The 144179-nt window shown below is 44.6% G+C and overlaps 1 long non-coding RNA gene across 3 annotated transcripts; it reads right to left on the reverse strand.

The window, feature by feature from the left end:
* Positions 1–25580: 25580 nt before the first annotated feature.
* LOC113901594 lies at positions 25581–107966 on the reverse strand. 3 transcript variants are annotated; one of them, XR_003513485.1, is made up of 4 exons: positions 107485–107966; positions 31896–33127; positions 28613–28952; positions 25581–26617 (listed from the first exon to the last, which is right to left on the reverse strand). It is a non-coding gene; the product is annotated as an uncharacterized LOC113901594 (long non-coding RNA). The 3 variants fall into 3 exon arrangements; XR_003513484.1 differs by lacking the exon at positions 107485–107966 and having other exon boundaries at positions 31896–32021; positions 32978–34716; XR_003513483.1 differs by lacking the exon at positions 107485–107966 and having other exon boundaries at positions 31896–34714.
* Positions 107967–144179: the final 36213 nt, after the last annotated feature.

Here is a 144179-nt window from a genome sequence, read left to right on the forward strand (position 1 = left end):
CACACACTGCCCAGCCTGCCCCTGCCCAGGCTGAGATCTCTCAGTAGGCAATTTCATGTCAATACATATGCAGGAGTCTAAGGACAACTCAGAGGAGAGGGGGGTTCATCCCCCTGGGGAAGCAGAGTGGGATGCTGAAGTGTATAAACATCTAAACCCTCTTTTATTATTATTCGAGAAAACTTTCCTGAGATATTTCAGATCATTTGAATTATTTCCTTGAGAAATTTTCTTTTAGCCCTGTGGTTTTCTGCTCTATGTCTTTTACTTTTATTATTTTATCCACATTTCATACATTGGCGATCATATTGTAGCCATAATAAGGAAATCTATTTATTTGGACCTGGAGGCAATATTCTGAGTATATATTCATCTCTGGTAGATTCTAACCATATCGGCTTTTCCTAGAACTGGTTTTATTAGATTTCTTGGAAGAAAGCAGAAAAGATTTGCTGAATTACATCTCTGACTTGTGATCAGAGAGAGAGCAGTCACGGGTGCTTTCAGACAACGCATGCAGGGAGCTCTTTCAACATATTTCCAGGGACTGATGTGTACATTCTGCACAATTTTTAACTGACATCTGAAATGACATTTGTTTTCCTTATTCAAATAGAAAAACCTATGAATATCTTAGGCATTTATTTTTAATCTCTAAAATATTAAAAACATTACAGTGTATGAGTACAGTCAGGTTTCACTCATGCATGAAACCTTCAGTTTCCTCTGACAACCTGGGGAAGAAGTCTCCCACCATGTCACTTTCCCAGACTAACAGAGGTTCACAATGTCCAGTGACTCCTCCCGTATTACAGCTAATTAGGGATGTACTACAAGTAGATCCTGATTCTGTGACTCTTAACCCATGGTCCTTCATGACACAGTCCAGAAAACCGTGTTAGGAACCAGGAAAAATCCGCTGTTCTGTATCGTTTTGTCCCAAGTATCCTCTCAAAGAACTTGATCTAATAATAAAAGAGGCATTAGTTTATGAGTTGTTACTCATGTAGAAGTGACCTTGGTCTTTTTGAACACTGTTCATAGTGTGTTATTATACAATTATTGGTGTTATGTAGGTTTTTAGGTGTTTTGATTATTCTGAGACCAATGTATTAAAAATCCATACTTCCCATTGTCTCTTCAATATCGGGCTCCACTTTTGCTTGGATTGGCTGCATCCTCTCCAGTCCCCCAACCCATACCCCAACTCATCTCTCTGGGAAGCATATAAGACAGCTTACCCTGCAGCCACATCAGTCCCCTTGTGGGACCTGGCCCACCTGGGCTCTTTATGTCTTTGTGTCTCATCAAGAAAACTTGAAATAGGAGAACCATAGCAATGCTTCTGTTTCTGGTTCCCAATCCTGGGATCCCTCCACCAGCCATGAAGGAAGAGGAAAAGAAGCAAAGGGCCAGGGGTCCACAGCAATTTTCTCACTAAGGTTGCTTTAGAAGCTGTTTTCATGTCCTTTCTTTTATCTCCATTGCCTTTCTTTTATGCTCAATTGACACCCTGATGTTGTTGTTGTTTATTCTCTCAGTTGTGTCCGGCTTTTTGCTACTCCATGAACTGTAGCCTACCAGGCTCCCCTGTCCATGGGATTTCTCAGACAAGAGTACTGGAGTGGGTTGCCTTTTCTTTCTCTAGGGGATCTTCAGGACCCAGGGATTGAATCCACGTCTCCTGCAGGTGGATTCTTTACTGCTGAGCCACCAAGGAAGCCACATGAGCTTCAGTTAGTATGAATTAATTTTTGAGACGTTGGCTTCCATATTTTCAGGACCACAAATGTGTGCTCAGTGACACAGGACTTAGAGTATTGCATTATAGAAACTGTGACATTCCTCCCACTGAAACTATGCATTGCTGGTTGAATATAATAGAAAAAAATAGGGGACTAATAGAACACAAGAATTATGTTTATTTGTCACTTGGGTTGAAATGCAAGAATTTCATGATATCTCGCTGTCAATAATTCAGGAACACGTATTGAAGACCTGCTGTGTAGGGAGCACTCTATTAGCTACTGCAAATTGGCTCATTTACATATTTGTCAGAATTGAGAGTATTGTGCCCTTTTCTATTAGTAAGATAAATTATTTAATTCATGGCCTCACAGAGTCATCACTTCAAACCCTGAATATAGGAAGTCGGTTTGTATTTGTTAAATAAATATTCTGTGTTGCAATATTTCTTGTTGAAAGAACAAGAAAATGTTCTCCCTAAATGGCCTATAACTTGAATTTCTGTGAAACAACTGGAGAGAATATTAAAAAAAAAAAAGATACGCAGTTGAGTTTCTGAATTGTTTGGCACAGAAAAATGCTTTTGATATTTAGAAAATGAAAAACGCTTCTGTAGACAGGGGTCATCAAAAAGATTCATAGAAGAGGGAGAAATCAAACCAACTTTTATTATGTTCCCACTGTGTGCCAGATATTATGCTAGACAATTTTTGTACATTAGTGAGTTGCACTTTTAATCGAATCATAATTATCTTATAAAATGAAAATCCCATTTTTACAAGAAGTAAAACTAAAAGTCAGGAGATGTTTAAATAAATTTTCTGTTATTATTTAACTAGTAAGAAACTGTATCAGATTTGTCTATTTTTTAATTTGATGACTATTTTCAATGTACTTACTAAAGAGCCATTAGATTGAAAGCTAGAACCTCATGTTTGGGGAAGCTTGATGAACAATTTTTGTTTTTTAATTAGCAAGGAGAGAAAATGCAATGATGGCTGAGTTTGAGCAATTTTGAAAATAAGATTCCATAGAAAGAATGAGGTCCATTGAGAGGAGGTTTCAGGCTCCAGACTAAGAAAAAATTGGATTGGATGTCAGAAGCATTAGGAAATTGGAAGTTCTTAATCCAGGGAAATGATAAACTGACCTGGCCAAAGCAGTCAGACTTGTTGAGTCAGCACCCGTGGTTTGCTTCTCTATGTAATAGAGGAGAAAAAAAACTACTGAAGCCATCAGCTAAGTGTTTCCCTCTGTAAGTTACATAAGTCTAATTGGAAAAGATCACCAGTGTTATTAGTTTATGGTTCCTCCTACAGTTTCTTGATAATAGGAGTTTTACTTTCTTTTTTCCCTGAAATGAAAGATTTAATCTTTAATATAAAAAAATCAAGAGGAACTTTGCCTCGCAGTTTAAACAGCCCTGAGTTGGTGAACATTTACTGTTGGTAGGAGGGAGGCTGCTTTCACAAAGGGGCGCTTCACAGGGACTCTCACGGGGACTCAGTTTTCTCGGGTCAGGAGAGCGCAGTTCAGACTGCAGGGTGTTCCGCAGGCTGAGCACAGCATTCTGGCCCAGCTGTCATCCTTGAGAAGGGCTGGGGTGAGGCACCAATATGTACCCAGAGAGTGAGCCTCCATCAGCCAGATGGAACTCCAAGCTGTTGCCAGAACTTGCTGTCTGCAACCTGCACTGTGAAATGATGCAATGCTAGACACAGAAATATGGATTGTCAGCAAACCCTTGAGAATCGGACAGCCTGAGCTGACACCGTGCGACTCCATCCTCCAGAGAACCATCACCTTCCACAGGACAATTTGTGGTATACTTCAGACCAAACACACAAAAAAGTGGCAAGAATAGAACAAAAAATTCCTGGATACTGTTTATATAGATTACTCCAATTTTAACACATTTGCTTTTTGCTTTAGCCTTCTCTCTCTCTCTCACACACACACACTCACTCAGTTATGTATTTTTCTTTCTGAATGATTTCAAGATAAGTTGCAGACAAGATGTTTCTTTACCACTAACACGACAGTGTGAGTTTTCAAAAATAAAGAATTATTTCTCATAAACACATTCCAGTGGTCAACATCATGCAATTAATACTATATTTCTATGATGCAATCAACAGAACTTACTCAGATTTCCCCAGTTGGAGAGCATAGGTCAGCGTTTTGTAGAATGTCTCCCAATTTGGCTTTGTCTAATGTTTCCTTATGATGACTCAGAATATTCAATTTTTGGCAGGAGTACAACAGAGGTGATGTCAAGTTTCTTCCCATGTGGACTCTGGGAGGTTCATGCTGGCAGTCGGTCTCATTACTGGCAATGCTAACTTTGAGGTTAGTACCAGACCCTTAGCCAGAAGGACAGCTGAATAGCTGTAGCTCAGACCTCAGGCTCCCAGAGCAAAACTCCTGGAAAACTCAGTCAAAAGCAGACACCTTCATTCTCACTGTATAGATTTTATCTCTGAAGATAGCATGATCTGTCTTTTTTGTAGCTCTCCTCATTATCTAAAATTCTCTCTTTATATTGGGGACATCTGGTGTGGCTGACCCTGTGTCCAGAGTACCAGGAACCAGGCACCCTTCAGGGCAGGTGCTTGATCCATCACCTGGAATGAATGCCCTGGGTCACCCCACCCAGGGGATTCCTACCCAGGTTGAGTTTTGCCCCTTCGTCTCTGAGCCCTGAGCCCTATTGATGCAGGCTTACCGTCATTCTGGGAACATGACGTGAAATTCACACCACCTGCGAGTTTAAAGTTACTGTGCTACCTGGAATGATATTCCTTATTTGCCTGCTTGGCAAAGCCACACTCCCTTTCCAAGTTACGGTGCAAATGTCACTTCCTCTGTGAAGTCACCCCTGACTCCACAAGGGAGAATTAATTTCCCTCATCTGTAATCCCATAACAGTTTACATATAATTACAGCATATCATGCTGCACACAACACACCATATAATAGCTGTGTCTTCTGTGTCCTTAAGGCCAGGGTTTTTGTATGCCTCCAATTCCACACAAAATACAGTACACGGTTACTGCTTTTTTCTTCTCTATTTTGTTGTTGTTGTTTTTGTTTGTTTCTAATGAAAGTTTTCACCCAGAAATTCAGCAAGAAGCCCATCCGGCTTCTTGTCTGTGAATTCTTCAAGGCAGCCAGGCTGACTCTCTGCTTGGAATATTCGATAGAATGAGAGGAGCATCTCTGCTCCCCAACCCAGCTCCACCCTCACCATACCTGCTCTTCTCTTTGAGGACTAAACAGGAAATTCCAGATCAGTCATTTTGGGGCTTAAGATTTCAAAATGACTCTTGAGCCACACTTGTTTCTGAGTGCTATTTATTTTGGGCTAAAGTGCTAATGGATTAAATAACACATTTGGCTTTGGGTGGGGGCCTAAATGCCTCAACCTCAAAGCAAAATGTAAAGGGGATGTTGTAGATGAGGGATGAGCTGTCTTAAAAAAATAATAATAATAAAGGAAAATTAACCTCAAGGCATGCCATGAATTCAGCCCTGGTTAGACTCAGGGATGCACATATACCCATGTTAGGTCAGGCTCAGGTGGCAAAAAATCTGCCTGCAGTGCAGGAGACTTGGCTTGGATCCTTGGGTCAAGAAGATCCCCTGGAGAAGGGAATGGCAACCCACTCCAGTATTCTTGCCTGGAGAATGCCATGGACAGGGAAGCCTGGTGGGCTACAGTCCATGGGGCTGCAAAGAGTCACATACAACTGAGCAACTCACACTTGCACATTCACATGTTAGTTCACCCCAACCACTCTAATCACATGGAACACAGTAAAAAAAAACTCATGGAGGATACCAGTGCGGACTAGAAATAGTAAGTATTTATAGAGCACTTTGCACCTTGAAATACCCTGAGATCCTCTTTGACAGGGGTCAGGGGTGGTTCTAGATGAAGCCCATTTTTCTCCAGCAAGGACAGGGCAGGGCATGCTGGTTGTGTGTGTGGGTGTTTGTGAAAGATGGTTTATACACGTAGTCACAAGACGGGACTTGTATGACGGGAGGGTCATAGGTAGGACTGAGAAGACGCTAATAAGATATAGTTGACCCCAGCGTGTGCCAAAAACCTCCCAGTCTGTCTGCAACCATCTTGAAGCTGTTCACCTACCAGACTGCAGGAGTGTGCTCTATGGGCCTTTGCATGTTGTGGTTCCTTACTTTGGAGCTCCTGGCATTTAGTTGCGTGTTGGAAATGTATTTCCTTTTCGCGCTTTCATCATCAGCATCTACTTGCCTTGCAAGCTAATGATGTGCTCCTTTCTCATAAGAGAGGAGAAAAAGTCATGAGTCTGCTGTCATGATGAACTCTGTCGGCGTGCACAGGTGGACAAATATAGGGAGTGATCAGAGCCAGTGTAGGTAACTGCTTTCATTATGATGGACATGGATTTGAACCTATTCCTGTTCACCCTCTTTAAAAAAAAAGAAAGAAAATTATTGTGGAACAATGATCAATTATAGACAACTTGTGCTTATACTGGGAACTCAGTGCAGAACCCAAGGATGTTTTGATCATGAAAATGTGTGTCCTCTCTTGTCCAGTTATTATAGCTGAAGACAACAGAGCAGATTCTCCCTGATTCCATCAGCCTCATCTTCAGGAGCCATGAGGCATCAGTAAAACTACTGCCAGAAACAGTGTTCAATTCAGCCCAGCAAACCCTGATCAATGTCACGGCTGCTGCAGACAATCAGGACCTGTCCTCCCACCCTGAGGAACTTCTTTCCTGGAAAAGGCCACCTTCTGAGTAGAATTCTCTGCCTACCACCACCTCTTTTGACAGGCTGCAGCCTAAAGTTTGTGGTTTACTTTGAAAGAAAAAAGCAAAGTTTTGAAAAGTGAATTTAAAACTGGCTCTCAAAGAATCCTTGCCCCTGAGAAAATAATGTTTTGGTTGTTCAGTTGCCAAGTTATGTCTGACTCTTTGTGACCCCAGGGACTGTGGCATGCCAGGCTTCCTTGTCCTCCACTATTTCCTGGAGTTTGCTCAAATTCATGTCCATTGAGTTGGTGATGCTTTCCAACCATCTCATCATCTGTTGTCCCCTTTTCCTCCTGCCCTGAGTCTGTCTCAACCTTAGGGTCTTTTCCAATGAGTGTACTCTTTACCTCAAGTGGCCAAAGTATTGGAGTTTCAACTTCAGCATCAGTCCTTCCAATGAATATTCAGAGTTGATTTCCTTTAGGATGGACTGGTTTGATCTCCTTGCAGTCCAAGGGACTCTCAAGAGCTTTCTCCAACACCACAGTTAGAAAGTATCAATTCTTCAGTGCTCAGCTTTCTTTAGGGTCCAGCTCTCAGATACATACATGATTACTAGAAAAACCAGGGCTTTGACTATATGTAACTTTGTTGACCAAAGGATGTCTCTGCTTTTTAATACGCTTGTTTAATTGCACAGAAAGTCCTATGAGCTACAAAACTACACTGAGGGGAGGGAGCATCCTGGCTGTGAACAAAAGAGCTGGACCTGAGGCTGTGCAAACGCTGGTGCAGGTGTACACACACGTCAAGCTTCATGCTGCCAGGAAACGCCAAGGGCTCCTGTCCCGTGTTAGTGAGAAACACAGGGAGGGACACCCTGGTGATCTCACATCCTTATGTGATGGCTCTTGTGCTCATTTGTGCGGAGAAGGTTGGAAGTGCAGCAAGCTGGGAACAGGTGCACAGCTGTCTGGGAAGACAGCTCGGCCACTGACTCAATACACGTTATGTGCTTGGAAGTCAGTACCCCCTCTTTCCCTGCCTGTGTGCACAAGTTGGTTCTCTACATCAGTGTCTCTAATCCCTGCCCTGGAAACAGGCTCATTAGTACTGTTTTTCAAGGGTGGGGCCAATTGAGGGAATAGCTGACATATATACACTACCGGGAGAAGGAAATGGCAACCCACTCCAGTATTCTTGCCTGGAGAATCCCAGGGACAGGGCAGCCTGGTGGGCTGCCATCTATCAAGTCACACAGAGTCTGACACGACTGAAGTGACTTAGCAGCAGCAGCAGCAGCATATACACTATCATGAGTAAAATAGGTAGCTGGTGGGAAGCTCCCTGTGTATAGCACAGGGAGCTCAGCTCAGTACTCTGTGATGACCTAGAGGGTGGTGGGAGCATGGGAGGGAGGCTCTAGAGGGAGGGGATATATGTACACTTATAGCTGGTTCATGTCATTGTACAGCAGAAACTAGCACAACATTGGAAAGCAATTATATGCCAATTAAAAAAATAAAGTCAACACCGCTCAGAGAAGGCCCATTACCCCTGCTCTGGCTGATAAGGACGTAAGCGAGGCAACAGCCCCCAGGACTCCAAACAGGTCTGAAGGACCTGAGAGCAAGACAATATCTACAAGGCAGGAGGATTCATTTTTATGAAACAGTATTCATGGTAGTGGCTTCCTTGGTGGCTCAGTGATAAAGAATCCACCTGCAGGAGATGCAGGAGACACGGCTTCAATCCTCAGGTCGGGAAGATCCCCTGGAGAAGGAATGGCAACCCATGCCAGTATTCTTGCCTGGAGAATTCCATGGACAGAGGAGCCTGGGGGGCTACAGTCCACAGCGTCGTGAGAGTCAGGCATGCCTTAGCAACTAAAAACAACAATATTCATGGTAATGAGATGATACAAAATTGAACTTTTAAAATTGATTTTGTTCTTGCCTTTCTCAACAGTTTTGTTTCTTTACACCTTGAGCTGATGATTTAATTATTATATCATTTCTTCACTCTCTCTCTCATGATCTCTAATTCCCCTTCTCTCAACCTGTGATGGAAAAGTTTCCACACTAGTGACAGCTTATATGTATGAATCTTTTAGAAATACACATGCTGGTTTCTACAGCTATCTTGTAGTCAATAGTGTTTCTCATTTTGTATAAGATCAATAATTTTTTTTTACAAAGTATTTATTTAAAATTGCCATTACTGATTTTTGTTAGAGGCAGTATGTGAGGATAAATGACCCATTTTTCCTTAAAAGAGGTCAAGACTTATCTCATAGAACCCGTGTCAGACTCACCTTGGAGTTTCTCTTTGCTCCCAATTTTGCATATTAAAAACGGCCAAAAATTGATGTGTCTTACAGTGTTCCATTGTAAGCATTCTACACCCCTCCAGGTGAGAGGATGACAAATCTCCTATAGATAATTAAATTCAACATGAGATCTAGAATTTATCTGAAACTAGGAAAACATTGCAATAAAGGACTTTGTTGGGACAAACGACAGCATTTGATTTTAGATTGTGAATTAGATAGTAATTTCTCAGTGGTGTTAAATTTTGTGATTTGGGTAATTGCACAGTGGTTGTGGAAGGAAACATTCTTAGGAGAAACACACTGAAGCATTTAGAGGTAGAGACATGTTGTCTCCAACCTATTACAAATGGTTCAGGAAAAAAAAATCTATAAATACACACACACACACACACACACTCTCTCTCACAGATAATTTGAGAATGCCATGGGCAAAATGTAGACAATTGGAGAATATGAGCAAAGGATATGACATTTTTGAACCATTCTTGCAACTCTTCTGTAAACTAAAATTGCATCCAGAATATTCTTTAAAATATAAGAAGAAAATCTTGTTATTTATTGACTATTTTGATCATTACCAGTCTTTTTTTTTTTTTTGGATATGTACTCTTTCTTTTTTTAATTACATTTCTAAATTGAATAAAAATGTAATTAAAACTGTAAAGATGATGCTTTTGTAGTTTTTTCTTTTAACTCCACCAAAGGTTGCATTTAGAAATAATATTCTTTTTAGAAACAGTCCTGCTTTGCAGAAATTTCAACAAAAATATTTAGAAAATAGGAGGAAACTAACATACTATTTTGTTCAAGAATATGCTTTGGTTTTGGTCTTTTGTATCCATCCCACTCCCGCTCTGTTGGCTTGAAAACACATGACTTTGGTGTCTAGGCTGTTCACGATCAGATAAACAAAGTCTCTAATCTCTGGGTCTTGACTCCTCAGATGTTTCCCTATTTTAAGTCATCCATAAACCCACTCACAATTAAATGAACCTTTAGCCATCCTCCCCTGGTGAAAAAGAAATATTACCTTGTCACAATTATTACAACCTCTAATAAAATTGTATGTTCCATGTTCAAAATATGTTTATTAAGCAGGAAAGCACCCGACGTAACAATTTTCCTCCTGTAGGAAAAGCAGGGATCAGGGTTTGCTATCCGTGAAATGACAACAATCAGATTCAAAAATGCAAAATTGGTGTCATTTTTAAATGGGTCCTTGGCAGTTAGGGGTGGGGCGAGGCCTTGGAAGAGAAGAAAGGGCTGAATCCTGTAGAGGGGATGGTTCGGCCTCGGATCACTTCAGCTTCCCTCCTTGGCTTCACCTTCCTGCTCACAGCAATCTGAGCTGCTTCACAGACACCTCTGCAAAGCAAAGGATCCCTCAGCCCATTCGGTGGATAAGCCTCAGGCTTTGGAAGAATCTCATGATCTATGTTATTTTGTCAGAATAATAAGTCAGCACCCTCCTCAGACTGTCGGACCAAACCGCCTTCTCCAGGCCTGGCAGCCTCTTCCTGGTGCTGCGTCTCTATTTATTGTTTATCCTCAAGAACTAAATCGTGTCTCATGAGCAGCACAGGCCACAGCAAACCCCTTTAAGGACAGCTGGGGGGTGGCGTTGACAACTGAACATGGAGAAGGAGTGGGGTTTTTTTTTTTCTTTTTCTTTCCTTTCTCTGTCCCTCCCCCTCCTCCTCGCCCAACTCCCCTCCCCCTCTCCCCTAACCCCCCCTTTTTAAAAAATTCACCTTCCCTGCTCAAATTCCAAATCCTTTTAAAGTTCAGTGAAGGCTTCTCCCAGCACACACTTCTGATTTCAAAGGGAGACCATCTTAAGTGAAAGAGAAAGTTTATTCAGGTGGCAGGAACCGAACAAGCCCCCAGTGATGCCCAGAGGGAGGGGGGCTGCAGACAGTCTCTCTCCCTCTCGGGGCCTCCATCCTAAAGAGACCCAACAAAACCCCAGAAGAACAGGCTGCCAGGAATCTCGCTGCCTGAGCCCAAAACAGGGGTGACGGCAAGCTGCCCTCTCATTATAGTCTCGGTCTCAAGGTTAGAATGAGACCCTGAGGGTAAGGAGCTGTCAATTAGAGATAACGCCAACCAATGTGGTCGGCGAGCTGGACTTATCTCCTAGCAACCCCTGCATTCAGGGCTCAGCCCCCCAGCCCCCCACCCCCCACCCCTCCAGCACCCCCCTCCCCCGGCAGCTCGAGCCATCTTGAAGACAGTGAAATAACCTTTGCAATTTGAGCAGAGGCAGGAAGACTTCTGTGTCCTCCATCCTCCGTGGAATCTGGGTGACATTTGACTAGAAAGAGATTTGAATCTGGAAAGAATTAAGATTTTCTTGTTTTGCCAGTTGCAGATGTTTCAAAGGGAAGACTGAATAGAAGCATCTGGCCCAACAATCAGAAAAATCACGATGCGGTCGGAGGCTGGACACCTTGGGCTTCCAGAGATGGGTCTGTCATGTTTATGTATCAGCGGACATTGTCTCCCGGCGCTGTCTGTTTTACGCTTTAGGAGGAATTTGCCAAGAGTTGGGAGTGTTGGAGTGGCCGTGGTTACCAGGGGAACTCTGCCTGCCTTTATCCAGCATGGCAGGGCATATAGAAAGCCGACAAGCATAAATCCTATTAAGAAAAGCACAGGGTTACGCACCATTGATGCAGTGAACATCACAGAATTTACTACCAGAATATATACTTGGTGCAAAAAAAAAAAAAAAAAATCACATACATTCCTTAGCGTTGTCTATTCATTAGGTTTGGGAATCATGTTGTTGATTTTTCTAATCTCGAGCAGAGTGAGGATGACAAAACACGGGGAGATTACTAGGGAGAGGGGAGAAAGCCAGCCTTTGATTTTCCATTGGTAACTGCAACAAAGGGCTACCTCAGAAATGTTGTAAAAATAGCAGATGCAAAATGCCCAGCCTGAGGCAGGGTGTAAATTAGGCACTCCTCTTGGAATTAAAGATTTGGTTTAACAAAGCTCTTTTGTAGGATTGCAGCCTCCTGGGCTCCCGGTGCAAACCGGAGCCCTGGCCATGTGTTCAGAAGGCTCCTCACAGGGCCGTCTTCTCTGTGGCTCCCCCAAATCAATCCTGCCCCTGCTGTTGTGAGATGGTGGCCTCATTTATGGGGCCAGAGTCTGTGCATTTTATATCCACACCTGCATATGTTCTGCCCTTGATCAATGAGGCCAGTATCTTTGTGTGTGTATATTTAAATTATTAAGGGTATATTTGGGGACAGTAATCAGACAGCCAAGAAACAAACAAAATCCATGTCAAGCTGGGTACCGAGGCTTCTTAGGTGGAGGAACAAAGTTGCTTCGTGGGGAAAGTCAGTGCTGGAGCAGAAGGATACAAAATAGATGTTCTGTTGGTGGCTGGGAGTTTATGGACAGGAGATCGGTTCTCTACTATGCAGCATGATAAATAAGAAATGTCTCTCCCCCACCACCACCACCTGAACAGTGCTGGCCTGAATTTATTTCCCTCCTCCTTCTCAGTGTGCAGATGAATTGCTCATTAAGCTCAAATGCACTGGTTTTCCTGTTACCTCTTGTCAACACCACAACACGCAGAAAAGCTGTTTTTGAAAAAGAAAGGAGAAAGGCATAAGGAACTTTGAATCTTTTTGTGTGTGTGTCTGAAGGTGGGGTATCTACACAATTCTGCTTTGGTTTATTTTCAGAATCAAGATTCCGTTTTTTTTAAAAAAGCTGGCAAATATATCACAAAATATCCAATACCTTAAAAATTGTTTTGTGTAATTTACAGAAATTAACCTTTTCTCATTCTCGAAGAAGAAAGTGATACAGCTTCGTAAATGGTTTTACAAGGTGGGAACACCTTGCATTATTTTCCTTGTAATTCCACATAAAAATATTTAAAATAAGACATTGTAAATATACACACTATCAGAGCATTTTTACAAATATTCCTGTTGTTGATGTTGCTTTTAAATCCCAAGTTTTTTTTCCAGTGTGAAGAATATCTCTGGGCTTGTACCATGGTAGGTGGCATTAACTTGCTTACAGTGACAAAAAAAAAAAAAAAAGGACTCAAAAAAAGAATCATCCATAGCCATCAACCTTTACTTTATTAAACAGAAAACCAGTCATCGCCCGGCACTCTGCAGTGAACCGTCAATTGGTTCCCTAGGAGATGACTGATGTTAACCTCTTCGCTGCTGTAGGAACTGAACACATTCTCTGAGCAGCATTGCAGGGCCCACGGCCCGCCTGCAGTTCATTAATCTGTGGCTGAGAGCTTCAGTTTCCAAAAGGCTTTTGGTCTGTAAAAAGGGTCAAAGATCAGGCTAGATCTAGATGTAAATTCCACTCCTCCTGGGCTTTCTGGGTACCTTGTGTCACTACGGTTTTATTACTCAATGTTGCATATACAGGAACGTATCTTTAACAACGGTTAGGATTGGATAGCTCTCTACTCTCCAGTCTTATTGAAGAAACTGATGTCTGCTCACTTCCACAACATATACAACCAGATTGTATTTCCAGAACTGGATTTCAGAAATGCATTCTTTTTCCTGCACATTGCTATTAAAAATGCCACTTTGAAAAAATATGATTTGCTTTCTAACTATACATTCATTCAGTTCAGGCACTCAGTCGTGTCCAACTCTCTGTGACCCCATGGACTGCAGCAGGCCAGGCTTCCCTGTCCATCACCAACTCCCGGACCTTGCTCAAACTCATGTCCATTGAGTCAGTGATGCCATCCAACCATCTCATCCTCTTATATATATGTAATGCATATATATAATTATCCTATCATAGAATTTCTTTATGTGCTTAGCCTACAGTTCTCATCAGATATCCACTCAGTTATCTGTTGGGGAATGCCATTACAAAGCATCGGTCCAGAAGTGAGAAGACCACATTTTTGTCCTGGTTCCATATTTGCTAAATGACCTTGACTAAGTCACAGCTTCTGAAGCCTCAGTCCCTGCAGATCAAGAAAGGGAGGCCCAAGTATTTATGAGCTTCAAACTCATGCAAACATAGGTCATTATTTCCATAATTTTATGTCAGCTTTGCAAGATACTAAAAGATATATATAGATATTAATCAGTAGAATTGCCAATCTTCAAAATGCACAAATAGCACTATTTAGTTGGTTTCACTGTTGACCAGTTTACTTCTGGTTACCTACTTCTAAATGGCCCTTTCACAATCAGAAAAGCATTCCTTACTGACCACACTTCACTGAAGTAATTTGTAAATGGTAGTGTTCTATATGTTGGATGATTTCCCTTGTCTAAGGAAGGAAACAGATTATTCCGGGAGTGACACCTTAAGATCTAAACATACTCTTTATATTTCACCACCTGACTTATGGAACTCTAGCTTTTTTTCCCCCTCTTGCTAATGTTTTTATAGATGTGTGTGATTATTTTGACAACATTTTGTAATCTTATAGGATATTCCCAGTCTGCAAAGCTATTCCTTCAGCCTGAAATAGCAGTTGGAGACTGAAAAATGTAATGAACCAGAGATCCATAACAAAGGAAGATATTTATTCCAGAAAAGGATCTGTGATAAGATGCACACCTCCACAACATGGGTGTCATCTTTATGTATTTAAATCAAATTTTGTTCCTGGTTCTAATTCCTAAGTTTTAGAAGAAAGTTCTGCTTTGGAACATTTTCTACTAGACAAAGCCATGAAGCCATGAAAAATGCAATCTAAAGAATTAGACCAGGTGAAATGACTATTCTCTTTTGAAAAGCATACAAAGACTACATTACAAAGGCGCTGGCTGACTTGAAGTCATGACTTTATTCTTTTGCAGATTTCTATTGGAAAGAGCCTGCAGTTAAAATGTGTGTGTGTGTGTGTACAGGAATATGCAGGTGTGTATATGCACACACACACAGACAAACACATACATGCACACAGTAACAGCCAGAAGGTTAACAGAATTCTAGAACAAGAAAACTTGCTTGGAAGTTGGAATCAATCTTCCACATTGAATTCTACCATATTTATGTATTTCCACAGAGAGGACAGCATATTTTAATTTCTCCTTTCACCCTGTGTTCAAGCAGTAAGCTTTTCCTAAACACGACCAAAGCAGGTACCATGTTTCTATGTTAAAGCCTTACCCATCCCTGTGATAGTGAGCAGGAGACAGAAATGTTGACAAGCTCACTCTTTTACCTAAACAATACCTAAGTTGATGAACCAACGCCATCAAGGAAAAGCTTTGCTGGTCACGTATTGCCCATGCTTTGAACTTACCAATCCCTTAGATATTTCAGAGATTTATTCATGAAAGGCAATCCTGGATTTGAGTTCAGAATGGACAAGGAGGGCTGCTGACTCAAGGGGCTGCAGGGACCCTGGGGGCCACTGCTAGGCAACAGCCCATCCTCAGCCCAGCAAACAGACAGACCACAAAATGAATGACCTCATCTACAAATCAGCTATTTGATATGCAGATCGGACCACAGCCCTCTTCAAAAACACAGCCCTTCTCAGGCAGCAGGTGCAGCGAAGGAGTGAGTGGCCTTCCGTCGTTTCAAAAGCTGGGCTGCCTCACTCTCTCCCTCTGGCCCTTAACAATTTCTGAAGCTCTATTATCTTCATTTTTTATTTAGACGGTCCATTTACAGAATCAGGGTTCATCCTCCCCTCTCAGTTCAGAGGCCTAACCTTAAGCCCAGACATGAAGCAGGATTTAGAAGCCACAGGAACAATTGAAGGAAGGATAACATCACCCAGGCTCCTCTTCACAGATAAGAGAACAAAACAAAAACCCTGGCGAGTCCAGACACAGCACATTTCTATGCGCTCCCCCATACCTCACTTTTCTAATGACACATGTCTCCTTGAAAATAATTACTGATGCCTGTAGCAGAAATGGAGGTTGCTTTTCCATTTGTGCTGGATGAAGCCCTGTAAGTTGAGGATGGAATGAAAATATCCACCTCCATTCCTTATGAATAGTTTTCTTTTGTGGCCACAATTGTCTTCAGCACAGTGGTGTGGACGCCTCCGATCAGAATTATGGCTCACTGGGTCATGGGAGGAAAGCGTTTTTTAGCCAACAAGCAAAAAAATAAACAGTTCTTTCCCTCACCCACCCCCTCCTCCTCAGACTTTACACCAGTGGTGAGCTCCTGGCTATGCTTCACACGGCCGTAAAGTGCGATGTAATATAATTTATATTGTCTGTGGTTGCAGGTTATATCCTGAAAGTCATAAACTATTACCATTTTATGGCTCTGCTGCAGCTATTAACTAAATGAAAGAGTTATTCATTTGAAATCTGGAATCCGTGCAGTGCCCAGGCTTAAATTCATCAAGATCCACTAATATAAAATATACGGAAATATTAAAGATAAAAGATTGTACACAGTGAGGCTGGGGGTGCGGCAGGGGGTGTGCAGAGCACCTTGCAGAATTAGAATTTTATCACACATGGAGGATTTGTATAATTTCTACCTGCACACTTATTTCTAGAGAGTCCCCTGTTCTTGAGTTGAATCACAATAGCTGGTTTGGATTGGTTTGTGTACATGTTGGGGTTTGGATTGGTTTGTGCACATGTTGGGGTTTGGATTAGTCTGTGTACTTGTGAATCAAGCAAAAAGATTACATACTTATTTCGACATATTTCACACATATTGGAGACACCTGTATGTGTTTAGATATAGATGCAGAGAAATACAAAGAGGTAAAATAATGAATATTAGCTTTGGAATAAAAATTTGCACTACTTTGTCATGATGCAATTATTTTCAATTGCTTCTAAATTTATTTTCAGGGCCTATGATTTCATCTTTCTTTTTTTAAAATTAAATACAAACCAGTCACACAAAATATAGTCATTCCACTGACTCTGGGGAAACCAGCACATAAGCAGTTTCCACTCAACACATTGACATCAGATCTATTTAAAAATATTCCTTAGTTTTGGAGAGATCTTTGCATCAAGATTTGAGTCATAGAGTCAACCACTATTTGGTGGCTTTTCTTTAACAAACAAACACGATCGGAGCTTGGAAAGAGGACCGAATGGAAAGTAAGATCCTGCGGATGTTCAAAGGAACAAAAAGATGCACAGGAGTGTGCATCAACCCAAGAAGTGGTGAAAATGTTGCTTGAAACCCTACCCACATAAGGTCCTGGGAGGTTATTTTCAGATGATGACCATTATCCTTTGTTACCAACTGAATGATTCTGTCTCCCACCCACTCAGACGTTGAAGTCCAACCTCTAGTGTGGTTTATTCAGAGATGGAGACTCTAAGAAAGTAAAGACAGCTAAGTGTGGCCTTAGTATGGGGCCCTGATCTGACAGGATTAGTGCCCTTATAAGGAGGAACATCTGGGACCTCACTCCCTCTCTCTCCACAGGCACATAGGCAAGCACAAGCCCAGAAGGCATCCATCTGCAAGCAGGACTCACACCTGCTGGACCTTCATCTTGGACGTCCAGCCACCAGAATTCTGAGAAAATACATTTCTGCTGTTTAATCCAGTCTGTGATATTTCACCATGATAACTCTAGAAGACTAATACATCCTATCATATGGAAACATTTTTTTCTCACATCTGAAAAACAAAATTTTAAAATTTATGTGTAAAAAGACAGCCTTCAGAATGGGAGAAAATAATAGCAAATGAAGCAACTGACAAACAACTAATCTCAAAAATATACAAGCAACTCCTACAGCTCAACTCCAGAAAAATAAACGACCCAATCAAAAACTGGGCCAAAGAACTAAATAGACATTTCTCCAAAGAAGACATACAGATGGCTAACAAACACATGAAAAGATGCTCAACATCACTCATTATCAGAGAAATGCAAATCAAAACCACTATGAGGTACCATTTCACACCAGTCAGAATGGCTGCGATCCAAAAGTCTACAAATAATAAATGCTGGAGAGGGTGTGGAGAAAAGGGAACCCTCTTACACTGTTGGTGGGAATGCAAACTAGTACAGCCACTATGGAGAACAGTGTGGAGATTCCTTAAAAAACTGGAAATAGAACTGCCTTATGATCCAGCAATCCCACTGCTGGGCATACACACTGAGGAAACCAGAAGGGAAAGAGACACGTGTACCCCAATGTTCATCGCAGCACTGTTTATAATAGCCAGGACATGGAAGCAACCTAGATGTCCATCAGCAGATGAATGGATAAGAAAGCTGTGGTACATATACACAATGGAGTATTACTCAGCCATTAAAAAGAATACATTTGAATCAGTTCTAATGAGGTGGATGAAACTGGAGCCTATTATACAGAGTGAAGTAAGCCAGAAGGAAAAACATAAATACAGTATACTAACACATATATATGGAATTTAGAAAGATGGTAACAATAACCCGGTGTACGAGACAGCAAAAGAGACACTGATGTATAGAACAGTCTTATGGACTCTGTGGGAGAGGGAGAGGGTGGGAAGATTTGAGAGAATGACATTGAAATATGTAAAATATCATGTAAGAAACGAGTTGCCAGTCCAGGTTCGATACACGATACTGGATGCTTGGGGCTGGTGTACTGGGACGACCCAGAGGGATGGTATGGGGAGGGAGGAGGGAGGAGGGTTCAGGATGGGGAACACATGTATACCTGTGGCTGATTCATTTTGATATTTGGCAAAACTAATACAATTATGTAAAGTTTAAAAGTAAAATAAAATTTAAAAAAAATAAATAAAATAAAATAAAATTTATGTGTAGAATACAGCATGAGAACACATCTGAGTAGTGCAAAAATCAACAAATAAACTAAAACAAAATTGTGTTTTGTAGATTTTTTTTTAAAGGCAAAATTCTGAACTGTTCTTGTCATATAGGTATTACTTTACGTGCCTGAAAACTACTTAGAAACAATACTAATACTGGCATGTGTCCTGTTTACTCTGCCTATCAAGGCATCATTTTAAGATCATGGTGGTATAAAAGAAGAGTAGTGTCTTGAATTACAAGAACCTGCTTTTCATTGAGTTAAAAAATATAAAAATAACTAAAACAAAGACTTTGAGTAGCACTGAATGCATGTAGATAGCTTCCCTGGTAGCTCAGATGGTAAAGAATCTGCCTGCAATGCAGGAGACCTGGGTTTGATGCCTGGTTTGGGAGATCCCTTGGAGGAGGAAGCGGCAACCCATGCCAGTATTCTTGCCTGCAGAATCCCAGGGACAGAGGAGTCTGGTGGGCTACAGTCCATGGGGTTACAAAGAGTTGAACACCACTGAGCAACTTTCATCTTATTTAATCTCACCTGCAGTAACTCAGAAATAAGCACTGCTGGTCCCATTTTACAGGTGAAGAAATTTGAGGATCAGTGAGAGAAAATAATCCACCCAAAATTATCAATAAATTTGGAGGATCCAAGATCCACAGCCAAGGCTTCCTGAAATCAGCATCTCACTACCAGGCTGTTAGCTGGTCCAGGTGCGCAGATGAAGGATGACTCAGCACTTCAAGAACTGGGTGGGTCCAGAGAGGAGGAGCAAAGACACAAAGGAAGACAGAGGACATTCTGAGCAAGAAAAAAGAGGAGTGAACAGAGATGCAGAGTTGGGAAAAGCACAGTGTGGACTCCAACACTTTGGTTGAATCATTAAAAAAAAAAAAAAAAAGGAGAGATTTAACCCCAGATCATGAAGGTCCCAGCGACCAGGTCTACTCACCAAAGACTGGTAAGTCATTAGAATCTTTTAGAAACAGAAATCCCTGGAAGAAGTATTATCACTTGCACTGATAAAAACAAATTACCTTCCTCAAGGCGACAGAGCACATGGCTTATAGAATGATCCACAAGAAAGGCATAAGGGGGAGAGCAGGCTGGATAGCTTGTACTTTTGTCATATGTTCTATTTGTCTTGACGTCCAGGGAGCAGCGAAGGGCCACGTGAGGTGCTAAATCACGGTCCACCTGTCTGCTGTTCTTGTGTTTCTGAAGCCTCTTGAGTATGCACCGTGCACGCTCCAGGGGCAGGCGGGGGCTTCTCAAGGCAGAGGCTCTGTAAATTGAGACCTGCCATGATGCGTGCCAAGCTACACAGTAGGTGCTCAGTGCAGAGCACCATGAGTGAGTAACTGAGAATTTGGGAAATTGGAGCAGGCACAGAGTGCTGGGCACACAAACAGACTTCCTCTGATTTCAGAAATGGGACTTCAGCCTTGGAAACCTCAGGTCAGTGCTCTGAGGGCAGCGAGGGTGAAGAAATGAAGGATCATCTCTCCCTGGACAGTGAGGACACAACTGACTTCTTTCCAACACAAAATGGTGTTTATCTTTGACCACAAGGTTGTGCTTTCTTTGACCAAGAAAGCTGAGCACTGAAGAATCAATGCTTTTGAGCTGTGGTGCTGGAGAAGACTCTTGAGAGTCCCTTGGACTGCAAGGAGATCCAATCAGTTCATCCTAAAGGAAATCAGTCCTGAATATTCATTGGAAGGACTGTTGCTGAAGCTGAAGCGCCAATACTTTGGCCACCTGCTGTGAAGAGCTGACTTATTGGAAAAGATCCTGATGCTGGGAAAGATTGAAGGCAGGAGGAGAAGGGGATGGCAGAGGATGAGACAGTTGGATGGCATCACCGACTCAATGGACATGAGTTTGAGCAAGCTCCAGGAATTGGTGATGGATAGGGAGGCCTGGCGTTTTGCAGTCTACAGGGTCACAAAGAGTCAGACACAACTGAGCAACTGAACTGAACTTGACCACATAGTACCAAAGAATGGATGTCAGTGAGTTCTAACCTGAAAGTCAGTGCACAGTTAACACAACATTATATCTCCCTGTACATGTTTTATTTGAAATATAATAGATTCTTGAGCCCAGGACCAAAATATTTGGGAGAATGATGCCTATTTAAATGAAGTCATTGTCCTGGTTAAAACGAGTGAAAGTAAGGCACATTTCCATATTCACATACAACAGCAGAGAATATGAAAATGAAAAGTGAGACGGTGGACTGAACAAAAAGAATGTGATTGTGAACCGACATTCTAGGAGGATTCATGTCCTTTTTGCAGAAAAGACAGGTGCAGGCTCTTATTACACAGGTATGAGGAGTCCTATGTGCCAGGCACACCCCTTATTTGAATCCTGGTGGAGCTTATGCTGAAACTAAAGTGAAAGATGCCTCTACATACAAGCATTCAACGGAGTGTTGTGTGCTAAATAGTAACATCCTAGAGGAAGAGTCTTGTTTCTGAATCTGGCCAAGCCAACTCCAAACTAGTTTCTGCCAAAAGGCCTGCATGTTCACTGCGAGTTTTCTGGATCTACACCTACATTTCTTCTCTCTCATTTATCTAGGAGGATGAGAGAAATCTTTCTATACTTTCCGTAAGCTTAAATTATTTATTCAAATGTTTTCAAATTTGGCATCATCCCAAAGCATATTTTTTTTTGCCAACAATCTTCTATTTCTGCCCCCCTCCCTCCAAGCCCTGTGTGTATTTTAAGCAAATTCTCACCCATATGGTGCTCATTCCTGGGCTCTTAATTCATCTATATGCTGTTCTATTTATTATTCAATTATTCAATATTTTTTTCCTTAAGTTTCTATTAAGGTTTGTATGCTTATTTGGGAATGGGGTTTTATATTAAAGTCTGTACACCCTTGTTTGTTTCCAAAAAGGAAACCTTACTTAGATGTGATGGAAAATGGTGATGTATTAATGGGTTTGAACATCTCTCCATTTACAATCGGGCTCACGATACTAAGGTCAACAGGGCAGGTGATATGCAGCATCTCATTGGGTCCTCCCAGAGAGCTGCGAAAAAGGTCGCTGCCCTCACTCTCAGGTGAGCCCACAGAACAGAGCTTACCTGGGGCATGAGGCCATTCACAGGAGGATTGACGATTTAGACTACTCTGCCTCCCAAACCTGCAGGCTGCCCATTTACCCCATTACCTGGTACCACATCTAATTTAGAAGTAAGGCAAGCATTTTTTAATGTAAGTTTGTTTACAGTCCAAATAAAATGTGCTACATTTTCTCTTTCAGAAGATTCCAGGAAAAATCTTTGCTCCTTTATGGAAACCTCTATTTTTCAATACCCTGGTTGGAAGGTCAGTTCCAGCATCTCCTTGGTCCTTTTTCTCAGGGGACTCTCAGGTCCTCAACAAAGGACCACCCATCATTTGATGCCTGGTTCAGTGGCTTCCCTGGTGGCTCAGATGGAAAAGCATCTGCCTATAATGCAGGAGACCCGGGTTCGATCCCTGGGTTGGGATGATCCCCTGGAGAAGGAAATGGCAACCCACTCTAGTACTCTTGCCTGGAAAATTTCATGGACGGAGGAGTCTGGTAGGCTACAGTCCATGGGGTCGCAGAGTCAGACACGACTGAGCGACTTCACTTTCACTTTCAGTGGAATCCTGGAGACCCCCTTGGAGCTGCAGGAAACTAGGCATGCAAATTAGGTCCTCATCTTTCCTGCAATTGTTCTGCCATCTGTTAAAAAAAAAAAAATCAACCAACCAAACAACAGAAACCTAAAAGCAGGAGTAATATTAACAAGATGCTAAAGTAAGAGGTCTATGGAGTCATTGTCATAAACATTAAGAGAAGGCACGTTTTACACTTTATCCCACACTCTGTGGACAGGTTCTGTGCTCTGTTATCTCAGTGTGTTTATCTGCTAAACAGGCATAATGATACATGATAAGGATTCCAGTCCCCGATTCCAGTGTATGGCAGATATTTCCACACCACCCGGCAAATCTTGGATATGAGCTGGGTGTCTTGACAATGGAGATAGTGTCCAACACCACAGGTTAAGGGCTCCTTCCTACAAGCCTGCCCACCACCCATCCAACCTCCTCTCAGATGCCAGTCGCAAGTCCAAATAACTACCCACCCTTCCGACCAACTGGCTAGAAACAAGGTTCCAACAACTCCTGTTTGGGTTCCATTAACTGCTGACAGAACTCAGAGGAACCTTTCACTCACTAGATTAACCGCTTATGATAAGGAACAGCCAGGTGGATATGATGTAGACGGCAAGCTGTGGGCACAGGGTGTGGTGCTTCCAGGCTCTCTGATCATGCCGCTCTCCCCAAGTCTTCCCTCATTCACGGATGCAGAAGCTCTCCAAGCCCTCCACTTTGGTGTCTATGAAGACTTCATTACATAGGTATAATTAATGAAATCATTGGCCATTGGTCACTGGTGCATACTCCAACTCCTATTCCCTTTTCAGCTGCCAGGAGGAGGGCATTAAAGTGCCAGCCCTTCAAACACACGGTTGGTTCTCTAGGCAATCAGCAACCCCCACCCCCACACCCTGCTCTGCCCTGACCTGAGGTGCTTTCCAAACATCCCCTCGTTAACATAACAAAAGACAGCTCTGTCACTCAAGAAACCTCAAGGGTTTTCAGAACTCTGAGTAGAAACAAAGACTATATGTTATATATATAATATAAAACCACAGTATCACATGTGCCTTATTTTCCATGGAAAATGCGAGATCAGCTCAGGTAGAACAAATGCAAATGCTTCAATGGTTGATAGAATGAAGCACATGGAATGGAGTTTCAGATGCTGCCTTGGAATTCTTAGTATCCCCTGAGCTTGTGGTTCTATAATGAGGTGTCCCTGGAAAGTCACCCTGGGATCCTAAGCTGTATGAATTTTTAGAGGGAGAAATATTTTCCCAAAATTTTTAAGGGCACCCAAGGATACAGCTCTTGCATGTGGCACAACTTTGCCATAAGGACCTCTATTCCAAGGACCTTCCTATGAAGGCTGAAGGGAGTGTCCATTGTACTGATGAGATCAAGGCTCAAGACAGGAAAGTGAGTTTCCTGCCGTCAACTAGAGAGAGAGACGCACGATCACGGCACACTATAATGGGTTGGTAAGTTCTGGAAAAGATAATGTGACCATAACTGGCTCCCCAGAATTATTTCATGTATCATTTGGAAAATAAGAATAATAGTAGTAAAAAGCACTTATTGGCTTAAGCCATATGAAAAGCAGTTTGCTAAATATTAATACTTTGCATAAGGCATCTGAAGAATTCCTCTTGAAGAATTCCAACCCAATATGACTTGGGTTGTTCTTGCTTAGTAACTCAGTTGTGTCTGACTCTGCAACCCCATGGACTGCAGCACACCAGACTTCCCTGTCCTTCATCATCTCCCTGAGTTTGCTCAAACTCATGTCCATTGAGTGGGTAATGCCATCCAACCATCTTGTCCTCTGTCTTCCCCTTCTCTTCCTGCTCACAGTCTTTCCTGGCATCAGGGTCTACACCACTTGGGTAGACCAGCTTTACTGATGGGAATGTGGGGCTTTGGTGGTAAAGGGAGTGTTCCTGCTCCCAGAGTCAGTAGGGGAACCAAGCTGAGACTCAAACTGGAGTCCTTCCTGATTCCAGCATTCTGGTATTTGACGACTATGCCTTCAGCTCCTCAGGGATGAGAACTGGAGTTAGGGGTGGAGATATCATGTTATAGTCAGGATCCAGGGAGATGCCTGCAGTGCTTAAGTTACTGCTGTGGCTGAATATTCCAATTACCCACTTGCTATATTTCAAACATGAAGATGATTTGTGTAGGTTGGTTTACATAGGAATGACATTCAATAAAGGAAATATATTCCTTGATCTTTGATTCGCTTAACAAGCGGCTTTCAACTCTCAGTTTTATTAATTGCTCTGAAAACCTACAATTTAGGTAAAACTAATTATATTTGATTTTACTCATTTGGTTAGTTCTCTTTTAATATAAGTGGGACTGAAAACAATCACTCTCCTCTGTCTGTGTCATGTAAGAAATGACAATAGGAAACGCCAGGCGACATCTCGCCACGCCTTCAAAACTAGACCTAACTTGATTTCTAATGAAAGGTTTGCTCTTGCAAGAAATTGCCTTGACAAGTCTTTTCTTTCTGAAATTGATTATTTTTTTTTTCTTGTTTCTTTCTGAAAACCAAATTTTTAGCCTTCTGGTACCTTTTGTATCTTCTAGGACAAGGAATGAACAATGTTATTCTTATTACAGGTGCATGCTCTGGAATCCACACTTTGATCATGAGGTATATGTCACATCAGGGGGTGGGAGTGGGGAGAAGGACTTAATGGGCAGGGAGTGTCTATGTTCAAAACAAGAGCTCACTATGAGCTGTCACGCTGGGCCTGAGATTTTGAAGACAATGACAAACTGACAGAAGTAGTACTGAACATCCTAATCTCTGTTAGAAGTGCAAATCAGAAATCCTAAATCCAAGAGTGTGGCCAAGACCTAAGACATAAATAAGAAACCAGGTCTCGGATGCAGAGTAGGAGATCAGGTTCAAGGGGCTCCACACATCATCCCCGCACACCCATCAAATGATCACATATGCCCTGAAGGGAACAGAAGATGTTTCCCCAAGCCACACCTGTTTAGGAGCAAAACAAAATCATATTTTACAGGAGAAAAGAGTTTAGAGCTACCCTTCATCCTAAAAAGTGGTGAGAACTCAACCTTACTCAAAGTCATCTTACAGAAAGTTTTGGGAAACACGACACAAGGAAACGAGTCGTGACTATCATTATCGTCAACCCCATGACACCTCCTTTTGGGCTCTCTCTGCTTGATGGGGCGTGTGAGCTTTGGCAAGCTGGCTCGTCCCTCCCAGATTTATCTACTCCTTATTTAAATGGTAACAAACATCCCTCATGCAAGGCAGATGGATAGGTTTAAAGACAAGGTGTATGAAGACCCTGACACATGGCAGATGTATATATCTGGATAGATTTCTTTCACTCCCTTTGTAGACTTTTATTCCAAGAAGTTTACAATTCACCAGAAACAAAGAGAAGGACATCCATCCTTTCTGTGCTGACCTCCTTCATCATACAGCATTTAGGTTATTGCCACTTGTACTTGAACCCCTTTAGCTTCTCAGAGCCTCTGCCAATGGCAGGGAACAAAAAATTTCAAGTGGGCCAGCCTCCATGGGATGAGTTGCTCTGCCATCCCCATATCTGAGTACCAGAGAAGCATCCTTAAAAGAGATGCAGACCAAATCAGTTACACAAACTCAAGGTGATTTAATCTCATGTTGGCAGAACTTTCTTTCTTTTCTGCTAGCTACAAACATGTTCCTTCCTTCCAATAATGTGATGACCGATGCCATTCCTTCTTTCCTTGCAGCAAAGTGATGAAGCCCCATGTGGCTCAGAGTTTCTGTATCTGAGACTCGCAGCAGCTGCCTTTGCAGATTCATGTGCATGTGGCTGGCCTGCATAGCGAGAGACACCGGAGGAGCAGAGGGAGCTTGTCATCTTTGATTACCCGTCCTATCCCAGTGCTAAAGAAACATGATGTGAGGAATGGCTGGGTAGCACAATTGTTGCAGCCTGAAGAGTGGCTGCAACCTGAGCTCTTCTCTGCTGGTGGTCCCTGGACAGTCCTGAGACTTTCAGTGGAATGGCATTCCCCATCAGTGGTCAACGTGGACACACAGACAACTCAGACTCCACAGGAAAATGATCCTTTATGAAGAAAGGACAGAAAACGGACCAAGCTGTGTGCATGGAATTTGCATTTGGCAACTCCTTGTAGTTAGAACATTAGTCTGGGTGGCTGGAAACCTGGTTCCTAAGCTTGGCTTTGTCCCTAGCTGTGTGTCTTGGGTTCCTCCATCTGTCCAAGAAGAAGTTACAGAGGGTGGCATGGAAGCGCTCTTTCAGGTCTGAAATCCCCAATATCGCAGAGTCGCCAAGATCTAAGGCTTGGATTCACACAGGCATGGTTTAACCTCAGCTCCACCATTTACCTGCAAGACACCAAAACTCTTTTAATTTTATAAGCAAAATGGGGATAAAAAGAGGGCCTAGTACATGGGATTATTGTAAGGATTAAATATGATAACGTAATCATAGTATTTAGCTCAGTGGTTGGCCCATAGAAAGAACATAGCAAATTTTAAAACTATACTTAAATGATTGTGGAAAGGATCTGTTTAAGTGTTGATCTCTGCTGATAAGTAAATTAAAAAGTAGCTGTGAAAATCGATTGTTGAGTGGAGACATTGGACATGACGGGGAAGACATGAGGACACCCATTTCTGCAAATGCACTGAAATGCAGCTCCGGAAAAGGTACAGAGATGGATGAACATGCAGAGAAAACAAATAAGCAGGAACCATGGACAACAGGCACAAGTGCACACATCTCACATGCTAGCAAAGTAAGGCTCAAAATTCTACAGGTAAGGCTTCAACAGTACGTGAACTAAGAACCTCCAGATGTTCAGGCTGGATTTAGAAAAGGCAGAGGAACCAGAGATCAAGTTGCCAACATCCACTGGATCATCAAAAATGCAAGAGAGTTCCAGAAAAATATCTACTTCTGCTTTATCGACTACACCAAAGCCTTTGACTGTGCGGATCACAACAAACTGTGGAAGATTATTAAAGAGATGGAAATACCAGACCACCTTACCCATCCCCTGAGAAACCTGTGTGCAGGTCAGGAAGCAATAGTTAGAACCAGACACAGAACCAAAGACTGGTTCCAAATCGGGAAAGGAGTACATCAAGGCTGCATATTGTCTCCCTGATTATTTAACTTGTATGCAGAGTACATCATGCAAAATGCTGATCTGGGTAAAGCACAAGCTGGAATCAAGACTGCAGGGAAAATACCAATAACCTCAGATATGCAGATTATACCATCCTTATGGCAGAAAGTGAAGAACTAAAGAGCCTCTTGATGAAAGTGAAAGAGGAGAGTGAAAAAAGTTGGCTTAGAACTCAACATTCAGGAAACTAAAATCATGGCAACTAGTCCCATCACTTCATGGCAAATAGATGGGGAAACAATGGAAACAGTGAGAGACTTTATTTTGGGGGGCTCCAAAATCAGTGCTGATGGAGACTGTAGCCATGAAATTAAAAGACACTTGCTCCTTGGAAGAAAAGCTATGACCAACCTAGACAGCATATTAAAAATCAGAGACATTATTTTGCCGACAAAGGTCCGTCTAATCAAGGCTATGGTTTTTCCAGTAGTCATGTATGGATGTGAGAGTTAGATCATAGAGAAAGCTGCTGCTGCTGCTGCTGCTAAGTCACTTCAGTCGTGTCCAACTCTGTGCGACCCCATAGACAGCAGCCCACCAGGCTCCCCCGTCCCTGGGATTCTCCAGGCAAGAACACTGGAGTGGGTTGCCATTTCCTTCTCCAGTGCATGAAAATGAAAAGTGAAAGTTAAGCCGCTTAGTCATGTCTGACTCTTAGCGACCCCATGGACTGCAGCCTACCAGGCTCCTCCATCCATGGGATTTTCCAGGCAAGAGTACCGGAGTGGGGTGCCATTGCCTTCTCCGAGAGAAAGCTGAGCACTGAAGAATTGATGCTTTTGAACTATGGTATTGGAGAAGACTCTTGAGAGTCCCTTGGGCTGCAAGGAGATCCAACCAATCCATCCTAAAGGGAATCAGTCCTGAATACTCATTGGAAGGACTGATGCTGAAACTGAAGCTCCAATACTTTGGCCACCTGATGTGAAGAGCTGACTCATTGGAAAAGACCCTGATGCTGGGAAAGATTGAAGGCAGGAGGGGAAGGGGACGACAGAGGATGAGATGGTTGGATGGCATCACAGACTTGATGGACATGCGTTTAAGCAAGCTCTGGGAGTTGGTGATGGACAGGGAAGCCTGGCATGCTGCAGTCCATGGGGTTGCAAAGAGTTGGACACAACTGAGCTACCTAACTGAACTAATGGACAACAGGGGCTTCCCTGCAGATTAGCAGTAAAGAACCCACCTGTCAATGCAGGAGACCAGGTTCAAACCCCGGGTCAAGAAGATCCCCTGGAGGAGGGCATGGCATCCCACTCCAGTATTCTTGCCTGAGAAATCCCATGGACAGAAGTCTGGCAGGTACATGGGGTCACAAAAGAGTCGGATGGACATGACTGAGCAACTAAACCACCACCACATGGAAAATAGGGCTCCCTGAAAGGCCACTTGGATCCTGGCTGCTCAAGGGTCCCTCGGCTTCCATGAAGGTTCCCTGATTCTCTGCTCCTTTTCAGCATTCTCCAAGGGAGCAGGCCTGCTCCAATCACGTCTGAAGCTCAGAGAAAACCCCATTTACAGTCAACCTGCATAGAAAAGCCAAAGGAAAGAGTCAATGCAATTAACCCAGAATGAAATCCTGCTTCGAAAAAAAAAATCCTCCCACTCTATTCTTGGATTTATAGCTCAAGGTTTTCACTGGAATGGCTCTTGTAAATTAATTGCAGACACAATTGTCTACGGGCATTCTCTGAAGAAGTGGCAAGCAGTTAATTGCACCCCAAATTAGCCAATTCTGCCCATAATTAACCATTTGAAGACAATTAATTGCATGCATAATATTTGCACCTGCAACTAATTGGAGACCCTTATATTGTTCCTGGAAGAAATAAATAAGTAACAACAACAACCACCACCAAAGAACAAGGGGCCACTCTCAAAATGGAGTCATTTATAGACAAAGCTTCCAGGAGCCCAGGAAACACTCTCTGTGTCACAGCTGCATTGGTGGAGAAGCAATTTTAAACCGTCCAGGACCAGTGAGGTTTGCAGGACATTATTTGATCCTTTTTTTTTTTTTTACCATTTTTTTTCTCTTCCTGTTGTTAATGAGAACGAGCAGTACTTAATTTCTTCAATTATGCAAGCAAAATACATAAAACTACACAGGTTTGGAAAAATTAGAACATCCCATCCCATATCAAAATAATGGTGTTATTTTAAAACAAAGACTGAGTTCTCTTACCTTTGCTCCTGCTCTCGTTTCACTTATGGGGTGTGTGCGTGTGTTCAGTCAAGGCTGTCATGTCTGATTCTTTGCAACCCCGTGGACTGTAACCAACCAGGCTCCTCTGTCCATAGGATTCGCCAGGTAAGAATAGTGGAGTGGGTTGTCATTTCCTCCTCCAGGGCATCTTCCTGACCCAGGGATTGAACCCACGTCTCCTGAATTTCAGGCAGATTCTTTACCCACGGAACCACCTGGGAAGCCCTGTTTCACCCGTACACTGACTAAACATGCTTTTAGAAGGAGAAGAGAAATAAATGTTCCCCCAGACCTTGAGGGCCTGAGAAGAACACATATGCATCACGGTATACTTCTGCTGGCGAGTGGGGTCTGTGGATGAGCACAATCTGTTTTAACTCTTTAAGAAAACAAGTGGCTGTGATTAATAGTAAGAAGGACAGTACTAACAACCATCACAACAATAACTGCAGTCACGTGTAGTAAACACTGTGACCAGTCCTTCACCTAACCTCACTAAATTGTTATCACAATTCAAAAGAGAGATTCTGTGCCCATTCTGTGGATAAGAAAACTGTTCATTGGAGCTGCCTGATTTTCCTAATTACAGAGGTTATCAGTAAACTTGTGTAATTCAACTGACAGCAAGTGCTCAGCACAGCTCCTGAAATATAGTCAACAATCAACTAAGGTCAGCGAAGTGTCTGTAGCCCTGGGAATTGCGAAGTTTACTCTCTTTTCATGGATATGTTGAGGATGGAATTGGAAACCTAAAAGGTGATACTGTCCTGAGTGGATCATATGAAATAAACTGATGCAAATTCAGTAACAAAGGCAAGAGAATAATACCGTTGTCATCCTCATTTTACAGATGCTTAAACTGATGCAGGGAAATGTTAAATAACCTGCTCAAGGATATACAACTGGTGAGATGAGAGAAGGGATTCAAATACTGACGTTCTGACTCTAGTTTAGCTACTACACAATTTTGCCTCTTATAACCTAGACAGATGGATTTGTCTGTAAAAATGTGTGCATGTGTGTAAATCTGGATATGCTGGAGCTGTCAAAAATCAATACATATTTTGAACTTCCCTGGTGGGCCAGTGGTTAAGACTCCAAGATTTCGCTGCAGAGGGCACCAGTTTAATCCCTGATCAGGGAACTAAGATCCCACATGCCATACAGCATGACAAAAGAAAAAAAAAATTAGAGAGCATATAAAAATTGGCCTAGATGCCAAATGTTCACTCTCTCACATGACAACAGAACCACTGTCCCTGATTTAGGAAGAGCGCTGGGAGAATATTCTCCTTCATGCCCACATCCAAAGCCCACTAGCTGAAGGTCAGTCCTATCCTGCAAGGGCATGACCTCCATGACTCAAGAGGCATATGAAGAGTTCTGGAGAGGAGGAGCTGGGAAGAGCAAGCAGGAGGAAGATGCACAGCTAAGTGTGGGGGCCAGACCTCAGCAGATTGGAGGCAGAGAGGAGGGGCTAGGGATAGTGGTCCCAGATCACAGGATGGGTGGAAGCAACTGGAGAAATGGAGGAGCTGTGTGGGGCAGAAGAGCCACCCCCAGTCCAGGTCTTCTTAGGTTCCTGGGGTCCCACTGGAACCTTGAATGCAGCTGAACAGGTTTCCTGAAGGAGCCTTGTTTGTGAGGCTGAGGCTACACTGTGATACAAGCTTCAAATCCTAAAGGTTGATCTTCTTTCTTTTGTATAAGAAAGCTTAGGAGCGCCCACTAAATATTTGATGAAGGATAAAGATAACAGTGTTCAGGCAAATGGAGCAGATGGAGTGGGGGCTCCCAATGGCCCCCAGGTCAGTACATCACAAGAATCAGCACCAGAGCTGATACCCAACCCAGGCAGTCAGGGAAAGCAAGAAACACCAACTCTGAGGGTGTATAAGATTTATCATATGACAATGATAAGCTTTCAAGACATCAGAAAATGTATGTTCATTTTTCCCTTATTTAATTAAAAAAAAAATCTGAAACACACACAGTCAACTTTATACTAATACAAGTTCTGAACTGGACACACAAGGACTAGGTAGGATCCTTGCCACGGGTCTAGATCTCCTCCTCATCTGGTGGACAGAAATTCATTCATCAAAATATCAAGAGAAAGGTTTTATCATCAGACACAAATCCAAATGACTCTTCCTTTAACACTATTTTTCAGCTTGTGCACAAGATAAGAGCGTGTTGTCAATGTCCTGATGAATCAAGGCCCTGCAGCCGTGTGTGTACATCTACACCTGCACACACTTACCTTCCTCCATTTCCCATCATGGTGTTGTTATTCAATCATGTCTGACTGTGACTTCATGGCCTGCAGTATGCCAGGCTTGCCTGCCCTTCACCGTCTTCCAGAGTTTGTTCAAACTCATGATAGTTTCTGATCAACAGAAAGAAGCATTAGTTATCTAGGCGCTCTTAAAACAGCTGTTTTCTCCTAGTAAAGAAATCCTTCGTTTCTTTTCTCCTTTTCATTCCTTTGCTTCATTATCCATCCTTTGTGGCTGTCCAGTCACTCGGTTGTGTCTGACTCTTTGTAACCCGTGGACTGCAGCACACCAGGCTTCCCTGTCCATCCTAGTGCGCGTGTGTGTGTTTCCACAGCTGAATGTGAAGTGTGTAAGACCATATTCTACTTCCCTTTCCTTTTTAACATATGAGTACAGCTTGTATTGTACAATCTGATATTCACCAGGACCATTCGGAAATTGACAAAAGCCACTTTGTTATCTAATATGCAAGACCTTTGGGGTCTTACAAGAGGGGACACCCAGTTCACTGTGTTGATGCTTCTTATTTACCCATTTCAGTTGAGAGACAGATCCATTTTGCCTTATGGAATTACACTCTCACAGAAGGGGGTTTACAATCCAGTGTAGAGGGAGGCAGCAACTAATATGTGTAATAATATGAGTTCAAAAATATCCCTGTGGATGAGGAAACTACAGATAATGGGTGGCTGCAGTTCTGGCATCTAGATATCTATGAAAACATCCCCAAATGCATATAACAACCACATGTAGCTAGAGATACTTAGCAGGCTTGATGGGATGGGTCTCCTGATCAAGATAAGACAGTGTGAAGATAGAAAAGTTATTAAATAACTGTAGCCACCCATTATCTGCGGTTTCCTCATCCACAGGGATTTTTTTTTAACTCATATTATTATACACATTAGTTGCTGCCTCCCCCCACACTGGACTGTAACCTCCCTCTGTCTCCAGGAGAAGGTCAGCGGGTAATTCACGTGTCGGGGGGGGGGCGCTGGGGGCATCCGTCACGGACTGACCGCTGCGGCCACTGTTTCCTGTCCGACTCCCCTTCCCTCTCACCTACCAGAACGTGAATCTAAAGCTTCCTTAATAAAGCTGGCAAACGCCCCTGCTACACATATGCTGTATGAAAGGAGACCAATAGCCTGCCGTCTTCTCTCTCCCCAGGTAGACGCAATTCCCCCGGGGAGGGGCTTCTGAGAGGAGGACCGAGCTGAGGGTGGAGAAACAGAGAAGAAAAATCAAGACCTCGCTCTGGTCAGGCTCCCAGACCACCTCTGCTTCCATATTGATGCTCATATTGGTCGCTACTCTCTTGGGAACCCCTAGGGTACCACCCTCTAGGCAACCCCCGCCCCATCACTCCCCCTCCCCAACGGAGGCACACAGCCAGGCTTCCCGGCGCCTGGAGGTCCCGTGAGCAGGAGGTCACCCAGGCAAAATTCAGACAGACGCGCGTTCTCCGACGGATGCTGGGGCACGCCGAGCCCCGTTGGCGCGGGGCCTCGTGCCTTCCCAAACAACAGGAACATCCCCTCAGCCTCCGAGCGGTGAGCCCCGAAGATCCAGCATCTCGGACCCCCGCGCCTCCGCTTTGGAGCGCCAGTTGCTGCAGAGCCTTTTCTCACGTTATTTGCAAGATGCTCACCTTCTTCAGTCTTCAAACACAACCTAATTGCCGCCTGCCAGGCAGGGGCGAGGTGTAAAGTGCGGTCCTATTCCATGGGGCCCCGCAGATCTGAGCAGGTGGAAACAAGGGATGGAGGGGGCGGGGAGAATCAGAAAGCAGCTTCTTGTTCATTAACCAGTGTGCCCAACCCCACCATGCATACGTTAAACAAACAACAACAGCAACAACAAAAATCAGTTGCTTAAAAAACTGGAAAAGAACAAAAGCTCACAAAACCAGGAGCTACAGGCAGATGGATTCACACGGGCGGGGGTGAGGTGGGGGTTGGGGGTGGGCGACAGCCTGATCTCAGAGTCGTCAGCTCTCTTTCCCCAGCCTGGCGGCCACTTCGCTCCATCCTCAAGGCTTCCATCGAGGCTGGCCTCTCAAGTGAGTCAGACACTGAGGGTCTGTTTCATCAAAACCACACCGTTCTTTGACCATGGTTCCTGGCAGTTCGGGCTTAGAGATGAAATATTAATGAAAAAGGGAGGAGACGGAGAAAGAAAGCCACTGAGTGGGTTTAATACTTTGTTCTGGGATCATCTCTGGGAGGGAAGACAGAAGAAACGTCGGAGCAGGTCTGTGGAGTCCATTTTGCCTGAGAAAAAGGCTGGAGTTGAAAGCCAAGGTCTGGGCATTTTCTGACCTTGGTGAGATAGGTTATAATTAGTGCTTGGTTACACAAGCACATTAAAAATACCCAGGAAAAGATCTTGAGACTAAGCAAAAATTTCTTAGGAATACCAGCAAACGCTCAATCTGGAAAAGAAAAATAATTGACAAATTGAACTTTGTTAAAATTAAGAGCTTCTGCTCTTTGAAAGACACTGTGATGAGAATGAAAAGACCAGTCACAGATCATTGACTGAAAATACTCATAAATAATGTGTCTGATAAAGAACTTGGGTATGGAATATATAAGGAATTATCACAACTCAATTATAAGGGGGATGACAGTTAATGAGTACTGGGTTTCACTTTGAAATGAAATTGTTTGAAATTAGACACTGGTAATGATTGCACAGCTACGGATATATGTATATATTTAGTATAAATGTATATAGTTAATTTATACATGTTAAAACTCACTAAATTTTATAGTTTAAATGGGTAAATTGTATGTGAATTATTTCTCAATAAAACTATTCCTTAAAATAAAAAAAACAAAAAACAAAAAACACCACCAACAACAACAATAAAAAACACCCAGTACAAAAAAAAAAAAAAAAAAATCAAGCCTATGGGAGAGCCTTTGTATTATATTATTGCCCTTGTGGGATGAGAGCCAGCAGTAAATTCACGTCACAGCTTCTGGTGGACGTCCTCACCCTGTGTGGAGTAGAGCAGAATTCTGTCCACATCACCACGTGTAGACTCTTGTTCAGCAGCTCCAGCAGGCAGTGGAGAACTGTCTTTGATTTTCACTGGGCAATAGCAGAGAGTCCTGTGACTTGGATAAACCCACAGGGGCGTAGGTGGGCATGTGAGAACTTGCCAAAAGAAATAAGCAGATATTTCACCTTTAGACATAAAGTGGTGCTCTGAAAAAATACATATATATCTTTTAAAAATTTCTCTTTTTCAGACTTCTACTGAAAATATGGCTTTTTAATAAATATTACTGGTATAATTGACTGTGAACAAAAAAAATAGTGTATGTTATTACTTTACAATGGAAGTTAAAAGTCCCTTACAAGTTGATTGACACAATTACAAAAAGAAAACATCAAATATCATTGACAAAATAGAATTTGCTTAAGATTTCAAGGCAGAATCCTTTCTTGTTTCGATTTTTTTTTTGCTTTTTTAATTTTTATTTTATATTCACCTTTTAAAATTTTCTAATTGTTTATGACAATTTTAGTCTATCTATATATTGTCTGGGAAATAACTCTGCTTTTATTTTAACAACCAACATTTATTTGGCTAAAACATACATATCCTTAACATGTCTAAAGGATGGGTTAAAATAATTAGGAAGCAAGTACAATATTTTATGTAGAGAAAGCTTAACTGAATTCAGTGACTGGCCTGTGGTAGAATCCTACTCTGGGCACTTTGGGGACCTGAAATTCAGCATTCACTCCTTGGTCCCCACACCCCATCACCTCCTCTCCTGGTGAAACCACGAGCCCAGCTGCAGCCCACTGGCATGTGGCATTCCCCTTTCCTTTGTCAGAAATCTATGAGAAACATCTGTCGGTTTTACCAAGAGAGAAGCCTCAGATAATGAAGATCAGGCACCTAAGCTCTTATTGTTTTCCAGATGCCTTTGAATTCTACACGCAGGTAAGTGTAAGAACCAGTCAAACATGCCTGAGGCTGCCCACTAAGGATGCTCTGTCCTGTCCGGGGAGATCCTCTACCTGGCCTATGTCTGCCCACCTTCAGACTTGCAGAGATTGTTTGTCTGAATTAACCTTCTAGTAACTGTTTCTGATTAATTATCGTATCCTTCAAATGTTGGGGATAGAGTCTTTTTTCTTATTTCCTTAAATTTTACACGATGCCACGGACAGGAACTTTGGAAATTTAAAGCACTTGATCATGTTCTTAATGGATTTTTTTTTTAAGCTATGTTTCAGGTATAGGAATTAGTCAGAGAAAGGTTAGATAATTGAATTTTCCTAAAGCTAGAAGTGAAACAAACCCTACAAACATGCTCTTATGTCTAAAGGGCTCCCCAGGTGGCTCAGATGGTAAAGAATCTGCTCGAAATGTGGGACACCCAGGTTTGATCCCTGGTTTGGGAAGATCCCCTAGTAGAGGGTATGGCAACCCACTCCAGTATTCTTGCATGAGAATGCCATGGACAGAGAAGCCCGGCAGTTACAGATCCAAAGGATTGCAAAGAGTCAGACACGACTGAAGGGACTTACTTTACTCTTGTCTAAAGAGCTTCAGTCTCACATAATGCAGGCTGCTCTGCTAGCAGTGTTCCAGGATAAACAATGGAACTCATGTTTTCAAAAATTTTTCATGTCATGGTGATTCCAGGGCGAGGGTAGAGTAGGTACATTTTGAGCCTGGAACATTGTTTTATACCAGAAAGTAGTAAAGTGTTCAAAACCAAGACAAGGATAAGTCACAGAGACTCTGCAGCCAGGCTGGGGGATATCAAGATAATTAAACTGTAATAACCTTGAGTCCAGAGTTCATACCAATAATACATAAGAAACTGGGGACTGAGAAGGGGTTCTTATTTCTAGTAGAACTTCTAAGGCAAGCTAGTAAATGTGAAAAGAATGTAGCAGAATGAAATCCATCATTTCTCAAACCTCACAGTAAATACTGATTCATGAAAAAAATCATCCATTTATCCTAAATCAAGAGGGACATTCTGATGAAGAACAGAGCAGTATTTATTTGCATAGCTTATCAGCTCCAAAATAAAATTATAAACTACAGTGCCAGAGAAATCAGAAAATCTTTTGATAGGGTGATTACAGCCATGGATATCTTGGGCTTCTAGATCAAGTTCCTGGAGGAGGACACAGCATCTCCTAAGCCATGTTACAGCCAAAACATGAGCTGGTGTAACCATGGAGCAACAGCAGGCAAACCCCAGCTCAGAAACATGGTGTTAAAATGGAAAGGCAGTGTATTCTCCAAAAATGTCCATGTCGTAAAAGACAAGGAAAGATTATAGAAATGATCCAGACTAAAAGAGATGAGAGAGACAAAAACTGCAATAACATAATAGGTTAGATAGAAGTATTATACCAATACTAATTTCACTACAGCTTATAACTGTGCTACATGTATATACGTACATATTAGTGTATATAATGTGCACTGAAGTATTTAAGATAGAGGGTTATAATGCATAGGACTTATTCTCATATGATCCAGAAACAATCGTATGTGTATATATGTGTATGTGTGTGTATGTGTTTATTTTCTCAGTCGTGTCTGACTCTTTGTGACCCCATGGACTGTAGCCTGCCTGGCTCCTCTGTCCATGGGATTTCCCAGGCAAGAATACTGGAGTGAGTTGCCATTTCCTCCCCCAGGGGATCTTCTTGACCCAAGGATTGAACTTGCATTTCCTGTGTGTCCTGCATTACAGGTGGATTCTCTAACTGCTGAACCATCAGGGAAGCTCCACGTATCTATATCTATATATCTCAATATTGATCTCAATCTCTATCTCTGTCTTTATCTATATCATATCTGGAGATAGAGAAAATACAAATACAGTAAAAAATTCAAAACAAATCTATTAATGGATCAAGAGTATATAGGTGTTCTTTATACTCTTATTTTTTATTCTTGCAACATTTTTATGAATTTGTAAGTTTTTCCAAATGCTTCTGGAGAGTTTGAGAACATCGTTTATTTCATAGGAGGGAAAGCAGGAGCTGGATTCAGTAAACAATATATCCATGGTACCAAAGAGCTCCATGACGGAGCTGAGACTTCAGCCACATTTCCCCAGACCCCCCTTCCCCCCTCACCCCTCCCACTGACTGGTGCCCCTCACAGTGCCCCAGAGCCTCTCCCTTCTGGATGTGAAATCCCCTGTGACCTTTCTCTTCCCTTTCTCCATTGTGGGTTCCACTTGTGAAAAGGCGAGGTGACCACCTTCCGCAGTGCAGTGTTTGCAACCTTAGATGTGGAAGCAAAGACTGACTGCCCAGTGGAAACTCTAGAGTCGCAGTTTCACTGGTGCCCACACGTTCAGGCCTAAGAAGGAAGCTGCCTCACCAGCATTGCTGGGGCACTGGAAAGAAAAGAGGAAGCCTTACAATGCGGAGATGTTTGTACTCAGAGACATAAATAAGTGAGGACGGCGGCTCTGGTGAATGCCATCCATGTCTCTGATTATTTTGGAAAGGGCTGCATTAGCATCGTTGTTTCGTTTGTCTTTTCATGATCATGTGGTTTCTAGTAGCAGTGTGGAAGAGGGCAGCTATGAAAAAACACCCTCTTACACACGACAGCTACACAACCTGAGTGAGTACACAAGGGATTCCCTGCGGGCACAGGTGGCTGAAGGGGAACAGGCGATGTTGAAGGAAAGCTGACACTTGAGCAAATAGTCAGTATGGAGCGTGTCCCCAGGTCATCCCCTGCTACCACGTAGGGTGACAACACCGGCCCCGGTCGACCATGACTCTCACCCAAGCTGAGACTCCAGCCATGTGCGTGGAGCACCCAGCACCCTGCCACACTCATTCACTCAGTGCCAGGAGCATCCATACCCCTCTGTCATTTGAAAAGAAAAGAAAAAGCCTAACTGATGCTTTAAGAAATGGAATCTGTTCTTGGGATTCGTTCATGTCACAGAAAGCTATTGTTTACAGATAACCCTGGAAACTTTGCCAGGAGTACATCAAACCACACCATTACTGGACACCATAGCTGTTGCCAACGACAATGACGGTTCCCACCCTGTAGCCACCTGGGTCCAGCTGCCCTTCACGGTCCTCTCAGGATGGCATTTTCCCATCGAGATCTGGAGAGGCAACTGCAAAGTGGAAGCAAGACTGTCAGAAAAAGTGTGACACTCCTGCACAAACCATCTGCTTCCCCCACTCAGGTAGGATGCTGTAACTTGCACACCTGCCTCAGGAAGGCCAGTGCCTTGCTTTAAAGAGCTGCTGTTTCAGGAAGAATTGCTCTATTGGTTTGTTTAGAAGAAGTGTCTGGGGATGAGCTGGGTGAACTTGGGAAGCAGAAAGCCCTTTAGCTTAACAAAGAGAAGAAGACCAAATATCTACAAAATAGTATGGAATACAGAGAAAACCAGACCTAGATTTCAGAACTAATGGGCACCTTGCTACTAATGCATAGACTGGCCCTTCTTGGGTCTAACACCAGTTTATGCCTCTGAAACATGCTCATTTAGGAAAGCCCCACACCCCCATGGTGGATGCTGCTGTGAAAAGAAAGGGATGAGAACTGGGGTCTGAGCATTTGTCCCAGACAAATCTGAGGACCAGATAAACTATGAGAAGATGCTGGTGCCTCCTTGGGCCCTGAAGAAGGTTGCACATAAAGAGCCACACTTTTGAATGCTCCCACCCTTCCCCTGCCACCACAAGATACTTTTATTCTGTCTTCTTAGCGAGAGCAAGGATTTCAAATCAGCCAGAAAGAATGGAATATCTATTGATCAAAGTCTGTAAGAGCTGATCTCATGAAAGAGCCTAATGTTAGTATTACATCAAATTATTTAGGTTCTACTCTATGGCCTAACCCTGGCAGGAAACTTTTGAAGAATAAAGAAAATGTACCATTCTGACTTTAATGCAGAAAATAAAGTTTTCACTCATTTTTTCTTGAAAATCAACAGACCCTCTCCTACATCATAAGGGCGGGAAATATGCATTGCCAGGTTTAACTTCTGCCATCCAGTCACCAAGACTGAAGGTAAAAAGGAGATGAGGAATTTCCGATAAATGGTGTTCTTTCCAAACGAACGGTCTCTCTATTCACTGCTTCAATAGACGCCTCCTGGGCCTCATGTTTTCAAAACCACAACCGTCTTTTACTTTATCCTGAATAATTTGGGGGTAATCTTACAGCCCAGTCCTGCCTTTCAGAGAAATACGTGTGGAATTTCTCTCTGTGCTCCTTTCAGGCAAGAAGATAATTCACATTTTTGAGAAGCTCCTGCTTTTTCTTCTCTGCCTCAGCTATAAGCATCCTAATAATTTCTAATTACTTGGCCTTGGGAAGGATGAGGAGTGGGCGACTCTGCTCGGAGCTCGGCATCTTTGTTCTGGGTTGGCTGGCATGCACCTCTCTCTGCTCATGTTGGTAGAGAACAGAGAATAGATTCTAATTAAATCCCATATTTTTCAGATAACTCAATCAAGTAAATTGACAACAATGTTATCAGTGAGCCTGTTGTCATGTTTGATCAAGTTCTTTCCAGAGCTATATAATCTCTCATAAAACCTCTCTGAATTGTACTGTTCAGAGGACCCTTTGAGCAGACCTATTTTTCTCTTTTTTTCTAGAATCCATGAGCATAGAGGGGGTGAGGCAGTTATGTTTTTGAGGCTAATATCACTCACATAGAGTGATTCTTAGTTTCTGTTTTTTTGTTTTTTGTTTTTTTTAGTTAACAACTTCCCCTCATCTTTGACTTTTACTGTTTTGCTATAAAACCCCACTCAGGACACACAATGATGTGTATTTTTCATTTATTACTAAAGTGGAAAGAATAAGGTGCTTAAGACTCAGTTCAGTTCAGTCGCTCAGTCGTGTCTGACACTTTGCAACCCCATGCACTGCAGCACACCAGGCCTCCCTGTCCATCACCAACTCCTGGAGGTTACTCAAACTCATGTTCAATGACATGGTGACGCCATCCAACCATCTCATCCTCTACCGTCCCCTTCTCCTCCTGCCTTCAATCTTTCCCAGCATCAGGGTCTTTTCCAATGAGTTAGCTCTTCATATCAGGTGGCCCAAGTATCAGAGTTTCAGTTTCAGCATCAGTCCTTCCAATGAATATTCAGGACTTCTCAAAGCTGAAATACATCCAATATCTACTGTTTTCCAAGCCCCGTACCTGCATCTCCCATGCATTATTTTGTCTAAGGCCTAGAACAACCCAAGTATTAATTGTACTTTGGAGAAGAGGAAACTGAAGTGCTATGCAAACTAAATATCTTGTTCAGGTCACAGAGTAAAGAAAGTATCTCAAAACTTACAGAGTAGATGGGGAGCAGGAAGTAAAACATAAAACCGCTCTGTGCTGGGCAAATAAGTTCTGATCTATGGGTCCACATCTGTTAGGGTTCTAACAGGAAATAGATCCTGAATAGGAGGATTTATAAAGTTTTATTTGCAAAGATGCTAATGACAGAGCTTGGGGTGGGTTGTAGGACTTTGGAGGCTGCCATCAATTGAGCTATTATAGCCCCCAGCACCAGTACTGGGGTGAGGGGAGGGGAGAGCTCTGAGAGGCTGCCAGGAAACAAAGACGATGGTGTACATGCAACCAGGTGCAAGGAGAGGGTATCTGACGACCCTCACTCGGGGAAACAGTCGGAGGCCACCCCGCAGGGACAGAGCTGAGACCTCCTTCTCCTGCTTCACACCCCTGCAGGGGAAGCCCTCCTGGAGTCCAAGGGGTATAGCAGTCCTGCCAGGGGAGGAGGAGAAGGGGGAGGGAGAGGTCCTGGAGGGAGAGGGGAGATCAGAGTGCAGGCTCCATTCTCACTTCCCATCCGTGACCCTGCTTCTCCTTTCTGCACCTGTCTCTTGCCTGGTGTCTGCTTCTCCATTTTGGACTCCCTTAGAGGGATATGGATGACCCACAATGATGACAAAGAAGGTATCTTCATTTCCAGGGCCAAACACAGGGGAGGTGAAGCTAGAGGAAAGCTTATAAACAGGGCAGGTGGAAGAAGGCTAGACTGTGAGCTGACCTCCTTCCTAGGTTCCCTGGCCTGGGCGTCACCCTCTTCACCTAATTGGCGATGGGTCACTTGGCTGAAATCCTGACCCATTTATTCATGGCTTTGGCCATCAGATTTTATTCCCTTTAATTAGAACTCTTGCTGAGGGACATTCAGGAGGTTGCCCCACACTCAGGGACCACTCCATTTCTGCTTTATTTCATGCATTTGTTACCACCATTAATAAGCACATGTCATGAGCTTGCATTAAGTTACTGCATGCTGGAGCAATAAAGATAATTAAAACCTGCTCTGTCATTAAAGAATGTTCAGGCTGCTAAGAGAATTTTAAAAATTCCTACAAGCAACTTAAATGCACTTTTGGAAAGTGACAAAACCCATGTGGGGGGGATAGATCACAAGTATTAATTGTTGAGAGGAGGGAAGATTATTTTTAATCTTTGAGTCAGAAGCTCAAGGTTCAACTTAATCCCTAGAATCACCTTCCTAGAGACCTGGAATAATTCTGTCCCAGATTTGGGCTTGAACTCTCACCTCCTCCAGGAAGTGACACTGATCCACACTGTACAGGAGCAGATGTATGTTGCTCAATCCTAACCCATGAATGTCTGGGTTTTCATATTTAAGTCTTTTCTCACCAACAAAATAGCCAACTTCTCAAAGACTTCCCTCTGTCTTCTGACTGCCTGTAGCACTGGAGGTGTTTCCAGTCAGCAAACACTCAGTCAAAGACAGATGAGTAGTTTGAAACATAAAGAAATGAGCAATATCCCCGAGTTACACAGCATCAAAGGCTAAGATGAGGCCACCTGGGCGCTGGTGCAATGCCCTGGCTCCATGATACCACCTGGTGTAAAACTCAGTAAGAGGAAGCTAATCTTCCCTTGTGTTTAGATGAGTCCATGGACACTCACAGGCTTCCAGACACATCTCCTCCCTTCTCTTCAGGATTCCAGGAAAATCATGACAGCATTTGAGAAATGTTTCTTTGTATGTCTGGATTCTTTACTCTCTTGTGAGCCCCTGAGGACCAGAATCTGTGTATTATTTGTTTTAGTATCTCTTGTACAAAACAGTTCCTGATGAGTGAAAAGCATCTGGTACTTGTTCTTTGAGAGGTTTCTCCCACTGCTGTTGTCTCTTTTTATTACTTTGTTGTTCAGTCAGTAAGTTGTGTCCAACTCTTTGCGACTCCATGGAGTGCATCACACCAGGCTTCCCTGTTCTTCACTATCTCCCAGAGTTTGCTCAAACTCATGTTTTTCCATTGAGTCAGTGATACCATCTAACCATCTCATCCTCTGTTGCTCCCTTCTCCTGCTCTCAATCTTTCCCAGCAACAGGGTCTTTTCCAATGAGTCAGCTCTTTGCAACAAGTGGCCAAAGAATTAGAGCTTTAGCATCAGTTCTCCCAATTAATATTCAGGACTGATTTCCTTTAGGATTGACTGGTTTGATCTCCTTGCAGTCCAAGGGACTCTACAGCAACACAGTTCAAAAGCATCAACTTTGATGCTCAGCTTTCTTTATGGTCCAACTCTCACATCCATACATGAGTACTGAAAAAACCATAGCTTTGACTATATGCACCTTTGCCAGCAAAGTGATGTCTCTGTTTTTTTAATATGCTGTCTAGGTTGGTCACAGCTTTTCTTCCAAGAAGCAAGCATCTTTTGATGTTATGGCTTCAGTCACTGTCTGCAGTGATTTTTAGAGCCCAAGAAAATAAAATCTGTTACTGCTTCCATTTTTTCCCCATCTATTCACCATGAAGTGATGCAACTGGATTCCATGATCTTAGTTTTTTGAATGCTATTTTAAGTCAGCTTTTTCATTCTCTTCTTTCACATTCATCAGAGTCTCTTTAGTTCCTCTTCACTTTCTGCTTTTATGTATTTTGATAAATCTGTATTTCTCATGTGATTCTTGTCAGAATGTCACATCAACCCCCATTCTACAGATAGGAACATGGAGGCTATAGCAGGTAGAAGAACAGTCCCTAACACCTCCTTCCTGAATCTGTGTCCAAGATGGCTCCAAGCACTTTATATGTTCTCATGAAAAGTCTGAGACAGATGAAAGTAAGATCACCATGACTTCCTGGGAGGAAACTGAGGCACAGAGAACAGAGGTAAACCACCTGAGGTCTCAGAGATATTCAGTGGAGAAGCCGGGGTCAAGAATGGTTAGTGCTCAATTTCTTTTTTTTTCAAATGGAGGAAAATTGTTTTATAATATTGTGTTATCTTCTGCCATACATGCATCATGGCATCACTGACTCAATGGACATGAGTTTGAGCAAGCTCCAGGAGTTGGTGATAGACAGGGAAGCCTGGAGTGCTGCAGTCCATGGGGTCGCAAAGAGTAGGACACGACTGAGTGAACTGAACTGACTGACTGCCTTATATCAACATGAGTCAGCCATAGGTATACATATGTCCCCCCTTCTTGAATCTCCTTCCCACCTCTGGCTCACATTCTTAACGACCCACCAGTTCGCCTTTCTTTAAAGACAGGTCAAGGGCATGTGTGCTAAGTTGCTTCCATTTTATCTGACTCTTTGTGACCCTATGGATCACAGACTCCCAGGTTCCTCTGTCCATGGGATTCTCTAGCCAAGAATACTGGAGTGGGTTGCCGTGCCCTTCTCCAAGGGCATGGAGATAGCCAAGGAAACACATCACTCCTCTTGTGAAGGATGAAGTCTGTGCTGCTGAGACTGTCTCCTTCTCTCCAACCGCAGCACCTCAATCTTGGAGAACTCTTACTAACATCCATTTCACTTACACTAACTCTGTCTCCATCATTACCCCCAGGGTTTGCTTTGTATATTCCGCATAGGAAACATAGGTCTATCTGTCACTCTTTGGTTTCCAAAACAGCAACATCTCTGACTGAATTATCTTCAACCTTTTTAAATACACCAAGGAAGTAAGTCTGTCACCTATCCATGCCTGGACTCCCCCCAAAAACACATTTTCAAATGGAGAGCAATGTTGAGAAAGAGCTAAAAATTTGAGATCTATCCCATAATATCTGTGTGACCTTGTCAGTTCTACACATGTACTCTTCCTCATCTGGAAAATCATATTAGTTTTATGATGTAGGAACAGCTACAACAAACATGGTAATCAGCAATGGAGTGTTATGAAGATAAACAAGAGTGGAAAACAGGTTTTAAGATTAATAGTGATCAATGAAATATATGGTTAGTATTAATTCAGATTCATTTAGTTCCACTCTATCAGAACTCAAACAGAAGCTCCAATAGTTCAGATGAGTCAGTATCCCAGGCAGCTGGGTGGCAGTCTCCAGACTCCAGCTGTTCATTTATTGGCCAATGTGCATACGTGGTAGGCTCTCCAAACCCATCAGTGTTATATAGTAGAAAGGTCCTGTGGTTCTGGAACGAAACACAATTATGTGACCCTGAGCAAGATATTTGCATTGCAACATATTTACACTTACAAGAGTTACAATAACTCACAGAGTTGTCTCAGGAATAAAAATTGATGGTAAACATACAGTACCCAGCTCAGGGTTAGAGTTGAAAAAAATGTGCCTTTTCTCCTTCTCTTTGGATAGAACTATCTTTATGAAATGAAAAGAACTCACAAACAAATTTAAAGTTTCCAGTTATCTAGCACTTTTATTAACAAATAAAGTCGCCAGGCCTTCTCTTTTCTCCTGTGCCAACACTTTGATCATTTTATTGATTTTATACTCCACTTGTGATGAGAATGTCTCTTGAGAAATACCCCCAGCAGGAGGTTTGCTCACAAAGTAAAGGAAAGTTTGTTTGATTAGAGGAGAGATTATTTTGTACTAGCTTTCTCCATATACTACAAAACTCTCTTCTTACAAAACCCCAAAATAATTGTGTGTCTCTTTCCATATCTTATATAAGAGCTACCTACTTACATGAAATAAAGGAAGAAAATTGGTTTGGTGAGTGAGAAGATTTGATTTTACTTTCAGTTCAACAATTTTATTTCTGATATCATGGGGAAAGCATCATTTTATAAGCCTCAGTCTACTCGTCTACAAAAAGGGAATTCTAATGAGGCAAAGTCTGTAAAAGTTCTGAACACAAACCCCTTACATAGTAGGATTGCTTATCAATTTATATTCCCCATCATCTTCTCTCATAAGTGTGTAATCTCAATTTTAAGAAGCTATGTAGAAGTTTCACAAGGAAGGGCAATGTCTCCTGCACAAAAGACACTCTTGGTAAGTGTTTACGTAATTACACTGGATTTAAAAGATATAGAAGGCAAGAAAAGGAGACAACAGAGGACAAGATAGTTGTATGGCATCACCGACTCAATGGACATGAGTTTGAGCAAGCTCTGGGAGAAAGTACAGGGAAGCCTGGCATGCTGCAGTCCATGGAGTCACAAAGAGTAGGCACAACTGAGCAACTGAACAACAACAAAAAGATATAGATAATTCAAATTTGATAGGAATGCACTGATATTTTGTTATTAAAAAGCAATGCAGCATATAATATTTGCATATTTTGAATATGGATGTATTTGCAGCTCAAAATCCACTGTGTTCAAATCTTTTTCTGTTGGTTGATTTATTTTTCACAGATGATCTTGAGTGAGGTAGCAGTTTCATGGGAAGAGACTATATTAATAATTTGTTTGATTTTAAACACTACTCATAAGCCACGTGAAATTTAGAATTTGCATATTTTATTGACTTGAAGATGTATATGTAACACTGATATGAAAGAAAATACTACCACAAAGGCATAATTGCTAATGCATTAATTGTGAGATGGATCCTTACTTCAAAGATATTAAGGCAAAACGTAATCCAGCAAAATAAATTATTTAACTTCTATGATCTTGAGTTTCTCCATTAGAAAAATAAGGCTGATGATGACTCAGAGTATACTGAAAGAATAACATGAAAAAGGGGATGAATATTCTTTTTAAACTCTAAAACACTCTACAAATATCATTTTTAGACCAAGAGCTCCAAGAGTAAGACGTTCAGATATGAGATATGAAACATTTTTTGCCCTCTTGGCCTATTTTGGTACTAAATATTTCTTTTATTTTCTCTCCTGATGATGCTCTCATGGGATGCTTAGGAAATGTCATGATTAGAAAGTAACATATTCTATGTTTACTTCATAATATAATTATGGAGAGGCCCTGAATTTGAATGACTTAGGTTTAGGTGTGGACTTCTCAAAGGATTTACTTCAACTTTTAATTGTGGACGGAAGAAGCTGGTAGGCTGAAGTTCATGGGGTCACTAAGAGTCGGGCATGACAGAGCGACTTCACTTTCCCTTTTCACTTTCATGCGTTGGAGAGGGAAATGGCAACCCACTCCAGTGTTCTTGCCTGGAGAATCCCAGGGATGGCGGAGCCTGGTGGGCTGTCGTCTATGGGGTCGCACAGAGTCGGACATGACTGAAGCGACTTAGCAGCAGCAGCAATTATCCAGATACAAAGTTAGCAGTTTAGTAATTAATGATGGAAAATTCTGTATCCCATTAAGATTATTCATTTAAAAGAATTAACATCAAATTTCAGCCAAATCCAGAAAATACAAATAAGAAAGCCAGTCATTTAAAAAAAAGAATCAATAAAATCATACAGGCCTATATGAAACAGTACAGAAAGAACTGTACTATTTAAATTTAAAAAATTCAGAATTTTTTAATATATCTGGGATATCAGATATGAACATTTTCACAGAATTGTAAACAGATCCACTTGACTTCAAATTTAGGGACTGCAGAGAGAGAGAGAGAGAGAGAGTCATGCTTTCTAGGGTATCTGTTATACTGAGTGTCAGATAACACATCTAAAGGAGTACCTGTCATTTGAAGGAAAAAGGTTAAATGTTGCATATTCATTGTCTCTTGGGCTTTTGCCAATGCTTCTTGATGTGACCAGCACCGGTGCCAAGAAACACGATGATTAATGTCTTATGAGTCCCTTCTGTGTTTCTGAGCTTGTTCTCCACTTCTGTTGCCACTGGAAGAAGCTGTAACAGTTTGCTAAATTTGATTCATTCTAGTAAATTTCTATGAGCTAATGAAACTCAAATGTTTTGCAAGTTTCAAAGACCGTGGAAAACTATAGAATACCACGATGACAGCATTAACAAAGTTGAGATATTTGATAGGAATAGGTTTTAAAATGCAAGAAAGAGCCAGACCCCTATGAATATTTCAACATTGGCCATGTGGATTCTTCCAGTCTTATCTCCTGAATAACTCAGATAATTCAGTCTGCATTAAAATTGTATTTCCTCCATCTTCAAGCCTCCGATTAGGGTGTTTCCTTCACCTGGAATATTTTTTTCCCCACTTCTACCCTGTTGGAATTCTAGACATGTTTCATATTTCTACTCTGTTCACCCTTCTTCCATAAAGTCTTCTCGTCTTCATGCAATCTCTCTCCCATAAAGCATTTCAATTAACATATCCTTTATATATCCAGAGTAGCTCTTAATCTAGTTACCCAGGGATTTAGAGATGTCTGTGTCCCTTATAGAATTGAATTTCAATGTTTTAATCATACTTAAAATGCCAGAGTTCAGGCATGTAATTACTCAATATGTGTTGGTGAAATTTTATTTTGAAGACTGGAGAAAAAAAGCACCTTTGTAATTGCGATGGGAAATGATACTAATTTAATGTCAAGAAATAATGATTGTCACAGAATAAATGATACTACATGGTTGCTTCACTCCCATGCCCACTGTTTGTCAAATTAAAATTACCTCCACCCCTTCACTCCCACTCAAGAACAACAGAGCTCAGCTTCAGTGCCGTTCACCTTCTCATGAAACCCCTTACATTTCCTATACTTTCCCTAAGCAACCAACCAGGATGAAGCTGTTTCCAGGAAGTGTAACCAATATAATAAGGTCCATTCAAGGTTTCCGAGCTAATCCCTTAGATGCCAACAAGAACGCTGGATTCTGGGTTCAAGACCTTGTATATTGGTTTAGGAATTCAGAGGGCAGGTTGGATCTACTAATAACCCAGGTAAGAGCGGTTCTGCCAGGGGACTAGAGAAGCTGTGTGAAAGGATGAGTCCAGGGTATATCAGTTATCTCTGGCCTGTGACAAATTACCACTAAAACTTGGAAGTTTAGCACAACATACAGCGTCTTAGGGTCAGGAACAAACAATGGTTCAGCTTAGCACAGTGCTCTGGCTCAGGGTATCCTGAAAGGTGATGGTCTAGCTGTTGGCTAGGAGTGACAACCTCTGAAGGCTTGACTGTGAGCCTCCAAGGTGCTACCTCATGTGCCTGGAATCTGGAGGCATCAGTTCTTGGCATGTGAGCCCATCTACAAATCAATCAGATTCCCTCAAATCAAGTGATGGGACAGAGAGGAGAGTATGTGAGACAGAGAGAGAGACAAAGACAGAAAAAGATAGAGGAGAAGGCCACTCAGGCTGCTATAGATTTTATGACCTAGTCAGACACCATCATTTCCTCCTTATTCTGTGTCTTAGAAGCAAGTCTAGCCTACACTCAAGGGGAATGCTGTTAAGCTCTCCTCTTGAAGGGAAGACAGAGGATGCTGGAGTCCTGGACTTCGTGGGACACCTAGACCAGGACAGGTGCAGAAGTCCATGGACATACAGTGTGATGTCTTCTCAGGCTTCATGGCTCCTGTCCATGGGAAAGCAAGGGCAGCCCCAGGCCAACAGGACTTCCCAAGGCATGTGGGCCAATAACCAAGTGCTTTCTGCCTTGAAGATTCAGTGATATTTCAGGTTCCTGAGTTTTCATTGTTTCCTCCCCTCAATTGTCTCCATACCAGACTCAATCATCAGATAGTAAGAAAATGATTCCGGTTTTTCCCTCTCAGTTCTCATTAAATGACAGGTGCTAAGTGGGCTTTCCCCAGAACAGCCACGTGCAGCCGAGCTGTGTTCATCCCCTCCCCCAATGCCCCCACGCCAGACTCACCCCTTCCGGGGCTGCCCTCTGCATCTGCAGCAGCATATTGGTTCTGCTCCCTTGGGCCTAGAACAGCTGATGGACATGCAACATACATGGTAGGATAACAAATAAATAACCATGTGCGGTCTCCTGGCTCCCAAATAGATTCCTATACCTCATTCAAATTTCTGGGATCTGGATGCTGAGCCAAGACAGCATGAGCTTATCACCCCTCCCCCACCCTCAGGCTGGGGAGGGTAACCATTAATTACCTTCAAGTAGTAACTGCTGCAGATCATTTAAAGATGAAACATCTGAGATCTCTGGTCTCCATTATCATGGTTAATAAAAAGAGAAGGCAAGTTGATGTCATGGAAGAAGCTCTAGATTTTAGTCCAAAAGTCTTATTCTGAGGAGACAGGCTCTGTGGCCACATATCTAGATTCTTAGGATGGTGAAATGTGTGCCTTCCTCTCCTTTACCACTTGTGAGCTGTAGATACTGGTTCTGAACCAACCTCCCCACTGCCCACCCTCTCTCTGCAACTAGTCTTCCAACTCAACTAGCTTTTGCCTCTGGCAGCAAGTTGGGAAGGAGGGTCTCCTTACTTAAACCTCCAGGATTTCAAGATTTTTATTTTGGGGGTCCTCCATACTACCCTGGCTCTTAGTTGACAATATATTCTGCCAAAAATCGTGAGACTGGAAGAAGGGCATTTGGACAATATTCCCTTGTGCCTTTGTCAAAGTCTGTTCTATAAACTTGAGGTCACTGAACATCTATCTCAAATGCTTCCTGGAGGCTTCCCCGCTCACCTGGACTTCTGGTCAACCTGTTATTCATAGCTGTCTCTTAGGCATAGTAGGTGCTCCTGCAAGTGGGGTCAGTCTGTCAACCGCCTCCAGACTGTCTCCTGGAAGCCACCAAAAAGAGTGGTGGAATATAAATGTGGCTTGTATTTGGCCTGTCTTCATTCCACAAGAGAAAATGAAAATAAAGAAAAAGTAGGAGACACAGTGTTCAATTTGCCTCCTGTGTCCTGACACAACATTTCCCTTTTATGCGGAGGTTTCTTAGAGTGTAGAAAAACATGTTTCAGCAAAGGAAGGCCAATTTTCAAAACCACTCATTTGGCAAATGCACAAGCTCTCAAACTGGAAAGCCCTGCTTCTGGTTCCTCGCAGTTTACCTAATCCCAAAGCAGTGGCAATCATTTAAAAAAAATTTTTTTTTTCAGCTCTGCCAATAGCCTTGGGCTCTGCTTGCCACGGTAACGTACACAAAAGAGAGAGATGGTGATAAGGGGCTGCTTTTGCAACTGAAATGCACTGCCATCTGTGTAGAATGTGAGTGCATGAAGAGCTACCGGGCACAAAATTTATGGCGCTCTTTTTATTTTTTCTTTTAACAACTGCACCTCCCTCACTATAATGCTTTCATGAGATCAGCCAGTTTATTCCTTGGCTAATAACCCATCCAGTCAAGTCAGAATGTCTGAATCAAGAGTTCTATGAGATGGAGTATTTGATCAGAGGATAATCAATACATCACATTTTTCTATCATATTAACCGATATGGTAAAATTTTCACTATTGTATGGATCCAGTTCCCCAAAATAAGAAACAACTCAGAAGAATTTAGCCCTTTTAAAAATCTGGCTGACATTCAAAGTCTGTAAGAATCTCTATAGGTCTGCTTTCCTGCATTATAAAATAATGCGTCTTCAGCATATTCTTCTTTTTCTTGATGTTGAATTGTATGCACTTACTGGGATGGAATCAATGAGGGATAAAAATCCTACAAGGATATCTTGATAAAGCCATTCTGTTCTAAACCATTCATTTACAAGAGACTGACTAATTCAATTATGCCATGGATTTTCCTTTTAGTAGGAAAAGGCAGATAGCTAATCAGAGCCAACTAATAGAAACAGGCATTTTCACATTAGGATCCCAAATATTCTTATTTGTTTGTATTTGATGCCTAAGATGAAGTGCTGCCTTTTTCCAACCTCATGTCAAACACATGCTCAGCATAGGATGGTGCCTTAAGCAAATCCAGGGTCAGTGAGGCCAAGGGTTCTAATGGCTGCTGGTGGGGGGCATGGCTGTTGGAACAAAACACCACAAACTGGGAGACTTAGCACAAGAGACAGTTATTGTTTTACAGTTTTGGAGAGGAAAACTCCAAAATCACAGTGTTGGCAGGACCATCCTCCCCTTGAAGTCTATAGAGAGTCTTTCTTGCCACTTCCAGCTCTAGACTTAATACCAATCCTTGGCCTTCCTTGGTTAGCATGTGTCTGTCTTCACATGTCATTCTCCTATTTGTGTCTCTCCTCTTCTTTTAAGGACACCAATCATATTGGGTTTGGGGCCCACTGCAGTCCGTCATAACCTCATGCTAACCAATTTTATCCTCAATGGCCCTATTTTCACATAGGATCATATCTGGAGACACTGGGAGTTGGGACTTTCACATATCTTTCTGGGTGACACAATTCAACCTATAACAGATTGCATACCTCCCAGTTGGTTTTGCAGCCTGTCCAGCAGCAAGAGCTCAAATACAGGATATAACAATCAGATGGGTATCTTTGTAGGTGTTTTGCTGGGAAGAATAATGAACAAAGATGTTTGTATCAGATCATATTATGATTAACAAACCCCAGGGAAGCAAGGCCAATGGAACCAACCTTTCCCACTTACTTCAGTGTGCATAGGACTCCCCTGGGTGTCCTGGGGACACTTCAGTGGGTTCTAAGTAGATGTGGGAACTAGCACCACAGGTGACCACTAAAGGTCCCATTTATTGATGTTGCTCAAATGAACTCAAAATGCTTGGAGGTGGGAGGTTGACCAGAAATCCACTCTTGTTTATACCCAGGAGAGATTTGTCTCAGGGGAATTAAATGATACTGATTCAGTTCTTAATGCCAGAACCATAATGTCAGGATGTTCCTTTCTAATGGGAAAGCTGTGTCACACAGGCTGGAAAGTTCATTTCAGTGTGAACGTGAATTCATTTTCTGCCAACTGAGCTATGAAAGAAGCAAAATCAGAAATTGTTTTAGTAAGAATGGGAACCAAACATGTGGAGTCAGTTGGATGATTCAAATGCTCTGTTATCTATCAAAGTCTGGTACAGCTGTTTTCTCAACATTTCATTTAAAAGTGGATAAAATAATAATGATTAAAGCTGATATTTATGACAAAGTTATCTTGTGTTATGCAATGTCCTAACACAACTATTCTATTTCTTTTACTTTCAATTTTTTTCTTCTCACCAATGCTATGGAATAAGTTGTGTTACTAATCTCATTTTGCAGATAAGAATGCAAAGAGGCTTGCCCAATACTAGATAGTTCAGATGTGGCAAATGCAGGCCAAGAAATCTCAGCTTCTTTCCAAAAGGCAGACCCTTCCTTACCATGTTATCCTACCCACAGGGAGTCTCTCCAGTGGCCAGTGGTAGATTCCTGCTCCTAGCTGTTGCTTGCTGCCTGACCTCTCCTTTTCTACAATATCTTCTGTCCTCCACTCAACATACACATGCTAATTATTTACCACGCTGCCTCCAAAGAGAAATAATGCTCTTACTGTCTCTGGAATGGAAGACTCTTGATTTTTAATACATGTATATAAAACATGATATATAATATATAATGTATAAATATGTTGTATATTTATATTGTGCATATTATAGATTATACAAGTATATTATATGTGACATATATTCCTGTATTATCTATAATAATCACAAATGTATTATATATATAGGTATTATTTTATGTACAGATCTTTAATTATGATGGCATTATATAAACCTGATAAATCATAACAATTTGTATATTGTACATATTAAAACTATGTAAAAATAGTTTTAATATTTTTAAATATTAAAATTAAAATTAAAAATATTAAACTCTATTTTAATATTCCAAAAATAGTTCCTATACTCTATTTAATATATAAGTATAAATGTATTCTATATATATGTATTATTTTATGTACAGATCTTTATCTACTTATCAGACTTATTTAAGTAGAGATTGATAAATGCATCAGAAGTTGAAAACATTGTAAGTAAAAAATGCTTTAATTTACCTAACACCTTAACGTAGCCTGCTGCTGCTGCTCCTGCTAAGTCGCTTCAGTCGTGTCCGACACTGTGCGACCCCATAGACAGCAGCCCACCAGGCTCCCCCGTCCCTGGGATTCTCCAGGCAAGAACAGTGGAGTGGGTTGCCATCTCCTTCTCCAATGCATGAAAGGGAAAAGTGAAAATGAAGTCGCTCAGTCATGTCTGACTCTTCGAGACCCCACGGACTGCAGCCTACCAGGCTCCTCTGTCCATGGGATTTTCCGGGCAAGAGTACTGGAGTCAGTTGTCATTGACTACCTTAAACATGCTCAGAACACTGACATTAGCCCACAGTTGGGTAAAATTGTCTAGAACAAAACCTGTTTTATAATAGAGTGCTGAAAATCTCCTGTGATTTATTGAATACTGTGCTGGAAGTGTCATCTGGGTGCAGAACAGTTGTCAGGGTGGAAGCTACTTACCCTTTGGATCACGTGGCTCACAGGAGCTGGGACTGTCCCTTCCCAGCTTCACCAGAGGGTTTCTCACAGCATGTCTCTCACCGTGGAAAAAATCAAAATTCAAACTTCATGTGCCGTTTATACTGCATGCATGTCATAACGTCAGAAAATAAGGTGAACCATCCTAAGTCAGAAGAAATCCTCTCAAGAAGACTCAGTGTGTCCGGGAAGCAGGACCAGCCAGAGAGAAGGCACACCGCCTGATGCAGATGCTGGTGGAGCCCAGCAGGTCAGCACCCACAGCGCTGGCTGGAGTGAGTCCTCCTGACCGAGTGCTGGGTGCACCCCACCCTGAAACTGAAAGTTGCTCAGTTGCGTCTGACTCTTTGCGACCCCGTGAACTATACAGTCCACAGAATTCTCCAGGCCAGAATACTGGAGTGGGTAGCCGTTCCCTTCTCCAGGGGATCTTCCCAACCCAGCAATTGAACCCAGGTCTCCTGCCTTGCAGGCGGATTCACCATCTGAGCCACCAGGGAAGACCATTCCGCACCCTGACCATGGAGAATAATGTGTAGCAGTGACCACAGAGAGAAATTCCGGAATAGGACTGTGGTGCTTAGGTTCTGCTAAGCTCTAAACATCCTGAATAGATTATTTAAAACCTGTCAGGGGGAGAGGATTAATCAAAGAACCCTAAAACCTACTCAAAAATGCTATTTAGATGCTGAGTGATATATGGAATTAGATCCCTCTGGAATACACATTCCATTCCTCATATAACTGCACAAATGCTCCTGGCCAAGGTTTAAAGATGGCAATATTTTGCATAATGTGACAGGAGGGGGAAGTTAGGGCAGTAGCTGCTCTTGCCAAAAACGTTGGACTTGAGGAGAAACAGTGTAGCAGAAAAAAGCGGCATCTTGTATTTTGAGGATGACTCCTGATCCTCTTTAGGAATCTTCTCTGCTTGTGCCTATTCCAGATGCTCTCTCGACCTCTGAATAACCACTGCATGCTCAGTCTCTTCAGTCGTGTCTGACTTAGCGACCACGTGTACTCTAGCCTGCCAGGCTCCTCTGTCCATGGGATTCTCCAGGCAAGAATACTGGAGTGGGTTGCCCTGCTCTCCTCCAGGGGATCTTCCGACCCAGGGATCAAACCTGCGTCTCCTGCAGCTCCTGCATTGCCAGGTGGGTTCTTTACCACTAGCACCACCTGGGAAGCCCTGATACCCATTGTACTTACAGGCAATTAAACAAGATTTATTACTTAGTTATGCTCCGGTTATTTCATGTCTGCATTATATCTACCTAAGTACTTTTTAAATCCCTGGAGAAATGAGAAGTATAATTTTTCAGATACCTTTCAGAACAGTGGAATATATTAATATGTATTTAGATTAATACTATCTATGACAGATGTTGGAGAAGGAAATGGCAACCCACTCCAGTGTTCTTGCCTGGAGAATCCCAGGGACGGGGGAGCCTGGTGGGCTGCCGTCTATGGGGTCGCACAGAGTCGGACACGACTGAAGAGACTTAGCAGCAGCATGACAGAGGTTATTCTAAGTAGTTTCCATATACAAACTCATCTAATCCTCAAAACAAACTATGAGGTAGGTGTGACGATTATTCATGTTTTTTAATGACAAAGAGATTGAGTCATGGAAAGATTATGTCATTTGACCTGTGCTTGAAACTGAATGCTTGCGTTCTCCCCAAATTCATATATTGAAGCCTCAACCCCACATGTGATGGTGTTAGGAGATAGGGCCTTTGGGAGCTGGGAGGGTCACCAGGGAGGAACCCTCATAAATAGGACTCATGTTCTTATAAACCTGAATAGCCTAGTGGTTTTCCCTACTTTCTTCAATTTGAGCCTGAATTTTTCAATAAGGAAATGATGATCTGAGCCAAAGTCAGCTCCCAGCCTTGTTTTTGCTGACTCTATAGAGCTTTTCCATCTTCGGCTGCAAAGAATATAATCTGATTTCGGTATTGACCACCTGGTGATGTCCATGTTTAGAGTCGTCCCTTGCATTGTTGGAAGAGAGTGTTTGCTATGTCCAGTGCATTCTTTTGGCAAAACTTTCTTAGCCTTTGCCTTGCTTCATTTTGTACTCCAAGGCCAAACTTGCCTGTTACTCCAGGTATCTCTTGACTTCCTACTTTTGCATTCTAGTCCCCTGTGATGAAAAGGACATCTTTTTTTTGCGTTAGTTCTAGGAGATCCTTATAAACAGGACACAGAGAGCTCCATCGCCCCTTCCTCCATAAACGAGGTATGAACTGTGAACCAGGAGGACCCTCACCAGAAGGAGACCCTGCTGGTGCCTCCATCTTAGACTTGTGGCCACCAGAACTGTGAAGGATAAATCTCTGCTGTTTACCATCCACACAGTCCGTGGGATTTTCTGACGGCATCGGAACAAGCTAAGACACTAGCATGCAGACCCGAGCTGATCTCTAGGCAGTGCCCTTCCACTGAGAGGCTGCTGGGGGTGGCCAGCATCTGATGAGCACTAAGCAAACAGCAGATGAAAACAGACTGTGTTATGTTGTGCTTGAAAAGCCAGTAATCAAATGTCATAAGAGTGTGTCGCGGTTAGGTTCAAAAGAACTGGACTTAAAGGGAAATAAGAGAGGAGGACACAATTATACAATGTAGATTGTATACTTTCATTACTCAGCTGCTCTGGGACCCAGGCAACAGCTACACCCTCACAGAAATGACCCTCTGGCCCTCCACATGGCTCAGAGAGCCTCCGTGTGAATCCCACACCATTACTCAGATTCTTGACCTTGACCTAGTAATTAATTCAGTACATGCCTGTGAAGTAGTGTGATGTGTGCCAGGCACCTCGACCACATCACTTATGCTTGTGGCTGTGGCTTCGCTCGGGCCTGGAATTTCTATCTGTTTCTCACCCCTGGCCTTCAGGTTGTTCTTTCCTTCTCAGCTACAGTCCCAGTGTTTCCCTTAAGCCAGTTATTCTCAACCAGCCCACTGCCTCCCTAAGAAAGTACATGAGACAATAAATGTAAAGTGATTGAGACACAGGACTCAAGATTCAGTGTTCCGGCATCAAAACCTTTTTCATTTTCCATAAATGGTGATGGAATTGCTTTCTGTACCTAAGAAAATTATTTATTTATTTTTTTTTTGTAGAATAAATAATCTTAAGGAAAAACAAATGCATGCCAAACCTAAGATTCACAGGGAGATGCAGCGCAGACAGAACAGCCAAATAATCTTTAAACAGAAGAACAAAGTTGAAGGACTCACAGCTGGTACCACTCATTCCTAGAGGCCTCCTATCTTCCCTGCCAGGTGGTCCCCCCCATCTCAAAGCCAGAAATAAAGTATCCTCCTCACGTAAAATCTCCCTGTTCAAACTTTGTTCTTATTTATGTATTTGGTTTCCTCATCTTTATTCAGGATGAGGGGCTTCCCAGGTGGCTCAGTGGTAAAGAATCTGTCTGCCAATGCAGGAGACTTGAAGGAGATGGGGATTTGATCCCCGAGCTGGGAAGATCCCCTGGAGAATGAAATGGCAACATGCTCCAGTATTCTTGCCTGGAGAATTCCAAGGACAGAGGAGACTGGTGGGCTACAGTCCATGAGGTCCCAAACAGTTGGACACAATTGAGCACGCATACGTTCAGGATTAGGCTTATCACCTATAAGGGCTCATCTTTAGCTCAGTGTTTCCCAGGACATTCTACCTTAGGGCCAGCTCTGCTTTGTAATCTAATCTTATCGTGGGAGTGATATCCATTCTATTCACTGTCCTAAGGATTACACCAGGTGTGTAAACCAGGTGGGCTTCTTATAATTTTGTCAACCATGGCCCTTGGCCTTTAACTCCTCCTGGCTTTATGCTGACTCTGCCCTGCTGTCCTCTTCAGGATTATTCTACAGATACTCTTGAATACTATCACATGGCCTAACACAGGGCAGAAACTGGCGGGGGGGGGGGGAGGACATTTCTGGGTAAAATGCCAAAGTTGAAAAAGTTGACGGGTCCATGATGCCAGCCCTCAAGATCAGAGGTGCTGGAGTTCAATGCGCTCATCCCTTTTCAGATGTGTTCTAAGAACAGTTCTAAATTCTAAAAGCTTTGAGGGGTGGTCCTAGATTGTCCTAGAAATCTCAGCCTTATTTCCTCTATTTGGAAACTCAACACTCACAAGAGTTATGTGTGTTTGTATGTACGCGATGGAGAGAACATGTGTGTAAGTGAGAAAGACAGAGATGACTGACAGAAACATTGCTTTATCGCTGCTATTGCTTCAAGCCATTCTGCTCAAAAATGGGAAATAACATGAAAATCAATAGAACATAAAAGTCATCACTGAAGCGAAGAAGGCTGCAGAAAAGCAAGCATGTCTCATGGAAAGCTGGCAATCTCCTGTCCTGTTTATTTCTCTCCTCTCCACCTTTTCAGATGGTGTGGATTTATCCACAATATGCCCAGATTCTGAAAATCCCAGGGGAGGGCTGAACCTTAATTGCAGCCACATGAAGCCTTGGAGGGCTTGGCTTATTGACATGGCCTCCCTGTGAGAGGCAGAAGGACCGGCCAAATGATGATAATTGACCCAGACAGCACACGGAGAACATTCTCACTTTGCGAAGTGATTTCACTCCCCAGTCATGATAAAAACTATGATGCTATGATTTGTCTTTCAAGAAAGGTTCTTACTTATTTAGCAAATATCTCCTTGGGATCAATTTTCCCATCCATTATATGGGGATATAATATTTATCCGGGTTTCTTGAAACGAAATGTTGAGAGATGTGAATGGTTCAGTTTGGTTCAGTTCAGTTCAGTCGCTCAGTCGTGTCCGACTCTTTGTGACCCCATGAATCGCAGCACGCCAGGCCTCCCTGTCCATCACCAACTCCCGGAGTTCACTCAGACTCATGTCCATTGAGTCAGTGATGCCACCCAGCCATCTCATCCTCTGAATGGTTCAAAATGTATTTACTTAGGTAAGACTGATTTTAATAAATCACATTTTTCTTTCACAAATTTAAAGAAATGTTTCTATGTGTCAGTTAGGAGACATTATGCTACATTGTGCAAACCCTAGATTAACTCATTGAGATACATTTAATTTCCATTCCTTTACAGGAATGCTATCAAAATGGTGTTGCTACTTGTGTGTAAGAACTAAGTGAATTCACTAAGAACTAAGTGAATCCCAGGCTTTCAATTTGCACGTATGGCACCTGGACCATCTATAGCGTTGTGATCTCTGCCTCCCTTTGAGAAAATGACTCACTGCTTTCTCATAAACATTGTTAAGATAAATGCTGCATTTTATCAAAGAAACTTTAAAACATTGTACTATTATTATACATCCTTTGTCTAGAGAACTCATTTGAACTGAAGTTTGCTTTGAGTCATCATATAATAAACAGTCCTAAACACAGGGATTGAGTGAATTCCTAGAAAAATTATTCAACTGTGTTATCGTACACCAGTAATTAAATATTATTTTTTCTAAGAACTACCTTGGAGAGTTTTAAGATCAAGATTGGATATAAATAAATGTAACTGGATATACATTTTTCCTCATTTTTAGAGCCATTAAGCTGAGAACCAAGATGGACAAGTGTGTCGCTTTCTAAAAATGGTAGCTAGACCTATCCTTTTCAGAAATTACTAAGAAGCAGTTAAAGGTGGTTCTGAGATAATCTATCATTCTTATTTGAACTTTAAATAAGGAGATACTAGAAATGAACTCTAGCTGGAGAGAGAAAAGGGAAGACAGGGCAGAGGGCCCCCAGGATCACCACCAGGCTGGTGCAAGTGAGGTGCCTCAGGAAGAGAATGGGTGCCACCCCAAGAAAAGACCAAGAGCCAGCCAGTTCCCCCATCCCATCTTGGGAATAACTGCACCACTCCCACAGTCAGGAACAAACCTGGGAGAGGCTGGGGACACTAGCCTCTCCCCAAGGGAACAGGAGGGCTCTCAGGAGGGGCCTGGATTCCACTTGGGTAAGTGGTGGACGCAGCATCACCTCCAGAGGTGAATGTAACTCCAGTGGCAGACACCTCTGCTGTTGGGAAGGTCTGTGTTGCTATAGGGATGTGTCTGCCTTTCCACTGGAGAAGGATGCTCTAACACTGGAAGGTGCTGGCATTTTCCTTTCAGGCAGCCCTACGTCTCTTGTCAAGTGTCTTCATTTCCCTTGGGAGAGGTCTGTATTTCCCCCTGGCAGGTGTATATATTGCAGACTTTGGAGAGCAAGAATTCTGGGGGTTTCCTATAGGCAAGAGAAGACTCCCAGGAAAGCAACTGAACATCATCCATACCGAGGCATTATCTCATTGCTTCCCCATAAACATTGATAATACCACATTTTGTCAAAAAAAACTTTAAAACATTGTACTAGTACACATCCTTCATCTAGAGAACTCATTTTGAACTAAAGGTACTTTGGGTCATGTGTAATACAGAGTCTGACATCAGATAATGCATTATCTGACACAATCCATGCATTATCTGATGCAATCAATGCATTATCTGACATAATCAGAAAAGAGTGAAATCTTTATCAGAGGAGAGTGAAAAAGCTGGTTTAAAACTCAACATTCAGAAAATGAAGATCATGGCATCTGGTCCCATCAGTTCAGTTCAGTCACTCAGTCATGTCTGACTCTTTGGGACCCCATGGACTGCAGCACAACAGGCTACCCTGTTCCTTTTCATCTCCTGGAGTTCACCCAAGTTCATGTCCATTGAATTGGTGATGCTATCCAACCTTCTCATCCTCTGTTGGTCATCCAGTCCCATCACTTCATGGCAAATAGATGGGAAAACAATAGAAACAGTGACAGACTTTCTTTTCTTAGGCTCCAAAATCACTGCAGATGGTGACTGCAGCCATGAAATTAAAAGACACTTGCTCCTTGGAAGAAATGCTATGACTAACATAGACAGCATGTTAAAAAGCAGACACATTACTTTGCCGACAAAGATCTGTCTAGTCAAAGCTATCGTTTTTCCAATAGTCACATATGGATGTGAGAGTTGGACCATAAAGAAAGCTGAGAGCCAAAGAATTGATGCTTTTGAACTGTGGTGCTGGAGAAGACTCTTGAGCATCCCTTGGATTGTAAGGACATCAAACCAGTCCATCCTAAAGGAAATCAGTCTTGAATATTCATTGGAAGGACTGATGCTGAAGCTGAAACTCCAATACTTTGGCCACCTGATGTGAAGAACTGACTCTTTGGAAAAGATCCTGATGCTGGGAAAGATTGAAGGTGGGAGGAGAAGCAGATGACAGAGGATGAGATGGTTGGATGGCATCACTGACTCAATGGACAGGAGTTTGAGCAAGCTGCAGGAGTTGGTGATGGACAGGGAAGCCTGGCATGCTACAGTCCATGGTGTTGCTGAGTTGGACATGACTGAGTGACTGAACTGATCTGAATTGACATAATCAATGCATTATTTGACAAAATCAATGCATTATCTGATACAATCAATGCATTATCTGACATCAGCAGGGAGAACAAGGAGGACATGGAGCCAATTATACTTCAGTTAAACCCACAGCATTTGCGCCAGCGTGACTAACCAATGTTGTAGAATCTGCACAGAGGTCCTTAATCACAGAGGACCTTATCCTGCTCCTTCCTTTAGAGGAAGCATGTGTAAGAAACTAGAAAGTAACATGAGATGAAGAGTCAGAGCAGATGACACCCTGCTTTCCCGTGGAAGGCTGCAGAGCCTTATTCAGGCCTGAATCCTGGGGTAGGGATCAATGGAAATATAGAAGTGAGATACAAATGCTGACTTAGACCACCTTGGAGGTTTTAATGACTGCAAATGAGTGTATTTTAATACATTATTATGATGAAAATAGGGATGAGAACTAACCACTTAGAAATGAAGTAAAGAAGACCAGTAAGGTGGGTTTAAAATGGGATAAAAATATAGTCTTAACTAGGCTCTGACAAGTTCAGTGCATGCAGTATTGAAGTCATGCATGCGTGCAAATGTGTTTAAATAGAGAATGATACCTAGAAATAGTGTGTGAGGAGCACTGCCCTCGGAAGCCACCATCATTCATGTACACAGTCATGGGCAATGTTACTTCCCTTTCCTTCCATTCCCACCTTCTCTGGTCTTATTCACATCATTCCTCTCTATTCAGAACAGAATAGTATTGTGCTTCTGCTATGTACTGAGTACTATACTATGGAATATATGAAAACACAAAAGCATCTGTCTGCAGCAGGTACAGTGAGAGCTCAGCTCCAAACAGAGATCACTTCATTAAAAATATGACTTATATTAACTCTTATTAAATATCTCAAAGAGTTTATTTATAAGATGAAAAACATCAGATCTTCAAATTATACTTAAGAAGGGCTTCCCTAGTGGCTCAATGGTAAAGAATCTGCCTGCCAAGTAGGAGATGCAGATTTGAACCCTGGGCCAGGAAGATCCCCTGGAGAAGGAAATGGAAACCCACTCCAGTATTCTTGCCTGGGAAATTCAGGGACAGAGGAGCCTAGTAGGCTACAGCCTATGGGTTGCAGAATTGATGTGACTTAGTGACTAAACAATGACAACAATACTTAAGACATACGTTTAAATGCATGGACAGTTGAGTTGATACTGCAAAAAAAAAAAAAAAAGCTACTAAAGGGAGAGAAAGTAAAAAGGAAAAACACATTATGGTCAATCCAGACTTGAGTAGAGCCATGATGACCATTTTAACCAGAATAACAAATATCATTATTCCAGTAATGTTGGAAGAAAGGAGAGTATATTGGCTGATATAATCCCAGTTCTGCAGAAGCTGCCTATTTGATTTTGAGTAAGTCTTTTAACATCTCTGAGCCTACTATCTCATCTGTAACCAGCAGCTGTAAGCCTAAGTGTACACTCCCAGATTTTCAATGTCAAGAAAGCAGTTTAATTTCCTGTTTTGCAATCTACATATTTTAATGCTTATGTTGGGTCTTTTCCATGACAATTCCAGGAGGTAAGCAAATGCACCCACATCCAGCCTCCAACTGCATCGTTTCCAAAAGATAAACTGGATTTGAGTGAACAGATGTTTGCTCATTATAGGAAGACAATGCTGTGAAATTCTGGCAGGTCGCTGCATTTATTCCCAAGCATGAGAGTTTTAGGGATCCTGAGCATTTATAACTTGTCAGTGATTCAGGCTGGACAAGACGGAATCTTTGTCAATTATATCCTCTTCACACATGACCTGCCCACAGCAGTGGTCACTGAAGGAAAGGTAAATGCAAGAGACTCTTTGAAGGGTACCTGCCACACTCAAAAAACATGGCCATTTTTAATGAGGCATGATCTTTTCATTTGAAGTTGTGATCTACCAGCAGGGCAACTTTTTTCAGCTTGTTATGTTCTGAGTTCTGCAGGTTAGCTAGCTAAGCTCAAATGTGATTGGCATGCAAAGCCCCTTAAAACTGTCAGGCCACCTTGCAATTAGGCATAATGCCACCAGAACAGATGGCATGAATGATGGCATGCCAGACAGCCAATACACGTATCAGCATTGAGCATTCAGAGAGAATTTCCTCTCTCAGAATGCCAAAATATGAATCTATGGCTTAGCTATCAATAAAGTAATTTACATTGCACACACATTTTAGAAAGAATACTGCTAGTTTTTCACAGGTTGATATGGGACAAGATAATTATAGACTCATAGATTCTCAGGGTTAAGAGACACTTTAAAGTCAATGAATTTGGGTGATGCATATGATGCTTCCATTCATTCATTCATCCCTCCAACAGACACTGAACCCCCATGATGAGTTAGTCACCACCTGGCTCTCTGCCCAGCTCTTTGGCCTTTCATCATTTACCTTGGACTTGACCACATTCACTGACAGGGAATTCACTATGGTCGACACTCTATATCCATGCCATCCTCCACGGAGTAACTTGAATCTTGACAACATCTTTTTAATGCACAACTTCCCGACTCAAATCTGGTATTATGTACCCAGTGAGTTCTACAGTGGTCTCAGTAGCTTTACATAGAATTGAAAAAATCATTTGGTACTTTTCCTTGATATATGAATGAGACCCATTCTTCATTGTTATCTCCTCCTAACTTCATTCAGGTTTTATAAAACACAGAAGGCCTTGCAAGGCTAAGAGAGACAATGAAAAGACTGTGGTTTTCAGAATGTCGCCATATGACTTTGTGAAGTGATGTGCTGAACAGTGGTTTTCAGTATCAGCCTTTTCATCACCTGTCCATGTTCTATGGAAAGCCATCACAGGGATCATTAGACAAAACAAGGGTCTCTTCTTCAGTCATCCAATAGTCCAGTTCTGTGGGTCATGCTCAACTGCCCAGCTAGAGGGATGTATTAAAGACAAATCTCAAGTGGACAACATTTCCTTCTGGTCTCCTGGGAGGGTGGAACATCTGAGATCACAGCAGCACCACACCACTCATTGCGTGCACAGGTAATGTTACCCTTGGAGAGAATACCCAGCGTGGAAGCTTCGGGGTTCATCAACAGTAACGGTGGTGCCTCCAACATGGGCCGCTGGAGGCAGTGTCTTCCCTGTCCTGGTGAGTATATCTGCTGGTCCTAACACCAGATGGTGTCATGGGCTGAAACATGTTCCTTGGGAAGGCACATGTCAAGGTCCTAACCCCCAGCACCTGGGCTGTGGCCTGATGTGTGGACAGTGCTGTTGTGGATGTGATTAGTTAAGATGAGGCCAGGCAGGAGCAGGGTGGGCCCTAATGCAGTTTTTATAAAAGGGGGATGCTTGGACACAGCCTTGCACGCATATACAACACCAGGTGAAGATGAAGCTCAGACGGGGGAGGTTCATCGATAAACCAAGGGAGGCCAAAGATGCCAGCAAACCAGCAGCAGCTAGGAGAGGGGCCAGAAGCAGACTCCCCCCACAGCCTTCTGAATCACCTCCATCTTGGACCTCTGGCTTCCAGAACTGTGACATGATGCATTTCTCTATTTGCTGTCTTTAGGCCACCTGATCTATGGTGTTTTGTTATAGGGGCTGGAGAAAACTAACACAGATGGGGAAAGGGCCAGGCCTCTAGTAGACAAAGTGGGGCCAGAGGAAAGTGGCAGGCAGTGGCTGCATCATGACAAAGGAGGACACTTCAGAGATGCCACGGCTGCATTCACAGAATGGGAAAGTGGAAGTCAGGGAATCTGAAGAGCTGCTGTTCTCAGTAGGAGCATCGACAGAGCCAGAGAGAAGTAAACTAAACTGGTTTTTAGCCTAATTTTACCGACTGGCTTGTTGGATCCTGACCCGGTGCATTTGGGGGCATCTGCTTTGGAGTGGTCCTGCAAGCCTCACTCACCTGCCCCTTCTCCCCCTCTGCCACAGCTAAGCAGTTTCCAAAGCTCTTAAAATCTGTCATCCTCTCAAATCTGGTTCCTGTCCTTCCTTCACTCCTGCCGAGTACTGCCTGCATGGTCACCACTGCTTGCTTTGATTCACATGACTCTTTCAATGAAAGATTAAATCATCTCCAAAGTATTACAACTGCAAGTGAAATGCCATCTAAAAAGACAGAAGGAGACCATGCAGAGTCTACCTTGCATCTCCCTGTGCTTACTGTTGGGTGAATGAACCTAGCGGTCCTGCACATGTGTGTCCAGGCTGAGGTCTCACACGTGCTGACACCCAGATGAGTGGCTCTTCTCCCCCCCGGCACTGCAGTTCTTGCGTGATTCCTCAGCCCCCTTCCCTCCCTGCACCCCGACACGTTAGAGTGGGATTCTTGGTCCTTCTGGATAGTAACTATCTAGGGGCTTGCTGGAGGAAGAATAGCTATGTCAAGGCCAAGGGCAAAGGCCTGCTCTTTGGCAAAGCATCAAGCTTAGTTTCCAGGGATACATTTAAAAATCAGATAGAGCAAGTAACCCACAGTTAATCTGCATTGAAAGCATTAATTTCTGATTGGAATGCAATGGGACTGAAACCTTTATTCCACCAATGGATATAGATTTGATGGTTGCAAAGCTGTTTCTGTGAAAACCACCTTTGGTTCTCAGAGTCAGATCTCAGAGTATTCAAAGCATCTCTTGCTACTCTGTGTAAATTACACTTCCATCAAAAATAGCACCAATGTGAAGACTGAATGAAAACCAGTTGTCCTCTGTGAATACTTCCCCACTTGGATCTGTTCATATATATCTCTCTCTATATATAGATACACACACACACACACACACACACACACACATATATATATCTTTACTGGAAATATATATATATATATTTCCAGTAAAGACAAATGGACCCCAGTTTTTGTTAAAATGTGTGTCTGGCTAGTAGCCTCAGAAATCAAACCTCTGACTACACCATGGGAGGATAGAATGCAATTTAAGATACATTTAGGAATTTAAGATACATTTACGACAACTGCCAGGCCAGTGGAACTAAGTGGATAATATTTTTTCATGTACTTGTGCCAAGCCTGTCTGAAGACAGATGAAAAGAATCCTCTTCCCTGCTTCTCATTTTCTCCATAATAGGGAAATTCCAAACTGGAACACTCAGGCTACCGCCTGGCTTCCTAAGTGCTGCTCCGTGAGCTTGTCACTGTCATATTCTCCCAACCAAATATTTCTGTTTATATAACCAGTTACATCCAGCAACTTTCAGGTGTGTGTATGTGAAGGGCTTTTGTGCTACATTTTGCTGTTGTTCAGTACTTAAGTTGTGTCCAGCTCTCTGCTACCCCATAGACTGCAGCATGTTAGGCTTCCGTGTCCTTTACCATCTCCCGGAGTTTGCTCAAACTCACGTCCATTGAGTCAGTGATGCCATCCAACCATCTCATCCTCTGTCACCCCCTTTTCCTCCTGCCCTCAATCTTTGCCAGCATCAGGATCTTTTCCAATGAACTGACGCTTCTCATCAGGTGGCCAAAGTAACAGAGCTTCAGCTTTAGCAGTGACTAGTCCTTCCAGTGAATATTCAGGGTTGATTTCCTTTGGGATTGATTGACTGGTGTGATGCTATAGGCAGGGTAAATAAAAGAAATGGATGCAGAAAGATAGCAGAAGATCTGAATGCAACATGCTTGCCATGTCTGCAAAGGGAGCCAAAAGCAGAATTCAAAACAGGGTGGGAAAGAATCAGGAGCCAGAATAAGAGAAGATGGGGACAGGTGTGGTCAGCACATCAAAAATAACCTTTTTTTTAAGGATTTTCTGTTAAGGAAATCAAGTCCTTATCCATCCTTGCTTCCTATATTCACTTGACAAGTATTTATGGCACAGTTGCTAATTTCCAGGCATGTGTCAGGCAGTGGGGGATAACTCAGTAAATAACAGGGAAGGGTCCTGCTCTCAGCAGTTTCAGTTCCACAGAAAATAGGAGAGGCCGGAACAAGCAAACCAGCAGGGTGGTAGAGTGTTTTCAGATAATGATACATACTTTTAAAATATGAAATAGGGTGATGGGCTTAAGAGAGATATGGGAAACTCTTTAGTTCACATGATCAGGATCTGAGGAGGAGGCAAGGCCTGAATATTGAGATGGAGAAGGAGCCATGGGAAGATGGACTAATGGGAGCAATGTTCCCCAGAAGGGCAAAATTCATACGGAGTTCCCAGGCTGGGGATGCAGTGAATAGTGCGAGATGCCGTGCCACGTGGGACATCCATGATTTTAGAAACACCCCAAAACATAAGGTGAGCCCCCAAGTGCATATTAGATTGACACCCACACTGATGCTGACAGTCTTTAAATTAAATGAATAAGGCAACTAGTGTTGCTTCAGTTTTAAGAGAATGTAAGGTATTTCATGTTACCATTATTTTGTAATAACCCAGTAGAACTGGGTTCTATCCCTCAGTTGAGAAGATCCCGTGGAGGAGGGCATGGCAACCCACTCCAGTATTCTTGCCTGGAGAATCCCCATGGACAGAGGAGCCTAGAGGATTACAGTCCATGGGGTGGCAAAGAGTTAGACATGACTGAGTGACTAAGCACACATTATTTTATGGCACTGGATCTGGTGATCACCTTCTGACTAACCAAGACCCAATCCAAATGTTTTCGAAGGAGAATTAAAAATCATCTGAGCCAAACCTATCTTATTGAATTGGCCACAGTAACACATCTACACAATGGATTTGGTTCATGATTACATTAGATGTTTAAAAGTAAACTATCGTTCAGTCGCAAAGTTGTGTTGGACTCTTTGCAACCCCAAGGTCACCTGCACATCAGGCTTCTCTGTCCATCACCAACTCCCAGAGTTTGTTCAAACTCATGTCCATTGTGTCGGTGATGCCATCCAACCATCTCATCCTCTGTCACCCCCTTCTCCTCCTGCTCTCAATCTTTCCCAGCATCAGGGTTTTTTCCTAATGAGTTGGCTCTTCACATCTGGTGGCCAAAGTATCAAATAGTTTCAGCAAAAAATGTTTCCCCTTACTATATGGACATTCTCATAATTAGACAAAAGAAATGTATCTGCAAGAGCTTTTCTTTTAGACATTACATATACTTAATTGCTTCCATGGTGGCTTAGATGGTAAAGAATCTGTCCACAATATGGGAGACCCCGGTTCAATCCCTAGATAAGAAAGATCTCCTGGAGAAGGGGATGACAACCCACTCCAGTATTCTTGCCTGGAGAATCCCATGGACAGAGGAGCCTGGTACAGTATGATCACAAGCAGGAAAGGAAAATTATGCCTGTGTTCCCGTAACAATGGCTATGTGACAAACCACCCCAAACTTAGTGGCTTAAAACAGAATCCACTTCTTTTAATTTCCCTCACAACTCAGCCTACAGGGCAGGTCTCCATGAGGACAGCATCTCTCCCTGGGAGAGCTGATGTGGCTTGAGGCTGGCAGGTGCGCTCACTCACCCGCGGGTGCCGGGACCACACTGAGCTCCTGGGGTTTCCCTGAGTCTAATCTGTGTCTCCAGCCTGGTGGCCTCAGGGTGAACAAGCACACAGCATGGCCGTGCCGGGTTCCCCGGGGCATATCCCCAGGGAAGAACAGAGCCAGTGGGAAGCCCCACAGAGCCCAGCCTGAGAGAAGGTCAGGTAGCGTCCTATGTCTTCTTCCTGCTCTGTGAGCCCGGAGATCCAGTGCATGGTCAAGGGGAGGCTGTGTGATCCCAGCTTGAGAATATTAAAAGATAAAATGTGCAAATACCGCGCTGCTAGGCATCAATTCTGTCGTTACTGTTGTGATTGTTCAGTCGCTTAGCCGTGTCCGATTCTTGTGATCCCATGGACTCTAATCCATCAGGCTCCTCTGTCCATGGGATTTCCCAGGCAAGAATACTGGAGTGGGTTGCCTTTTCCTCCTCCAGGGGTATCTTCTGAGCTGGGGATCACACCCACGTCTCCTGCATTGGTAGGCAGATTCTTTATCACTGAGCCACCTGGGAAGCCCATTCTTTCATTGTACTTTTCTCAATGTTCTTCAATAAACATATCCTTCAAAAAAATAGTTAAAATTAGGAATGAGATAACTATGTAAGCCTTTCTTCAATTCCTGCCTCTAACACTTCCCCACCATCATCTCTCTCTCTCTCTTCACAGGTTCTATTTCTTTATGGTTTCTTAATAATAGGCAATCTCCGGGCAGTTTGATGTGAGCCCATAACACACCAGGGTCAGGAAAAGACATGTGATGGGGAGATGTGTTCCCATCCTGTCTCTCACGAATACGTGAACTTGGGGAATCCCTCTAACTGCTTTAACAGCACCCCACTCCAGTACTCTTGCCTGGGAAATCCCATGGATGGAGGAGCCTGGTAGGCTGCAGTCCATGGGGTCGCTGAGAGTCAGACACGACTGAGTGACTTCACTTTCACTTTTCACTTTCATGCATTGGAGAAGGAAATGGCAACCCACTCCAGTGTTCTTGCGTGGAGAATTCCAGGGATGGGGGAGCCTGGTGGGCTGCCATCTGGGGGTCGCACAGTCAGACACGACTGAAGCAACGCAGCAGCAGCAGCAGCTTTGAGCTACAGATTCATTAAAAGGTGTTCAAAATGCCTCACTTATAGAAATACTGGGAGGATGGATTGGATGATATTTGCAAAACTCTTTCAGAATGCATCACACTACAAGAAGGTACTCAGGGAACAACGGCCTGGATTCGAAGCCCTCTCAAGGAACACCTGGGCCAAAGTGACTTTTGCATCCCTCCGGGCGATGGATCAGCAGTCACATGCTGGAAATTAACACAATCGTTTCTCTTCATTGAAAAGAAAACACAACACACACACCACACTTAAAAGAAGGCAAGTACAGTCACTGTGTAGACTGGAATTTCCAATTTCAGAGCGAAATGGTGTCCTTCCATCTGCAGAGAGAATGTTTGTCTCCTAATCACCAATTTCAAAAGGTGAAAATTAATATGTAGCTTGCAGCAAGCTTGAAGAGAGGAAAAGAACCAATCAATTAGTCTGTATGGGGCCAAGGTAGAACACGCCAGAAGCCACGGGTAGCAGGGTGTGCAAACTGCTAGGCAGAAGTCAGCTCATTCTCACTAATGACAGGGGAGCCCATTGTGAGTTAGCAAATTTCACAAATTAGCAAGTAAGAAAAAAAAACATAATTAAAAGAATTAGAGACACGGAATTGTGGCATGTGCAGTGTTCATTTATTTTGACAAGCATAATTTAATTTTACTTATTTAGGGTAATATTTCATAGTGTACTAATGAATGTACTCTTGTCTCCTTTGCAAAAGTAATGGAATATTAGTAACATGAGCCCTCACCGCTGTTCTCTGTTATTCAATCGCTCCTGACAGGTGAGGCAGACCACCAGGGGCTTGCATTCCAATGGCTGGGCTGGGGAATACAGCAGCATGAGAGTCAGAAAGAATTTACTCAGGGATAAAGTGAAGGTTGCTCAGTGTTCTCCCATCAGTGAGCACACACACCTTAAAAGACACATATTAGGTGACGTGTTTAGCCTCCTCCTGGTACAATCTAGGTTCTTCTCCAGGAAATCAGAAGCACCATTGAAAAATAAAGCATTTTGGAAGTTCCCAGGTAGTCCAGTGGTTAGAACTCGTGGTTTCACTGCCAAGGGCCCAGGTTCAGTCCCTGGTTGGGAACTAAGATTTCGCAAACTGGGCAGCATGGCCAAAAAAAAAAAAGTCATTAGATATATGTCAAAAATAATACTTCTGGATTTTCCTATTCCTACCAGTGAATCCCTCTTCCTTCAAGACAAGAATGGAGAGAACCTACATCTCAATTTCATTTCCTCTGTTCATATGTTGACAGAGTCTTCATGATTCTCTAATTTTCTCGCATCCTGTAAGCCCAGCCCTTTTCACCTGAATTTGCTATTGTCTCCAATCTCTACTTCCTGTCTTTTCATCCTTTATCTTTCTGCACCCTCATGCTCATTTACCTTAGATGGATCTTCTTAAATGTTCTTATGAACACGCGAGCACTCAGCACAAAAACTTCAGTGGCTCCGTGTTGAAACTGATGACAGCAATAAAGCGAAGCTTGTATTCCTGCACTGGAATTCAGGACAATACGCAAGAGCCGGCTGCCATCTTTCTAAGCATGCTTCTTCCAGTCCCTTATATGAACCCAGTTTTCAAGCCTGTAAGTGTGCTGGGTAAACACCCTTACTGGACTTCAATCTCTTCATCTACAGACAGAGGCAAATGAGCCAGAGTAACTCTCAGCTTCTCTTTCACCTCCATTACACGACCTCTGCTTTGCTTAGTGTTTAATTCACTCTTTAATCCACTGACATCACTCATCTCATGTTTACCTGAGCCTTCGGATTTCCAAGTGCAGTGGGTAGGGGTCCCTTCTACGCTGACCCAAGCTCTCCATGGCATCTCTCCTCTTAGCTTTGATGATTCTTCCCTTCTCTGGGTCTCCTCTTTCCTCTTGAGGCCCTGGCTCCCTCTCTGCCTCTCAGGTTTCTTTCTTTCCATTTTCTTTCCATTGAATCATTCTCCAGAATTTTATAGTTATCTTGTTGCTACCTGTAGTTTTATGGTTTACACACCTGGTTTATAGCTGCTCTGGAAAGCTTCTGAATTAGGAACCTATCTATATACTAGCCCAGATCTTTCTCTGGGGTTCTGGCCACTCCTGGCCATCTGGTCATCACATTTCCTCCTGGATGCCTCCTTGGTATGTCAGACCACAACTGACCAGCACTGGAAGCTTGCTGTCTTCTCTCCGCAGTCCCTGCTTTAACAAGCAGCATCCTCTCCACTCGAGGCAGCCAGACGGGACTACAGCCCTTCTCACCCCAGCTGCATGCTGCATCTACCAAAGAGCTCCTTCGTAATTCTAGAACCGGTCACTGTCTCAGCCCCGAGTCCCAATGTCTCCCTTTCTTTGAAAGAGTCCCCCAGTTTGTCTGATCCCATTTTCTTCCCCAGTAAGTCCATCCTTGAACACCGCTGTCAATGTATGGATTCAACCTCAAGGTTTCCCTTGAAACTTCCCAGTTAAAATCTTTCAACCAACCCTCAAGTCTTTTACCAAAAGCCTGGACTGTGAAATGTGTGGCCCTTTATGATGGGCCCTGCTTCCTCTCCTTCAATTCACATCCTTCTTTGAACTGATTTTCACACAGTTCAAAGTCACCTTGTCGGATTTGACCCCTGTTTATGACAAAGATAACGGTCTTCCCCTCTCTTCCAAGCTCTCAGGACTCCTGAGACACCCTGTCTCAACCTCCACCGCAAGGTCCCGCAATTGTCTGTTTGTCTTTCTTTCCCACCAGATCGTGTACTTTGAGGGCAAAATCTCGTCTTCCAAATCTTTGTAGCTCCAGTCTTTTTCCCAGTGTCCAGCACACAGTAGACACTCAACGTTTGCCCTGTGAATACACAGATCAGTTGATGACGACAATTTTCACCCTGCCACTGCAATACCAAGCTGTGAGAATTTGCTGTGTCTCATCACGTATCAGCTGGTTCCGAGTCTCGCGTTTGGATGGTGTCTCTGGCTCTAGACTGAACACACTAGCATCTCTAATCAGGCAGCCCCTGGCCAGACAGACAGGAAATAGAGCAAAGAAAGGCAGAAACATGAAACCCAGCTGGGGCTGGGGCGGCTCAGTGTTCGCTCCCTTTTGGATTCACCGTCCCACCGTTTAACACTTGAACTTTCAGCTGCTGGGATTTCAAGGGAAGGGGCTTAATTAGTCAACAAGACATGACAACACTCTGTTACAGCCAGATTACATACACCTGTGGGGCGTGTGGAGACACAGAGTAAAACCCCACAACTTCAAAGACCTGAAAACCACGTTATCTTCCGACAGCACATGGGAGAATGTTCCAAGAGATAAAGGGCCCAAGACAAATGGTGTCTCTAATTGAAATGCAATGGAGGAACGGAGCCCATGGAATTCTAAATACATTTTCCATTCCAATGTTCCTGTACTGATATGGTGAACTGGATTCACAAAGACTTGTGAATATTTCCAAATCAGGAAAGAGCATACATTACTACAGCAGCACACTCCAGGGACCATAAAAATCTACAGACACCACACCACTGTATTATAGTTTCTATTCTGTTTATAATTTATTATTTATTCCTTAGCGTGAATGCAAAATGCATATGTCTTTATTTGTTAAAGGCTGAGAAGGATGCTTAGAAACCACTGGGGGTTTGTCTCCATATAATTATGTTTCTCATTATAATAGTTCTCACGATATCACAGAAAAACCGAAACTCCCTGAGTTCTGGTTTAGGTTCCCACGGCCTCGAGAGTACACAGATAATCCTTGGTAGGCCCGGTCCATGCAGATTTGTTCTCTGTTTTTCTTATACTTTACGACCTTCACATTATCGTCTTCCTTCAAGGAGGCCCATGGAGGCCGCCTGCCTTCAGGGAGGTCCACAGAAGTCAGTCTTTCTTCTGGCCAATGACACTTTTTTTGACTGTGATGTGGTTTCCCTACATTGGTGCACAAAGCACTCTGTAAGGCGTACTCCTGCCATGGGCTGCAGGCAGAGCAAAGCACCTTTGAATTGTAGCTTTCCCTCACTCACTGACTGCGTGAACCTGAGAAGACATGTGTCCAGCCTCTCTGTGGGAGATAACCAAGAAGAAAGGAAGGTGTGAGGGCTCTTTTATGTTAAGATTTCTCCTGCATCCAGACATACATACTATTTATCTCATTCTAATTATCTGCAAGGAGATCCAACCAGTCCATCCTAAAGGAAATCAGTCCTGAATATTCATTGGAAGGACTGATGCTGAATACTTTAGCCACCTGATGCGAAGAACTGACTTCTTGGAAAAGACCCTGATGCTGGGCAAGATTGAAGGCAGGAGGAGAAGGGGATGACAGAGGATGAGATGGTTGGATGGCGTCACTGACTCAATGGACATGGGTTTGAGTAAACTCCAGGAGTTGGTGATGGACAGGGAGGCCTGGTGTGCTGCTGTCCATGGGGTCGCAAAGAGTTGGAGACGACTGAGCAAATGAACTGAACTGAATTATCTTCACTTCAGTGGTGACAGTTTTCATTTCTAAGCGTTTCATTTTATCTTGTTTCTCCAAAATCTACCTGACATCTTTGCAGTAGTCTTCTCAATGACTTCACCTTCTCCTCTGATGTCTTTAAATCCTTCCAGCACCCTCATGCCACAGGGAGTCTGCACTTGGCGATGCTGGGCTCCTCTCTGGTGGACCTGAGTTTTCTAGAGTGGCTTTGGGTTTGCTTTTGCCAGGTTGCCCAGACTTCACGGCTTTGATATCCTCCATTTGACTGCCAACTCCACATGAGGTAGGTCACAGCCGCACGCGTTCAGGGGAATTTGCCCCCACCCTTGCCTTTTAATTAAACCTTATTCCAGGTGGAATTAGCCCTGAAAACTTGTCAATTCACTGAGCTGGTGAACAGTTTTTCTTGTGTGATTTCCACTAAGATGTAATCACCTCGTACCTGATTTTTATCCTGTAGGTAGGGCAGGAGAGTAGACTGAGTTCTGCTCCAAGACTTCCCTCAGTGTCTCCTCTGATGGTTACACAGAAGCCCCTTGATATACAAAGCGGAGCGACCTCCCTGCCTCTTGCCCGCCTCCCATGCCAGCCCTAGGGCTCTAATACTTTGTTCCTTATTTTGGCTGCTCCGGACCTTCCATCCTTCTTTGTAAACTCAGCCATACACATAAACCCTGCTTGTAACTGAGTAATCAGAATTACCGCTCGGTTTTAGAGGTACAGGTTTTTGGTACTTGGCCTAACACACTGTGGAAGTTGAAATGTCAAGATATATTATTATAATCATTTTCTATTGTAATTCCTGCACACTTTCCAGAGATAGAAATACATTAATTGTATGCATTTCTCAAACTAAATAAAGCAGCCAATATATTTCCCAATGGATTGTAGTATTTTTATTTACATATCATTATAATTTAATAAACTAGTCACTCACATAAAAAAGCAATCTTCCATTTTCATAAGGAACATGGGGGTATTTATATTAATGATATAATTAATTGATTTTATTTTAACCCTAAGGACAATCCTTTGACATAGTTTTTTTTTTTCCTAAGTGATAAAGTGAAGGTCAAAAATGAACACTTGTTTCAAAATTAGAAAGTTAATGAAAAGCAAAGATCAGCTCTGAATTTAAGTCTGTCTAAATGTAAAGTCAATTCTCCTTCTACCAGAAACTCTCTGAGTGGGATTCTTATCTGTTTATATCAAGTTATATATCTTAGGTATGTATAATTTTTATTAGCTAATTATATCTCAGGGAATCTGGAAAAGGTAAAGAATCATCTGGCATGCAAGGAATCCTGTGACTCAGTCACAATCTCTAGAGATGAGGCCAATTACAGGTTTTGAAAGCCTCCAGGGTCCCTTTCCCACTGCAGTTTGATGAACTTTGTACAATATAGTGCTGCACTGATATTTGTGACTTAATCGGACCTCTTAATGAAGGACTTCAAATGAGCGTGGGCAAAACCTCTGGGAAACTCAACTCTGACTATCACACATTCCTTTGGTCAAGATGCAAAAAACCAATGTAAATTCAATATTACATAAAAGACACAGTGAGTCAGATGAAGCTGGGTCTATCTTCTGGCATAAAAACTGAGAGCCCACCAGGGGAATCCTTGGAAGCAGAGCTCCCTTCTGGCGGTCCATCCACCTCCATCAAAGCATCGCTTACATACCTGTCACCACTCACACTTCTGGACTTTACAGGATCAGGGAACCCTGGAGCACTTCAGAGGAAGACCAGGTTATGGTGTGGGGCCGAGGCAAAGGGCAAGACTTCTGAGTAGCCAGAAAATGAGATAGGGGGAAGACCAGAGCGGAGAGGGGGCTGGGGGAGGAGAGAGACAGAGAAAGAGAAAGGGAGGTGGGCCTTCCACAGAGTGGTCCAAGTCAGGAGAAAGCAGGGTTTAACCACTGCCTTGAAAAATGGGCTACCCTTTCTGAATCTTTATCACCTCTTTGTATGATAGGATGGAAATCCCCTGCCCTGAGTAAGAAACGAATGGAAAGTACTTTGAAAAGAGCAAAGTAAAGGGTGACAGAGGATGAGATGGTTGGATGGCGTCACTGACTCAAATGACATGAGTTTGAGCAAGTTCCAGAAGATAGTGAAGGACAGAGAAGCCTGGCGCCCTGCAGTCCATGGGGTCACAAAGAGTCAGATGTGACTTAGCAACTGAATAACAACAACACAGGTGCTGAGTCATTATAGACAGTAAGCACACAGCTTGCTAATGACTCAGCAAGGATGCCGCCTTACAGGCAGACATTCACCGCAACCTGGGATGAAGCTAGTCAGGGGCTTATTCTCAGCCCCTGAAACAGCAGAGAGGCTCCCAGAACCATTCCAGGGTCAGCAGCCACCTCGTTTCACCTGGAGCCAATACGAGGCTGCACATGAGAGCAGGCAGAGCATCCAGAGTGGGAGGCAGATGGTGGGCTCGAGATGGAATTATACTTTGATTCATAAGGTCTGGTTGCATTTTCCACCATATTACATCATATGACACATACAGCATATGTCATACAATTCATGGCATATATCATATGGAATATACTGTATAGCATATGGAAATGGCATCCCAGTCTGGTATTCTTGCTGGAAAATCCAATGGTTAGAGGAGCCTGGCAGGCAACAGTCCATGGGGTCACAAAGAGTCAGACATGACTGAGAGAATAACACTGATATATCATATGATGTATGCCAAATAGCATGTACTACATGACATATGCCACAGCACAAGCCGCATGATATGTGCTATATGGCATATACGAGAGAGCATAAACTCTATCGCATGTACCAAATGGCATATACCACATGGTACATACTATATGACATATACTAGATAGTATATACCACAGGCATATATCATGTAGCATATACCACATGGTATACATTAATACTATATGGTATATACTAGATACAGTATACTATATAAGCATATACTACATGACATATGCCATGTGGAATATACCACATGGTATATACAGTATGGCATATACTAGATAGCATATGCCACATGACATATACTGCATCGTGTATATCGTATGACATACCAGATAGCATATACCACATAATGCAACCAGATAACTTATATCACATGACATATATTGTATGTCATATACCACATGGCATACACCGGAGAGCAAATACCATACGCTATAGTATTATTATTATATAGCACAGATAACTTTTAAAGTCATCTTAAAACATGATTTATCATGCAAAGGGAGGGATGGTGTCAGGTGGAGGGGCACAAGCAGAGCTGCCAGGCCCTGCACACAGCCTCTCAGGAAGAGGGTAGCCAGGAGCTTGCCCAGGAGCACAGAGTGGTTGGGGGCTCTGTTGAAAAGACTCGAGTGTCAGGCTAAAGAGCTTATTGTCTAAGTGCTGGAAAATAAAAGTTTTCTATGCAAAAACAAGCCACAGCAGGTAGAAGACCTACTGGAGGGTGAGGAGCAAACCAGAGACAGGAACCCATCAGGTGCCCTTGGATCCCTGTGGGCAGAGACTGAATTCAGGCGCCCGCAGGGGTCACGGGAGGAAAGGGGGTCCAGAAATCTTCCCGCATCAGAGGAAGCAAGACTCAGTAAATCAATTAAAAAGGGGTGTGAAGGTGTGAAGGAAGGGGTGCATCTCCAGTCTAGGTTAATTACACGAATGCCACTGATTCTACGGAGGGGGACTCCATGGAGAAGAAGCAGACGGTGAAGGACAAGGTCAGGGCAGAGACAGCAAAAACCCCTGGGTCGTTTGGACATTTGGGGGGCATTGAGGAGCCCAGCAGGCTTTGAAGCTATCTGTCTAGGATTCATCAGAGAGATGTGAGCTGGATAGAAAGCATTATGAGCATAAACTTGGAAGTCAAAGTCTCCGTTGTCAGTGGGAACGTTGAAGGGAAAGGTATAGCATCAAGTGAAGGTGGGGGGAGGCAAGAGAAAGCTTTGTGAAGAGTGGTGTACCTTGGAAGCAGACAATGAGAAAGATTGAAAAGCTGCTCCAGAAAGGGGCACCCACAGGGGAGGAGGACCCGTGGAATCATGGAGGTGTGTCCTGGACACATCACCCACACCTGTGGAGGTGGGCAGGGCTGGCACACTCAAGACCTTATAGGACAGTGGCCCAGGCTGCCGGATGCTAGAGGCACCCCTGAGCAAGATGCAGCCCCTTTGCCAGAGAACACTCTGCCCCAACCCCCTAACCTGGGAGAGCATGTACATTCTCCTGTGCAAACTGTGAAACCGAATCCCTGACTTCAAACCATGTCCCACATAGAACTGCCCAGGCCTTAGCTGCAAACAGATTCCACCGGAATAGTAGCTCCCTCTCTGTCTCTACTCCTCTCCTCAATTTCACGAGCCATTATGAGCCATTTGAGAAGCCAGACTGTTTTTCTGGCAGGTTTCTTTCTTTCCTTTCCCCAGCCACTCTGGGAGACAGTGGACACCTCTGTTAGTCTGTAAAGGAGACAGAATAATCATCAATCCACAGTCTCCAAATAGTTAATAAATGATGCTAAGGGCTTGCAATCTATTGGAAGTGCTAAAAATCATCAAGCTTATTCAAACTGCAGATTTTCCTGAATACCTTCCATTGAATCATCATTTTGTTTTTACAGTTGGGTTTTTCTCAGAGCAGAATTGTGTTTAATTCTCCATTTTTCTTTAGGCAGCGAAGACAAATCAGAGCCTAGCAATCTTTTATCTGAATACTTACAAACATATTAAAAAAAGAAAGAAAGAAAGAAAGAAAGAGCCCTCTCAGCTCCACAGACCCAGCAAGTTCTGGGCTGATCACTGAAGAATGGGACAATGGGGAAACAAGGGTGTTCCCAGAGGTCCTGAGCCTTCAGGGCAATGCACAGAGAAGCCGAAGTCAATGAGGATGGAAGGAGGCAGGGAAAGGGGGGTGTGTCCAGAAACCACGTTGGGGATGGGGGTGGTGGTCAGGGAAGCCTGGAGAGTGCATAGGCGCAGAGGATCAGCCAGCAGGAGCCAGTGTCTGATGGGTGAGCCCTCAGGGCCAGGAGGACCCAGGAGGATCTCAGATCCCAGGGCGACCGCTTCCGAGGCTCCACTCACAGCTTCTAGGACACAGGCATCTCCTGCAGTTACTGTGCATCCTGCACAAATCAACAGGGGCCCTCTCTTCCCTATTCCTGGGACAGCCATTCTCCCAGGAGGTATAAAGGGTGTGGTTTTGCTGAAGCCAGAGCTGTAGCCAGGCAGCTTGAGCTGCAATGGGGGCCAGGGTGGTGCCAGGCCTGGGCTGGGCTCGCACCAACCTCCCCTGCTGCTGGAGCCAGCAGGCACATATGGACAGGGAAGCAGCTCACGCAGGGCCTCTCCTGAAAATGCAAGAACATCTGTGAGGGGAGGGGAGGGGCCCCGAGCGATGACCCAGCACCATCCTGGCAACAGCAAGATTTCCAGGAGGGCAGACGGGCGCACCCCGCTGCCTCCTCGCCAGACATGGGGCCCTGCCCACTGCCCGGCCCACGTGAGTGGAACCCATTTGCAGAACGGAGTCAGCACCAAACCACCCGAAAAAAGCCACCACCACTGCGACACAAAACAAGACAGGGTCGTTCAGCAAACAGCGCACACACCCATGTCTCAGGCCCTGGTTGTTTACTGCTGCTGCCGAAGATAATTCTGTGAGAGGAAGATATTTTGTGTTCCAGCTTGCAGGCGCAGATGCAGCGTTGGGCATGAAATGGAGATTAGGTCAATTAAGGGGACTCGGGCCTTCCTCCCTTGCCTAGGAATCTGGTAGTACTGTTTGCTATTCTCGGAATGAATGCTATTTACAGCTTTCTCCCTTTGATAAATGGAATCGCTTGGCTCACACACTTTTAACATGATTTTCATAGAATCTTTCAGAGCAAGAAAAAGGAAAAAGAGAGAAAGAGCAAGTGAGCCCGTGGCCACCTCACGTGAACAGTCCAGGGCAGAACTCAGGAAGGACGGCGTGAAGTCACGCTCGGGCCGCTCCAGCGGGCAGATGGAAGGCAGGTGCATTTCTGCAGGATGTGCTGAAGAACAGGGGCTTCATTAAAGAGCGTGCTCGTGGCATCCAAAGGCGCCTGAATTGCCACCGTGTGGGCCTGCTTCTCCTGTCCTCAGAATCTTTCTTTTCACGGCAGGTCATTGTCCTCTCTGCTACCCAGAGCAATGAGACCCGGGCTATTATTTCCCTTGTGGACAAATTGCCGGGCAGAGACAGTGTGCAGGCCCTTCTGCAGCAGCCCTGCAAAGGAAATGGCTCTCGGGGCCCAGGCCTCAGCTGCTGCCTGCTGGCCTGTCTCTAATTGTCTCCGGGGACTCAGCCTTCTGGTCACCTTCCGTCCCCGGCGTCTCCACCGGCTGCTTTCCCACCCAGCCCCCGCTGATGGGAATGTCTTTTGTTTCGCTAGGGACCCTCCTTCTGTGTCCCCACAGATGGTGGAGTGGGCTGTCCCTTTTGCTTCTGGGGGTCTGCTCTGGGGCACGCCACCTGGATGACAAGTCCCTGCCAGTTCCAGCAGCCTCCTGGGTTCTCGTGGGAAATCCTGATATCCTGATGCTGCAGGAGCCCTGGGTCTGCCCTCCACCTCTTAGGGGGAGTGGAACTCGAGGAGGTGAGCGAATTTGAGGCCCCAGCCAGAACCAGAGCTGAGGAGTGGCTGATTTCTGGTGGCAGGAAATGAGAGAGCTGCCCCTGAGGCTCCAGAGAGATGGGGCCTCCAGCCTCCCACTCAGCAAAGCAGAGCCCTGGAGGAGCAGGGTGGCCAACGGGAGGAGACCTGACGTCCGAGCGGCCGTGGGGTGGGGCAGAGGCTCAGCCTCCCTACCTCTGAGGACCAGAAAGACCACTACCCCTCACAATCTCCGGAAAGTGAGACATGAAAAGAAGGGCCACAGTCTCCCGGGAGGAGTACCCAAAAGTGGATCTGCAGGGGTCCAGCTGGGGAGGGGGAGGTGCAGACCCACACTTCCCTCCAGGGGACACACCAGAGGCCCCTGCAGGAAGCACTGACTCTTTACGGTTATCTGTGACACAGCTGAAATCCAGGGAGGTGACATGACCTGTCTAAGGCTACATAAACTAACTCATGGCAGAGCTAAGACCCTCTTGTATTATCTCTTACTGAAAGCTTTGTGAATATTTCAAATTTGCCCATTTCTGGCATTTTGTAAACCTCTGTCTTTAACCTGTAATGTACTTGCTTTAAATACATAAAAAGACATTGTTGCTCAGCTGGTAAAGAATCCACCTGTGATGCGGAAGACCTAGGTTCAATCCCTGGGTTTGGAGGATCCCCTGGAGAAGGGAAAGGCAACCCATTCCTGTATTCTGGCCTGGAGAATTCCATGGACTGTATAGTCCATGGGGTCGCAAAGAGTCTGACACGACTGAGCAACTTTCACTTTCACTTGTCAAGGGCATTGTGCACTTTGATACACACCCACAAACCAAGTAATAATTCCTATTTATGTATTAAGTGCCTACTGTGCACTGCGTGTTTTTCCTATGTGAACTATACTCAATACTATGACCCAGCAAGGTAAGAATAGCTTCCTCTGTTCTGCAGGTAAGAAAACCCTCAGTAAGAGGGCTGGAGTGGCAGAGTAGATGGAAAGATTCCACGAAGCAAACAGGGAAACCAGGATGCACACCATCTCTGCCCGACTCCGGAGCCAGTGTTAATAGCTTCCCAAATATCCGAGGTCTCACTGAGTGAGGAGGCTTATTTTTAAACGAATAGAAACCCCACAGGACCATTCCAATAGCTTTTTTCTCTTTTTAATCTAAAGAAACAAGAGGGGGAAATATGAAACAAGGAACACATAGAAACAAAACTGGGGAGTGTTATGAAGCCAAATTTTTCTTTCAGCCCCAACACAAATCCCACAACTGGGTTCCCATGTCGGCAGGCCCCATTGAAACTGAAAAGGAGGGCTGTTTGCTAGGTGAATGTGCACGACACAGGGTCCAGACTGACTTCAGTTACACAGCACGGACGGGAACACATGCACTCGCGTGCGTATGTAGATGTGCACACACATATACACACGCACACGCACACACACACACACACACACACAGTCTTACACCAGAGATTTATTAGGCTACTAATCCAAACATCTCCCAAGTCTGACCTCATAGGAGCATTAAAGGAGCATTCATAAGACAGAACAATCTGATTTGCAGAAAGAAAAAGGCATCTGTTGTGTTCTTCATACCTTTCGTAGCCATGTCTGTTTTCACTATTCTCTAAGACTCAGAACTTCATATTTATACATGTCAATTGAGTCAGAGGAAGACTTTTGGCTCAGGCTGTATGGTCTGACATTCCTTACATCATTCCAAGGAAGCATTTTGACTTATGACCCCTCACCCCACTGAAAACACACAAAACAAGAGGAGTTCTTGCAGAGCGGGGCTGTCCAGGTGGGTTGGCGTGTGTGTGTCCACGCACACACACATACATGTACCCACACACCCACATGCACCCCCAGGACGGCTGGTCTCCTATTTTGCCCTCAGGAATAAATATCAGTGGTTCTCATGGTGATTTGACAGGAGATAAGGCTTTGCATTGCTGTGGTCATAAAAGGCGGTGTACACCTGCATATGTTGATAACCACTACTTCATTCAGCAGCACGGACACTATTGAATTTTTCACTCATTCATTTAACCTTTATCGAAGGGCAGCTCTCCCCTTGTAGTCCCTGAATTTTCATCACACATTCCTGCTGTTGCCCATACAGGTGATATGCGATCTTTATTCTGTTTTGAGGATTTTGGCACTAAAAGCATCACTCTATTGGGAAAATGTGAAAAAAAAAAATTCCATTTTCTCTAGGGTTAACCCATTGGGAAATAAAGAGTAAAGTTTTCACAGACTCAATTCTGTCTTTACAGCAAATGTCCTTTGTGAGGGGAAGCTCCAAAGATGGAAATGAGCTGTCTCTATCCTGAGAATCTTCTCAACACCATTCTTCCAGAGGGATTGTCCATATGCTCTGGGATCAGCACAACGTGGACATGCACAGCTGGCTGGCAGCCTGCCTTCAATGCAGGGGCTTATAAAACCTCTCCCGGGGCTCCTAGGGAGACAGACCCTCCTAGGCCTGGAGAGAGGAGGCCATGGGCCCAGGTCTGCTCAGAGAAGCATGAGAGACAGTGCATTCCCTGATGAAGACCCAAGAGCGTTGACAATGCAGACAATTTAACAACTGTGTTTGTCCAACAGAAGGGAAAAAGGAGAGGACAAGAAACAGGAGGCCACGGGAGGTACCCGAAGAGGACAGTTCCCTCCACTACTTCTCTACTCTGGGGGGCATTTTGGAAGCCCCCTCCTCCAGACACCAGGCTGGCACCCACTGCCAATGACCCTTTGTTCCCAGAAAATAAGAACCAAGCAGCTAGTAGGTGTCAAGTGAAAAAGAAAATGAACTGAGTAGGTGAAGAACCGGGAGGTGCTGGTGGATGGGCGTCCGCCACGAGCCCCAGGTGCCGCCTCCAGCTCTGTAAGGCAGAGGGCAGCCCTTCTCGCTTTGGACTTGCCGCCCATCTCTCGGAGATCTGAACTGATTAGAGGCCACCTTTTGTGAAAGTGATGCCGTGGTTATAATTTATGCAAAGAAATCCCAAGGCACATGATGATTAAATTAGAGCATACAATGCAGGCCTTCGACAGCAGGCTCCCCTCTGGGTTTCTCACTTTTATCTACATTAAGATCAGGTCTGGGAAAACGTGGCGCACATGGTTTTTGATCTGAGAAACAGAACATTTCCACATGTTTCTGTACAGCTTTGGAGCAGAGAGAGCGAGCCACCACGTTCACATCCAGCTGAGTCAAAAGGCCAAGTCATCATGGTTCCTTTCAAAAAGCAAAGCAGTCCCAAGGGACTTTTCCCGAGACAGTCAGGGTGAAGCTGTGCAGGTGACTGTATCTGAAATAAAAGCCCTTGGAGTCATCATCCCAGGCACTTGGAGACATCATCAGACAGGGGGACATGTGCTGAAAGGGTCTCAGAGTATAAGAGAGGCTTCTCACCCAGACAGCGTCCTGCCTTGCAGAGGTGCCTGGAAAATGACTCCCTGTTCAGCATTGTCTCTGCAGACAGAATGCTGCCCTTTACATTGCTCTCCCTCGAGGAAGGATAATCCTCCACCCTCCTTCAGCTGCCTCAGGACGAGAGGACAGGAGTGTACGCAGAGCACACAAGACCACAGAGCCTGTTTGACAAGCAGCTAGGATGTTGCTGGGAAAGGAAGCTCCCATTTGGAGCTTTCAACGGCCCCTTTGTTACCTTGGTTCAGTTCAGTTCAGTTCAGTCACTCAGTCGTGTCTGACTCTTTGCGACCCCATCGACTGCAGCACACCAGGCTTCCTTGTCCATCACCAACTCTCAGAGTTCACCCAAACTCATGTCCACTGAGTCAGTGATGCCATCCAACCATCTCATCCTCTGTCGTCCTCTTCTCCTCCTGCCTTTAATCTTGCCCAGCATCAGTGTCTTTCCCAGTGAGTCAGTTCTTCACATCAAGAGGCCAAAGTATTGGAGCTTCAGCTTCAGCATCAGTCCTTCCAATGAGTAGTCAGGACTGATTTCCTTTAGGATGGACTGGTTGAATCTTCTTGCTGTCCAAGGGACTCTTGAGAGTCTTATCCAACACCACAGTTCAAAAGCATCAATTCTTTGCAGCTCAGCTTTCTTTATGGTCCAACTCTCACATCCATACATGACTACTTTGTTACCTAGAAGGTTCTTTTTGAATATATATGCTCTCCATGTGGGGGTGATGAACTCCCAAACCAGCTGCCTTTTCCCAGGTCTCTCTCCAGATCTGTGATGCTTGTGAGAAATCTGTGGGGCACCAGGCACTACAGGCAGCGGCCTCTATGAGCCATGGGCCCACAGGCTAATGCCAACCCATGAGCTAAGGGCTGCAGACAGGTGACTCCCCCATGCAGCCGCCACCACGAACACAACTGCCCTTTGACTTCTCACAGAAAGGTTTGCCCTCTGGATCCTAACAGAAATGTTTCCCCTCTGGTCCCTAACAGAAAAGTTTGCCCTCTGGCTGGCTGGGGAGGCTTAATTGGGAAGATTCTGAGCAGCGATGCAGGCCACCCTGCTCCCCTGGGGCACTCGGGGTGATAGCTGCCCAGGACTGACACCTCCATGCTCTGACCTTCCAGACGCTGGTTGGGCCTAAGGTCTATCTGTTCCGGGGGCAGGGGCCAGGGGCGGGGGGCAGGCGACAGAGGCATGTGTGTGTGTGTGTGTGTTTAAAGCTCATACATTTTTATCACTTAATCATTTACGTGTAGAATCTAAAACAGAGATACAAATGAACTTATCATTTACAAAACAGAAATAGACTCACATACATAGAAAACAACCTTTTGGTTACCAAAGGGAAGAGGTGAGGGTGAGGATGAATAAATTAGTCATTTGGGATTAACATATATGCATTACTGTATATAAAATAGATAATCAACCAGGACCTGCTCTATCGCACAGGGAACTCTACTCAATATCCTCTAGCAACCTAAATGGGAAAAGGACTTGAAAAGGAACAGGTGCATGCATGCGGATAACTGAGTCACGTTGCTGTGCACCCAAAATGAGCACAGCAGCAGAAATCTACCATACTCCAATACGAAAGAAAATGGAAAACTCCTCAAAAAAACGAACACTAATTTACACTGAAATCCTAAGGAACGTTTACCAGTCAGAAAGTGCTTATTTCTAAGTAGCCGCAAGTTGGGCATCAGTGAAATATTTGTGTAGCTGGGTCTACTCTTGTGCCACACACACACACCACACACACACACCACATATATACACACACCACTCATATATGCACACCCCACACACACACCCCACACACACACACTGCACACACACACACTGCACACACACACATGCACATACCACACCACACATACCACACACACACACTGCACACACACACATGCACATACCACACCACACATACCACACACACACACTGCACACACACACATACATACCACACACACCACAAATATACACACACCATTCATACACACACCACACACACACATACACACACCACACCACACACACTGCACACACACACCACACACACTGCACACACACACCACACACACCATACCACACACACCACACACACAACACACCACACACACACACACTGGACACACACACACACACCCCACACACATACCGCACCACACATACTGCACACACACACACACACACACGACACACACACACCCACACACACATACACACCACACACATACACACACCACTCATATACACACACACACACTGCATCGCACATACTGCACACACACACACCACCACACACACACACATACACACCATACACACACTACATATATACCCACACCACTCATATACACACCACACACACACACGCACACACCACACCACACACCACGCACACACACAGCACCGCACATACACATACCACACACACACCACACCACACACACACACACCACACACATATTCACATACCACACACACACACCCCACATACACACACACCATACCACACACACCACACACACACATACCACACACCACACTCACACATACCACACACCACACTCACACACACTGGACACACATACACACCACACATATACACACACCACTCATATACACACACACACGCACACACCACATTGCACATACTGCACACATACACACACAAACACCACCACACACATGCACACTCCACACCACACACACCGCACACACACACACACCACCACACATACACATACCACATACACACCACACACACACACACACCACACACACACACTACACACACACATACCATACACCACAATCACACACACACACACACCACACATACACATACCACACATACACACACTGCACGCACGCACGCACACACACCACACACACACAGTACACACACACTACACACACACACTATACACACATACACCACACACCCCACACACCACACACATATACACACAGCACAGACACACACCACACACACACACACACACACACACACACACCCACCCACACACACACACCCCCTCCTGTCTTGCTCCACTTTCTCCTCCCCTCCCTCACTGTCTCCGCTGAAGATGTTGGCACAGTTTGAGCCCAGCTGTGCTGGGGCCGGGTGGAGGGCACTCCCCGCTTCCCTCTCAGCACTGTGGCGGTACGGGCCCTATACCTCTCCCGCTCCTGAAGACAGCCCCCGGTTCCCTGGAGATGAACACCAGGAGACAGCCCATCACATCACCTTCTACCCCTTTCCCTCCGTGAGGGCCCGCAAGCCCGTTGGGCCCCAGCAGAACTACCAAATGCCGTTACTTCTCCAAGTTAAATAAAATCTGATCCAAATGCTTTTCAACCTTCTCACTGCAAATGAGTCTTATCTTTAGCCCTCCCTCCCAGACTTGAACAAAATTCCAGAAGGTCTGTATAGTCCAACCATTCAAGGAAGCCTTCTCTGTTCTTCAGCCCTGAGTGCCCCATGGATAAACTCCTGTTCAGTTCCTGTGCTCCCTTCGAGGTGGGTTGCATCTGAGCTGAGTGTGAACACAGGGATTCTTTGTCCCTGTCCCCAAGGCCTGTGTCCATTATCCTCATATCCCCCAGCATCTTGGATGTGAGCAGAGTCCTGGGGACTCCCTGGACCACAGTCTCAATGATGTCAGCAACAGGAAGTTATCCAAAGCTCCACCCAAGCCGTCTGGTACCCTTTCTTGGCCTCTCATCCCTGAAACCCCCATATCCCTGTGGCTTCCTCCACTGGCTTGTCCAGTACGATTCCTCTTGGGAAGCCCAGGCTTTCACATACAAGGCCTTGAATGCCATCTAGCTGCCTCAACTCCTCTGCTCCGGAGCCTGTGGTGTGGAATATTGGTAATCCCAGAGGCAGGAGAGCACATGGTCTTGCCTATTTTCTCAGAAAGAAAACTTGTCCACAGAAGGGGAGGGAAATACCAAGGAAACCTCAGTAACTTTTCCCGACAAACTCATTATTAGCACTGTTTCTATTCACATATTTAATCCACAGGCAAAGGGGCCAGGACAGGAGCAGAGGCCACGTCTCATCTTTCCACTGATGGGAGTGAGTGCCTGTCAGTGAGGGTGACCTCAACAGGTGGAGCTGCCCTGTGAGGGGTGAGCACCTAGATGAATGAGGCCAGACTCTGCAGGGCTACAACTCCAGGGCTGTCCTTCTGAGTTCAAGGAAAGTCCTTGGGGACTCAGGGCTCCACCCCGAACACCTGATCATGGCTTTGTGAATGCTGGCCATGTGGGGGCTGCTCCTGTGCCGCTCCCAGACGGCATCTTAGGACTGATTCGATCTCACTTATGACTGGTGGTCCCTGTTGATTTCCAGTCCATTCTAAAGGAAATCCACCCTGAATATTCATTGGAAGGACTGATGCTGAAGTTCCAATACTTTGGCCACCTGATGCGAAGAGCCGACTCATTGGAAAAGATGCTGATGCTGGGAAAGATTGAAGGTGGGAGAAAGGGACGACAGAGGATGAGAGAGTTGGATGGCATCATCAACTCAATGGACATGACTCTGAGCAAACTTGAGGACACAGTGAAGGACAGGAAAGCCTGGTGTGCTGCAGTTCTTGGGGTTGCAAAGAGTCACACACAACTGAGCAACTAAACAACGACAACCCAACTTATGACCCGGGGATCCCAGTGCATTTGGAGCCGACAGAGCAGCAGAAGACGTACAATCGCAGGCCGCATCTCACGCACAGCATCACAGCCTGGGGATGCTGTCCCGACGGGGCCAGGCTGCTAGTTTGATGTTGGGGGGTGCGATCACAGATCCAGCAATGACTAGTTAGGGGAACACTGTAACCAAGACCCAGCAGAGCCCATCAGAGTCCAAGCACTCTGCAGCTGTTTTGTGCCCCAAGTTTCTTCCGTCTGAACCCTGTTCCAACTTCCCGAGCCCAAGCATCTGAGGTTAGAACCTAGTTAAGAGTATTTTTTGGCACAGAGAAACCAGACAGAGGCTCTGCGTAGAGAACCAGGAATGCATAGAGACACCCCCACTGTGTCCACTGGAAACCAAAATCAGGGAAAGTGACCAGTTCATGGTCCCAGTCCATGGTGGCCGAGGAAGCCTGGAATCTGAGCCTTCTGACCTCTGGTCTTGAGTAGTTTCCATGACCCCAGCTGCTCTGGACTAGCCAGAGAGTGGGAGCAGACAGGGAGGGGGTGGGCTGAGGTTCTCCACAATGGGAGGGCCCCCCTCCATGGGTGAATGGTCACGTGGAAATGTGGCAGCATCTGCAATGTGGTGCGGGTGTTCCCTCGCAGGGCGTGGCCACCAGCACCTTGTCCATGGCTTCTGGGCAGCGGTGGGTGGGGGGACACATGGCTGCAGCCAGCAGCCCAGACGTCTGCTGGATCCCTAGTCTTGTGGCCTCGTAAGGACAGAAAGGTGCACCGGCAGGTGAGGAGACCATGTCCCCCGTCCCGGAGCACTCAGCCTCACGGGCTCTTCCACACCACAGTGCCTCCCCCAGAAGCCTGGGGCCCCCTGTGTTGGAGGCGGACTCACCCTACACACTGACTCAGGGCCTGTGGTTGAAGCCAGGGAGTCTGGCTTAGAGAGTGATGGCTTTGTACCCAAAGTCCTAGAAACCCTGAGACAAGACCTCAGACTCTGGGGTAGGTAGTGTACCACGTCAGAAAGACCGGCTTAAACACGGCATTTGTTCTTTCCTTGGAGATTTATCCTTGGAGATCCTTCCAAAACCCAGCCGGCATCTCCAGGGATGGGAGCAGTGGTCAGCACAACCACCAGCTCCCCCCTGAGGACCTAGGTCCAAACAGGCTTGGAAGAGCCCAGAAAGCTGGGCAGGCACCCAGGATATGGGTGCCGGGGAGGCGGGGTGTACCGAGGGGTGAAGGTGGAGGGTATAAGAGAAGGGAATCAGAATCCCAGAATCCAGAAGGGACGTCGGTCTTCAGAGCAGGGGTGGAACCATGTCACCATGGAGACAGGAAGCCTCTGATACGTACAAGGAAGCTATTGTCAGGGCTTTCCTGAAATGCTTCTGTCCTGAAGGTGGACACCTGGCTGATCTGACCCCTAGGCTGTGGTGGGTGGAACTCTTTACTCATATAATCACTCAGGCTAGCAATGAAACCTCAAAAAACATCAAAGAAGGAAAAACATGAACACAGTAAAGCAGTGAGTGGTTTCCAGGAACTGGAAGTCAGAATGACTGGACAGGGCACAGGGCGGTTTAGGGCAGTGAAACCACTCGGTGAGACCCGTAAAGGTGGGTTCGTGTCATCACACACTGTCCAAACCCACAGAACGCACAACACCCAGAGGAGACCTCCTGTAAACTGTGGACTCTGGGTGATGGTGACGCGTTAGGGCAGGTTCATCAGGCGTAACCGAGGTCCCGCTCTGGTGCGAGTGTTGATGATTGAGGGGGCGCTGTTCGTCTATGGGATTTGGGGCACATGGGAAGTCTCTGTGTGCTCCCTTGATGTTGCTGTGAGCCTAAAGCTACTCTAAAATAATAAAGTCTTTAAAAAATTAAAATTACAGAACCATTTGTTTTTAAATATGCCATCTGTAAAAGTTCTGATAATATGGAGTTAGATTTTGAGACATAAAGAGCCCAGATGGATGAGAAATTCAGAGCAGAGATTTGAGCCCCAAGCCGGTCCCTGAACTTGGCAAAGCTGGATGAACACCTCCTTTTCCTAAGTCTGCCATTCCCTCCAGCAGGAAGGCTAGGGGCTGCTAGGGTTCCTCTTCCCTGGCAAAGTTCTAGGGCAAGGCTGATGAGAACAGAAATCAGAATTTCACCGGGAGCAGAGTCTCTACAAAACCACACCAGCATGCGTTCGGAACGTGCAGTAAAGTGCATACAACAGCCAGGGGTCCGTCACTCGGCATATGTGAAGTTCATGAGTGAATGTCATAGGAGCCAGGCTGACATCTGTTCTGGGGAACCCGGCAGAGGGAGTCCGGACATTTGAGAAGGGGCTCGGCAGACCCCGCAGGGCGGGGTGTATGGTGGAAAGGGTCCAGACCCGCTGTGTTCTCCTAACTGTACACTTGTGCCCTTAGGGGTGGGGGAGGGGAGGCAGGACGGGGGCTCTGCTGAAACACAGCCCCTCCCCGGGAAGCCGCCTGCGAAAAAATCAGAGTGAAACCCGCCCCCCACCCAGTGACAGCAGCCTCCAGCCCGGTCTGTTCACACCACCCCTTCCCACCCCCAGCCACCAGGGGAAATGCCCCAGAAGAAATCACCACCTGGCCTGGTGCCTGCTGGCTCCAGAGCCCTGCCAAGTCCTGCTCCTGATGCCCCGCAGTGGGCCCATCCGAAGAACATTTGTCTCGTTTAAGATCAAAGCAGTACTTTCTCCTTCTTGAAAAAAAAAAAAAAATACAGTAGCTTGGAGAGATGAGATGCAGTTAAGTTCATGCTTGCGCCTTAGGCAACTGAGTACTTCCTTCATGCCTACGGGGACTTCCTCAGCCACGGGGAGGTGGTCCTTCCTTGCCTGGTCTGTGGTCCCTGAACAGGAGCTCTGAGGGCAGGGGACCTGGTGCTGCCTTGGGTCTCTGAGAGCAGAAGCGAAACACAAGTGTGGGCTCCAACAGCTTTAAAGCAAGTCCACTGAGAAGGCGAGAAGTACGCAGGGAGGGGACTGAGGGTCAGGGGAGCCTGGGGGCTCATCACAGGGGGACCCCGCCTCGGGCACGCGGGGCAAAACCCCATGGAGCTTCACCCCTGACTCTAAGCTGAGGTTTCATGAGTGCAGGGCCCAGGAGCTCTCTACAGTTCCAGGTCAGCCAGGCCCCTGCCAGCCCGCCTTGTGACATCTCTGGGCAGGGTCTCACCTGCCCACCCGCTGAGAAGCCATCCAGGGAGGCAGCGGTCCTCAGCTCTTGCTTTGGGGTGAGGCCCACCCTGACTGAAGTGCACATCTTCCTTCCAGGAGGCGTCCAGGCAAAGGGGTGCAGGAGCTCACACAGAGAGCCACACAGCATATGCTAAAGGGGTATTCAGATGCCTGAGCATGGACGGGAGTCTCTTCTGTTCTGTGTTGTGAGCTCAGCCTCTCACAACCCCGCTGACTCTGTGCTCCAACCCTGTGGGGACCCTGTGACTCTGTGCTCCAACCCTGTGGGGACCCTGTACACACGGTCTGGACCAAAAATGCTTACCAAGTGCATGCTGATGAGCGCGTACTAGGCATGGATCACTTACACAGTAGACTAAGCCTGTGTTGCTCTTTGGCTTTGAATTTTACAACTTATGTATTCAACTATTGGCCACTGTCCTCATGAGGGATAACTAATGAGGTAAATGATAAGCTAAAACTTTGGGAGGATAAATGTTAGTCTCTGAGGGTCTTATTCCTATTTCATTCTCCGTTTGAGTTTTCTAATTTTTTTTTATATTTTAAAATTCTTGGCTTCTGTTAAGTATCCATCCAGGTGTTGCTTAGCATCTTAGAGATGATTTTTCAAAGATAGAGATGCTGGGACTTCCCTAGTGGCTCAGTGGTAAAGAATCTGCCTGCCAATGCAGGAGACATGGGTTCGATCCCTGATACAGGAAGATCTCACATGCCGCAGAGCAACTAAGCCTGAGCTCTAGAGCCCAGGAGTTGCAACTACTGAGACCATTTGCCCGAGTGCCCTACAGCCTGTGCTCAGCAACAAGAGAAGCCACTGCAATGAGAAGCCCATGACCACAATTAGAGAGTAATCCCTGCTTGCCACAGTCTTCCCTGAGAACTCAGTTGATAAAGAATCTGCCTGCAATGCAGGAGACCCCAGTTCAATTCCTAGGTTGGGAAGATCCACTGGAGAAGGGATAGGCTACCCACTCCAGAATTCTTGGGTTTCCCTGGTCGCCCAGCTGGTAAAGAATTCGCCTGCAATGCCGGAGACATGGGTTCGATCCCTGGGTTGAGAAGATCCCCTGGAGAAGGGATAGTCTACCCACTCCAGTATTCTGGCCTGAAGAATCCCATGAACGAGTTAGACACAACTAAGCAACTTTCACGCCGCCGGCTGCGACGGGCGCGCCACGAGGCCGAGAGGAGCCACCCCACGTCCGAGGTCAGGTGCAGAAGCCGGGAGGACCCCATGCCCGAAGGGCGGCGGCCAAGAGGAATTACCCCACGTCCGAGGTCAGGGGCAGCGGCCAAGAGTACCAGACTGCTGCAGTGCAGGAACGGCTGAGAGGAGCTACCCCGCGTCCGAGGTTAAGGGGGGCGGCTGAGAAAAGATACCCAGCGTCCGAGGCCAGGGGCGGCCGCCGGAAGGAGCAACCTACGCTGAGGCCAGGGGCGGCGACGAGAGGAGTTACCATGCATACGAGGTCAGGGGCGGCGGCCGGGAGGAGCTACCCCACGCCTCCACGTCCGAGGTCAGGGGCGGCGGCCTGGAGGAGCAACCCACGCCCGAGGCCAGGGTAGGCGACGAGAGGAATTACCCCGCGTCCGAGGCCAGGGGCGGCGGCCGGGAGGAGCAACCCACGCCGGAGGCCAGAGGCAGCGAGGAGAGGAGTTACCCGGAGCCGTGGCTGCGCAGGCGCAGGAGGGCCTAGAGGAGCTTTCCCACATTGAAGGTCAGGAAGGGCGGCAGTGAGGAGATACCCCTCGTCCAAGGTAAGGAGCAATAAAGCGCTTTGCTGGAGCAGCCTTGAAGAGATACCCCACGCCCAAGGTAAGAGAAACCCAAGTAAGACAGTGGGTGTTGCAAGAGTGCATCAGAGGGCAAACACACTGAAACCATACTCACAGAAAACTAGTCAATCTAATCACACTAGGGCCACAGCCTTGTCAAACTCAGTGAAACTAAGCCATGCCCGTGGGGCAACCCAAGACGGGCAGGTCATGGTGGAGAGATTTGACAGAATGTGGTCCACTGGAGAAGGGAATGGCAAACCACTTCAGGATTCTTGCCTTGAGAACCCCATGAACAGTATGAAAAGGCAAAATGATAGAATACTGAAAGAGGAACTCCCCAGGTCAGTAGGTGCCCGATATGCTACTGGAGATCAGTGGAGAAATAACTCCAGAAAGAATGAAGGGATGGAGCCAAAGAAAAAACAATACCCAGTTGCGGATGTGACTGGTGATAGAAGCAAGGTCCGATGCTGTAAAGAGCAATATTGCATAGAAACCTGGAATGTCAGGTCCATGAACCAAGGCAAATTGAAAGTGGTCAAACAAGAGATGGCAAGAGTGAATGTCGACATTCTAGGAATCAGTGAACTGAAATGGACTGGAATGGGTGAATTTAACTCAGATGACCATTATATCTACTACTGCGGGCAGGAATCCCTCAGAAGAAATGGAGTGGCCATCATGGTCAACAAGAGAGTCCAAAATGCAGTACTTGGATGCAATCTCAAAAACAATAGAATGATCTCTGTTCGTTTCCAAGGCAAACCATTCAATATCACAGTAATCCACGTCTATGCCCCAACCAGTAACGCTGAAGAAGCTGAAGTTGAATGGTTCTATGAAAACCTACAAGACCTTTTAGAACTAACACCCAAAAAAGATGTCCTTTTCATTATAGGGGGACTGGAATGCAAAAGTAGGAAGTCAAGAAACACCTGGAGTAACAGGCAAATTTGGCCTTGGAATACAGAATGAAGCAGGGCAAAGACTAATAGAGTTTTGCCAAGAAAATGCACTGGTCATAACAAACACCCTCTTCCAACAACACAAGAGAAGACTCTATACATGGACATTACCAGATGGTCAACACCAAAATTAGACTGATTATATTCTTTGCAGCCAAAGATAGAGAAGCTCTATACAGTCAGCAAAAACAAGACCAGGAGCTGACTGTGGCTCAGACCATGAACTCCTTATTGCCAAATTCAGACTGAAATTGAAGAAAGTAGGGGAAACCACTAGACCATTCAGATATGACCTAAATCAAATCCCTTATGATTATACAGTGGAAGTGAGAAATAGATTTAAGGGCCTAGATCTGATAGATAGAGTGCCTGATGAACTATGGAATGAGATTTGTGACATTGTGCAGGAGACAGGGATCAAGACCATTCCCATGGAAAAGAAATGCAAAAAAGCAAAATGGCTGTCTTGGGAGGCCTTACAAATAGCTGTGAAAAGAAGAGAAGCAAAAAGCAAAGGAGAAAAGGAAAGATATAAACATCTGAATGCAGAGTTCCAAAGAATAGCAAGAAGAGATAAGAAAGCCTTCCTCAACGATCAGTGCAAAGAAATAGAGGAAAACAACAGAATGGGAAAGACTAGGGATCTCTTCAAGAAAATCAGAGATACCAAAGGAACATTTCATGCAAAGATGAGCTCGATAAAGGACAGAAATGGTATGGACCTAACAGAAGCAGAAGATATTAAGAAGAGATGGCAAGAATACACAGAAGAACTGTACAAAAAAGATCTTCATGACCCAGATAATCACGATGGTGTGATCACTGATCTAGAGCCAGACATCCTGGAATGTGAGGTCAAGTGGGCCTTAGAAAGCATCACTATGAACAAAGCTAGTGGAGGTGATAGAATTCCAGTTGAGCTATTCCAAATCCTGAAAGATGATGCTGTGAAAGTGCTGCACTCAATATGCCAGCAAATTTGGAAAACTCAGCAGTGGCCACAGTGCTGGAGAAGGAAATGGCAAACCTTGGAATGAAAAGGTCAGTTTTCATTCCAATCCCAAAGAAAGGCAATGCCAAAGAATGCTCAAACTACCACACAATTGCACTCATCTCACACGCTAGTAAAGTAATGCTCAAAATTCTCCAAGCCAGGCTTCAGCAGTATGTGAACCGTGAACTTCCTGATGTTCAAGCTGGTTTAGAAAAGTCAGAGGAACCAGAGATCAAGTTGCCAACATCCGCTGGATCATAGAAAAAGCAAGAGAGTTCCAGAAAAACATCTATTTCTGCTTTATTGACTATGCCAAAGCCTTTGACTGTGTGGATCACAATCAGCTGTGGAAAATTCTGAAAGAGATGGGAATACCAGACCACCTGACCTGCCTCTTGAGAAATTTCTATGCAGGTCAGGAAGCAACAGTTGGAACTGGACATGGAACAACAGACTGGTTCCAAATAGGAAAAGGAGTTTGTCAAGGCTGTATATTGTCACCCTGTTTATTTAACTTCTATGCAGAGTACATCATGAGAAACACTGGACTGGAAGAAACACAAGCTGGAATCAAGATTGCTGGGAGAAATATCAATAACCTCAGATATGCAGATGACACCACCCTTATGGCAGAAAGTGAAGAGGAACTCAAAAGCCTCTTGATGAAAGTGAAAGTGGAGAGTGAAAAAGTTGGCTTAAAGTTCAACATTCAGAAAACGAAGATCATGGCATCCGGTCCCACCACTTCATGGGAAATAGATGGGGAAACAGTGGAAACAGTGTCAGACTTTATTTTTCTGGGCTCCAAAATCACTACAGATGGTGACTGCAGCCATGAAATTAAAAGACACTCCTTGGAAGGAGAGTTATGACCAACCTAGATAGCATATTCAAAAGCAGAGACAGTACTTTGCCAACAAAGGTTTGTCTAGTCAAGGCTATGGTTTTTCCTGTGGTCATGTATGGATGTGAGAGTTGGACTGTGAAGAAGGCTGAGCGCCGAAGAATTGATGCTTTTGAACTGTGGTGTTGGAGAAGACTCTTGAGAGTCCCTTGGACTGCAAGGAGATCCAACCAGTCTATTCTGAAGGAGATCAGCCCTGGGATTTCTTTGGAAGGAATGATGCTAAAGCTGAAACTCCAGTACTTTGGCTACCTCATGTGAAGAGTTGACTCATTGGAAAAGACTCTGATGCTGGGAGGGGTTGGGGGCAGGAGGAGAAGGGGACGACAGAGGATGAGATGGCTGGATGGCATCACTGACTCGATGGACGTGAGTCTGAGTGAACTCCGGGAGTTGGTGATAGACAGCGAGGCCTGGCGTGCTGCGATTCATGGGGTCACAAAGAGTCAGACACAATTGAGCAACTGATCTGATCTGATCTGAAGCAACTTTTACTTCACCTGCTTGTTGCAGCTAGAGAAAAGCATAGCAACGAAGACCCAGAACAGCCAAGACTAAAATTTTTTAAATGGAGATGGTAAAGAGCATGCATCAGCCAGGAAAATCACCTGCCGTCTCCTCACACTCTCTCCCCCAGTGCTTGAGACCAACTCCATCGTCCCTGGGGTTTTTTTTAGCTCTGATAGCTTCACCCCCTGGCCTGCCCCGCTGCCCAGGAACCCACCTGTTGAAGCATGTGACTTTATTAGGTGGAGACCCAATGCTGCTCCCCACCTCATCGCCTTTTCAGATCACTTCTCCTGGGCAGAGCCAGGCATTCCTTTCTCTGCTCCTAAAACCGTCCTCGGATGTCTGTGTGTTTGTCCTGCCTGGGTTCCTATCCTCTGTCTCCTTGACGACAGCTGCTCACAGAAAGTCACCGTGCCTTGTTCGATGCCCTGTGCCCCCAGCTTTCAGAAGACATCGGTGGACAGTAAACTGCTGGAGAGGCCTTGCCTTCAAGAAGCTTTCAGTCTATTGAGAGATGAAGTCAAGGAGGGGCTTGCCCAGAGGGAACAGGGCAGTTCTGCTGACTGCCACTAGGGGGAGCACCAGTCAAGGTCCCTGCCCACAGCTCGTTTCAGATGGAACCAAGGATCCCTTGGCTGGACCAGGGGTTTGAATTGTGCCTGGGACGAAGGAGGCTGGGGAAACCATCACTCATGAGGCGGTCATTAGAATCCACCGTGCTCTCGGCCTCACACACACGCACCCAGTGTTTTCTCCCCCAAGACCTCTGCTCCCAAGAAAATAGGATGTGTTGTGATAAGGTAGATGGGGAGCCATGGACACACGGATCCTCCAGAGCTGCCCTGGCTACTGGCTGGGTGGTGCCTGGGCCAAGAGTTTCATTTCTCTAACTGACAGACCCCTCGTCTGTTCACAGGGAAAATGAAACCCCTACTACCTCTATGGTTTTTGTAAGAAATAGAAAATCCGGGTAAATAAAGAGCATCCCAGCATTTACTCTGGGACATAGAGTAAATAGTCACTGACCGTCAGCTCCTACTTCTATTCCTGCTATCATAACCTCTACGACCACAGCCACTGTAGTGACCGCTGGTTCCGAACGCCAAGAACCTGGCATCTAAACAGCCCCTCTCCCATCACTATCTCTGTCTGAACAACTAGCTTTGTCTGCTGACGCTGATGTGGAAGTCTCTACAGAACGTGCTGGAGGGTGCTGGAGACACCCACCTTCTTCCCTCTGTGTCCCTAGAAGGACAGATTTCAGGCTGGGGGCTGCCCACATCCACCCTTGAAAGAATACCAGGGGACCCAGCCTCCCCCATGAAAGACCACAGGGTGACCCTGGACACACACACGTCTCGCGAGAGCAGCCTGCGCGTCCATCCCCGGCACATGTTTGAAGGTGTCCTTCCTTCTTCCCCTGACCAGTAGACGTTAAGTGAATGTTGCTCAGTCGTGTCCAACTCTTTGCGACCCCATGGACTATACAGTCCATGGAATTCTCCAGGCCAGAATACTGAAGTGGGTCGCCTTTCCCTTCTCCAGGGTATCTTCCCAACCCAGCGATTGAACCTAGGTCTCCGGCATTGCAGGCGGATTCTTTACCAGCTGAGCCACCAGGGAAGCCCAAGAATTTTGGAGTGGGTAGCCAATCCCTTCTCCAGCGTATCTTCTGACCCAGGAATCAAACTGGGGTCTCTGGGGTCTCCTACATTGCAGGCAGATTCTTTGCCAGCTGAGCTATCAGGGAAGCCCAACCAGCAGACTTGCCCCGTGATTATTCCTGAGGTAAAGTGCCCGTCTGTAAACTGTAGCCTCAGGGACGCCTGGGCAGACTCCACGTTCACAGGTGGACCTCAAACCCCAGGTCAGGCAAGACGGTCTCTTTCCTTGGACACAAATGCCGGCGACAGCATGGACACTCCTGCGCCATGTGGGCACGGAGTCTGGGGGCCTTGGTCTGTGCTGGAAGCACGGCTCTGATCAGCAGAGCTCCCCTTGAGCCTGGACGCCGTCACGTGCCGTCTGTGGTCGCGGGTGAGTTACTGCACCCACCACATGCCCGACAGCTCTTGGCCTGTGTGTGCCAAAGGCCGTGTCGGAGTCCCAGATGAGTGGACCTCAGCAGCACTGCCCACATCCTAAATGTTCAGGGCGTGGCCTTACAGAGCCTTCCTTCACCCTCAGACCGGACTCCCAGACAGACGGTGGAACCATGAGCGTTTCCAGAAAGGGAGCCCAGAGAATGAGGACGCGTGCACCCCTGTAGCATGGTCCTTCGGTAACAAGGGCCGGATCTGTATGACTCCAACCTGTTGACTGTAAACAAAGCACCTTCGTATTTAAGAAGTTATCGTATTTAATAAGGATGTTCCGCAAAGGACCTATGAAAGCGGGAGCAAAGCCTCCACTTTTGGCTACACTCTGCTGTTTTTCAACCTTATCAGTTCATGCTCATCTCATTAAGCAGACTGCTTCATTACAAGCAACGCTAAGGTGCTAATTTAATTCCCGCCAGTGACTTTTTTTTTCTTCCAAGCTTGTTTACCTGGGAAGCCATGTGTAACTAAAGAAAATTCCCACAGGCTAGCAGGAGGAGCTGGGGGCGGGTTTTCTGTCGTGTTTCTCCAAACCGGGAGTCCAAAATCTCTGGGCCCCAGAGGTTTAATTACCGGGTGCAACCTGCTGTTTGGGGGTGGGGCTGGGGGTGGTGCGGAGTGGAGGCCTCCAGGCCAAGCTGCGGCCCAAGCTAGAGGGACGTCTGTGGCTCCCTCAGACGAAGAAGGGCCACAGTGTCTGACCGGTGGTGGGGGGGTCTGCGTTCAAATTTGGAGCTTGAGGTGGAGCTTCCCACCTTTTCCAGTAAATTTGGTGTGTTGGCAAGATTGACCTTTCTCTCCACCCCTCCGGGCCGAGAAGGAAAAGGGGTCACCGGGTGGTTTTAGCGCAGAGACGGAGGAAGCAGCCCTTTGGAACCTGGAGATTGGTTTTTGTTCTGTGACCAGCGTCTGCCACAAAAGGGGACGCCCCCTCCTCCCCAGCTTTCAATTAACCCTATGTGAGACGGGCAGGGGATTAAGAAGCCTGGCTCAGGCCCCATTCAGAAGGTTCCAGGGGGGCTTCTTCAGAAGATTCTTTGGAACAAAGGTTGCCAAACTAAGTAGCTTTTTTTTTGTTGTTGCTTAGCTCTGCCCTATTGTTACCGTAAAAGCGACCTTTTCCACTTAATTGGGGCTTTAGAATTTTGCCTCTATTGTGTTTGTCCTAAGAAACCCCTGGCAGAGGAGCCCTGTAAGCTTGTGAACACAAGCCTTTCTGCAGTGACTCCAAGGCTATTTGTGTATTTGGGTCCAGTGAGGTAGGTTATTCTAATAAAAATATTCCTCATAAAATGCTCATGGCAGCAATAATTAGGTTTCATACACTGCGTTCCTGTTATGGATTGAGTGCTGTGATCCACGCTTCAGGCATTTTGTTTCCAACATCACAATTAGCACGTTACAGACCAGAAGGGGAAAGTTCGGGTGGAAAGGAAATTCCCTCCCCCTTCCCAAGGCCAAGGCCCACTCTGTGGGCCACAGGATGTCATTTATAACAATTTTTGGTCCTGCATTTTTTGGTTCAACCCTAGATCTCCAGTGAGTCACACCCGAATAGACAAGAAACTAAAACACCCATCTGTTTATGCGTGCGTACTCAATTGTATCTGACTCTTTGCAACCCTGCGACCTGTGGACTGTACCCGCTGGGCTCTGGTCCATGCAACTTTTCAGGCAAGAATACTGGAGTGGGTTGCTATTCCCTCCTCCAGGGGATCTTCTGATCCAGGGATCAAACCTGTGTCTCTTGCATCTCCTGCCTTGGCAGGCAGATTCTTTACCACTATTGCCACCCGGGAGCCCTCTGTTTGTACACACAGCTCACCGTACAGACGCCTATAGGGAAAAGAGGGGAAACACAGATGCAGGCCTGGGAGCTGGGGTAAGACAGCAGGGAGTGGTGAGGCCTGAGGCAAACCAGAGCTGAAACTTCTTTTAAAGATGCTTTCATTCAAATTGATTCTGTTTATGTATCTTCTAACCACTAACCACTTCTAAGCCATTCTAGGTCTGGGTTTGGGGACTGGGCCTCCCAGCAGGAGACGCCTCTGTTCTGTTGAGGGCACCAAGCAGATGTAACAAAGTTGGGGCCCTCAGACCCCTCCCTCCCACCAAGGTGTTTGGGTGCACCGGGGCTCTCATGGCCAGGAGACTCCAAGTTCAGATTCTGACTTCCCTGTGATGCTGGACCAGGGTCTTCAGCAAGTCAGCCCCCAGGCAGGACAGGCAACCCCTGCTCCCCTGTACCTGGCCGGCATCACCCCTTCTTGCTGTCAGCCTCACCTGTGTGGCCACTTGAGTTTGTCACCTCTGAGCTGAAGGGACCAACCTTCCCCGGGACAACTTTTCTATGTCAGGTCCAGGGCAAAAGAGCCTTCAATTTCACCTCCTGTCACAGGAATAGTCCGCACACCTAATTCACAAACCAAGGGCCACAGAATCTTGAACTCAGTAAGGAAGGTGTTGAGAGGCTCAAGAGCATCCAAGCACACATCTCATAAATGCTAAGCCAAAGATAACAACAAAAAAAATGATATCCAGCTACAGGGTGTTCAAGAAGATCCCGCTCATGTCCTGTGTTTATGTGGATGAATGTGCACATTTTATACTGAAAATATCTTGAAAATTGGGCTTCTCTGGTGACTCAGTGGTAAAGAATCTGCCTGCCAATGCAGGAGATGAGGTTCGACCCCTGGGTTGGGAAGATCCCCTGGAGAAGGGAATGGCAGCCCTCCCCAGTGTTCTTGCCTGGGAAAATCCCATGGATGGAGGAGCCTGTCGGGCTACATTCCATGGGGTTACAAAGAGCCAGACATGACTGAGCCACACACACATTTCATGCAAATAGGTTGGTAACTGAGGGTCCTCTTTAGAGAGTCCCTTATGTTGCATATTTAAACTGAACTTAGATGAAGAGTAAGTATTCTGGTTTTCACCTTAAACTATCCAGAAAACTTCCATCAAAAGACCTGGATTGTCTCTCTGCCAAGGGAATCAAGGCTTTTTCTAGGATGGGGGCTGTAAACACCTGCCCTTCCCAGAGGCCCTTCAGTGACCCATCGAGGGGTTTAATGCCTGTTAGTAGATCAATCGGGATTAATCGATAACAATTAAATTGAATTTGGACAGTCCACACCATTCTACAGAGTGGAAAATTCATGTCACAACTGAAGCACTTATAGGAGATGGAAGTTAGACTCTGAGCAATCTCAGCCCATGGAATTCTCCAGGCCAGAGTACTGGAATGGGTAGCCTTTCCCTTCTCCAGGGTATCTTCCTAACCCAGGGATGGAACCCAGGTATCCCACATTGCAAGCGGATTCTCTACCAGCTGAACCACCAGGGAAGCCCAAGAATACTGGAATGGGTAGCCTATCCCATTTCCAGTGGATCTTCCCAATCCAGGAATCAATCTTCTAACCTAGGGATCAAACCTAGGCCTCCCGCATTACAGGCAGATTCTTTACCAGCTGAGCTACCAGGGAAGCCTCTGAGCAATCTCACTGATTAGTAAAATGGCCAATGTCCAGAAAAGAAACAGAAAATAACCTCTTACACTGATTTACTCAGAATCTCAAAGCCTTGTTGTAAATGTCCTGTCCTGACATTGTAAGTAGTGCTGCAGTGAGCATTGGGGTGCATATGTCTTTTTGAATTAAGGTTTTCTGAGGTGTATGCCCAGTAGTGGGACTGCTGGATCATATTGTAGTTTTTGGAGAAGGCAATGGCACCCCCATTCTAGTACACTTGCCTGGAAAATCCCATGGGCAGAGGAGCCTAGTAGGCTGCCGCGAAGAGTCGGACACGACTGAGTGACTTCACTTTCACTTTTCACTTTCATGCACTGGAGAAGGAAATGGCAACCCACTCCAGTGTTCTTGCCTGGAGAATCCCAGGGACAGAGGAGCCTGGTGGGCTGCCGTCTGTGGGGTCACACAGAGTCGGACACGACTAAAGTGACTTAGCAGCAGCAGCAGCAGCATTGTAGTTTTATTGCGTTTTTTTTTTTTTTTTTTTTAAGAAATCTCCGTATTATTCTCCATCGTGGCTGCACCAATTCACATTCCCACCAACAATGAAAGAAGGCTCCCTTTTCTCCACACCCTCTGCAGCGTTTCTTGCTTCTAGATTTTTTCCTAATGACCATTCTGAGTGGTGTGAGATGATACCTCCCAGTAGTTTTGATTTGCATTTCTCTAATAATGGGCGATGTTGAGCATCTTTTCATGTGTGTGTTAGCCATCTGTATGTCTTCTTTGGAGAAATGTCTGGTGAAGTCTTTCACCCAATTTTTGATTGGGTTGTTTTTCTGATATTGAGCTGCATGGGCTATTTGTATATTTTGGAGATTAATCCCTTGTCAGTTGCTTTGTTTGCAAATATTATCTCCCATTCTGAGAGCTGTCTTTTCATCTCATTTTTGGTTTTCTTAGCCATGCAAAAAAGATGATCAGGACGCGGGGCGTTGGAGACATGTCCAAGAGGGAGGGGGTAAATAGACTTACGGCTGACTCATTTTGTTATGCAGCAGAAACCAACACAACACGGTAAAGCAACTATATTCCAATTAAAAACAAAAACAAAAACCCTTAGCTCTCTCCTCTGTTCATGGAGTTCTCCAGGCAAGAATACTGGAGTGGGTAGCCATTTCCTTCGCCAAGGGATCTTCCCCACCCAGGGACTGAATCCAGATCTCCTGCCCTAGAGCAGATTCCTTACTGTCTGAGCCATGAATGGAGAATGGAATTGGGAGCCAAATGAGGCCACACAAAGGACACTGGGATTTCTCTGGAACTCTGGGGGAAAGAGGTCTTCTGTCTTGGAGCTTACTAATTAGAACTATCAGAGGTAGCCTCTGCCCTGCCCTCTGGGCATTGTTTGCTTGTGAATGAAACCATCTCATTAAAAAAGCAGACCTGAGAGAGAGGGGGCGGAAACAACGAAACAAACACAAACACCCGTGGATTTCTGTTGACTTCATCGAACCCCTAGATTCAGCTGGGAACAGAAGCAAAATCGTGTTTTGATCCCCGTGGTTACCTGACCCCCAAAATGTCCCTTCACGTCTAAACCAGTCTGAGACATATTTGCCACAAGGCAGTTTCTGACTCACAGACACCGCTTGTGACCTGTGTGTTTTTATTTAACCTTCCCCTAGTGAGTTCTGTGCAAAGTGGTACTCAGGGGCTTTTTCTCAATGTGCCTGGCTCCTGGGCCCAGGGGTCTGCCTGTGCACCCAGATTCCCAGGGCAGGAGTGGCCCCATTTCCTTCCACACCAGGGGGCCATGGATTTTGATTTGGGGACAAATTCAGAGTCTCACAGGTCTCTCTGTGCAAATGCCCCCACATCACGCTGCAATGCACGGTCCTGTGAGAGCCAAGTGATGCAAGTATGAACACTTGGGACAATGCAGCTTGACCATTACTGCCCGCCCCAGCATTCCAACCTTGCTTTGGTCTTTAGCTCAGTGCCTCAGTGTCCCCATCCAGGGTGGACCCAGGCTGGCAGTCATGGAGCCCCGTGGGAGGGTCTTGGTGCCCTGGTCCCGGTGAACCCTCCTGCTCAGCTTTCTGAGCCAGGGCCCCTCTGATGCCCTCAGTCCTGGTGTCTGGACTCTGCATTCCTGTTTTGGTTCCCTGATCTTGTTGTTGGGTTCCCATCCTGGGGAGAACCACAGAAATCTTGGAAGCCTCTGAAGCCTTTCCCAGAAGTGGACAGCCTTTCTTTCTACATGTGGTCAGACAGGGCTGTCTCTACTGCAGGTCGGGCTCTGAGTGCACCAGGATGCCCAAGTCACGTCCCCCGTCCCCCAGCAGGGTGATTGCAATGCAATGGAATAGAAACAACACAGGATGCTTTCGGGGCAGGAAGAGAAGATCCTGAACGAGCCCCAGAGCTTGTTGGAGGAAGCCGCAGCTAAGCTTGGTCTTAAGCAAAGAATACAAGTGGTACAGGCTGCCAGCTACAGACAGAGGGTCCTGCAGAAACAGATGTGACGACAGGAGCACCAGAGAGCCAGCAGGAAAACATGAGCACACAGCAGGCTCCGCGTGGAGCAGAGGGTCCGGAAACGAGACCAGAGGGCACAGGGGAACAGGAGACAGGTCTCGGAGGCTGGAATCAGCCTGGTGGTCACAAGAGGAAGACTGAACACAGCCCTAAAGGCAGAGAGGAGGCTTGACAGTGTCAACCAAGAAAGGAACAGTGATACCTGCCTTTTCAAGAGTTCAGCTAGAGGTGCCATTTGGAGGGCTTTTCTGGCGATCGAAAGCAGGTATCTGTCCAATTATGAACCCTGTTTGCCACTGGGCTTCCCAATGACAAGCCCCACCCAGTGGGTCAGACATCTTGGAGACTGACACCAACGTGAGTATGGCTCAAGGTCATTGGACTTTTTGGGCATTTGTAGCTAGGCTTCATGCAGACTGGCCCCCAAAGTCCCAGGCTCATTCTTACATCTTTCTGTCTCTGAGATCTGTCACCGGGATCTCACTTCACCCAAAGCACAGGCCACCTGGGCCGGGGAACCAACCGGGCGCCCACACTAGCCTCATGGCTGATCAGATCTCAATTCATGGCAACATCACCACACATGATTTTGCTCTGTTCCTTCGTTCTGCAAAGGATCTGAATGGCTAACTGGATTCCCTGCGATGATAACCTAGGCTCCATGGCCTTTACAGGTTCACACCCATATTTTGTTGTTGTTTTCTGTTTTAAACCACTGTGATAGCCAGTGCGTAATTTTTAGGCACTCTGCTCACCAGATCCTGTGCCAAGGACTCAGGACACAAAGGTAAACAGGACACAATTCTGACCCCAAGGAGCGCAAACCTGTTGCAGCAAATATTTAATCATGTTTTTCAGTGAAGAACTGAAATGCCAAGTGGTTACGTGATCTTTCCCGAGACCACGTAGTTCCCTGGTAACCCCAGGGCGGGTTCTGAGTTAGAAGTCAGCACCCCAGGTCCCCTGGCATATTGTGTCGCCACCATCCCAGTATTAATCTGGGGGCGCCATGGAGAAATCGCCTCTGGGGACGAGCTAATCCGACTCTGGTCTGCTGCTGACACCTCTGAGAGCCTGAGCCAGAATCCCCCAGCTGCTGGATTCTCTAGGAAACCAGCTCCCCAATCTTAGAGGTGGCTTTCTGACCAAAATGCATCGTCGGACTAGCTCACGCTTCTTAAAAAGGAATTAGAGAAAAGGCAACAGCATTCAGCCATCAATCTGCCTGATGGCAGCATCCAGTCCCAGCAGACTGACTTCTGCTCTCCTAACACGGCAGAGACAGGACCTCAAAGCCCGCGGCCGGTCTCACCTGAGCTGGGTCTCAGCCCAGGCTCCCTTTGTCCCAGCAGCAGTGGGCTCCAGCTGGGAGAGGTCCGTGCTCCAAAGTGGCTGGTCTGGGAATCACAGATGCAGCTTCACATTTCCCTTCTCCAAGCGATCGTCAAAGCCTCTTCCAAGCTGCGGAACAAAACCTAGATGTGGAAACCCTCTCCAGGGCTGCCTGGGTGCCTGGCATCGCTTGGCACACTCAGCCCCGTCCAGGCTCCAGCCAGACTGCTGACCTCGCACTGGCGCTGTGTGATATAACTCGCTCGCACGGGGAGGCATTAACTGTCTCGTCCCCAAGCTCTGAGCCCTCACGTGTCTCCAAGATGCAGGCTTCTGTGATGCCACTGCTCTGACGCCCGGTCTGCTCTCTGCCAGGGCTCTAGCCATGCAGGGGTTCACAACCCATCCCCTGCAAAAGATGCCAGCCAAGAAATCATCGTGTTCAGCCACGATTAATTCCAAGGCTTCTGTTAAAGTTCCTCCCCTTTATTTATGAAGCCAATAAAATATGTTTTCAGCATTAAGGTATGTGTCAAGATTCTAGTGTTTTCCCATAAATACCTATTCATCGAAGTCATTTTAATCTTAAAAAAAAAAAAATCCAGCAGTCATTCCTTCATTCCTGCATGTCATGTTCTCATTTGATTTATATGAGTTTAAACTCCATATGGAGAGGATATGGTTGACTGGGGAGACATGGTATTTTTTAAAGTGAAACCACATAGGAAATTAATAATGCACATTAGAATAGGGATTATGTTATTGGAGGAACGTGAGAGACACAGAAGAGGGGCATAGACCTGAGACCAGGGGGACCTGGGTCCCAGTGCCAGTTCTAATAGTCACTGAACTGTGCAGATTCATGCCGGTGACGTGGTTCTCGGGCTGCACTGTGCACACAGGCTTGCAAGCAGTTAGGCTAGTGGGTTGCCAAAGTCCCTCCAGCGTCACCCTTATAATAGCTTTCCTTAAAAGCCATCTTCTTGTAGCTTTCAAGGCAGCATGGCCAACGGATGGGCAATCACTGGAGTTACTGAAGACTTACAGATTTCAAGTCACTCACCCTTCTGAGCTCTGTGACTCCGCCAGAACTTGGAAGACGTAGATGCATCAGCGTCCTCGTCTACATGACAGGAAAGCACTGCCTGACGCTGGGCTGATCCAGGTGCTGTATGAACTGAATGAGCTGACGCATGCAAAACCACCATGAACAGGACTCACTCCATGTCATTGTGACCTGTCTTTATTACTCTTCGCCACGGTCAATCCGGCTCTTCCCCAGCTACCTTTATGGTTATTCAGTTATAAAGTCACTTCCTACTCTTTGTGACCCCATGCACTGCAGCACACCAGGCCTCCCTGTCCTTCATCATCTCCCGGAGCCTGTTCAAACTCATGTCCTTCCCGTCAGTGATGCCATCCAACCATCTCATCCTCTGCCATCCCCTTCTCCTCTCACCTTCAATCATTCCCAGCATCAGGGTCTTTTCAAATGAGTCAGCTCTTCGCATCAGGTGGCCAAAGTATTGGAGCTTCAGCATCTGTCCTTCCAATGAATATACAGGGTTGATGTCCTTTAGGATAGAGTCATTTGATCTTCCTGCTATCCAATGGACTCTCAAGAGTCTTCTCCAGCACCACAATTTGAAGGCATCGATTCTTCAGAGCTCGGCTTTCTTTATGGTCCAACTCTCACATCCATACATGACTACTGGAAAAACCATAGCTTTGACTAGATGGACCTTTATTGGTAAAGAAATGTCTCTGTTTTTTAACATGCTGTCTAGGTTGGTCATAGCTTTTCTTCCAAGGAGCAAGCATCTTTTAATTTCATGGCTGCAGTCACCATCTGCAGTGATTTTGGAACTCCCCAAAAATAAAGTCTCTCACTGTTTCCATTATTTGCCATTAAGTGATGGGAACAGATGCCATGATCTTTGTTTTCTGAATGTTGAGTCTTCAGCCAACTTTTTCACTCTCCTCTCTCACTTCCATCAAGAGGCTCTTTAGTTCTTCAATTTCAGCCATAAGGGTGGTGTCATCTGAGTATCTGAGATTATTGATATTTCTCCCGGCAATCTTGAGTCCAGCTTGTGCTTCTTCCAGTACAGCATTTCTCATGATGTACTCTGCATATAAGTTAAATAAGTAGGATGACAATACACAGCCTTGACGTACTCCTTTCCCAATTTGGAACCAGTCTGTTGTTCCATGTCCAGTTCTAACTGTTGCTTCTTGACCTGTATACAGATTTATCAGGAGGCAGGTCAGGTGGTCTGGTATTCCCATCTCCTTCAGAATTTGCCACAGTTTTTTGTGAATCACACAGTCAAAGGCTTTGGCATAGTTAATAAAGCAAAAGTAGATGTTTTTGATGATCCAGTGGATGTTGGCAATTTAATCTCTGGTTCTTCTGCCTTTTCTAAAAAAAAACTTGAACATCTGGAAGTTCACAGTTCGCATACTGTTGAAGCCTAGCTTGGAGAATTTTGAGCATGACTTTGCTAGCGTGTGAGATGAGTGCAATTGTGCAGTAGTTTGAGCATTCTTTAGCATTGCCTTTCTTTGGGGTTGGAATGAAAACTGACCTTTTCCAGTCCTGTGGCCGCTGCTGAGTTTTGCAGATTTGCTGGCATATTGAGTGAAGCACTTTCACAGCATCACCTTTTAAGATTTGAAATAGTTCAATTAGAATTCCATCACCTCCACTAGCTTTGTTCATAGTGATGCCTCCTCAGGCCCACTTGACTTCACATTTGAGGATGTCTGGCTCTAGGTGAGTGATCATACCATCGTGATTATCTGGGTCATGTAGATCTTTTTTGTGTAGTTCTTCTGTGTATTCTTGCCACCTCTTCTTCTTATCTTCTGCTTCTGTTATGTCCATACCACTTCCGTCCTTTATTGTGCCCATCTTTGCATGAAATGTTCCTTTGGTATCTCTAATTTTCTTGAAGAGATCTCTAGTATTCCCCATTCTATTGTTTTCCTCTATTTCTTTGCATTGATCGCTGAGGAAGGCTTTCTTATCTCTCCTTGCTATTCTTCGGAACTCTGCATTCAGATGGGTATATCTTTCCTTTTCTCCTTTATATGTTAGTGAAGTGAAAGGCAGGACTTTACAGTCCATGGAATTCTCCAGGCCAGAATACTGGAATCGATAGCCTTTCCATTCTCCAGGGGATCTTCCCAACCCAGGGATTGAACCCCAGTCTCCCACATTGCAGGGGGATTCTTTGCCAGCTGAGCCACAAGGGAAGCCAATGTGTTATCTATGTACTAAATACTTTCCTAGAGTTGAATGAAGAGTTGCAGGAAAAATAAATGTCTGTTCTCACTGAAGCTAGCAGACAAATAAAAAGACTTTCAAAAACACCTCCACACAAATATCACATATATGCACAGATAACAAAGGCAATTGTCACCATGCACTGATTAATTTCTGTCACAAGTAGCTGTTGTTCTCGCTCTGTATTATACCCTATCATGCCTGGAGAATGGACTATGAAGCTACATAAAACACAGCTCAAGCCTTCGGGCAATGGTAGGATAAGAAAATGTAGTAAACAAGTGAGTGCAGTAAAATACTATTTATGCAGAAAATATTTAGACAGTGTGCTATATATTCATAATTTGATATTGAGCGAAATTGATATCATCTCATGTAGCTAACATTCTAGAAAAGATAGGACACAAAATGAGAAAAGTAAGAATATCCTAGTGGCAGGAGGAAGACCAAGGGTTTCCAGGGTGGGTGTTCCTCTCTTATACAGAGGGAATATTTGTGATGATTTTAAAGACATGCTTCTAAGTCCTTTGGCACTCCACTCCTAACACGTGGAGTCCAACTCATCTCCTTTTGAATACATGTTGGAGTTAGTAACTCACTTCTAATTGAATGTGACAGAGGTGACACCATGTGACTCAAGAGGCAAGCTCATAAAAAGTAGGACTGCTTTGCTTGGCCCTCTGAACCTTGAGACCCTGACCTGGGAACCTGGGCACCATATTGTGGTGAAGCTCAGGTGACGTGGCTAGGTACCACGCAGGGGTCCTGGTCGAAAGACCCAGCTGAGACTGTAGCCAGTGACCACATTGGTCACCAGACCTGAGTGGGTGAGCTTCTCAATGATGCCAGCCTTCAAGCAGCAAAGGAGCCTTACCTCCATCAAGTCCCACCGAAGTTTCAGGTCTGTGAGTGGAATGGATGTGATCATTGTTTCAAAACACACAGCTCTGGGGTGATTTGTCACACAGCCAGAGTCACCTGAGCCATATCACATGGGTTTGATAACTTTCTGCATGTTGACAGTGGCTATGAGAAATAACAACCTCAGATATACAATGATACCAGTCTAATGGCAGGAAGTGAAGAGGAACTAAAGAGTCTCTTGATGAGGGAGAAAAAGCTGGCGTGAAACTCAACATTCAAAAAACTAAGATCATGGCATTTGGTCCCATCATTTCACGGCAAATAGAAGGGGAAAAAATGGAAACTGTGGCAAATGTTATTTTGTGGGGCTCCAAAATCACCGCAGATGATGACTGCAGCCATAAAATTAAGAGACACTTGCTCCTGCCTGGAAAATCCCATGGACGGAGGAGCCTGGTAGGCTGCAGTCCATGGGGTCACTAAGAGTCGGACACGACTGAGCGACTTCACTTTCACTTTTCATTTTCATGCATTGGAGAAGGAAATGGCAACCCACTCCAGTGTTCTTGCCTGGAGAACCCCAGGGACGGGTGGGCTGCCATCTCTGGGGTCGCACAGAGTCAGACACGACTGAAGCAACTTAGCAGTTGCTCCTTGGAAGGAAATCTATGACAAACCTTTTGGTGGTGGTGTTGTTCCATCACTAAGTCACGTTTGACTCTTTGCAATCCCACGCACTGCAGCACTCCAGGCTTCCACTCTCTCCCAGAGTTTGCTCAAAATTGTGTTTGTTAAGTTGGTGATGCTATTTAACCAGCCCCTCCTCTGACCCCCACTTCTCCTTTTGCCTTCAACCTTTCTCAGCATCAGGACCTGTTCCATGAGTCAGTTCTTCACATCAGGTGGCCAAAATATTGGAGTTTCAGTTTCATCAGGCTTTCCAGTGAATATTCAGGGTTGATTTCCTTTAGAATGGGCTGGTCTGATCTCTTTGCAGTCCAAGGGACTCTCAAGAATCTTCTTCAGAACCACAGTTCGAAAACATCAATTCTTTGGCTCTCAACCTTCTTTATGGTCCAACTCTCGCATCCATACATGACTACTGGTAAAACCATAGCTTTGACTACGTGGACCTTTGTCAGCAAAGTGGCATCTCTAGAGTATTAGAAAGCAATGCTCCAGTGAACTGGGTGCCTCTGAAAAGTCTCCTGCCACCAGCTGATGGTGCCTCTTTCACCCTCATCAAGAGACTCTAGTTTCTCTTCACTTCCTGCCATTAGACTGGTGTAACTGCATATCTGAGGTTGTTGATATTTCTCCAGGTCCTTCTCCTTCTCCAGAACCAGGCCACCTTCACCAAGCTGCACAGTCAGTGGGTCAAATCATCCATCTTCTTTCTCCTGGTCCATGCTTCCCCTGCTCTTCTCTATTCCTGTGACTTTGCCATGGAAGCAAAGGATGAAGAAGGACACCCAGTCCTGCATAATACAAAATCTGTGCTTTCATCCTCCAGGTAACAGCAAGACACAAGAGTCATCAACCTCAGTCTGCTTTTAGAAATTATTTTCTCTTTTTGGTCAGATATGCTATTATGCCTAGCCCATGAAAATACTTTTTATAAGTAGGCTACATTGATATGTCTCTCAGTATCATTTAAGCAAAACCACATATATAGCTAGAAAACTGAAGTTTAAATGCCAGTTCTTCTATCAACTAACCACAGAGCCTTGCCCTATTGCTTAACCTGTGTCAATCTCAGTTTCCTCATCCATTAAATAAAACACTGTAAAACCCACCACTCAGGGCTGTTCGCCCAGGATCCATATGCCAGGCCGTTCATTCAGGGAGGGTCTGGCAGAGAACACATGCTTTGGGACCCGCCCCACACTTCCTTCCCTGATCTGAGTCAGTTTCCTTGCTGAAAATTGGAAAGGGACTCTCCTCCTGTGGTGCAAATATTATTTCAGGTCACTCTCTCACCAATTCTCTCTTAAAGGCAAAATGATCCTCTAACATGAATGAGATGAAACAGCCCTGGCAAACGACCTTTTTGAGGTGCGAATCACTGTGCAATGCAAACTGTAAAGATCTTAAGTTGAGTAATTGGAGCACAAAGCATGTCACCACTCATGCGCTCTGGACCCTATTTCACCATCATTTCTTACTGGAATCCATTAGGACAAGACATAAAGAAACCTCAAACAGGCAGCAAAAATATTTCACTTTGGTAGTTACCAGTTACTCTGCCTTTTATAGATACAAATGGTTTCTGTGTTGATGAGGTCATCTTTGTGAAGATAGAATCTGCTGATCTAGTCTTTTTGAGAAACTGTGGAGTTTGCAAGTAGGCTGCAGGAAAAGTCCTGTGTGCTTTCTAGGCACCCCTCCTGTGATCTCAGTCAGGGGCTCCTGGGGCGAGGTGCACTTCCCACCCGCGTGACAACACAGAGAGATTCTGGGTCTAAGTAGCCCAAGGCAGGCTTCTGGCTGACGTGGCTCAGAAGCCAGGTCCTGCCCTTGAATTGACCTGCCTTTTTTCCAGCCTCCCTCATTCCTCATTCCGTCATCGCCTGCTCTTCGATTGCCCACCACCAGCATCCAAGCATGTCCGTTAGCTCGGGGTAACCTTTCAAAGGACACAGGATGTGCTTTTTCCTCCAGGGTTACCAGGTAGATTCAGAGATGAACAGTGCCCATGAATATTTAATGAACAGCTTAACGTGGCAAAGCAAGGAATGCTGGAATCTAGGGGTGAGGTCCCAACCAGCTGATTTTAATTTTTAGTGAGATGTTTTCCTTTCTGGCTTCCCCCAGTCTGAAGTCAGATGCTGATTAAAAATATCACACACAGATCCTCTAGCCAGCTCTGCAGAAAGGATGCTGACATGAGCCATACAGTAACATTTTCACGAGAGTCTGTGAGGTGTATATAGTACAGATGAACAAATCCAGATCCAAAGAGTTGGGGTAAACTGCTTGATATTACACAGCTAATAAGTGAAAGAACCCATGGAAACCCATGCTATCTGCCCTAGAAACCAAGCTGTAAGCCTGTAAGTGGACAGACTTGTAAGGTATTGCATATTCCGTGCATAACCTATTTAAAAATGAAATTGCTTTTAGTTTGCCCCTTAATTAGTTCATAACCATTGACCTAATGTGCTGTCTCATTTCCTGCTCTGAATTGAAAATGAGAAGAAATTGAAACAACCCATTATTACTCATTTTTACTATTCTATCATGGTCTTTGCAAATTTTCAATTACCCAAATCATGTCATTTCTTTAACTGCACAAGCCAATGTCAAAAGGACCTGGGTGGCATGGTGCCTCGTGTAAAACCATCCCCACGCTTTCCTGTTTCAGAGAAGGGCTCTCACAATGAGACTGTCTCCATATAACTTTAAAGACATTGTTTTGAATCCTCTCAGGCTCAAAGTTCCTTCATGTGAAGTGAAGGTTTTGAATTCCATCCGAGTAGACAGCATACCTGTTCACACCTGCACTGGGGGCAGGGGGGTGTGGTCTGCTGAATGGGGAGCCCAGGGCAGTTGCAAAACCCCTCCTGGCTGGTAGGTGCAGCCCGCCCTTGTTCCTGTCCAGATTCAAGATGTTTTCTTATTGCCCACATTATGATGTTTTTATTTCTAGTCTTTTATGCTAGGATTTAAATGTCTCCACTAGAGAAGTAAGAATATTCTATTTGTCCCTGTCATGTCCCTGTGAAGGAGGACATTTATCCTTGATGTTCATTCATTTCACAGTCAGACAAGGACTCTGAGAGCCGCCACTGGTGGGCAGGTTCTTGGACCCCAGCCCCCGCTGAAACATCACCCACACATCCTAGGGAGAGGGGGCAGTGATCAGCCTGTGTCCACAGCCCCCAGTTCCTTTCTCCACAACACTCCATGGTTGTTCCTTTCTTTACCTTGGGGTGCAACCGAGCAGAACATGATGAGTGCCTCACTGGGCCCATCTCTCAAGGTGGGATAAAGAGACCACAAGTCGAGGCTGTGTCATTCTCCCTTACTGAAAATTCACAAGGTCCCATTCATTCAAGTCTTTGTTCTTTCCTTCAAGAGCTGCTGCATGTTTATTCTGTGTGAGGACTGCCGGTGCCTAAATCACACGGTCTCCATGCTCAGAAAATGGAGGGGAGGAAGGAGGAAGGAGGAGAGGGAGGACAGAGGGAAGGGAGGACGGAAGAGAGGGAGGGAGGATGGAGGAGGAGTGGGAGGAGGGAGGAAGGGAGGGAGGATGGAGGAGAGGGAGGGAGGATGGAGGAGGAGAGGGAGGAAGGAGGAGGGGCAGGAGGACAAAGGAGGGGAGGATGGAGGAGAGGCAGGCAGATACCGCTTGAATCACCAGTGCTCTGAGTGCCAGGCCTGGGGAGCAGGCCCACAACAGAAGGCCCAGGAAATCAGAAAGGTGGGAAGTCTGCTCCAAAGTGGTTGGGAGGCAATCTCATCAAGGTCAGGGAAAGGAAGAAAATAGAACATCGGAGATTAAGATGGTGAAGAGGAAAGTGGTATGATCCCAGTTCGGGGTGTCTGCAGCAGGATGCACTTTGCATTGAAAAGATGAAGAGTAACCAGGTTCTGAGGAAGAAACTAGGAGTGTGCTTAACCCATTCAAGGAGTCTGGATTGCATTGTGTCCCCCAGAAAGAGTCCTCACCCTCAGCACCTGTGAATGTGATCTGATTTGAAAATAGAGTCTTAGCAGATGGAATTAGGCTAAGACAAAGCCATTAGGGTGGCACTCAGCCAAGATGACTCATGCTATGCTATGCTATGCTAAGTCACTTCAGTCGTGTCCGACTCTGTGTGACCCCATAGACGGTAGCCTACCAGGCTCCCCCGTCCCTGGGATTCTCCAGGCAAGAACACTGGAGTGGGTTGCCATTTCCTTCTCCAATGCGTGAAAGTGAAAAGTGAAAGTGAAGTCGCTCAGTCATGTCCGACTCTTAGCGATCCCATGGACTGTAGCCTACCAGGCTCCTCTGTCCATGGGATTTTCTAGGCAAGAGTACTAGAGTGGGGTGCCATTGCCTTCTCCGAGATGACTCATAAGAGGAGGGAAATGTAGACCCAGAGCTACAGGAGAAACCTGTGTGATGATGAGGCAGGGCTCAGAGGGGGCGGCTGCAAACCAGGGGGTGCTCAGGATGGCTGGCAGTCAGCAGAGCTGGGGGAGGCGGGGAAGGGGTCTCCCCATGTCTGCTCAGGCAGCCAGGACAAAGTACTACCAGTTGATGGCTTCAGTAACGGGCAGTTGTTGTCTCAATTCTGGAGGAGAAAGTCTGATGCTGGGGGACCATGGTCCCTCTGAAGGTTCTCAGGGAGGAGAAGGGTCAGTTCCTGCCTCTCTCCCGATACTGGTCATTTGCTGGCACTGTCTCATATTCCCTCTAGATGCATGACTCCGCTCTCTGGCTTCATCCTCACTTGCTATTCTCCCTGGGCTTCTGCTGTGTCCCCTCATCCCCCTTTCACAAGGACACCAGCTCTAGTATAACCTCATCTTAGCTAATTACCTCTACAATGAACCTATTTCCAAATTAAGTTACAAAGTCACATTCCGAGGAACTGGACATTAGGACTTCAGCATGTGAATTTGGGGGAACAGAATTCAACACATGCCATTTTTCTAAAATTTAAGAGAGGAGCACAACCTTACAAGCATCTCAGTTTGGGGCTTCTAGCTTCCAAAACTGGAAGAAAATAAATTGCTGCTGTTTTAGGCCGAATGCTTTGTAAACCATGGTTAAGACAACCCTAGGAAGTGAATACAACTATTAAAGTAAAAGGAAAGATAAGATGATAATTCAAGTAGAAGGTATTTGAAGGAAAAGGATTATTTCAAAGCAGCTAAGCAAGAGAATGAGGGCTTCCCAGGTGGCACAGTGGTAAAGAATCTGCCTGCCAAGGCATGAGACACAAGAGGTGTGAGTTCGATCCCTGGTTTGGGAAGGTCCCCTGGAGAAGGAAATGGCAACCCACTCCAGTATTCTTGCCTGGGAAATCCCATGGACAGAGGAGCCTAGAGGGCTCTATGGGGTCTCAAGAGTCAGACACAACTGGGAGACCAAGTATACAAACACCCAAGCAAGGGAATGGAGGAATTAGAATGAGATGGAGATGGAGATGGAGAGTCAGGGCCTGTGACCCAGGGGAAAAGGACCCTGAATGAATGCATTTCAGGCTGGCATGGCATGGTGCAAAGAGGAGGATGGAAGAGCAAGGAGAGTATTTGGGGCATTCATACAGTCATTTGTCTGTCCACAGATGGGCGAGGCTAAGACAGGATGGACATGACGGTGAATCTGGAGGCCTGGGCTTGGGGGCAGGAACCTCAGAGGAATCAGGGCCTTCGGGGGCTGCTTTCTCAGGGAGTCCTTCGTGCAAGAGACAAGGGAAGTCCTTCTAGATTCTTTCTTTCTTTATCCTCCCTGACCCTGCATCCCCAATCTGGACCTACCACCACAAAGCTGTGCTTTAAACTAAAAGCAGTATCCCAAAGTGGCGTGGACCAAGGCAAGTTTCTAATTCAATTATGTCATCAGTGTGAGGATCACTTGCCATCTGGCACGTTCCTTTTTCATCAGCGTTAAGAGAAGGCTTCAGTCTGTTCATTGAACTCCCCAGGAAGAGGTCCCCCACTCACTATTTCACTTTCTGTCCTCCCAGCCTGACTCCCAGGCTCAGCCTTGCTCCCTCAGTCCCCGTTCCCCTCCCAGCCTTGGCTGCCTCCCACCCCACCCTCACTTTCCCCAGCAGAACCGTCTGGAAAGCCGATGGCTCAGTTGTGGCAAAGGTCCTGCATGGTTTTCTCTTCTTTAATTATTTTAGTCACACTGCATGTGCTTTGACTCATATTACAAATAAGGCTTGGATGACCCATCGGTCAGAGACGTTTTTACATCCCTTCATTAGCTTTCGAAATATATCAAGCCAAGTCACATTTTTAGAAGATGTCGTTTCAGTGTACATTTCAGCTAAAAATCACTACACGGTTTCAGTTTCAGTGGCTGGTTTTGCAAATTAATATGGTTCCATTCAGTTTGGGGTTCATTCACGGTTCGGGTCAGGTCATGACCCTAAAAGCATTCCTAGATAAGGTGGGTGATATTAATTTCTTAAAATAATAGTGCTGAAGACAGACATGAAAATAACCTTTTGTCTGTGACCCCACGGTCCTCAGAAAAATATAAATGAAAGAGTGCTGCATGGTTTTCTTAAATCAGCACAAGGCCAGAGCTTCTGTGGACGGGAACTACGATGTGTGTGGATACCAGGTCCAAAGTTAGGCACATTTGTGGTCCTTCATGGATGACGCTTCTGCAGTTTTCTTTCAGAGAAATCTGGCATTTAATATTCAGGTGGCTTATCTAGACTGACTCATTTTTTGGAAAAGGTATTTCAAGTCCTGGTAGGTATTGTGCCACATGGGAGTCCTGAAAACCTGAAACTCTCATTGCATGCTAAGTTACTTCAGTCGTGTCCGACTCTTTGCAACCCGATGGACTGTAGCCCACCAGGCTCCTCTGTCCATGTGATTTTCCAGGCAAGAATATTGGAGTGCATTTCTATGACCTCCTCCAGGGCATCTTCCTGACCCAGGAATTGAATCCCCGTGTCTCGCATCTCCTACATTGGCAGGTGGGTTCTTTACCAGTAGCACCACCTGCAAGAAGACTCTTGAGAGTCCCTTGGACAGCAAGGAGATCAAACCAGTCAACCCTAAAGGAAATCAACCCTGAATATTCATTGGAAGGACTGATGCTAAAGCTGAAGCTCCAATACTTTGACCACCTGATGCGAAGAACCAATTCATTGGAAAGACCCCGATGCCAGAAAAGATTGAAGGCAGAAGGAGAAGGGGATGACTGAGGATGAGATGGCTGGATGGCACTACCAACACAGTGGACATGAGCTTGAGCAAACTCTGGGAGACAGTGAAGGACAGGGAAGCCTGGTGTGCTGCCATCCATGGGGTCGCAAAGAACTGGACACGACTTAGCAGCTGAACAACAACAATGTTGTGTAAACCACAGAGTCTTTCTGATAGGCCTCAGAAACGTCTCTTCTCGCGTGGCTGGAAGTCAGGAAGGTCTCCACCTCCACCTCTCCTCCCAGCACTGAGATGCTCATCACCTGACCCTCTGGTTCTGCCTTTTCTCTTTTTCAGTTGTTTCCATCTCTCTGCTTTTCTACTTCTTGTCACAAAAATCTCAAAAAAAAAAAAAAAAAAAGCAAATAAGTAAATAAAATTCCTTGTGTCAGAAGTTGGCATATGAGTCTGCCTTGAGAGGGTAATTCTCCTGACAAGGGAAAAGCAAAACTGTCACCCACTGTCTTCCTCCCCTCTTCCCCCGGGACACACACTAATACACATTCAGACAGGCAGTGCCCACACTAACCACAACACCAGGACTGTCAGTGTGAGAATTTCCGCCCTGAGCCTGGCCACAGATGTCTCCTCAAGGACTCCAGCCGGGTCACAAAGCCCTGGTGCCACTCGCTGGCTACTGAACACAGCTGTTTATAATCCACGCAGCCCCCACCCAGGGCAGCCTGGAAAACCCCTGTAATCTTAAACAGGCTTTGTCCCCAAGCCATTCCTGAGCATGCCCCACCACCCCGCCTCAGCAGCAAGGTAGAGACGTGACTCAGCCCAACCCAGGCAATCCCACCAGAAACAGCTGAGGGCCTGGGGGTGGAGGCGGGGGGCGCACATTGCTGATCACTGGAGGACTCTGATTCTGAGTTCTGGGGTCTCAGGCCCAGGGGAGGGAGAGAAAGAGGGTGCTCCTTGGGACCGCTCCAGACTAGATCAACCCTTTCCCTCTCGGCTTGGAGATAAAAACCTTAAGTGTCATTCCAGCACTCAGCGCCCAGGAATGTCCCCACACAGCTGTCAGGTTTTGGCTTCCATTTAAAAAGTGTGGGACTGCTGGCTGGCAGACCCACCCCTGCGGTGGTGTCTCGAATGCCAAGAAAGTCCTGGAAAAGAATGAATGAAATAGCCACCATCCCAGCCTGCAACCTCACCCTGAGAGTTACTCAGAGCCTCCACTTAGCAGATCCGGTTGTGTGGGTGAGAGTAATCCCTTCTATTTACACGGCACTTTTTAATGTCCAGGGCACTTTCAAGTCCATCAGCGCCTGTGATCCTGGGGACAGCCCTGCATGGCGGCAGAGGGGCTATTCTTAGTGTCTCCGCACCCTGCTGCCCTCATTCCTGCCACATACCTCAGTGCAAACACTCCTCGGTCTGCTCTCTCATGACTTGCTCACACTGTGTTGTGGTGGGGTGGACGAGGGGCTTGGAATTGCACCGACCTGCATGTGACATTTGGCTCTGCCGCTTGCAGATCTTGGGTCGAGGGCCCCCCTCTCTCTGAGTCTCAGTTTTCTCATTTGTAAGAGTGGAGCCAAGAGGTCTCTGATCTCACCTGGTTGTGCTCAGGACCAAAAAAATGGAACACATGTGAAAGCGCCAAGCCCAGGGTCTAGAAGGGGGTCAGGGTTTGATACATGTTGGATTTTTGCCTCCCCAGGGAGAATACCAGTGACTTGAAGGCTGTGTGTGTGCTCAGTCTATCAGTCATGTCTGACCCTTTTGGGACCCCCGTGGTCCTCTGTCCTTGGGATTTCCCAGATAAAATCCTGGAGCCAGTTGCCATTTCCTACTCCAAGGGGTCTTCCCAACCCAGGGATCGAACCTAATCTCCAGCATCTCCTGCGTTGGCAGGTGGATTCTTTACCACTGAGCCACCTGGAAAACCAACTTGAAGGCTAGCCCCATGCTTTTTTTTTTATCCCTTGAGCTTAGCACAGGATTTGGTGCATGGCTGCATTGTTTAAAAATAAGAAAGAGCATAGGTGCAGTGTGAATGAACAGATCCTATTTTATAAGCAAGTAAACAGAAGTGCCAAGTGGCTCTGTGTTCCATCTAATCGGAAACTGGATTTCTGATACCTTTCTGGGCTGTTCTTCCCACATCCCATCTCTCAAAACTCCATTGTTCAGTCTTGTTAGTTAATTATATTTCTTCTCCAAACACAGTCTCTGTTCAGACACCTCTCTGTGTCTCCTGGCTTTTTCCCAATGACTTTAACTTTTCAAGGAAATCAAAGAGGCTCTTCTGCACAAAATGGCCAGGAAACCCCAGTGTGTAGTATCCACTAGGTCTAAGATATCATGTGCTAATTAGCCCAGCCACTGATACACAGAGCAGGCACCTAGCAGTGGAGATTTTCTGAGAATTATCTACTAAGATAGTGTAAAAGAGAGTTGTTGTTCAGTCGCTAAGTCATGTCTGACTTTCTGTGACCCCATGGACTGCAGCATGCCAGGCTTTCCTGTCCTTGACTATCTCCCAGAGTCTGCTCAAATTCATGTCCATTGAGTTGGTGATACTAAGTATCTCACCCACTGCCATCCCCTTCTCCTTTTGCCTTCAATCTTTCCCAGCATCAGGGTCTTTTCCAGTGAGTTGGTTCTTTGCATCAGGTGGCCAAAGTATTGGAGTTTCAGCTTCAGCATCAGTCCTTCCAATGAGTATTCAGGGTTGATTTCCTTTAGGGTTGACTGGTTTGATCTCCTGGCTATTGATACAAAGACTATTTAGGTTTGGTTGTTTCTGGGTAAGTGGATGCCAAATTGATGCTTTCAAATTCAACTCCAATTTTGTTAACCTTCAGCTTAGAAACCTCCAGTGTCTTCCTCCACCCTTTAGGGTCAACACCTGATCTCTGAGTCTGTGAGCAGCTCCTGCACTAGGGAAGGTCCATCACTTCTCTCCACCTTTCTACTCTGGACCACTGGCCTCTATCTAGGCTTTTATTTTTTTGTTTAATGTCACAATTTCCCCTTGGGCTTAGCTGTTTCATCTCTCATGTTCCCCTTTCCCATGTCAAATTCTCTTACTCCAGATTTTGGCTCAAATACCACCTCCTCCACAAATCCTTCCCTGACTGTCCAGTCTGACTCAGACTCTTTGGTAATGAGGTGCCTGAAATCATGTTCTTTTCCTTCCAACTGTGTCTATGCACTCTCATGGGTGTCCTTTTGATTGTGGTTCTTTGAGTGACATTTGCTCCTCGAAACTGTCACCTCCATGGGAACTGAGATTATGCCTGTTTTTCTCACTTTGTGTCCTCGGTACTGGGCTCATAGCACATTCTGAGTATCTGTTGAACAGAACTGCATTAACTAGAAGAATGTTGATCTGAATGACTCACAGAGCTGTTCAGTCCCTGGAAGCAGGGTAGAAGTACAGTCCAGGGAGTCATGTTTGCTGGGCTTTTTGAAGCCAGGGAACTTTCACTGAATAATAGTCTCAGAGCTAAAAGAAAATTTAGACATCATCCAACTCCAAACTCCATCTCTTCACAAACTCACTAGGGCATGTGTTCTGCTTGGTAAATGACTTTTCAGGCTTTGCATGGGTTCATTCTGTGTAAGAGGTTTCCATTAATAGATGTTAGGGTTGCATCACCTGAGAGAGTCCTTTGAGAACTGTGTGAGGACAGATAAAGAGTAAAATTGCCCAGAAGAAATGGATCCACATTCTAGAAAAAGCTATTTTAAATCTAATAAACAAGCAAAAATGTACATAAGACGTTATAGAAATAAACCAATCTAATTGCTGTGTTTTGGTATTAAGTTTCCATTACTCCCTTCTGGAGGGAGCGGGGCAAATCTGTCCTTGAACCAAGGTCATGTATACAAATGCCTCTCTCTCCTAGTTTGCCCCAGAAACTTCTGTTGCCCTGGAGCCATCCTAGATCTCTGGGGTCGGCTGAGACGTGACCAACTGGCCTGACCATGTCTTGCTTTGGTACAGATACTCTAGCCACCAAAATCTCTCAATCTCTCTCTCATTTGCTTAAAGCTAGCACCTAAAACATAAAATCGTCCTGCTTAAATTACAAAGGGGTCTGCATGTGCATTTCTGTTACATTTGCAGAACTCCTGTGTTTCATTAATTTCCATATGTCTAGAATCTGGTGCTGGGATATGATTGGGTTTCACTGAATCATTCTCTTTCTGGGTCTAATTTCTGCAGGGAGACCCAGGAACAGGAAAAATCTGTGTCTCCTGGGCTCAGAATTGCAGGAGAGTAGCCTTCCTCCAAGGACAGCCCCCTCAGCTGTTTGTGCATGTCCTCAACCACCATAGTCTTCAAAAACAATTATTTTCAGGCTGAATGTAGCCGAGAAGGTACTACTTTTCACATTTCTCTATTGCTCATTTCTCTCTCTTTTTTTTCCCTTATTCTTTGCTACACAAGTCCCTTGACAGTGTCCCCGTGTTACAAATGCATGCTTACCCCCAGGCCTTGAGTGAATTCGCTGTCTGTTTAATGCCTACTCCATATGGGACAGATTAACACAAAAAGCTTTAGCCTTGTACAACACTCAGATGCTTTCATGTAATGGCTGTGAGGATGGGGGTGGACACGAGCACGTAAGTGGGTGCATGTACCAAGAACAGAAATCCATTGAGTTCCCCCAGACCAGACGTCTACATTCTCGAGCACTCTCAGCAGCCAATAAATTTGACTTGCACTTTTTTTATTTCATGCATTCTGCTGTTAAAGCAAACCCTTCTTTCTAAACTAAGTATAATTGCAAGATACTATTCCGAGTGCCAAAAACGTCAACTGTAAGTTGCAAACATGGACACATTTAAACAGAACCATATGTTAGATTGAAAGAAAAATCAGAAAGGAACCAACCATCCTACCTTTTGCTTCAGAGATAAATTGCAGGGAGGCCACCATGTCAGAAAAGAATTATGGAACCAGTGACCGTTAGGCAATACTGTACTCATATATTTTCATCAAAAAGTGTTATCAGTGATCTGTGAACACCATCAGCCATATAAAAACCCAATGCTTTGGAAACAGAAGCATGATTTCAGGGAAGTTTATTCAACATCTAATTAGCTTATTTCATTCGGCACCAAGGTCATTGAATGGAGAGTTAGGAAAGTTGGGTTTTGTTCATGCTCTGTCAACTACCCTTGTGTTATGATGACTCTGTGACCTTGGGTGGTGGTCTCTTCTGTCACTCAGAATTATATTCACTGTCATGATCAGGTCACATGTCATCTGTCACTGTCACCCCCACCACGAACTTTCCTCCTTGCTTTGGAATATCCTATGAGCTAGGATGCTGATTAAACTCAGGTTCCACATATGACAAAACTGAGGTTCAAGGATTTTAAGTGACTTTTCCAAAGAGGTAAGAAAATGCAGAATAAAGATTGTGAAATTTATTTCTAAGACTGATTTTTAATTGGGTTGTGGGATAATCTGTGTTTTTATTTTAATAAGCTCATTCTGCTTTCACTGGCTCATGTGTACCAGGAGAAGTTTGAATTACACCTCTGTTCAACTTGTATATTTTTAGAGAAAAACATGAACCATTTTTTAGATCATCATAGATAAACTTTAGGAAAAAGTAGTTACGCATATGTGTGTATGTTTGTTTTGAAAAACATAAAATTAGTTTATTAAAGCCAGAATTTAATGGATATTGTTGTTTCAAATATTTGGTATCTGAAGCTAATACCAAATACTTGAAAAAGTATAAAACAATGAGGTAAGTAATGCCAAATAAACCTTCCAGCTCTAATAATTCAGGAATCAGTGATTTTTCCTTCACTAGAAAGAAAACATATATATTTTTTTGCATGTATGCTCAGTCATGTCCAATGCTGTGACCCCACAGACTACGTAGCCCGCCAGGCTCTTCTGGCCATGGGATTTTCCAGGCAAGAATACTGGAGTGGTTTGCTATTTCCTTCTCCAGGGGATCTTCCCAACCCAGGAGTCAAACCCACATCTCCTGCATCTTATGCACTGGCAGGCAGATTCTTTACCACTGAGCCATCCGGGAAGTCCATATATATTTTTATGTAACCCAAATGTAGAATAACTGGATGATGGGAAGGCAGGAAACCACTCATATGTAATCATCAAAATAATAATGCGGTGTGGATTAACACTGAGGTTTAGAGAATCTCAAGCAACTTATTTTGTAAAATATACTCATCTTGTCATAGTGACCCTTTCTCTCCATATAAGGATCCTCAGCTGTCACAGAATGGCCTTCAGAATGCATCTCCCTTAGTCACTTTGCAACTCAGGCCCAAAGTCCGAGTTTGCTTATCCAGGATGATCTTGAGTTCATGAGTCATCTTTCTCACTGAGTATTAGTTCTGAGGCATGAAGTTATGATAAAGAGAAGTCAAGAGAAGGTTATTGACAAATATACTACCTTTTCAGGAAAAAGTGGCTTTCTAATCTCTTTTAAAATACCCACATAAATAATGTTGACTCCATTTAATGAAGCGTGCAAACTAATCTTAGGGCAGCTCATAAAAATCAGGTGCTTTAGCGCATTTAAATTCTCTTTTAATAATAGGATGGAAATGTTCTCTCTAGACAGGATGTGAATGAGCAGAAGAAGAGTGAATCTGCAGAAAAATAAAGGCCCAACAACTCAACATATGGTAGAAAATAGATCCCCATCCCCGAGGTTTGTTTTCTTCACTCAGATTTCTCTGTATCACCATCATCATCATCATTATCATCATCTATTTCTATACATCATCTATCAATCGTCTGTTATCTATCTACCCATCTTTCTATCTACACACACAGAAAGGATCACTACATAATTTGTAGGACTGCAGCACAAAATAAAAATATTGAATCCTTTTTCAAAAATGATGAGAATTTCAAGGTGGTGATCCCAGAGCTTTGAACCAATGGTGGGACCCTGCTGAGCATGGGCCTGGTGTGACAATACAGATTATAAGCGTGTGAACCTGGCTCTGTAAATAGAGGTGTGTTTTATGATCCTCATTGTTCCTATAAAACTCTGTAAGCTCAAAAATCTTAACTTCATGTGTTTGGGTCATGTTTTATCCCACAAGTGTGAATAAACAACCGAGTCAAAGCATCTTGTGAAAGAAGCAGTCAGAGGAACTCCTCACATATAAAGTCTTTTTTTTTTTTTGAGTCTAGATTATAGTAGACAAAAATTTTTTATATCCAAAGGTCCACGTCCTATTTTTATTTTGCCACAGAACCATGCAAATTGCTTACTATTGCTGTTGTTTAGTTGCTCAGTTGTGTCCGACTCTGTGTCCGACAGTAGCCCATCCAGCTCTTCTGTCCGTGGGATTTCCCAGGCAAGAATACTGGATAGGGTCACCATTTCCTCCTCCAGTTGCTTGCTATGTACAATAATAAATGCATTTCACTCAACTATTTGCCAAAGTGCCTTTGTATTGGCCAAACTGAGCTTCTGTGTGGTCAGTTTGCCTCCAAACCATCATAAGTAACTTGGGGCCTCTATGTTTCTCTGAAACACAAGTGGAGATACCCATGGGAAGTGGTTAGGAACGCAAACTCATGGACACACAACTAATCAGCCACAGTAGTCTGCTGGGGTTCCTCGGAACACTTTGACCCTCTCTGGGCCTGGCCACAATGACTTCAGAGTTTCAGATCTTTCCTTGCTCATAACTACACCACATACTCTGGAGTTCTGGCCTCAGTTTCCAGCTCCTTTTCAGAATTTATCCATCCTCCTCAATATGAAGTCAACCCAGCTCTGGTTCTAGGTCCTGGTTTCTGACTGAGCTGTGCCCAGAGAAAAGCACTTCCCTGAGGTCAGTAAAGTGTGTTTGGTTCTCTTGAACTAATTATCTTATGTTTCTAAAGGGCTGAGTTAAAGAATTGGGAAGATCCCCTGGATCTTCTTCTCCAGATTTCCTGGAGGAGGAAATGACAACTCACTCCAGTACTCTTACCTGGGAAACCCCATGGACAGAAGAGCCTGGTGGACTACAGTCCATGGGGTCGCAAAGAGTTGGACACAACTGAGCAGGAGCTACTTAACGAATTGTCTTCAAGACGTTTAGGAAAGGGTAAAGGGTGGGAAAAATGGTTGAAAAGAGTCAAAGGGTATAAACATCCAGTTATAAAATTCATGAGCCTGGGAGACGTCATGTACAGCATGCTGACTACAGATATTAACACTATACTTCATACTTGAAAGTTGCTGAGAAAATACATCTTAAAAGTTTTCCTCATGAGAAAAAATATCTGTAAATATGATGGTGATGAAGAGTAACTAGACTTTTTTGCAGTGACCATTTCTTAGTGTACAAAAATAGCAAATCATTATGTTGACACATTATGTTGACATAGTGTATGGATGTGAGGGTTGGACTGTGAAGAAGGCTGAGCGCTGAAGAATTGATGCTTTTGAACTGTGGTGTTGGAGAAGACTCTTGAGAGTCCCTTGGACTGCAAGGAGATCCAACCAGTCCATTCTGAAGGAGATCAGCCCTGGGATTTCTTTGGAAGGAATGATGCTAAAGCTGAAACTCCAGTACTTTGGCCACCTCATGCAAAGAGTTGACTCATTGGAAAAGACTCTGATGCTGGGAGGGATTGGGGGCAGGAGGAGAAGGGGACGACAGAGGATGAGATGGTTGGATGGCATCACTGACTCCATGGACATGAGTCTGAGTGAACTCCGGGAGTTGGTGATGGACAGGGAGGCCTGGCGTGCTGTGATTCATGGGGCCACAAAGAGTCGGACACGACTGAGCGACTGAACTGAACTGAACTGATGTTGAAACTTGAAACTGATATCATGTTATGTGTCAATTATAAATCAACAAAAAAGAGAAAACAAATAAAAAGAGAGTTAGGAAAGAAGCTAAATGAACAGGCCGAGGTGATAATTGCATTTACTTGACACCCTGGGCTTAGAGAACGCTGACCCAGTGAGGTGAACACTTTCCAAAGGGCTGTCAGTGTGGAGTAAGCCAGTCCAGCCCTAGATCATAGAGAAAGGATCATAAAGAGACCTTAGGGGTCACCTTGGAATCTAACCTTTTGGCTTCACATGTGAGGAACCGAGGCTTGGGGAGATTCTATCTTTACAACACACATGCAGGATTGAATTGCCCACAGGATATATTCATAAACATCTCCGCCTGGCCAATCGATGTGTCCATTAAGTCTCAGCCTAATCTTCAAAGCTTCTTCTAATTTCCCCTCAACCTGACTTTCTAACATTCCTGAGCCATATTGAACTAATCATGGTTCTTAATCATAAAAAGCACATTACTTTCCTTTCATATTTATTCATACTTTTCTTTTTCTAATGTTATTTCTTTTCCTCTATGTCTTCCCAGCCCTGGTGAATTCATTTCCTATTTCCCATACACATTTCTGGGAATCTTTTTGCATTGCATGTTAGTCTATCAGTATTATTTAAGATTTTTGTTAATAAGTTTTATCTAAATCTACTTTCCATACACTGACTGTGATTTTTATAACATGCTTTCTGTTAGGCTGGGTCTTAGGCATATAGAGAGGAACACAAAATACTGTCTTCAAGGAATTCAGTGTGTAGAAAATTGATATAATTGAAAGGACCTAAACACAGTGGCATGTGGGGTGTAAAGGCTGCTGTGTACCAGGGAGATACAGAGAAGAGGCGTCTAACCAAGGCCCAGGACTCTCAGGCAGGCCTTCGGTGTGTACCAGGGAGATACAGAGAAGAGGCGTCTAACCAAGGCCCAGGACTCTCAGGCAGGCCTTCGGTGTGTACCAGGGAGATACAGAGAAGAGGCGTCTAACCAAGGCTCAGGACTCTCAGGCAGGCCTTCTGGAGCAGGCCAGGCCTGAGCAGAGTTCTGCAAGCCACTAGAAATTCTCTAGATCAGACAGTTTGAGTTATATTATCAACAAACAGAAAGAAGAACCCTTGAAGTAATATATTCCAAAATTCATTAATATTCCAAGAATTATTTGAATACTAGCACACTTCCATGTGATTTAATGGTAAGGAAAGCTCTATTTCTTCTAGCACATGATTGCAGTTCTTTATTTCCAAAACAAGAAAGACAGCTTTAAGCAAGCCTATGTTCCCCAGTTAACAACTGAGCAAAGTAACTTGAAAGAAAAAAAAATGTGTATTGCCAAATGTAAGCAAGATGTTCTAAGTGTTCTGTGAATAACCTTCATTGCATTCCATGTACATGGATCAGCAAGTCACCTTCTCAGGGAAAATCAATATAGTATTAGAAATATATTAATATTATTACCATTCTTATGGGCTTCCCTGGTGGCTCAGACAGTAAAAAACTGGCCTGTAATATGGGAGCCCCCAGGTTCCATCCCTGGGTCAGAAAGAGCCCCTGGAGAAGGCAATGGCAACCCACTCCAGTATTCTTGCCTGGAGAATCTCATGGACAGAGGAATCTGATGGGTTACAGTCCATGGGGTTGCAAAAGAGTCAGACACAACTGAGCAACTAACACACACACACACACACACACACACTATTGTGTGGTCTTCTCAGGTGGTTCAGTGCAGGAAACTACCTGTCAATGCTGAAGACTCAAAAAATGCAGGTTTGATCCCTGGGTTAGGAAGATTCCCCAGAGAAGGAAACGGCAACCCATTCCAGTATTCTTGCCTAGAGAATCCCATGGACAGAGGAACCTGGTGGGCTACAGTCCATGGGGTTGCAAAAGAGTCAGACAAGACAGAGTGACTAACACTTTATAGACTACCTATACCAATATCTTTTCTTTGACAAGCCTGTGAGGTCAAGGAAAGAGAAGTGATTTTTCACATATCACCAAGAACCATAAACCCAGAGTCAGAAACAGCCAACTGTCCTAGCATCCACCATGTTACTTTATTCCTCTTCCTAGAACCACACTTTGAAGGTGAAATTCAAGAGCATTATTTAGTCAGTTCAGTTCAGTCGATCAGTCGTGTCTGATTCTTTGTGACCCCATGAACTGCAGCACGCCAGGCCTCCCTGTCCATCACCAACTCCCGGAGTTCACCCAAACTCTTGTCCATCAAGTCAGTGATGCCATCCAGCCATCTCATCCTCTGTCGTCCCCTTCTCCTCCTGCCCCCAATCCCTCCCAGCATCAGAGTCTTTTCCAATGAGTCAACTCTTTGCGTGAGGTGGCCATAGTATTGGAGTTTCATCTTTAGCATCAGTCCTTCCAAAGATCACCCAGGGCTGATCTCCTTTAGAATGGACTGGTTGGATCTCCTTGCAGTCCAAGGGACTCTCAAGAGTCTTCTCCAACACCACAGTTCAAAAGCATCAATTCTTCAGGGCTCAGCTTTCTTCACAGTCCAACTCTCACATCCATACATGACCACTGGAAAAACCATTACCTGATGGTAAAAAGCACTACTGGACTTCCCTGGTGGCTCAGCGGTAAAGAATCCACTGGAAATGCAGAAGACACAGGAGACTTAGGTTCGATCCCTGGGTCAGGAAGATCCACTGGAAGAGGACATGGCAACCCTCTCTAGTATTCTTGCCTGGAGAATCCCATGGACAGAGGAGCATGGTGGGCTTCAGTCCATAGAGTTGCAAAGAGTTGGGAAGCGACTGAGCACAGCACAAAAAACACTCTTAAGGTCAATTAATGATAAATGTGCCAGTATCTTATGGAAAAACAGAAGCAGCATGTGTTGGCTTTAGTGATCAGGGCAAGAAATAATAGATAAAAGTCTACTATGACCTTTCCATTCATTTAAGGTGAGGAAAGGATATTGTGAAAATTGTGATAAAACATAAATATATGGACAGTGGGAGTGAACTCACTCTGCATAGTTTTGCCGAGCAACCAGAGTGAAAAAATGACGAGTCTGCTCTGTTGATTACATGCGCATGGGAAGCATGAGCCAGCTGTGTGCTGTGTGTGGGAGCAAGGGAGAGATTCAGCAAGGATCTGAAGTCTAATGGAAGCGCTCATGCTGTCTGGATGGCTAATTTGCTGGTATGTTTCAAACATGGCAGGCATGGATTTTCTGAAATGAAGTAGAAATACCATAATAATTCAGCTGGTAGCATTTTTATAAGGCTTTGGAAGGCTCTCTCAGGAATTGCTATTTCTTTTCCTCTAAAATCCCTGAAAGGTTATCTTTTCATCAATAGGATACTCATACTTCATTTTTTTCAAAGGTCTCTGATGCCTATGGAAGGATTAACATAACCTAAGTCCAAAAAATATGCCTTAAAAACCATGGTGACAGTTTTTGGCAGATAATTGACAATTTCCTACATTTGGTTTCCCTCTGATGGTAATCAGTTAACAGTGTCTAACTTGGTTCAACCTTTGAGGAGGTTGTCAAGATAATGTAGCTCTATTGTCTTTTAATTATTTTAATCATTAAAACATTGTGCTGATACATTCCCATTCTGTTGAAGCTTGTAAACATAGAGAGGGAAGCCAATTTGAAGCTGACAGAGGAAGAGCAGTAAAATTGTTATTTAATTGAACAAACCCTGATGGAGCCCCCACCATGTGCCAGGCTCTGTGCTTGCAGCTGGGAGTTGGAAAGAGAAATTAACCACAGTTAATGCCCTCCAGAGGCTTAGAGACACATATAACTAACTATAAACCATTTGACAAGTGATCCAGTAGTGCTATAAACAAAGCATTTTGAGGATGCAGAGAAGGGAGCCATCCATTCTGCCTGGTATGGTTGGCAAAGCATGTCAGTTAATGTGTTATCCATGGAAAACAGCCAAAAACACAACCCAGATTGCCTTAAAAAAAATAAGAGAGTATCTATGGAGTAGTGATGCTAATACTTGTTCCAGGGAGGATTGGGTTGAGGAGCTCAGTTGGCTTTACTAGACTCTCATTTTTCTGTTGGGTCCATTCAGCAGGTGGGAGGGGGCTACATTTTCAAATCACGTGTCAGGGCATGATGTCTGCATCAGCTCCAGTACTACATTTTTCCAGGTTCAAGGACACCAGGCATAATGTTAACCTGCATGTTTTCAGGAGATCCAGCAGAAGTCTTTTGTATCTTATTGGTCAAAGCTCTTTTTTTTCCAGTAGTCATCTATGGATGTGTGAGTTGGACCATAAAGAAGGCTGAGCGCTAAAGAATTTATGCTTTTGAACTGTGGTGCTAGAGAAGACTCTTGAGAGTCCCTTGGACTCCAATGAGATCAGATCAGTCAATCCTAAAGGAAATCAACCCTGAATATTCATTGGAAGGATTGATGTTGAAGTTGAAGCTCCAATACTTTGGCCACCTGTTTCGAAGAGCCGACTCATTGGATAAGACCCTGATTCTGGGAAGGACTGAAGACAGAAGGAGAAGGGGGCAGCAGAGGATGAGATGGTTGGAAAGTATCACCGACTCAATGGACATGAGTTTGTGTAAACTCTGTTAGATGGTAAAGGACAGAGAAGCCTGGCATGCTGCAGTCCATGGGTCACAAAGAGTCAGGCATGACTTAGTGACTGAACAACAACAAATTAAGGTGAATGTTTTATTTTGATTGGGCCAATCAGCGTTCACCCATCACAGTGCTTGGAGGTGAACTCAGATCCATCCAATCTTCATAGGTTAAGAGCCTTGAAAAAAGAACCCCTCTCAAAAAAAAAAAAAAGACTATTGTTTTAGCAGAAGAAATTTGAATGGACATTGGGTGGCAAGAATAAATGATATGTGAGCTGGATGTAGAAGCTTGAAGATAGGAAATGAAGCTAAGCGTGTACAGTCGTCTGCCAGGCAGGCAGCACTCAGAAAGGAATGCAGACACCAAGGTGTGAAGACAAGGGTTTTCAGGAAGCAGCAAATGTTTGGCAAATGAGTGGTGAGTCATCAAAAACGACCTAAATGCCAACCACATGATTAATGGCTGTTCACTGTCTATCTTAATTACTTATTTCTAAGGGTTTATTTTTAAAGTCTGTATGCTGTCTCTTAAGAGAAAGGTATACACGACTTGGTGATTTAGATCGGAGAGAGACACCCTAGGAAACATATGCCCAGGAGACCTGGAGAGGAAGATAGGAAAAGGGAAAAATTGGTGGGAAGCCCTCTGTCTGTTTATATATAAGAATCCCAAAGCATCCTAAAAGGCATGCTACCTTCATCTTCTTTCTCTCTGTCCGTTCATCACAAGATAAGAGAACTGACGAATTAGAAATGGTGAAATCCAAATGCATTGAGAATTACTGTATCCAGAATGGTAAATTGTTTCGTGCCCATATAAACTCTATTCTACTTCCAGACTTCATGGCATGGAAATCATTGAAAAATCATGTTTGTGTTGCCCTCTCTTTGGTCAAGACCCAAAGAATAAATTACCTGGACTCAATTTATATGGCTGTGGCCAATTAGACTAGATCTTAAAATTATAAATTGAGTCTAGGAAATTTATTCTTTGGGTCTTTTAAAAGTTGTTCTTCTAGAAGCAGAGGGAACAGAGTCATATTACACCCCCCACCCAGACTTGCATACACTCAAACAAACCCCTTGGAGTCTGAGATGGCTTTGACATTTAGAATTTGGCCTTCATGGTGATTCTAAATACAGTCAAAAGCACCCTACTCTCTTTCAGTAAATGAACTTTCAATTTACCAATGCAAAAACCACATTATTGGACTGTGCTAAACCTGACTCAACTTTGAATCTATTGTATAATTAATATTGAATATGCATTGATTTTGCTCTTTTGACTAATGGAGTAATTTTAAAAGAAAAGCTTGTTTCAATAATTAAGCAGATTAAAATAGACAACATATATTTCTTGTTTAATCAGTCTGATAATTGAGTTCCACTAGTTTAAATTCACATCTACTCCCTGTGTAATCAAAGTTAAATGCTATGTTTGTCCTAAAACCACAACAATATACGGAAAGGACATTTAACCCAGAGAATCGCATTTCAAAAATCACCATGGGTAAAGATGTATTATTCTTATGCAGGGTTCAGCAGGAAACAGGCTTTCTTTGAAAGTGTTGTATGTACTGAGGTTGTTCCTGAAGCTACACTAAGAACAGCATCCCTGGGATTACATAAGTGTATCCTGGTGGCTCAGATGGTAAAGAATCTGCTTGCAATGTGGGAGACCTGTGTTCCATCCCTGGGTTGGGAAGATTCCCTGGAGAAGGGAATGGAAACCCACTCCAGTATTCTTGCCTGGAAAATTCCATGCACAGAGGAGCCTGGCAGGCTGCAGTTCATGGGGTCGCACAGAGTCGGACACGACTGAGCAAATAACATTTCCACTTTTCACTACAGTACTGTGGCCTCAACATGTAAGTAAAGTGACCACAGCAATATAAACAATGGCCCAAGCACAAGAGTGTGTTAACAACTGTACAACTCAGCTCACAGTAGTGATGTAGGTCAAAACAACAGCATGGCTAAGACAGAAACCTGATTTACACAATTTTCACTCTTAAAAGCCTCAAAAGGGATGAATTCCCTGGCAGTCCAGTGGTTAAGACTTTGTCTTCCAATGCAGAGGGTACAGATCTGATACCTGGTTGGGGAGCTAAGATCAGACATGCTACAAAACCAAAACATAAAAAAAGAAGCAATATTGTAATAAATTCAATAAAGAATTTATAAACTGTTCACATCAAAATAAATAATTTTTAAAATAATGTAAAAGGGATTTAAAACTCATAGACTGAGGGAATGGGAGAGATCCCATGGGTTTTCAGAGGCAATATTCTTTCATCCGTAGAGAAAGGTATGACCAAGAATATCCAAGGTAATATTGGAGAAGAAGAAAGTTGGAAAACTGACATTATCTGACTTCAAGACTTACTATAAAGCGATAGTAATCAAGAGAGCCTGGTATTGGTGAAAGGATAGAAAAAAAAATAGGTCAATGAGATGAAGAGAGAGTCCAAAAATAGACTTACACAAATACAGTCAACTATCTTTGATGCACGGACAAAGGCAACATAAAGGAGCAAAGACAGTTTTTTCAACACAGTCCTGGAGCATCTAGGTGCTCAAATGCAAAAGAAAAAAAAAGAATATAGACACAGACCTTACACTCTGCACAAATATCGTGTCAAAATAGATCTCAGACCCAAATATAAAACACAAAACTATAAAATCATAGAAGATAGCACAGGAGAAAACCTAGGTGGCAATAGGTAAGGTAATTATTTTTTTAGATGCGACACCAAAGGCACCATCCATGAAATAAATAATTGATAAGCTGGACTTCATTAAAATTCAGAGCTTCTGTTCTGCAAAAGACAATATCAAAAGAATTACAAGACAAGCCACCAATTGGGAGCAGATATTTGCAAAAGCACATCCACTAAAAGACTGTTATCTAAAGCACTCAAAGTGCTCTTAAAACTCAACCATCAGAAAAGGAACAAACCAACCTGAAAAATGGGCCAAAGACCTCAGCAGATAAATCGCCAGAGAAGATGTACAGATTGCAAACAAGCATAGGAAAAGAAGGCAGCATCATCTCTCACCAGGAAATGCAAATTAAAACAATAATTACATTCCCCCAGGGACGGGAGAGCCTGGTGGGCTGGCGTCTGTGGGATCGCACAGAGTCGGACACGACTGAAGCGACTTAGCAGCAGCAGCACAATCCTTTGGTGCTACTGGTAAAGAACCCTCCTGCTAACACAGGAGATGCAGGAGCCACAGGTTCAATCCCTGGGCCTGCAAGATCCCCTGGAGTAGGAGACAGCAACTCACTCCAGTATTCTGGACTAGAAAATTCCATGGACTGAGGAGCCTGGCAGGCCATGGGTTTGCAAAGAGTTGGATACAACTGAGCACATATAGTGCAAGGAGCTACGATATAGCACAGGGAGCTCTACTCAGCGCTCTGTAATGACCTCTGCAGGAAAAGAATCTTAAAAAAGTGGATGTATGTATACATCTAACTGATTCACTTTTCTGTATACCTAGAACTAACACAGCATTGCAAATCAACTTTATTCCAATAAAAATTAATGTAAAAAACCCAAATAATTGCTATTGTCTTGAGCCACTGAATTTGGGGAGATAATAGAAGCAGGGAATCAAAAGGTGAGGACCAGATTTCAAATCAGCCAGCAATTCATCTGGGGACCTTGGAGAATTATTTACTTGCTTTAACTTTCAGCTGAATTCTTCATTAAGCCACAGACTCCTTTAAAAGTGATTCCCTGGTGGCTTAGTTGGTAAAGAACCTGCCTGCAATGAAGAGACGGCAGTGTATGAGACATAGGTTCAATCCCTGGATCAGAAGATCCCCCTGAGAAGGAAATGGCAACCCATTCCAGCATTCTTGCCTGTGAAATCCCATGGACAGAGTGACTACAGTACAGTACATGGGGCTGAAAGTGTCGGACACAACTTAGCGACTAAAACCACCACCACAGAGTCCTTTGGTTCTCAGATCACCAAATATCACCACTTTCAAATATCTTCCTTAAAAATACAAGCCTGCCTTGCAGAGAGGCTCCTGCCTAAAATATTTTGCTCTTCTCCGTAGGTATATATGAACTAAGGCATAAATAAATATGGGAACAGATTTTTTTATCCAGGAAACTCAGAGCTTTACATAGTAATAAACATTTTGCTTCCTGCTTAAAATGCTTCCTGGAGAACTCACAGAGATGGTGTGTGAGTGCATTCGACTTAATTGTTCTCAAACTCATCTGTTGTGCATGAGAGACAGATCGGCATCCGGAGCTGCCTTCCTGAGGGAGCCTCCTCTTTCCTGAAGCTACATACGTGAGAAGTCTGCCTGGTACACTGCAATCTCCCAGCCATCTGGAGAGACCTGAAGCCTTTTCTCCAAGCTGGTTCTCACCCCACAGTCACTGAGCTTGTCCTAAAAGACACAGCTCCACTGGAGAAACAGGGAAGCAATGGTAGCAACTTATTGGGAAGGAGCATGGTTTTTCCAGTAGTCATGTATGGATGTGAGAGTTGGACGGTGAAGAAAGCTGAGCACCGAAGAATTGATGCTTTTGAACTGTAGTGTTGGAGAAGACTCTTGAGAGTCCCTTGGAGTGAAAGAAGATCCAAACTAGTCCATCCTAAAGGAGATCAGTCCTGGATGTTCATTGGAGGGACTGATGTTGAAGCTGAAAATCCAATACTTTGGCCACCTCATGCGGAGAGCTGACTCATTGGAAAAGACCCTGATGCTGGGAAGGATTGGGGGCAGGAGGAGAAGGGGATGACAGAGGATGAGATGGCTGGATGGCATCACTGACTCGATGGACGTGAGTTTGGGTGAACTCCGGGAGTTGATGATGGACAGGGAGGCCTGGCATGCTATGATTCATGGGGTGGCAAAAAGTAGGACATGACTGAGTGACTGAACTGAACTGAACTGAATGAGATATTTGGGTGAGGGATTGGGTTCCCTGGTGGCTCAGTTGGTAAAGAATCCACCTGCAATGCAGGAGACCCAGTTTCAGCCTCTAGTGGGGAAGATCCCCTGGAGAAGGAAATAGCAACCCACTCCAGGACTCTTGCAGGCCATAGTCCATGGGGTCACAATGAGTCAGATATGACTTAGCAACTAAACCACCACCATTTCCTCTCTTAGGCTCCTGATATATTAGTGAAAGGAGGATACCAAGTCTACCTTTATGATCATATTCAAGGAGAGACATAAAATTAAAGGATTAGAAGTCCTTCAACTTTGCCTCCCTAAATCACCAATTTTATGAGTTTACTATGCAATCAAGCCATTCTCAGATTTTCTCACAGAGATTGTTTGTCTGGCCATTGACCTTGAAAGATATTGCTGTGAAGGGCTATTTGGGAATCTGCACAATTTGAGCTATAGCCCTAAATGCTTGGGTGCCTTCCCCTAGAAGAATAATGCAGTAACAGTGGTGTAAGATTTAGCCTTGGAAGAACGGTGGCACTGGAATTATCTTAAATGCTGGTGATCCAGAGATTTTATTCTGAAAAAAATGCTGCTGCTTTTTCTGCAAAGATAAAGCTGATCGTTGCATTATTCCAGTATCACTGCATGATCAAGAGCTTTTCTCTTATGGGAGAAGGAAGAAATGGCAGCATCAGATAATAGTTGCTCTTTTAGCCTAACTAGAGGGACCAACAGCCTCTCTGACCACTTAGACACACCCTTTGCTGGACTGGTGTTAAAAGAAAATGGGCTGATATGTACAAGGCCAGTTGAGCGAACAGCCTTCCCAAAGGGAAGGTAGATGGAGCTCCTGTCAGGGGGCATCTCCTCCCTTTTTCAACCACTGAGTGGCCCCCATGCCATACTCCCCTTTTTGATCACACTGCACAACACCCCATGCAAGATAAACTTGCTGAAAAAGCACTAATATCACCGTTCTCCTGTTCCAGGTGCGTCCCTTCTTTCCTTATTGCCGTCAGAACACAGAGCTCCTGTGCTGATGGCCTCCTGGACCATCCCCTGATGCAGCGATATTTCCCCAAAGCCCACCTCGCCCACGCTTCCCTCCTCCTATCAGTGATATATAGGTTTTCCACATATTTCTATGCACCCCATCTCCTTTACCTGACTTTTACTCTTTCACCACCTGGACTGCCTTTCTCTCTACTTGTCCAGAGCTTTTAAGATGACATCAGTTGTCACTTTCTTCATGGTACTTCCTCTGATAGAAATTAAACATATCATCGTATGTTGACTACACTTAAATTTTTTTTAAAAAATTAAAAATAAATACATTTCATATAATTTTCACAAGGGCTTCCCTGGTTGCTCAGTAGCAAAGAACCAGCCTGTTGATACAAGAGACGTGGATTTTATCCCTGGATCAGGAAGATCCCCTGGAGTAGGAAACGGTAACCCACGCCAGTATTCTTGCCTGTAAAATCCCATGGACAGAGGACCTGAAAGGCTACAGTTCATGGGGTTGCAAAAAGTTGGATATGACTTAGTGACTAAATAACAACAACAATGTTCACAAAGCCTTTTGAGGAAAAATAGCTGGATGTGGGATCACTAGGTCCTATGGTTCTGTTCTGTTGTTGTTTGATTGTGTTCAACTCTTTGGGACTCCATGGACTGTGGCTCACCAGGCTCCTCTGTCCATGGGATTTCCCAGGTAGGAATACTGGAGTGGGTTGCCATTTCTTTCTCCAGAGGATTTATGGTATTATGGGTTAAATTATGGCCCCTAAAAAGATGTTGATGGTTTAACTTCCAGTATGAGGGAGTGGATGGGACCAATTTGAAAGTAAGGTTTTGTAGATGATCAAATTAACATCAGGTCTTTAGGGTGAGCTCTAATCTAATATGGCTGGGTTGCTATAAAAAGGGGGACTTTGGGCACCGGGAGAACACCAGGTGAAGAAGCAGGCAGATGTGGGAATGATGTATCTCTGAGCCAAGGAATACAGGAGATTGTCAGCCAAACACCGCAAGTCCACAAACTGGCCTGGAACCGTTCTTCGCTCATGGCCAACACCATGATTTCAGGATTGTAGCCTCCAGAAGAGTGAGCTCATCCATTTCTGCTGTTTCAGTGTAACCAGTGTAACTTTCTTCAAAGAAAATGTCCCAGATTCATAGAAACGGGGCACAGAAGACAAAGTTGAGAACAATATAAATACATGCAACTTTTAAGACCATACAAAACAAAACTTTGACAGTAAAACCCTCGAAGTGACTGCAAGTCCACGTATCCAAGAGGATCTGGAGGGAACTTGGTTAAATCCATAGGTTGGAGTGACCTGCAAATAAATGTTTCCCACATCACATAAAAATAACTCCATTTATTAAGTTGCCTTAAAAAGTGACCCTGAAATCATTCTTACTCTTTCACTATAAAAGGATGATCTCAAGCTCACTTCTTTAAGCAATTTACAAATTCAAAGTTAGGGGAGTCTGGTTGATTGAGCTTGTTTTCCACAACAAAATCTCTACTAACATTTGTGAAGGTTGGAGATGGTAGCTGGGCTGCTCGTGGTCAAGCCAGGGGATGTGCAGTATGCACCTTCCAGGGAGTGTTTATTTTACAGGCGAGTATGTACCTTTGCGGAGGAACTTCACCAATGTTTTGAAGTGTGTCATATCCACAGAGCAAACATTGCCTGATTTACTGACACTCTTTTTGTAGAGTGTCCCACACTATTACTCACCTACAAAAAAACTAACTTTAACTCTTGGGCTATATGACCAATTGTAGTCATTTTCCAAACAGAATATTGTTTAGTGATCATTTATTTGGCAGTATCACAGACCAGTTGCAGTGTCGTGCAAAAAAATCATTTGTTTTGCTGGCAATAATTTTTAAGCAGAAACTTTTATTTTGAGAACTCCAGGGAGGTAAATATTTGATTTTAAAGAGTTAAGACTGGCCAAGGATTTTTCACATGTCTACTTGAGTCAGCTAATATTTATTTTGGCCACACACACACACACACACTATCAACCAGAAAAGTCATTTTTTTGTATTTCCTATTTATCATCTCACACACTAGTAAAGCAATGCTCAAAATTCTCCAAGCCAGGCTTCAGCAATATGTGAACCGTGAACTTCCTGATGTTCAAGCTGGTTTTAGAAAAGGCAGAGGAACCAAAGATCAAATTGCCAGCATCCACTGGATCATGGAAAAAGCAAGAGAGTTCCAGAAAAACATCTATTTCTTCTTTATTGGCTATGACAAAGCCTTTGACTGTGTGGATCACAAGAAACTGTGGGAAATTCTGAAAGAGATGGGAATACCAGACCACCTGACCTGCCTCTTGAGAAATTTGTATGCAGGTCACGAAGCAACAGTTAGAACTGGACATGGAACAACAGACTGGTTCCAAATAGGAAAAGGAGTACATCAAGGCTGTATATTGTCACCATGCTTATTTAACTTATATGCAGACTACATCATGAGAAACGCTGGACTGGAAGAAACACAAGCTGGAATCAAGATTGCCGGGAGAAATATCAATAACCTCAGATATGCAGATGACACCACCCTTATGGCAGAAAGTGAAGAGGAACTCAAAAGCCTCTTGATGAAAGTGAAAGTGGAGAGTGAAAAAGTTGGCTTAAAGCTCAACATTCAGAAAACAAAGATCATGGCATCGGGTCCCATCACTTCATGGGAAATAGATGGGGAAACAGTGTCAGACTTTATTTTCTGGGGCTCCAAAATCACTGCAGATGGTGACTGCGCTTACTCCTTGGAAGGAGAGTTATGACCAACCTAGATAGCATATTCAAAAGCAGAGACATTACTTTGCCAACAAAGGTCCGTCTAGTCAAGGCTATGGTTTTTCCTGTGGTCATGTATGGATGTGAGAGTTGGACTGTGAAGAAGGCTGAGCACCGAAGAATTGATGCTTTTGAACTGTGGTGTTGGAGAAGACTCTTGAAAGTCCCTTGGACTGCAAGGAGATCCAACCAGTCCATTCTGAAGGAGATCAGCCCTGGGATTTCTTTGGAAGGAATGATGCTAAAGCTGAAACTCCAGTCCTTTGGCCATCTCACGCGAAGAGTTGACTCACTGGAAAAGACTGATGCTGGGAGGGATGGAGGCAAGAGGAAAAGGGGACGACAGAGGATGAGATGGCTGGATGGCATCACTGACTCAATGGACGTGAATCTGAGTGAACTCCAGGAGTTGGTGATGGACAGGGAGGCCTGGTGTGCTGCGATTCATGGTGTCGCAAAGAGTCGGACATGACTGAGCGACTGATCTGATCTGATCTGATTTATTTACTCCAAACTTCTTTTTTTCTTTATTTCATGGAAAGGCATTTTATTTTAAATATAGTACTGTGTACACAGGTTACTGTCAATCTCAAACTCTTACTCTATCCCTCCCCTCACTGGTAACCATGAATTCATTCTCTTAATCTGAGTTTGTTTCTCTTTTGCAAGTAAGTTCAATGGTGTCTTTTTTTAAGATTCTATGCATAAGTGATATCATATGATATTTGTCTTTCTCTGTCTGACTTACCACTTAATATGATAATCTCCAGGCCCATCCGTGTTTTTGCAAATGACATTATTTCATTCTTTTTCATAGCTGAGTAATCATCCATTGTATGACCAATGGACATTTCAGTTGCTTCCATGTCTTGGCTATTGTAAATAGTGCTGCAATGAACATTGGTGTGCATGTATCCAACTTAAAATTAGTTATAGAAAATTATTTTGTAATTGAGTTCTAACAGGTTTTTTTTTTAACACTTTATATATAGTAACACAGAGAGAGACTTACAGAAAAGTAACTTAAAAATCCATGTTTCCAGGACAAAACCTAGCACTTTCTGCAGCTGTGGCTCATGGTTCTCCCCTTCCTTCTCGTCTCTGCACATTTGGAATCTGTCTACCTTTCAGAAGAGGACCTGCAGAGACTCTGGATTCCTCTGGGGTACCAGGTTCCTCCCCCGGAAGCCCCACCTCCCTCTAACCATCCAAGCAGTGTGAAGTCCCTGCTGCCTCGAGGCCCATCCCTTGTCGTGTTAAATGTTGATTTTATGTAACTGTGTACACGTTTGCATGGTGTTCTCTCCTGGTGTCCAATGTTCTATGGACACCTATGGACACCTGCTGCGCTATGCTTCTTCTCATGAGATTCCCCAAGAGTGACCCGAACCAAACAGCATCTCAATGCATAGTGTTAGTTGCTCAGTCTTGTCCAACTCTTTGTGACCCTATGGACTGTAACCCACCAGGTTCCTCTGTCCATGGGATTCTCCAGACAAAATACTGGAGGGCTGCCATGCCCTCCTCCAGGGGATCTTCCCCACCCAGGGATTGAACCCCAGTCTCCTGAATTACAGGTGAATTCCTTACAGTCTGAGCCACCAGGGAAGCCCATTTCAGTGCATATGAACCAATTATAGAGTCACAACTATGCTGACCCATTCAAAGACGGCATGGTTCGAAAGCATATTCCGTATCAACACATGCATTTAGGGAGTGGTCTATGTCCGCATATTTCTCTTCAAAACTCTGTAGAAAATTGCTTCAGCCTTTACTCTGTGAACCATTTTTTACACTGCATTTTTTTTTTCCATTTTCCATTAAAAGCAGAAGAACTCATGACAAGAGTGAGAAGAAGAGTGAAGGAGACATCTGAGTGGAACTGGCTCTAATCCTTGTACATCGGCAGGAAGCTGGAACTGATCACACACACTGAGCCCACCACACATGTAAGTGTGGTAACTCGGTCAGCAGGCTGGGCTCAGAAATGCTCTTCCGGACACTGGGCTCCTTGGGCAGGATCGTCACACCTCAGCACAGTGTCCATCTTCCCTGCACCCCAACTGCATTTTGCAGCCACGCGTTGCAGGACGAAAACAAAAGTGAGCTGCTTCTTGTAGCTCCTCTGGAATGATTCTTCTTGAGCTCAGTTCAGACTTTTTCTCTGCAGCAAAGCTTGTTTGTCATCTTCCACACAATTCTTACCTGGTGGGTTTTCAACCAGATTCTATCAGTTATGCTATCTTACATCCCCATTATGATCTTAAGTGCTGAGTGCTCAATCATGCCCTACTCTTTGCAACCTCATGGATTGTAGGTTGCAGGCTCTTCTGTCCGTGGGATCTCCCAGGCAAGAATACTGGAGTGGGTAGTCATTCCCTTCTCCAGGGGATCTTCCCGACACGGGGATTGAACCCACATCTTCTATAGATTCTTTATCACTGTGTCACAAATAATGAACTATTACTCACCCAATGACTCACTTGAAAAGG

This window comes from Bos indicus x Bos taurus, chromosome 11 (genome assembly GCF_003369695.1).
Source record: "Bos indicus x Bos taurus breed Angus x Brahman F1 hybrid chromosome 11, Bos_hybrid_MaternalHap_v2.0, whole genome shotgun sequence".
In the NCBI taxonomy this organism is placed as follows: Eukaryota; Metazoa; Chordata; class Mammalia; order Artiodactyla; family Bovidae; genus Bos; species Bos indicus x Bos taurus.